Genomic DNA, 114872 nt, shown 5'->3' on the forward strand with positions numbered 1-114872 from the left:
CAATTTTAACAAAATTTTCTACAGAAATAAAATTTTGACAATATTTTCTATAGAAATAAAATTCTGACAAAATTTTCTATAGAAATAAAATTTTGGGCAAAAAAAATAAAATTGTGATAAAAAATTAAATTTTGATAAACAATTTTTATAGAAATAAAATTCTGGCAAAATTTTCTACAGAAATAAAATTTTAACAAAATTTTCTATAGAAATAAAATTTTGACAAAATTTTCTATAGAAATAAACTTTTGACAAAATTTTCTACAGAAATAAAATGTTGACAAAATTGTTTACAGAAATAAAATTCTGACAAAATTTTCTACAGAAATAAAATTTTGAAATAATTTTCTATAGAAATAAAATTTTGACAAAATTTTCTATAGAAATAAAATTTTGACAAAATTTTCTATAGAAATAAAAGTGACAAAATTTTCTATAGAAATAACATTTTGGAGAAAAAAATTCTATAGAAATAAAATTGTGATAAAAAATTTTTATAGAAATAAAATTCTGACACAATTTTTACAGAAATAAAATTTTGGAGGAAAAATTCTATAGAAATAAAATTTTGATAAAAATTTTCTATAGAAATAAAATTTTAACAAAATTTTCTATAGAAATATAATTTTGACAAAATTTTCTACAGAAATAAAATTTTGACAAAATGTTGTATAGAAATAAAATTTTGGAAAAAATGTTCAATAGAAATAAAATTTTGACAAAATTTTCTATAGAAATAAAATTTTGAAAACATTTTCTATAGAAATAAAATTCTGACAAAATTTTATATAGAAATAAATTTTTTACAAAATTTTCTATAGAAATAAAATTTTGACAAAATGTTCTATAGAAATTATTATTCTATAGAAATAAAATTTTGAAAAAATTTTCTATAGAAAAAAAATCTGACAAAATTTTCTATAGAAATAAAATTTTGATAAAAATTCTTTATAGAAATAAAATTTTTACAAAATTTTCTATAGAAATAAAATTTTGATAAAAAATTTTAGAGAAATAAAATTCTGGCAAAAATTTCTATAGAAATAAAATTTTGATAAAAATTTTCTATAGAAATAAAATTTTTACCAAATTTTCTATAGAAATAAAATTTTGACAAAATGTTCTATAGAAATTATTATTCTATAGAAATAAAATTTTGAAATAATTTTTTACAGAAATAAAATGTTGACAAAATGTTCTATAGAAATAAAATGTTGATAAAATTTTTTATTGAAATAAAATTGTGACAAAATTTTCTATAGAAATAAAATTTTGACAAAATTTTCTATAGAAATAAAAAAATTTTCTATAGAAATAAAATTTTGGAAATTTTGGAAAAAAAATTCTATAGAAATAAAATTTTGACAAAATTTCTATAGAAATAAAATTTTGACAAAATTTTCTATAGAAATAAAATTTTGGCAACATTTTCTATAGAATTAAAATTTTACCAAAATTTCCTATAGAAATAAAATTTGGAAAAAAATTTCAATAGAAATAAAATATTGATAAAAATTTTCTATGGAAATAAAATTTTAACAAAATTTTCTATAGAAATAAAATGTTGACAAAATTTTCTGTGGAAATAAAATTTTGATAAAATGTTCTATAGAAATAAAATTTTGAGAAAATGTTGTATAGAAATAAAATTTTGGAAAAAATTTTTACAAAATTTTCTATATAAATAAAATTTTGAAAAAATGTCTATAGAAATAAAATTTTGGAAAAAAATCTATAGAAATAAAATGTTGATAAAATTTTTTATAGAAATACAATTTTCACAAAATTTTCTATAGAAATAAAATTTTGACAAAATTTTCTATAGAAATAAAATTTTGACAAATTTTTCTATAGAAATAAAATTTTGATAAAAATTTTCTATAGAAATAAAATTTTGACAAAATTTTCTATAGAAATAAAATACTGACAAAAATTTTTATAGAAATAAAATTTTGGAAAAAAATTCTATAGAAATAAAATTGTGATAAAAAATTTTTATAGAAATAAAATTCTGGCAAAATTTTTATAGAAATATATTTCTGACAAAATTTTTTTTTGAAATAAAATTTTGGAAGAAAAATTCTATAGAAATAAAATTTTGATAAAAATATTTTATAGAAATAAAATTTTGATAAAAATTTTCTATAGAAATAAAATTTTAACCAAATTTTCTATAGAAATAAAATTTTGAAAAAAAATTTTTCTATAGAAATAAAATTAAAAAAAAAATTTCTATAGAAATAAAATTTTGACAAAATTTTCTATATAAATAAAATTTTGATTGGAAAAATATCTGAAAAACTATCATTTTATTCCATTTATTCCATTTGAAAAATTGTTCACCAATATACCTTTTACAATTTTAAGCGTACTTTTTGATACACTTCCCCCATCTCAGTGGGCGATTGTTGTAGTGGCACTTACGAGTCTGTGCTAGCGATGAGAATGAAATGGAATTTTGCAATGCTGACAGGGTGCAGCACATATTGATATATGATCTTGAACTAAAACCATTGAAGTTACAAAAAATGCAAATACCAAAGTGTAGACCTATTTATAACGGCGCTTCGCCGTTATAAATACCGCAGAGCCACTTTCCGCCATTTGAAGACCATAATTCGTGCCAAAGGCAAAAAAATTCGAACAAATTTAAACTAATATTATTTCGGACATTTTTTGGCCAATAAAATTCAAAATACATGAACAAAATATAGCGATTTATTTTATTGCGTTACATATCAGCCACCCTGTAGTGTTAACACAAAGTTGCAAACACGAAAATCTAATACACCCCATTTCAAATCGTTCCAATCGTTCGCGACAATATCCGGAAACGTTAAAAGTTCCGTATATAACCTGTGTGATACGGTACTATCGACTGTAGAATTATTCTGTCCTAAATTCTTCCTCATCCTCTTTTGAAATATTTTTTAAACACAAAAAAACAAAATCTATAAATGGTTATATTTTTAACATTTGTCTCAATTTATTTTTCAAAAAATTGTTCTATGTTCGTAATGGTATTATATGAATATGGGAATATCATGTGATCTTCACTTATGCTTAAAAAGTGATGTGGTGCAAAGAAAATTCAAATCGAAATTCTTCTAATTTAATACGAAAAAGGAGAATAACATTTGATTTGTTTTCTAAAATAGCTATAAAACTAAAAAGGTCCTTAATGTAAATAATAAAATGTTCTTAATTGCTGGAATCTCCTTGCGTAGTACCTTAGTCAAATTCCAATTTACGAAAACTTCCTTCTATAGATTCTATTTGTGAAACAAATGTCGGCTGTTGACTGGACTTTTCAGCATTATGTGAACTTCTGTGTTGGATACCACGATCATTGATCAATCTCATTTCATCCAATCGCACAATGGTATCACGTTTCTCCAACAGTTCTTGTTTCCATAATTCGACCATTTCTTTTTGGGGGATTTTTCCACCCATTTCCAAAGGCAAACATTCGGGATCGACATTCATATCCTTATAACTGGTATAGATATTGACACGACTGCTAATTTTAGGGCTAAGGCGATTTTTAATAAAATCAATAGCCCACTTTATAGTGGAGGGAACATTAACCAAATGTATCTCCTTGTGTCTCATGGGCAACGATTGCTCACCCCATTTGAAGATGCGTCCAAATTCGGTAGGATTCCACATGGTAACATGGGCAGCGGAGGTGCCTGTACAATCACCAACATGAACTATGCCGGTTATTTGATTTTGGGGATCTTCCAATAGACATTCATAAGCCAAAAAGTGTGCTTTTGCCTGTTCCGCAGATGTGTATTTCTTGGCATCGAAACATTGAGCATTTATCAGAAGAACACGGCGTCCCATACTATCTCGCTTGGGTGAAGCATAAATGTAACCACTGGTAATGACATCATTTAGTTTAGCATCGTTGATATCCAACTGAGTACTCAAATGTGGGAATGATCGACGAATATTTAAATATTTAAGTAGCGTCTGTTGGGCCATGGGTACACTGAATTTTTTGGCCCGAAGAAATCGTAAGAGGAAATTATCATCATCGCGCACATTTTGCACATCCTCATTTTTGGCCAACCAATTGCGCATTTGTTCCAAACATTGATTTCGTGTGCTTTTATCCTCACGTAATTCGCTTTTGGCAATTTTCAATAGGCCCTCAGTGAGTGCAATTTCATTCTGATCCATGGTAATATCTTTCATTTTGAAACTTTTGAGCTCAAAAAAATGCGAGGGAAATCCTAAAATTACAAAAAATATATATCTTAATAAAATAATGAATAAAAAATTACACAACTATAATTATCTATATTTACATATACAATATTATAATTTTATTTCATATTTCATATGGATTTTTATATTTTTGGGAATTATCATGAATTAAGCTCTGGATCACAAAGTCTAGGAGATATGGGCAAAATAAATTTTTCATATAAAAATTTAGATTTTTTTGGGATTTTAATGGAATTTTCGATATTGTGAAGGGTGATCACAAATAATAATCTTTTTCGCATAAAATCCGTAGTTTAGGAGATATGAGCACAACAAGGTTTTTTCTCTATAGCAATCTCGATTTTCCTTGATTTGGATGGAATTTCAAATTTTTTGAGGAGTAATGACGAATTAATCTTCTATGGGACACATAGTATAGAGATACGAGTAAAATAAGATATACATATAAACTTTTCAATTTTTTTTCAGGATATGGAAGTAATTATTAGATTTTTTGAAGGTGATCACGAAAATTTGTGGAAATAAAATTTTGATAATTTTTTTTTAGAAAATTTTCTAAAAAAATAAAATTTTGAGAAAATTTTCTATAGAAATAAAAATTTGAGAAAATTTTCTAAAGAACTAAAATTTTGAGGAAATTTTCTATAGAAATAAAATTTAAAGAAAATTTTCTATGGAAATAAAATTTAAAGAAAATTTTCTATAGAAACAAAATTTTAACAAACTTTTCTATAGAAATACTATTTTGAGAAGTTTTTTTTTTGAAATTAACATTTGGAGACAATTTTCTATAGAAATACAATTTTGAAAAAAATTTCTATAGAAATTAAATTTCGAGGAAATTTTGTATAGAAATAAAATTTCGAGAAAATCTTTCAAGAAATAACATTTTGAGAAAATTTTCTATAGAAATAAAATTTTGAGAACATTTTCTATAGAAATAAAATTTTGACAAAATTTTCTATAGAAATAAAATTTTGACAAAATTTTCTATAGAAATAAAATTTTGAAAATAAAAATTCTATAGAAACAAAATATTGAGAAATTTTTCTATAGAAATAAAATTTTGAGAAAATTTTCTATAGTAATAAAATTTTGAGAACATTTTCTATGGAAATAAATTTTTGACAAAATTTTCTATAGAAATAAAATTTTGACAAAATTTTATACAGAAATAAACTTTTAAAAAAAAATTCCATAGAAATAAATTTTGAGAAAATTTTCTATAGTAGTAACATTTTGAGAAAAGTTTTCTATAGAAATAACACTTTGAGGAAGTTTTTTATAGATATAAAATTTTATGGAAATATTCTATAGAAATAAAATTTTGACAACATTTTATACCGAAATAAACTTTAAAAACAGTTTCCATAGAAATAAAATTTTGAGAAAATTTTCTATAGTAGTAACATTTTGAGAAAAGTTTTCTATAGAAATAACATTTGAGAACATTTTCTATAGATATAAAATTTTGTGGAAATATTCTATAGAAATAAGGGGAGTATGGCCAAAAACTCTACAATCGGTAATGCCGGCCTACCAAAATATCAATCTATCTACCATTGATGGAGACGTTTTAAATGCCGATAACAACGCCCTTAGTTATTTATATAAGTTCTAGGAAATTTCATCTAATGATTGATTTGTCTTCAAAAGATTGAAATGAAATATGTGCTAAATATACCGTAGTTTTATATGTATCTCAAAAATGTCACAAAATAAACCAATTATTGTCTTATTGGCTAATCAAAAAACTACATTTTAAAGGAGAGCGAAAATACACTTTTAATGGGTCACAAACATGGTTGCCACAGTTGGTAGAATTCCACCAAAAATGGTAGAATTTTTACTGTTTTGTAGATCGGTAGAATTCACAAATTTTTGAAAATTTTTTTTTTCTAAAGAAAATTTTGACAAAAATTTGCATAGAAAATTTTGACTAAATTTTCTATAGAAATAAAATTTTGAGAAAATTTTCAATAGAAATAAAATTTTGATAACATTTTCTACAGAAATAAAATTTTACTAAAAAATTTTTTATAGAAATAACATTTTGACATAATTTTCTATAGAAATAAAATTTTGACAAAATTTTCTATAGAAATAAAATTTTGACAAAATTTTCTATAGAAATAAAATTTTGACAAAATTTTCTATAGAAATAAAATTTTGAAAATAAAAATTCTATAGAAACAAAATATTGAGAAATTTTTCTATAGAAATAAAATTTTGAGAAAATTTTCTATAGAAATAAAATTTTGACAAACTTTTCTATAGAAATAAATTTTTGAGAAAATTTTCTATAAAATTAAAAATTTGAGAAAGTTTTCTATAAAAATCAAATTTTGACAACGCATTCTATAGATATAAAATTTTGACAAAATTTTCTATAGAAATAAAATTTTGAGAAAATTTTCTCTACAATTAAAATTTTGAGAAAATTTTCTATAACAATAACATTTTGAGAAAATTTTCTATAGAAATAAAATTTTGAGAAAATTTTCCATAGATATAAAATTTTGTGGAAATATTCTACAGAAGTAAAATTTTGACAAAATTTTATACAGGAATAAAATTTTGACAAAATTTTCTACAGAAATAAAATTTTGAAAAAATTTTATACAGAAATAAACTTTAAAAAAAATTTCCATAGAAATTAAATTTTGAGAAAATTTTCTATAAAATTAAAATTTTGAGAATTTTTTCTTTAAAAATCAAATTTTGGCAACGCATTCTATAGATATAAAATTTTGACAAAATTTTCTATAGATATAAAATTTTGTGGAAATATTCTAGAGAAGTAAAATTTTGACAAAATTTTATACAGAAATAAACTTTACAAAAAATTTCCATAGAAATTAAATTTTGAGAAAATGTTCTATAGTAGTAACATCTTGAGAAAAGTTTTCTATAGAAATAACATTTTGAGAAAATTTCATATAGAAATAAAATTTTGTGAAAATTTTCTATAGAAATAAAATTTTGTGAAAATTTTCTATAGAATTAACATTTGAGAAAATTTTCTATAGAAATAACATTTTGAGAACATTTTTCTATAGAAATAAAATTTTGAGAAATTTTTCTATAGAAATAAAATTTTTGACAAAATTTTCGTTAGAAATTAATTTGTGAAAATTTTTTCTATAGAAATAAAATTTTAAGAAATTTTTCTATAGAAATAAAACTTTGAGAAAATTTTCTATAGAAATAAAATTTCGAGAAAATTTTCTATAGAAATAAAATTTCGAGAAAATTTTCTATATAAATAAAATTTTGAAAAAAAAATTCTATAGAAACAAAATATTGAGAAATTTTTCTATAGAAATAAAATTTTGAGAAAATTTTTTCTAAAATTAAAATTTTGAGAAAATTTTCTCTAAAATTAAAATTTTGAGAAAATTTTCTATAGAAATAAAAATTTGAGAAAATTTCCTATAGATATAAAATTTTGTGGAATTATTCTATAGAAATAAAATTTTGACAAAATTTTATATAGAAATAAACATTTGACAAAATTTTATACAGAAATAAACTTAAAAAAAAATTCCATAGAAATAACATTTTAAGAAAATTTTCTATAGTAGTAACATTTACAGAAAAGTTTTCTATAGAAATAACATTTTGAGAAAATTTTCTATAGAAATAAAATTTTGTGAAAATTTTCTATAGAAATAACATTTTGAGAAAATTTTCTATAGAAATAAAATTTTGAGAAATTTTTCTATAGAAATAAAATTTTGAGAATATTTTCTATAGAAATAAAATTTCGAGAACATTTTTTATAGAAATAAAATTTTGATAACATCTTCTATAGAAATAAAATTTTGACAAAATTTTCTATAGAAATAAAATTTTGAGAAATTTTTCTATAGAAATAAAATTTTGAGAAATTTTTCTATAGAAATAAAATTTTGAGAATATTTTCTATAGAAATCAAATTTCGAGAAAATTTTCTATAGAAATAAAATTTTGACAAAATTTTCTATAGAAATAAAATTTTGACAAAATTTTCTATAGAAATAAAATTTTGACAAAATTTTCTATAGAAATAAAATTTTGACAAAATTTTCTATAGAAATAAAATTTTGACAAAATTTTCTATAGAAATAAAATTTTGAGAACATTTTCTACAGAAATAAAATTTTGAGAAAATTTTCTCTAAAATTAAAATTTTGTGAAAATTTTCTCTAAAATTTAAATTGTGGAAATATTCTATAGAAATAGAATTTTGACAAAATTTTATTTTGAAATAAACTTTTGACAAAATTTTATACAAAAATAAACTTAAAAAAATTTCCACAGAAATAAAATTTTAAGAAAATTTCCCATAGTAGTAACATTTTGAGAAAAGTTTTCTATAGAAACAAAAATTTTGAGAGAAGTTTCTATAGTAGTAATATTTTGAGAAAATTTTCTATAGAAATAACATTTTGTTTAGTTTTGTTAGTTGACCTTTGGAATTTTACAATTTTGGGATTATTTGTTTGGCTTGAGGTCATGGACTAATGAAAAATGCTGGTGTTAATGTTTTTCATTACTTTTTATTGAAATATTGCTGTTCTCGGATATTTCGATACACCATCGGTGATCATCTTAAGCGAGATATTATATTTTACAAACTAATAGACTTTCTCCTTACAATGCTCATGACTAATGAAAAACATTAACACCAGCATTTTTCATTAGTCCATGACCTCAAGCCAAACAAATAATCCCGAAATTGTGAAATAACATTTTGAGAAAATAAAATTTTGACAAAATTTTATACAGAGGTAAACTTAAAAAAAAATTCCATAGAAATAAAATTTTAAGAAAATTTTCTATAGTAGTAACATTTTGAGAAAAGTTTTCTATAGAAATAAAATTTTGTGAAAATTTTCTATAGAAATAACATTTTGAAAAAATTTTCTATAGAAATAACATTTTGAGAAAATTTTCTATAGAAATAACATTTTGAGAAAATTTTCTATTTATATATATAATTTTCGTTAGAAATTAAAAAAAGAAAAAAAATCTTGAGAAAATTTTCCATAGAAATTAAATATTGAGAAAATTTTTTATAGAATCGGTAGGTAACAACAATTTTCGTTATCATTATCAACTTATTTGTGTGGCAATAGATCAATATGTAAACAATCGATAATGACGTCACATTAATGAGTCATTACATACAAGTATACTAGGCTGAATATTTAACATCATTATAAAGCCTTTTGAAACAATTCTCTAAAAACTCTGTTTTCTCCACAACTAGCATCAAGCATTACAATTGGATCACCCCTTATGGCCCTTCTTACAATTTGAAAAGATTTGTGTACATTGTTATTTTAATTATTAACATGAACTTGAACTAATTCATATTTGCCGTGATGGACTTGAACTAATTTGAAATTTGCCATACTCCAATGAATTCGATTATTTATTTCTCTGTCCGTCCTCCATTGGTAGTTTATAGTCACGTCAGCAATGTTAATTAAAAGTGCGTCGCTTTCTGGCTATAAAAAAAGAGGTTTGTTGTAAACCAGACTTGATATGGTCAAATGCTAGCCATTGTTTTTATTAGTAGGAATGACCAGTGGAACATCATCAAAGAAACAAACAAAATACATTTATATGGAATCTACAAAATGTTCAATAGGTAGGGGGATATCGATTTCGGTAGGCTAAACTAAGAGGTTAGCAACGATATATGATAATGCAGGGTGGCTGATAGAAATATAAATGCAACAAAGAAAAGCGATATATATTTTTTAATTTATTGTTCAAAAACAAAAAATGTCGCCAATAACATCGAATTTTAGAATCATTTGTTCAAATTTGCTAACTTTGGCAAAAATTATGACCTTCAAACGACCGGCAAAGCCATCACACGCTGCGGCATTTTAACCCATTCACGTTGTCTTGAGATAATTTACACTTTGTTATTTTTTTTACGACACGGTCGATGTATACAAGCTAAAAGTGGACATTGGTCTATAGTTATATATAGCCCACAGATAAATCGATCCCTAATCACACAAAAATTGGTCCATATCAAGTTCATAATTGTATATATCCCCCATATAACCGACCCCCATATTTTAATTCTGGCTCTCTACGTATCTTGCAAAAAGTCCATATCGATTCGTAATTATTTGTAGACTTACCTACACATACCTTTTTTGTCTAATATATACCACGTATGGACTAACTTACAATTTAGAAAACGATTTAAGATACCACAACCCGGATCGTATGAAATTTGCTTCTCTTAGAGGGTCTGCAAGCCAAATTTGGGGGTCCGTTTATATGGGGGCTATACGTAAAAGTGGACTGATATGGCCCATTTGCAATACCATCCGACCTACATCAATAACAACTACTGGTGCCAAGTTTCAAGTCGATAGCTTGTTTCGTTCGGAAGTTAGCGTGATTTCAACAGACGGATGGACGGACATGCTCAGATCGACTCAGAATTTCACCACGACCCAGAATATATATATACTTTATGGGGTCTTAGAGCAATATTTCGATGTATTACAAATGGAATGACAAAGTTAATATACCCCCATCCTATGGTGGAGGGTATAAAAGAAAAACAAAAAATATACATTAAGGGACGAAATTGATCATGAAATATAAAAACTTATATGCAGTTTGTTTATTTAAATCAAAAATCTTCTCTTTATTTTTAGGTACATTTCCCTTTTCCCTTAAGATGTTGATGAAGGACGCAAATTTAAAAAATTCGTGTCTTAAATTAAATGAGAAAATTTTTAAAGTAAAGTTTTTGAAAATTAAATTTTTTTTTTACGAATTTTTTCTTAAAATTGTGTCCTAAAATTTAGGTTGTATAATATTTCATATTAGGTCATTATTTTTTTTTAGTGTATATATTTCTTGTAGTTGATAGAAACTTCGTAAAGGGAGTATGGCCAAAAACTATACAATCGGTAATGTCGGCCTACAAAATATCAATCTATCTACCATTAATGGAGAAATTTTAAATGCCGATAACATCGCCCTTAGTTCTTTATATAAATTCTGGGAAATTTCATCTAATGATTGATTTGTCTTCAAAAGATTGAAATGAAATATGTGCTAAATATACCATAGTTTTATATGTATCTCAAAAATGTCACAAAATAAACCAATTATTGTCTTATTGGCTAATCAAAAAACTACATTTTAAAGGAGAGCGAAAATACACTTTTAATGGGTCACAAACACGGTTGCCACAGGTGGTAGAATTCCACCAAGAATGGTAGAATTTTTATTGTTTGGTAGATCGGTAGAATTCACAAATTTTTGAAAAAATTTTATTTCTAAAGAAAATTTTGACAAAAATTTCCATAGAAATAAAATTTTGACTAAATTTTCTATAGAAAGAACAAATTTTGAGAAAATTTTCAATAGAAATAAAATTTTGAGAAAATTTTCAATAGAAATAAAATTTTGAGAAAATTTTCAACAGAAATAAAATTTTGAGAAAATTTTCAATAGAAATAAAATTTTGAGAAAAATTTCTACAGAAATAAAATCTTACTAAGAAAATCCTTTTCTATAAAATTTTAACAAAATTTTCTATAGAAATGGAATGTTGACAAAATTTTCTACAGAAATAAAATGTTGAAAAAATTTTCTATAGAAATAAAATTTTACCAAAATTTACTATAGAAATAAAATTTTGATAAAATTTTCTATAGAAATAAAATTTTGAGTAAATTTTCTATAAAATTAAAATTTTGACAAAATTTTCTATAAAAATAAAATTTTGACAACGCATTCTATAGAAATAAAATTTTGAGAAAATTTTCTACAGAAATAAAATTTTGAGAGAATTTTCTAAAAAAATAAAATTTTGAGAAAATTTTCGCTAAAATTAAAATGTTGAGAAAATTTTCTACAAAAATAAAATTTTGAGAAAATTTTATATAGAAATAAAATTTTGAGAAATTTTTCTATAAAAATAAAATTTTGAGAGAATTTTCTATAAAAATTTTTTGTATAGAAATAAAATTTTGACAAAATTTTCTATAGAAATAAAAGTTTGACAAACTTTTCTATAGAAATAAAATTTTGACAAACTTTTCTATAGAAATAAAATTTTGAGAAAATTTTCTATAAAATTAAAATTTTTAGAAATTTTTCTATAAAACTAAAATTTTGACAACGCATTCTATAAAAATAAAATTTTGACAAAATTTTCTATAGAAATAAAATTTTGAGAACATTTTCTATAGAAATAAAATTTTGACAAACTTTTCTATAGAAATGAAATTTTGAGAAAATTTTCTATAAAATTAAAATTTTGAGAAATTTTTCTATAAAAATAAAATATTGAGAAATTTTTCTATAAAAATAAAATTTTGAGAAATTTTTCTATAAAAATAAAATTTTGACAACGCATTCTATAGAAATAAAATTTTGAAAAATAATTTTCTATAGAAATAAAATTTTGACAAAATTTTCTATATAAATAAAATTTTGAGAAAATTTTCTATTTTTTTTTCTAGAAATAAAATTTAGACAAACTTTTCTATAGAAATGAAATTTTGGGAAAATATTCTATAAAATTAAAATTTTGAGAAATTTTTCTATAAAAATAAAATTTTGACAACGCATTCTATAGAAATAAAATTTTGAAAAATAATTTTCTATAGAAATAAAATTTTGACAAAATTTTCTATAGATATAAAATTTTGAGAAAATTTTCTACAGAAATAAAATTTAGACAAACTTTTCTATAGAAATGAAATTTTGAGAAAATTTTCTCTAAAATTAAAATTTTGAGAAAATTTTCTACAAAAATAAAATTTTGAGAAAATTTTCTATAGAAATAAAATTTTGAGAAATTTTCTATAAAAATAAAATTTTGAGAAATTTTTCTATAAAAATAAAATTTTGACAACGCATTCTTTAGAAATAAAATATTAAGAAATTTTTGTATAGAAATAAAATTTTGACAAAATTTTCTATAGAAATAAAATTTTGACAAACTTTTTTATGGAAATAAAGTTTTGAGAAAATTTTCTATAGAAATAAAATTTTGAGAAATTTTTCTATAAAAATAAAATTTTGACAACGCATTCTATAGAAATTAAATTTTGACAAAATTTTCTATAGAAATAAAATTTTGACAAACTTTTCTATAGAAATAAAAATTTGAGAAAATTTTCTATAAAATTAAAATTTTGAGAAATTTTTCTATAAAAATAAAATTTTGACAATGCATTCTATAGAAAAAAAATTTTTACAAAATTTTCTATAGAATAAAATTTTGAGAAATTTTTCTATAGAAATACAATTTTGAGAAAATTTTCTGTAGAAATAAAATTTTGACAAAATTTTCTAAGTAATAAAATTTTGGAAAATTAGATTTTTTTGTTTAGTTGTTTTTTGTTAAAGTTTTCTCCACATTTTGGTAGATTTTTGAGGCTCGAATGGCAACCGTGGTCACAAAACCCTCTAAACTTTTCCAAATGATTTATAATTTGGAAAATCTTACAGTTGTAAATGTAACATTTAATTGTAACATTTTCGAGATCTATACAGCCCGAATCAAGGCTTATTCATAACCATTTTAGCTTTCGTAACAATGACCTTATTTTTAATACAACTATAAAACTTTAAACTAAAAGTTATAATTCAACTGTATGGAATCTTTATAAAAATTTAACACTGAAGATTAACCACATGATAAGTAAGAGATTTTTCATAATGATTTTGTTCATTACATACAAAATGTGAACTTGTGCAATTGGGCACATGGTTATTTGTATAAAATTGGCCTTAATGTTTCGTTTTCGTTTGTAAACATTGTAAGTAATAAAACATGGGAAATTGTAGTTTTTAAAAAACAAGCGTAAGAGCAATAGTATATAATTAAAAGAGCTCATAAAAAATCTTAAAAGATGTAATAAAAAAAAAAAAATAATAATGTTCCACTTCAACTATGCGTCACTCGACATGGACTGATATTCACTTGGAATTAGTGGTAATTACACGCATATGTTCATCTTGATCAAGAAGCAAATATCGGACAAAAGCACTGTATATTGTTTGTTTTTTATTGTTGGAAAGACAGTTACACTGCATATTGCTTTTATTTATTGCGAAAAAATGTAATATTGTATCTCACCTATACTTCCTACCTTTTAAGTCTAAGAAATTTTACCAAAACTTCCGATACCCATAACAAATGAATAGACCCTTTGGATAAGGAGTTGCTTTTAAGACACTATTATCGACTGTTTACAAATTAGAAATTCTTTGCCATGTGTTTTTTGACGATTTTTTTAATGCTGCTACATTGCAAAACGGTGTTATTGGCACGCAAACATAATTTCCAACAGAGTTGTATATCGAACTTTAGATCACGGTTGCCATTCGTGCCAAAAATAATCTATAAAAATTTTAAGACACTTTTTACCAAAATTCTACCAACATAAAAACAATTCTTATTTTGAAGCTGTTGATCAAATGTTTGTGGTTAGAATAAAAATATGTTGGTTTATTCGAAAGAAATATTTCCTACTGAATTTATAGAAAATTTTGTTCACATTTTTATATTCAAATTCTGTAGACAATGTTGTCAAAATTTTATACCAATAGACAATTTTGTTAAAATTTTATTCCTATAGAAAAAAATTAGTTAAATTAATTTAATATTGTATCTCACCTATACTTCCTACCTTTTAAGTCTAAGAAATTTTACCAAAACTTCCGATACCCATAACAAATGAATAGACCCTTTGGATAAGGAGTTGCTCTTAAGACACTATTATCGACTGTTTACAAATTAGAAATTCTTTGCCATGTGTTTTTTGACGATTTTTTTAATGCTGCTACATTGCAAAACGGTGTTATTGGCACGCAAACATAATTTCCAACAAAGTTGTATATCGAACTTTAGATCACGGTTGCCATTCGTGCCAAAAATAATCTATAAAAATTTTAAGAAATTTTTACCAAAATTCTACCAACATAAAAACAATTCTTATTTTGAAGCTGTTGATCAAATGTTTGTGGTTAGAATAAAAATATGTTGGTTTATTCGAAAGAAATATTTCCTATTGAATTTATAGAAAATTTTGTTCACATTTTTATATTCAAATTCTGTAGACAATGTTGTCAAAATTTTACACCAATAGACAATTTTGTTAAAATTTTATTCCTATAGAAAAAAATTAGTTGCATAAAAAATTTTGTCAACATTTTATTCCAATAGACAATTTTGTCAAAATTTTATCTCTATAAACATTTTTGTCAAAATTTTATCTCTACAGAAAATTTTGTCAAAATTTTATCCCTATAGAAAATTTTGTCAAAATTTTATCTCTATAGAAAATGATGTCAAAATTTTATCTCTATAGAAAATTTTGTCACAATTTTATCTGTATATGAAATTTTGTCAAAATTTTATCCCTACAGAAAATTTTGTCAAAATTTTATCTCCATAGAAAATTTTGTCAAAATTTTATCTCCATAGAAAATTTTGTCAAAACTTTATTTTAATAGAAAATTTTATTTCTATAGATAATTTGTCACAATTTTATTTCTATGGAAAATTTGGCCGCAATGTTACTTCTACGAGAAAATTTCTTTGGAAAATCTTGTTAGAATTTTATTTATAAAGAAAATTTTGCCTCAGATTAATTTCTATAGAAAATTTTGTCAAAATTCTATTTCTATAGAAAATTGTGTCAAAATTTTATTTCTATAGAAAATTTTGTCAAAAAAATTATATCTATAGAAAATTTTGTTAATATTTTATTTCTATGGAAAATTTTGCCAAAATTTTATTTCTATGTAAAATTTTGCCACAATGTAATTTTTATGGAAAATCTTGTCAAAATTTTATTTCTATAGAAAATTTTGCCTAAGTTGTATTTTTATAGAAACTTGTGTCAAAATTTTATTTTTATAAAAAATGTTGTCAAAATGTTATCTCTATAGAAAATTTTGTCAAAATGTTATCTCTATAGAAAATTTTGTTAAAATTTTATTTCTATGGAACATTTTGCCAAAATTTTATTTCTATGGAAAATTTTTTCAAAATTTTATTTCTATAGAAAATTTTGTCAAAGTTTTATTATTATAGAAAATTTTATTTTTATAGATAAATTGTCAAAATTTTATCTCTTTGGAAAATTTTATTTCTATAGAAAATTTTGTCAACATTTTATTTCTATAGAAAATTTTATTAAAATTTTATTTCTATAGAAAATTAATCAAAATTTTATTTTTATAGAAAATTTTATTTCTATAGATAATTTGTCAAAATATTATTTCTATGGAAAATTTTGTCAAAATTATATTTCCTTGGAAAATTTTGCCACAATGTTATTTCTACGAGAAATTTTCTATGGAAAATCTTGTTAACATTTTATTTATAAAGAAAATTGTGTCAAAATTTTATTTCTATAGAACATTTAGTCAACATTCTATTTCTATAGAAAATTGTGTCAAAATTTTATTTCTATAGAAAATTTTGTCAAAAAAATTATCTCTATAGAAAATTTTGTCACAATTTTATTTCCATGGAATTTTTTGCCAAATTTTTATTTTACCACAATTTTATAATTTTACCAAAATTTTATTTCTACGAAAAATTTTGCCACAATGTAATTTTTTGGGAAATTTTATTTCTATAGAAAATTTTGCCTAAGTTTTATTTTTATAGAAAATTGTGTCAAAATTTTATTTCTATAGTAAATTTTGCCTAAGTTTTATTTTTAAAGAAAATTTTGCCAAAATTTTATTTCTATGGAAAATTTTATTTCTATAGAAAATTTTGTCACAATTTTATTTCTATAGAAAATTTTATCAAAATTTTATTTCTATAGAAAATTTTGTCAAAATTTTATTTCTTTAGAAAATTTTGTCAAAATTTTATGGTTATAGAAAATTTTATTTCTATAGATAATTTGTCCAAATTTTATTTCTATGGAAAATTTTGTCAAAATTATGTTTCTTTGGAAAATTTTCCCACAATGTTATTTCTACGAGAAATTTTCAATGGAAAATCTTGTTAAATTTTTTTTATAAAGAAAATTGTGTCAACATTTTACTTCTATAGAACATTTTGTCAAAATTCTATTTCTATAGAAAATTGTGTCAAAATTTTATTTCTATGGAAAATTTTGCCACAATTTTCAATAGAAAATTTTGTGAAAATTTTATTTTTATAGAAAAAGAAAATTTTGTCAAAATTTTATTTCTATAGAAAATTGTGTCAATTTTATTTTTATGGAAAATTTTGCCAACATTTTATTTCTATGTAAAATTGTGCCACAATGTTATTTCTATGAAAAATTTTGCCACAATGTAATTTTTATGGAAAATCTTGTCAAAATTTTATTGCTATAAAAAATTTTGCCTAAGTTTTATTTCTATAGAAAATTGTGTCAAAATTTTATTTCTTTAGAAAATTTTTTCAAGATTTTATTTTTATAGAAAATTTTGCCAAAGTATTATTTTTATAGAAAATTTTGCCAAAATTTTATTTCTATGGAAAATTTTGCCAAAATTTTTTCCATGGAAAATTTTATTTCTATAGAAAATTTTGTCAAAATTTTATTTCTATATAAAATTTTGTCAAAATTTTATTTCTATATAAAACTTTGTCAACATTTTATTTTTATAGAAAAATTTGTCGAAATTTTATATATATAGAAAATTTTGTCAAAATTTTATCTCTATCGAAAATTTTGTCAACATTTTATCTCTATAGAAAATTTTGTCAAAATTTTGTTTCTATAGAAAGTGTTGTCAAAATTTTATATCTATAGAATATTCTGTCTAAATTTTATTTCTATAGAAATTTTTGTCAAAATTTTATCGCTATAGAAAATTTTGTCAAAATTTTATCTCTATAGAAAATTTTGTCAAAATTTTATCTCTAAGGAAAATTTTGTCAAAATTTTATCTCTATAGAAAATGTTGTCAAAATTTTATATCTATAGAATATTCTGTCTAAATTTTATTTCTATAGAAATTTTTGTCAAAATTTTATTTCTATAGAAAATTTTGTCAAAATTTTATGTCTATAGAAAATTTTATCTCTATAGAAAATTTTGTCAAAATTTTATCTCCATATTGTCAACATTTTATTTCTATGGAAAATTTTGTAAAATTATATTTCTATGGAATATTTTGCCACAATGTTATTTCTACGAGAAATTTTGCCACAATGTTATTTCTATGGAAATCTTGTTAAAATTTTATTTATAAAGAAAATTGTGTCAAAATTTTATTTCTATAGGCCATTTTGTCAAAATTCTATTTCTGTAGAAAATTGTGTCAAAATTTTATTTCTATAGAAAATTTTGTCAAAATTTTATTTCTATAGAAAATTTTGTGAAAATTTTATTTTTATAGAAAAAGAAAATTTTGTCAAAATTTTATATATATATATATATATATCTAATTATACAATTATTTTTCGAGCTTTATGGACAGATATAGATTAAGGAACATGGTTAATAGAGCCATTGAAAAGAAAACGCCAGATACAAATCTATACACGCCTGGACTGTACATGTTTCGGTTCGGGCGAATGAACCTTTCCACAGCCTTTAGTATAGATCTGGCTGGGAGAGATGACTCAATTTTGGGCCCTTTATGCTAACTCCTTATGGAGAAAACATTTGGGAAATTTCCTCTTACAAATTGAATCATCTTTTCTCCCACTGTACATCATCTTTTCATATAACTTACAAGTCCCTTAATCTTATTTTTATTTCGTTTTGTTACATAGTAATGCAACAACACGAAATTTATTTTTAGAAAGCTAATTTGTTAGAATTCACCTAAGTGGAAAAATAATTGTATAATTAGATATAATGCATTTGGACGTCAATTGCCTGTTTCGGTATCAGGCTAACATGTAATATTATATATATATATAGAAAATGTTGTCAAAATTTTATTTCTATAGAAATTTTTGTCAAAATTTTATCTCTATAGAAAATTTTGTCAAAATTTTATTGCTATAGAAAATTGTGTCAAAATTTTATATCTATAGAAAAATTTGTTAAAATTTTATTTCTATAGATAATTTTGTGAACATTTTATTTCTATAGAAAATTTTTGTTAAAATTTTATGTTTATTCAAAATTTTTCAAAATTTTATTTCTATAGAAAATTTTGTTAAAATTTTATTTCTGTAGACAAATTTGTTAAAATCTTATTTCTATAGAAAATTTTGTCAAAATTTTATTTCTATGGAAAATTGTGCCAAAATTTTATTTCTATGTAAAATTTTGCCACAATGTTATTTCTACGAAAAATTTTGCCATAATGTAATTTTTATGGAAAATCTTGTCAAAATTTTATTTCTATAGAAAATTTTGTCAAAATTTTATTTCTATAGAAAATTTTGTCAAAATTTTATTGCTATAGAAAATTTTGTCAAAATTTTATTTCTATAGAAAATTTTGTCAAAATTTTATTTCTATAGAAAATTTTGTCAAAATTTTATTTCTATAGAAAATTTTGTCAAAATTTTATTTATATAGAAAATTTTGTGAAAATTTTATTTATAGAAAAATAAAATTTTGTCAAAATTTTATATATATATATATATAGAAAATGTTGTCAAAATTTTATTTCTATAGAAATTTTTGTCAAAATTTTATCTCTATAGAAAATTTTGTCAAAATTTTATCTCTATAGAAAATTTTGTCAAAATTTTATCTCTATAGAAAATTTTGTCAAAATTTTATCACTATAGAAAATTTTCTCAAAATTTTATTTCTATAGAAAATTTTGTCAAGATTTTATTTCTATAGAAAATGTTGCCTTAGTCTTATTTTTATAGAAAATTTTGCTAAAATTTTATTTGTATGGAAAATTTTATTTCTATAGAAAATTTTATCACAATTTTATTTCTATACACGCAAAAAAATAATTCTTTCCTCCCAAACGAAATTTTAGACAAACAAAGTTCGTTTCTCATTTGCTTTTCGCTGTAAGGAAGTGTATTTGGAAGAAAAGTATATACTTTTTGTGATAAACGTTTATTCTTTTCCAGGATGTAAAAACAATTTCATAAAGACTAGCTCAAAAAAAACATTATTTTCTTGCTAATTGCATTGTCCCTCACATCTTTCTCGCATCCACGAGGATTTTTAGTTCTTAACACCTTTTCCTGTAATACCAACAATGTAGAAGAAATTATACGATTTTATAAATTTTAAAATTTTTTTTACCTTTCGCCTGGACGGAGAATCGAACCGCGGACCATGCACATTGTAAGCCAACACACTAACCACTGAGCTATGTACCTGTTATGGTCATCAATAGATAAATATCCATATAAGTTATATTTATATAGCATAGCTTGCGGCGCCCACGAACCGAATAAACAAAGTTTATTTAACAGAAACAAACATTTAGTTTGGCACCGTGGAGCAGTGGTAGCACGTCCGACTCTCATGCCAAGGGTCGTGGGTTCGATCCCTGCTTCGGCCAAAGTTTTTTTTGCTTTTGTTTTTTTTTTTTTACCAATATTCCAGATATATTCGGAAGATTCCGAAAAAATGTTCAACATTACATTGTACTATATTAAATTTTGAACTGTAAAATGTGTCTTATTAAAGACCTAAAGTCAGAAAAGAACAGTGTTTGATATAAACGAAATGGACTGTGTTGTTATTTCAAAAATAACTTTTTTTATTGAAAAAATAAAAATTTTGTAACAAACGAATTTTTTTGGTGATAAAAGTTTAAAATTTTCGAAGCAATTCAAAAAACTCTAACAAAAGAAAAACGTTTTCGGTACACGTTTTCCAAACGTTTTTTTTCTTTGCGTGTAGAAAATTTTATCAAAATTTTATTTCTATAGAAAATTTTGTCAAAATTGTATTTCTATGGAAAATTTTATCAAAATTTTATTTCTATGGAAAATCTTGTGAAAATTGTATTTTTATAGAAAATTGTGTTAAAATTTTATTTTCTTTTTTTCGAAATTGAAGGCTATTTATGCCATACGCAGTTGTAAACAAATTTTTAAAATAAAATATCACTCCATATGATCCAAGGTTTCTTGAGATAAGCCACCTTAGGCGTACCCCTATGAGATCTTTTCAAACTTGTTAATTAACATGTAACATATATTTGATGTTTACTTAACTTTAGTCTGCAAATAAGAAGATGGTATTGTTTTTTTTTTCTATATTTAGTAATTAAGAATACTTAGCGATAGTATATGATTTATGTCTTTTTCCCATCAACCTGACATTTTCTTTTTGACAATAACCCTTCAAAAAGTGTAAATTGGAGATCAATGTAGAAATACAAAAAAAAAAACTTGTCATAGCATAGTCAACATATAGACATTAATACAAAAATTCATTTGTTTAAATTTTATAGGCTCTTTTTGTTGTTAATGCATCAGAAGGCCAATGGCCAATATTGACAGAGTCATAATTGATTGATAGATTGTTTTTATGGTTGGTAGTTTTGTTTGGTCAACATAACCCATTATAAAGTCTCTAATTATATAGTAGAATTTTATGTTTTTATCGATGAATTTCGATTAGCATAATGATTAATAATATTTGACTTGATCATTTATGTTTGATAGGGAAATTATTGTCTTTGGGATTTGATCAAAAGCACCATATGACTACATAAAGTCAGATATGATTTATATCGTGCAAAGATAATTATTATTATGTTACACTAAAGACATGAGATATTCGAGTTATAAATTAAGTTTGGAATGAAATCCCATAAGCCAAATGAGAACAAAATTGTCGATAATGACGTGCAAAATATATAAAACTTATGCTATACAATTTTTGTGATAAAAGTCTGAATTTTTCGTGGCGACACTCATCTTCCAAACTTTAATTTTGTTTGTCGATAATGACGTTCAAAACATATAAAACTTATCTCCATTAAGATCTATGCATTTTTTTTGTGATAAACGTTGAACTTTTTCCATAAAAATATTCAACAAAATTGGTTTTAATTTTTTTTTTAAGATTTTACAAAATTTCTCGTTTTCAACGTGAGCCACCTTAATACCTCGAAGTGTCGATTTATGCTTGTTAATATCAATAATAACATGATCGAAGAAACAATAAACCATCTGCTTTTTTGTGTATTTTTTGCTAGACAGCCAACTGTCAGTTCGCCTGATTGTCAATCTGAATAGTTTTGTCTTTTGTTGTATTTTCTTTTTTTTTTTTTGGTCAGCCAATATTACTTGTGGGACAAGGTCAAAGAAAGAATTTGGTTTTTTTTTCTGTGGTATGTTGTTGTGGGGGGTTCATTAATTTGAATAGATTATTTTTTCTGAATGCTGTATGAAGCTGGTATGTTGTAAGATTGTACTACTGTTGAAGTCATTCATAAATGAGAAGACCCGGGAAGCAGTTTGAGGGCCAAACAAGCATTTGACTGCCATGCTCATATAAAGATTATTTATTTTTAAATATAAATGGCCAGTCATTTATGTGGTTGGTGTAAGTTGAAGAGAGGTTTCTTAAGATTACCTTAAATATTTATAGATTTCTCATTGGAATTTTTGAATTTACACAATTTTTAATGATAATTTCAAACGGACGGATGGACGGACATGCTTAGATCGACTCAGAATTTCCCTACGACCCAGAATATATACTTTATGGGGTCTTGGAGCAATATTTCGATGTGTTACAAACGGAATGACAACGTTAATATTCCCGCCATCCTATGGTGGAGGGTATAATAATATAGTAAACTAATACAAAAAAAGCAAATAAAATATATAAAATATTTGTTGTTTTAAACTAGTGAGAAATAAAATTTTGGCAAAATTTTCAATAGAAATAAAATTTTGAGAAAAATTTCTATAGAAATAAAATTTTGATAAAATATTCTATAGAAATAAAATTTTGATAAAAATTTCTTAGACAAAAATTTTAACAAAAATTTCTATAGAAATAAAAGTTTGATAGAAATAAAATTTTGACAACATTTTCTATAGAAACAAAAATTTTGATAAGATTTTCTATAGAAACAAAAAATTTGACAAAATTTTCTATAGAAATAACATTTTGACAACATTTTTTATAGAAACAAAAATTTTGACAAAATTCTTTATAGAAACAAAAATTTTGATAAAATTTTCTATAGAAACTAATATTTGGATAAAATTTTCTATAGAAAAAAAAATTTTGAAAAAAATTTTCTATAGAAATAAAATTTTGGAAAAATTTTAACTTTTGGGTGATATTAATTTAATTTGAAAAATTGGTCCGCTGGTTCGACTGGTGTTCACTTCTGTGAGGTTGTACCTCACACCCACCTCAAAATCAAAGAGATATAGCACTTTACAATCAGCCACCCTGTAAGTACCATGCTTTTGGTTTGTGCCTTCGTTAGACAGCAAGAAAAAAGCAAACACACATTCAGAATTGTCAGACAAGACAATCTTTGGCTTTCACACAAAACCCAACGCTAATGTTTGTGGTTAATTTGACCAAAAATACCGGGGTGCTTTTTTCTTGTCCATAAGTTTGTGAAGGTATTTTTTCGAATTGATAGTTGGTAGGTAACAGCGATTATTGCGGTTTTCCAACTTGGTTTGTTTATGCTGCATATGGCAATACGAAATGCAGTCAAGCAACCCAGCAACAAGTCTTTAAAGGCCTATTGCAAGCTAGCTAATATTGGGCAATAGGTTTACCTATGATACAGGTCGAACTGTGAATATACTTAGAGCCAAGTGTATGTAGTTGGAGATCTTTAGATGCCAATGTATTTTCCAAATTTGGTTTGTCTTCTTTGCTTTGAAATTTTCGTCGGTGGGTAGATTATCTGTTTTATTGTTTGTTTTCTTTTCAAATCGTATTCCCGTTCCATATGAGTAATTTTACAAAATGCATACAGGTTTAAATTTTGCTATGGTCATATTAATCAAATTAGTGGATATAAATCAAAAATAACCCTATGCTGTGATTGATTTCTATGGGAATTAAAATAAAATCTTCTACTAATCCAAAAGTCCCAAGGTAATGATTTGACGCCAATCAGATTTCGATCAAAGTTAGATAGTGTAGATACACGCAAAGAAATTTGCTAGAAGGCACGGCAGAAAAACCTTTGAACCTGAAGGAGATAAATAAATTTTTGACAAAATTTTCTAAAGAAATAAAATTTTGACAAACTTTTCTAAAGAAATAAAATTTTGACAAACTTTTCCAAAGAAATAAAATTTTGACAAAATTTTGTATAGAAATAAAATTTTGACACAATTTTCTAAAGAAATAAAATTTTGACAAAATTTTCTAAAGAAATAAAATTTCGACAAATTTTTCTATAGAAATAAAATTTTGACAAAATTTTCTACAGAAAAAAATTTTGACAAAATTTTCTAAAGAAATAAAATTTTGACAAAATTTTCTAAAGAAATAAAATTTTGACACAATTTTCTAAAGAAATAAAATTTTGACAAAATTTTCTATAGAAATAAAATTTTTACAAAAATTTTCTATAGAAATAAAATTTTAATAAAATTCTCCAAAGAAATAAAAATACGAAATATTTTCTAACGAAATAAAATTTTGACAAAATTTTCTAAAGAAATAAAATTTTGACAAAATTTTCTATAGAAATAAAATTTTGAAAACATTTTCTAAAGAAATAAAATTTTGATAAACTTTCCTAAGAAATAAAATTTTGACAAAATTTTCTATAGAAATAAAATTTTATTAAAACTCTCTATAGAAATAACGTTTTGACTAAATATTCTATAGAAATAAAATTTTGACAACATTTACTATAGAAATAAAATTTAGATAAAATTTTCCAAAGAAATAAAATTTTGAAAAATTTTCTAAAGAAATAAAATTTTTACAAAAATTTTCTATAGAAATAGAATTTTTACAAAATTTTCTAAAAAAAATAAAATTTTGACAAAATTTTTTATAGAAATAAATTTTTGACAAAATTTTCTAACGAAATAAAATTTTGACAAATTTTTCTAAAGAAATAAAATTTTGACAAAATTTTCTATAAAATAAAATTTTGACAAAATTTTCCAGAGAAATAAAATTTTGAAAAATTTTCTAAAGAAATAAAATTTTGACAAAATTTTCTCAAGAAATAAAATTTTGACAAACTTTTCTAAAGAAATAAAATTTTGACAAAATTTTCTATAGAAATAAAATTTTAACAAATATGTTTATACAAATAAAATTTTGACAAAAGTTTCTATAGAAATAAAATTTTGACAAAATTTTCTACAGAAATAAAATGTTGACAACATTTTTTATAGAAATAAAATTTTGAAAACATTTTCTATAGAAATAAAATATTTACAAAAATTTTCTATAGAAATAAAATTTTGACAAAATTTTCTATAGAAATAAAATTTTTATAAACAGTTTCTATAGAAATAAAATTTGGAAAAAAATTCCTATAGAAATAAAATTTTGACAAAATTTTCTATAGAAATAAAAATTTGACAAACTTTTCTAAAGAAATAAAATTTTGACAAAATTTTCTATAGAAATAAAATTTTAACAAATATGTTTATACAAATAAAATTTTGACAAAAGTTTCTATAGAAATAAAATTTTGACAAAATTTTCTATAGAAATAAAATTTTGACAAAATTTTGTATAGAAATAAAATTTTGGCAACATTTTCTATAATAATACATTTTGACAACATTTTCTATAGAAATAAAATTTTGACAACATTTTCTATAGAAATAAAAGAAATACAATTTTGAAAATATTTTCTATAGAAATACATTTTGACAACATTTTCAATAGAAAAAAAAAATTGACAACATTTTCTATAGAAATAAAATTTTGACAAAATTTTCTAAAAAAATAAAATTTTGACAAAATTTTTTATAGAAATAAAATTTTGACAAAATTTTCTATAGAAGTAAGTTTTGACAAAATTTTGTGTAGAAATAAAATTTTGACAAAATTTTCTATAGAAATAAGATGTTTACAAAAATGTTCTATAAAAATAAAATTTTAATAAAATTCTCTATAGAAATAACATTTTGACAAACCTTTCTATAGAAATAAAATTTTGCCAAAATTTTCTATAGAAATAAAGTTTTGAAAACATTTTCTTAAGAAATAAAATTTTATCAAACTTTTCTAAAAAAATAAAATTTTGATAAAATTTTCTATAGAAATAAAATACTTGACAAAATTTTCTATAGAAACAAAATTTTGACAAAATTTTCTAAAGAAATAAAATTTTGAAAAAAATTTCTATAGAAATAAAATTTTAACAAATATGTTTATAAAAATAAAATTTTGACAAAAGTCTCTATAGAAATACAATTTTTACAAAAATTTTCTATAGAAATAAAATTTTAATAAAATTCTCTATAGAAATAACATTTTGACAAACATTTCTATAGAAATGAAATTTTGACAAATTTTCTAATGAAATAAAATTTTAACAAAATTTTCTATAGAAATAAAAGATTGGCAACATTTTCTATAGAAATACATTTTGACAAAATTTTCTATAGAAATAAAATATTTGGCAAAATTTTCTATAGAAATAAAATTTTTACAAAAATTTTCTGTAGAAATAAAATTTTAATAAAATTCTCTACATAAACAATATCTTTCTTTCTAACAAATCTTTCTATAGAAAGAAAATTTTGCCAAAATTTTCTATAAAAATAAAATTTTGGCAACATTTTCTATAGAAATACATTTTGACAAAATTTTCTATAGAAATAAAATTTTGAAAACATTTTCTAAAGAAATAAAATTTTGACAAACTTTTCTAAAGAAATAAAATTTTGACAAAATTTTCTATAGAAATAAAATATTTGACAAAATTTTCTAAAGAAATAAAATTTTGCAAACTTTTCTATAGAAATAACATTTTGACAAAATTTTCTAAAGAGTTAAATTTTAACAAATATGTTTATAAAAATAAAATTTGGACAAAATTTTCTAAAGAAATAAAATTTTGAAAAAAAAATTTAAAGAAATAAAATTTTGACAAAAAAATATGTTTATAAAAATAAAATTTTGACAAAATTTTATATGGAAATAAAATTTTGACAACATTTTCGATAGAAATAAAATTTTGACAAAATTTTCTATAAGAATAAAATTTTTACAAAAATTTTCTATAGAAATAAAATTTTGGCAAAATTTTCTATAGAAAAAAATATTGACAAAATTTTTTATAGAAATAAAATTTTGACAAAATTTTCTATAGAAATAAAATTTTCTATAGAAATAAAATTTTGAAAAAATTTTCTATAGAAATAAAATTTTGACAAAATTTTCTATAGAAATAAAATTTTGACAAAATTTTCTATGGAAAGAAAATTTGACAAAATTTTCTATAGAAATAAAATTTTGACAAAATTTTCAGTAGAAATAAAATTTTGACAAAATTTGCTATAGAAATAAAAGTTTTACAAACATTTTCTGTAGAAATAAAATTTTGACAAAATTTTCGATAGAAATAAAAGTTTTACAAACATTTTCTGTAGAAATAAAATTTTGACAAAATTTTCGATAGAAATAAAATTTTGACAAAATTTTCGATAGAAATAAAATTTTGACAAAATTTTCGATAGAAATAAAATTTTGACAAAATTTTGTATATAAATCTTTGGCAGGTAAACACGATCATTTTGTTTTTTCAAAAAGTGCTCTATTTGGAATGACTTCTTATTGAAGAAACCAAATTCGGTTGAATGTAATACATATCATAAACCCTAAATCTCAATAATTTTGCACTTTATACTGATGCTATTAATGCTATTTTTCTTAACATAAGTTGTTTGCCAGTGTACTTTTTTCATATTCCCCCTAAAAAAATCGAGACTTTTCATGTTATTACCTAATAGCACTCGTATGGTCAATTCAATCGTTAACGTTGAGGAAATCAAACATGTTTCAGAAAATTTCCATTTTCACAAATGCAACTATTTGAAGGTTGTTTTAAAACATTTCTGGTTTTCCTCATATGAAGCCAAAACGTAGTCTACTACATCTTTGTCAATTCTGATTCTAAGACAGTCACTTTACACAGCAAATAAAAGCCAGTTTGTTTAACGACCATTGCAATTGCAACATTTGTTTAGATATTATCTCATATTAAATGTTAATGACAATTTGTCTTAATTTACTCTACATGGACAATTAAAAATTACTTTAGCTAGAAAAAATAATAAAAATAGGCTTAAAATTATTGAAGTCGTATATGCTACAAACCAAAGTAACCAACAACTCATATAAGAAATTCATATGCATTTTAGCTAGCGAAATTTTCATAGGGACGATGTTATCGACATTAACATTTTTTTAAGAGTAAGGAACATGTGGAAACCAATTTTCAGTTTATAAATCAGACACAAGCCTCAAAAAATGTTTTATTTAATGAAATGATTATCTTTGCCTCTGTATACTACGTAAGCCATAGACATTAAGCTACCTCTTCCAGCAATCGAAAATAGGCAAGAAAACAAAAAAGCGCAAAATTAATCTAAAATAAACGAACTATTGTTAATCATTTCGTTTTGTGCTACAAGACAGTTCAACAATTAACAAAAAACGTGTGTGACTTTAATCTTTTTATGATGCGAATTGAATAGAAATATGAACTCTATAGCCACCGACTGACAGATCTGGACATGTCAACTATTTATAACGAAGTTGGTGATTAATTATTGAAGTCATTTAAAGTGATCCTATACAAAGTATTGCTGAATTACAAAAATAATTGGTTTAACATATTTTTTTAATTGAAACTAAAATCAATCACATAAATTAATAACATCAATTATTTTTTTTAATTGACATCTGTGATTGGATACTGTAATTTTCGTGATTGAAATAATTTCAATTAAAAATTAATTTCGTTATTGAAAACAAACAAATATGTTTTTCTGTGTATGCTAGGTTAGGTTAGTAATATTCTGTATTGTGATACCATATTCTGTATTGTGGTATCAGAGAAGAGAGAAGTTCTCTTATCAATGAGTGCTGCCCGATTGTATATTTCGCTCAATGATAAGGGACACCCATTTTATAGCCGAGTGCGAGAACGCTACTTACAGAAACTTTGAAACACTCAAAAATATCACCAGCATCACCTACCGCTATGGTTGTGTTTACACATCGACTCATAAAAATTTGTTAAAATCTATTTCTATAGAAAATTTTATTAACATTTTATTTCTATAGAAAATTTTATTAACATTTTATTTCTATAGAAAATTTTGTCAAAATTTTATTTCTATAGAAAATTGTGTCAAAATTTTATTTCTATAAAAAATTGTGTCAAAATTTTATTTCTGTAGAAAATTTTGTCAAAATTTTATTTCTATAGAAAATTTTGTTAAAATTTTATTTCTATAGAACAATTTGTTAAAATTTTATTTTTATAGAAAATTTTGTCAAATTTTTATTTCTATAGAAAATTTTGTCAAAATTTTATTTCTATAGAAAATTTTGTCAAAATTTTATTTCTATAGAAAATTTTGGTAAAATTTTATTTCTATAGAAAATTTTGTCAAAATTTTATTTCTATAGAAAATTTTGTTAAAATTTTATTTCTATAGAAAATTTTGTCAAAATTTTATTTCTATAGAAAATTTGTCAAAATTTTATTTCTATACAAAATTTTGTTAAAATTGTATTTCTATAGAATTTTTTGTCAAAACTTTATTTCTATAGAAAATTGTGTCAAAATTTTATTTCTCTAGAACAATTTGTTAAAATTTTATTTCTATAGAAAATTGTGTCAAAATTTTATTTCTATAGATAATTTTGTCAAAATTTTATTTCTATAGAAAATTTTGTCAAAATTTTATTTCTATAGAAAATTTTGTCAAAATTTTATTTCTATAAAAAAATTTTGTCAACATTTTATTTCTATAGATAATTTTGTCAAAATTTTATTTCTATAGAAAATTGTGTCAAAATTTCTATTTCTATAGAAAATTTTGTCAAAATTTTATTTATTTAGAAAATTTTGTCAAAAGTTGTATTTCTATAGAAAATTTTGTCCAAATTTTATTTCTATAGAAAATTGTGTCAAAATTTTATTTCTATAGAAAATTTTGTCAAAATTTTATTTCTATAGATAATTTTGTCAAAATTTTATTTCTATAAAAAATTTTGTCAAAATTTTATTTCCATACAATTTTTTGTCAAAATTTTATTTCTATGGAAAATTTTGTTAAAATTTTATTTCTATAAAAAATTCTGTCAACATTTTATTTCTATAGAAAATTTTGTCAAAATTTTATTTCTATGGAAAATTTTGTCAAAATTTTATTTCTATAGAAAATTTTGTCAAAATTTTATTTCTATGGAAAATTTTGTCAAAATTTTATTTCTATGGAAAATTTTGTCAAAATTTTATTTCTATAGAAATTTTTGTCAAAATTTTATTTCTATAGAAAATTTTGTAAAAATTTTATTTCTATAGAAAATTTTATCAATATTTTACTTCTGTAGAAAATTTGTTAAAATTTTATTTCTATAGAAAATTTTGTCGAAATTGTATTTCTATAGAAAATTTTTGTCAAAGTTTTATTTCTATAGAAAATTTTATCAAAATTTTATTTCTATAGAAAATTTTGTTAAAATTTTATTTCTATAGAAAATTTTGTAAAAATTTTATTTCTATAGAAAATTTTGTCAAAATTTTATTTCTATGGAAAATTTTGTCAAAATTTTATTTCTAAAGAAAATTTTGTCAACATTTTATTTCTATATTCAAATTTGTTAAAATTTTATTTCTATGGAAAATGTGAAAATTTTATTTCTATAGAAAATTTTGTCAAAATTTTATATCTTTAGAAAATTTCTGTCAAAATTTTATTTCTATATAAAATTTTATCAAAATTTTATTTTCATAAAAAATTTTTTAAAATCTTATTTCTATAGAAAATTTTGTCAAAATTTTATTTCTATAGCAAATTTTGTCAAAATTTTATTTCTATAGATAATTTTGTCAAAATTTTATTTCTATAGAAAATTTTGTCAAAATTTTATTTCTATAGAAAAATTTGTCAAAATTTTATTTGTATAGAAAATTTTGTCAAAATGTTATTTCTATAGAAATTTTTGTCAAAATTTTATTTCTATAGAAAATTTTGTCAAAATTGTATTTCTATAGAAAATTTTGTCAAAATTTTATTTCTATAGAGATTTTTGTCAAAATTTTATTTCTATAGAAAATTTTATTTCTATAGAATATTTTATTTCTATAGAAAATTTTGTCAAAATTTTATTTCTATAGACAATTTTGTCAAAATTTTATTTCTATAGAAAATTGTGTCGAAATTTTATTTCTATAGAAAATTTTGTCAAAATTTTATTTCTATAGAAAATTTTGTCGAATTTTTATTTCTATAGAAAATTTTCTCAAAATTTTATTTCTATAGAAAATTGTGTCAAAATTTTATTTCTATAGAAAATTTAGTCAAAATTTTATATATATGGAAAATTTTGTTAAAATTTTATTTCTATAGAAAATTTTGTCAAAATTTTATTTCAATAGAAAATTGTGTCAAAATTTTATTTCTATAGAAAATTGTGTCAAAATTTTATTTCTATACACACAAAAAATTATCACCAAAATTTTTTCAATTAAACAGTTAATTGAATTTGGAAACGGATTCAATTAATATGTTAATTGATTCAATTAATTATTTAATCAAATCCGAATAAAAACCAATTAAAAAAATGATTGATATTTGTTACGTTTCCAATTAAAATATTGATTGATTCAATCAATTTGTTAATCAATTCGGAAATAATTTTCAATTACAAACGTGATTGAAATTTTTTCCGTTTCCAATTACACATGTGATTGATCCAATCACCTTTGTGATTGAAACTGAATAATTTTGAGCAATGGAAAGAGCGAAAAGAGAACAAGAGAATGTGTATTTATTCAACAATGTATGATGGAGAGATCAGTCTGTGGAAGTAACTCGTAACGAATGGTTGGGTTTTTGTTTTTCGCGTAAATTGAAAAACATGATTGGCGACATTCTGTCTGCTGCATTCAAAAAGTGTGCATAAATATTTTGAACGCAACAACAAATCATAGCAAAGGGTTGAAATAAATAAAGTGTGCAACAACAAACGGACACGTGGTAAAGGTTTGAAAAAAACGCATTTGAAATTACCTGTGTTTGTGTTTTGTGGTATTGTAAAAATGGAAAACAATCTACGTTTATTGAAAGTAAGAATTTGTGAAATGTGAATACCGTTTTCCATTGAAGCCTGTTTACATTAAACGGACTAAAATAATATATTTTTTATTCATTTCTTTTAGTGACCAATTTTATTTCGTGAAATTGACCAATCAATCCCATCAACTCCATCATTTTATCAAATATATAATAATATGTTTGCAATAAAAAAAGTGGGTACCGTATTGATCTTTTAAAATTATAAATTTTTTTTCACTCCTAGTTTTCTTAAAACCAAGAGCGGTATGGGTTTGTTGGAAGATTCACCTTGAAGTTGCGAAGTAGCGTAGGCATTATATTGCATTTTTGTTTTACCTGTCTTTTTCAGTTTGAACCCAAGTAGAGAGCAGTATATCTGGTATATAAACTAATGAGCTGAATTATGTAATGGTAAAAAAGTTCTTTCTTTTGGATTTAAAAATATGAAAAATATCCGATAATAATAAAAATATGTATTTTCCATTTATATTTTTTTCTATTTCCAGAATTTGCAAAGTTTGATGATACTTACCAAATATTACATTGCTTTCCAATTATTTTTGTCTTTGATTGGTTAAAATTTTAATAGACGATTTTAATGTGTGGAAATTTTGGAAAGGAATTGTTACTAAAATTAAATTACCGAGCTCCTTAATACACCTTTTTATGCTAAAAGACTACAACTGCAAAAGAAGATTATAAATCTGCAACCTGGAACTAAGAATTGAACTTGATATTCTATACAGGTAATGTTTAACAAAATTAACTTTTAATTGAACAAAATTAAATTCGAATTATTCTGTTTACTTTCAGAAAAACTAATTTAGCTTACAGGCTGCTGATTTATTGGAAATCTAGGCGCATCTACATATTAGAAGGAACATGCTAACATGGTTATTATTATAAGGAAGATAGTGATTTATATAATTTATTTTTTCACCCTATAGTTGTTATTGATAGTAGTTGTATTTGTAAGTTATGTTAGAACAAAACACAAATGACAAGAACCAAATTTATTTGTCTATTGCATAATTCAAAAAATAATAAAATATTAAATATGTTTTATAAGAAACACATATTTTCTTTTATTTCAAAAGAAAAAAAACTAAATACGATTTTGGGGTCGCAATATATAAATTTTTTGATCGAAATTTATAGCCAATTTCAATTAATTATTTAATTGAATGAATCAAATAATTGATTGATTTTTGTCGCGAAATTAATTAAAATTTTAATTGATTCAATTAAAACTGTGATTGAATTTTATGTTAAAAATCAATCACGTTTTTAATTGATTCAATCACACAATTAATTGATTCCGTGACAAAAGTCAATTAAATTTTTAATTAAAAATCTTGTTGGTTTTCAATCAAAATGGGTGATTGATACTATCATTTTCGTGATTGAAGACATTTCAATTAAAAAAATGATTGAATCCGCGATTTTCGTGATTGAAATCAAAAAATTTTTTTTTGTGTGTAGATAATTTTGTGAACATTTTATTTCTATAGAAAATTTTTGATAAAATTTTATGTTTATTCAAAATTTTGCAAAATTTTATTTCTATAGAAAAATTTGTTAAAATCTTATTTTCATAGAAATTTTTTTCTGAATTTTATTTATATAGAAAATTTTGTTAAAATTTTATTTCTATAGCAAATTTTGTCAAAATTTTATTTCTATAGAAAATTTTGTCAAAATTTTATTTCTATAGAAAAATTTGTGAAAATTTTATTTCTATAGAAAAATTTGTGAAAATTTTATTTCTATAGAAAATTTTGTCAAAGTTTTATTTCTATAGAACATTTTGTAAAAATTTTATATCGAGAGAACATTTTTGTACCAATTTTGAACCGATCGGACCGAAATGGCAACCCTGCTAATATTTACAAGTATCACACACACATCAAATGTTTCCATCTATTATACGACACTTCGTTTTGCCATACCATCATCGTTTGTTGGCAATTGTAGGTAAATAAATTAGCAAATTTAGCTTCTTACAACATACCAGAAACACATAAATGTTAATTTCGAAAAAAAACAACAACTTAACATTTGAAAGACAACAAACTACCAACAGCAAGTAAACTAACAGACAATTAGGCAGATGTTTGGTCGCTTGTAAATGATAAATGGCCATTAATTTTAAGCCATACATAAGATGAAGTTTAAAGCTAATGCCATTACTATACAAGACAAGATAAAGCATACCACGAGACATTGATAATATTAAGCATTGGCATCCCTGGAACCCTATACAGATTACTATCAATTCGTAATGGCTATAATTAATACTATGTACGTGAAGGATATCGCAAGAAAAAAAACTTTTGTAAAAAAAAACATTTTCTGGCTATGATTCATTTATACGCTCCATAGAAATACCTCATAGTTTAAATTGAACTCATTTTGTTCGATTCCATTTATCTTAAGGTTAAGCATTATTATATCGATCTTTTGTTGCGATGACTCCGACATCAAATTCCTGTCATCACCTCATTCCGTTGTAGGTCCAATGGACCAAGCCCAACAATAGAGAAGTATGGATTTTCAGTACCATCTTTGTTTTCAGAGATGACTTAAAATAAAAATTTACGTGACTTTCAATTTTTTTACTTTATTATTTTTTATTTTGTTTTTATATTACCTCAGTACTACTGCTTTTTGTTTTTTTTTTATGGTATGGTGAGCATCATCAATTACTATCCATTGGCTGTGGATTATGGGTATTTTTCGAAAAGACAAAAAAAACAGATTTATCTCTGAAACAAATATTTGTTTAATGATGATAGCAAAGGAATATCTCGTAATTTTATTTATTGTCGAAATGGTTATACGAGGATGGCTACGAAATGTAATTTGATGCCTTGACTTGGATAAAATCTTTCCTTGTGAGCTGTCATTCGAAAGCCCTCTAAGTACGGATTTTGCAATCGAAATTTTTCTTCAGACAATGTTATCGATTGCGAAATATTTAATTTAAGCTCGGTATACAGTTCTTACGAAAATTACCACACAGAAAAAAAAAATTTCCAATTAAAGTCTTAATTGAGTTTTAAACAAGTATATACGGCCGTAAGTTCGGCCAGGCCGAATCTTATGTACCCTCCACCATGGATTGCGTAGAAACTTCTACGAAAGACTGTCTTAACAATCGAATTATTTGGGTTGTGGTAATACTCAAAAATTCTAAACATCGTCTTCTAAATTGTAAGTTAGTCCATATGTGGTATATATTAGACAAAAAAGGTATGTTTAGGTAAGTCTACAAATAATTACGAATCGATATGGACTTTTGCACGGTACGTAGAGAGCCAGAATTGAAATATGGGGGTCGCTTATATGGGGGCTATATACAATTATGAACTTGATATGGACCAATTTTTGTGTGATTGGGGATCGATTTATCTGAGGGCTATATATAACTATAGACCGATATGGACCTAGTTAAGCATGATTGTTAACGGCCATATACTAGCACAATGTACCAAATTTCAACTGACTCGAATGAAATTTGCTCCTCCAAGTGGCTCCAAAACCAAATCTCTTGATCGGTTTATTTGGGGGCTATATATAATTATAGACCGATATGGACCACTTTTGGCATGGTTGTTAAATATCATATACTACCACCACGTACCAAATTTCATGCAGATCGAATGAATTTTGCTTCTCCAAAAGGTACCGGAGGTCAAATCAGGTGATCGGTTTATATGGGGGCTATATATAATTATGGACCGATGTGGACCAATTTTTGCATGGTCATTAGAGATCATATACTAACACCATGTACCAAATTTCAGCCGGATCGGATGAAATTTGCTTCTCATAGAGGCTCCGCAAGCCAAATCGGGGGATCGGTTTATATGGGGGCTATATATAATTATGGACCGATGTGGACCAATTTCTGCATGGTCATTAGAGATCATATACTAACACCATGTACCAAATTTCAGCCGGATCGGATAAAATTTGCTTCTCTTAGAAGCTCCGCGAGTCAAATCGGGCGATCGGTTTATATGGGGGCTATATATAATTATTGACCGATGTGAACCGATTTTTGCATGGTTGTTAAAGGCCATATACTAACACCAAGTACAAAATTTCAGCCGGATCGGATGAAATTTGCTTCTCCTAGAGGCTCCGCAAGCCAAATCGGGGGATCGGTTTATATGGCGGCTATATATAATTATTGACCAGTGTGAACCAATTTTTGCATGGTCATTAGAGATCATATACTAACACCATGTACCAAATTTAAGACGGATCGGATAAAATTTGCTTCTCTTAGAAGCTCCGCGAGTCAAATCGGGCGATCGGTTTATATGGGGGCTATATATAATTATTGACCGATGTGGACCAATTTTTACATAGTTGTTAGATACCATATACTTAATCCATGTACAAAATTTCAGCCGGATCGGATAAAATTGGGTTCTCTTAGAGGCTCCGCAAATCAAATTGGGGGATCGGTTTATATGGCGGCTATATATAATTATGGACCGATGTGGACCAATTTTTGCATGGTTGTTAGAGACCATATACTAACACCAAGTACAAAATTTCAGCCGGATCGGATGAAATTTCCTTCTCCTAGAGGCTCCGCAAGCCAAATCGGGGGATCGGTTTATATGGGGGCTATATATAATCATGGACCGATGTTGACCAATTTTTGCATGGTTGTTAGAGACCATATACTAACACCAAGTACAAAATTTCAGCCGGATCGGATGAAATTTGCTTCTCCTAGAGGCTCCGCAAGCCAAATCGGGGGATCGGTTTATATGGGGGCTATATATAATTATGGACCGATGTGGACCAATTTTTGAATGGTCCTTAGAGATCATATACTAATACCATGTACCAAATTTCAGCCGGATCGGATGAAATTTGCTTTTCTTAGAGGATCCCCAAACCAAATTTGCGGGGCCGTTTATATGGGGGCTACACGTAAAAGTGGACTGATATGGCCCATTTGCAATACCATCCGAACTACATCAATAACAACTACTTGTGCCAAGTTTCAAGTCGATAGCTTGTTTCGTTCGGAAGTTAGCGCGATTTTAACAGACGGACGGACGGACAGGCTCAGATCGACTCAGAATTTCACCACGACCCAGAATATATATACTTTTAGGGGGTCTTAGAGCAATATTTCGATGTGTTACAAACGGAATGACAAAGTTAATATACCCCCATCCTATGGTGGAGGGTATACAAATATTCAATTAAAAATTTAATTGATTCAACAAATGTTTTAAATGAAACAAAAATCAATCACAAAAATTTATAGAACCAATTAATTTTTTTAATAGACTTTCAATTAATTTTTTTAAGGATACTATCATTTCTGTGATTGAAGACATTTGAATGGGATCAATTAATTTCGTGATTGAAACAGAAGAAATTTTTTTGTGTGCTGTTTCCTCGCACAGTACATGACAAAACTGTATTATTGGCACATAAAAAGGATTTTAGTTAAAAGTACACACAATATTTATTTTTATATATATCTAATTAATTTTTTAATTGAAATGTCTTCAATCACGAAAATGATTGCAACAATCACAGATTTAATTGGGCATATAAAAATACTTGATTGAAAAATTAATTGATTTCATTAGTAAAAGGATTTTAATTACACAAGAAAAAATTATGATTTAATCACGAAATTAATTGATCCAATTAATTATACCCTAAACCACATAGTGGTCAGGGTATAATAACTTTGATCTGCCAAAAAATGTGCCTACCAAAAATATTGATTTTAGGCCCCATAAAATATATACCGATAGAGTCAGAATCACCTCCTGAGTCAATCTAGCGCTTGGTGTCCGTCCGTCCATCTTTCCATGTTTGTTGTTCAGAGGATTCCGGTCGCAATATTTAGTTTTGATAAAAATTGTTACAGGGTGTTTTTTTTGGGCACAATAACGAACTCTATTGAATTTGGAAGAAATCGGATTAAATTTAGATATACATAGCTCTCATTTCGATTTCGACAAATGGGGTCACGTTGCGCTTTTTTACAAAAGGATCGTCACCAATTTTGGCAAAAAGTAATCTTCTTCATTGCCATTTATGTCTGCAAAATTTCATCCAAATCGGTTCAGATTTAGATATAGCTCTCATATATATGTATTGCCCGATTTTCCCAAATTTGGCCATAATACTCTTATTTAGTAATCAATGCTACTCAAATATTGTATGATATAGTCGACCCCGCCCGACTTTCTATTTTACTTACTTGTTTTTTAATTGAAATATCTTCAATCACAGAAATGATAGGTTAGGTTAGGTTAAGCAGCCCGATGTATCAGGCTCACTTAAACTATTCAGTCCATTGTGATACCACATTGGTAAACTTCTCTCTCATCACTGAGTGCTGCCCGTTTCCATGTTAAGCTCAATGACAAGGGACCTCCTTTTTATAGCCGAGTCCGAACGGCGTTTCACATTGCAGTGAAACCACTTAGAGAAGCTTTGAAACCCTCAGAAATGTCACCAGCATTACTGAGGTGGGATAATCCACGCTGAAAAACTTCTTGGTGTTCGGTCGAAGCAGGAATCGAACCCACGACCTTGTGTATGAAAGGCGGGCATTGCACCACGGGGCTCTCTAATTTGGAGTTACAATATATTCAGCCCAGTACTTATCTCAAACTGATATTTCATTTACATGCCGATAATACAGTCTTTTCATAGATTTATTAAGCCCCTGTATGCAGATCTTGTGGTATAGGTGCGTGCGCAGAGAATGAAGTCGCCGATATTAGACGCCGCCGAATTTGATTGAAAGATTAGTTGTACAACTAATCTCATTATCGTTCGTATAACTCCAAATCAGAGAATGAAGCCGCCGAGTCGCGCCGCCGATTTCAGTCGCCGCCGACCATTTTTTGCCAGTCGCCGCCGCCGCCGAATATGTCGACTCATCTCGACTCAAATTTAGCCGCCAAGTAATCAAAAATATCGATTAAAATCAGAAAAAAATTTATTAAATTGTCGTATTTTTTCCAAAATTTTGAACACAACCGATCATATTTAATCTGCTATAATAATTTAGCAAAAATTTAGCTCAGAAAATTTGAACGAAAAGTAAATTTGTTTGTAAGATAGGTTGTACAACTAATCTCATTACCATTGGATTAACTTCAAATTGATTTTATAATGGATAATTGTCCGCCGCCGAGTAAACAAATTTATATCGGCTCAGCCGTTAAGCCGCCGCCGCCGGAGGCAAAAATTTAGTGTCCGCCGCCGCCGACAAAAATGTGTCGGCTTCATTCTCTGCTCCAAATCAGAGAATGAAGACGCCGAGTCGCGCCACCGATTTTAGCCGCCGCCGAATATGCCGACTCATCTCCGCAAATTAATCAAAAATATCGAACTAAATCAGAAAAAAATTTATTAATATTTGTCACATTTTTTGCCAAAATTTGGAACCTTCCAACGAATCCATAATCAATAAGTATAAAATTGCTACAATAATTTGGCGAAAATGTATCTCAGAAAATTTGAATGACATCTAAATTTGATTTTAAGATTGTTCTTACAAATAATCTTATTACCACTCGGAGAAATCAATTTGATATTATAATGGATAAATGAAAATATAATTTTTTTCAATCATTTACCAGTTTGGTTATTTATGATACCTTTACATTACATTTCATCTTATTGGACACATTAATCACAATAAATAGCTATTGTGAATTGAAGTAATGTAAAATAAAAAAAATCCAACCTGTCACTCTTGGCGAAATTTTCACTGATGAGATATTCTGCATAGAACACCAGTGCAACGATAATTCTAACGATAATATTTAATACAAAAATCAAATTAATCTTGGAGTATCAAAACACAATGAAAACAATATATTAGAATTATTTGCTCAAAGTCTGAATATACGACAGGAATATAAAAAAAAAAAACATTTTGGTTTTTGAAAATATTTTCGCTAAAATTTTACGATAGACCACAAATCACAAAAATAATACAGCAAACCGACCGACTGCTGATTTTAGCAGACGTTTTCCTATGAGTGTACCGGGCTATGTATCAATAAATCATTTCATCACTGCTAATTTTTAATCAGTAATTTCTTTTTTTGTTTTTAAATCGTCTTTCTTTGGTGGTGATTTCTAATTTATTTTTTTTGTTTGCACTCACTTGATTAAAACTTTGTAATATTATTATTTTTTGTTTTAATTGATTTTTTTGATTTTTTTCAATGAAATTTTTTCAACCTTCACTGTACAGAAGACAGAGTATGACTGCTTGTAATATCCCAAAGAGTCATTTTAAAGTATATCGGATTTGTTAAATGAAAGAAGAAATATACATATGTGTTTGTGTAAATCGGTTCTGATTGCTAAAGGGCTTCCTGTAATAAGCAATCAATATTCATATTAATTTGCATATATAAGTAAGTATAATTATTTTATCTCTCTTCTCTCCCCAAATTTGTATATAAGTATTGAACATTTTTGCATTGCATTTTTTTTTTTTTTCAAAAAAATTTTGTGATTTATATATATTAATACAATCAAAATTACGCTTATGTGATTTAAAAAATAATCGATTTATTTGTTTCTTGTAACACATTTATTTTTAACCTTGATCATTTTGATCCGAATTTTTAAATTGGGTTACAACAGTTAATTGCATTTTTATTACACAACTTCCGAGGAAAAAATTAAAATTCCAGCAAAAAAAGAGCTTCCAAAAAAGTAGTTTGGATCCCCAATCTGTGATCCGGAAGTAGTGCAAACTTGGATCATCTCCAATGAATTTTACATGGGCTTGTCATAGGACGGAAGTACTCCCTTTTTGGATCCTTTGCATTGTTTTAGAAGTTGAGCCCTGGAAGTTAATTTGAATAAAGAAATTTAAAAAGCGAAAAAAACAATTTTTTTTCAACCAATTTCACTTTTTTTCATCCATATGTTTTATTACACAATTATTTTCCTATTATCTAATTTTTACAATGTGAAAAACTTTTATCGGCAAGTAAAAAATTTCTAGAAAAATTAAATTTTGACAAAATATTCTATAGAAATAAAATTTTGACATAATTTTCTATAGACATAAAATTTTAACAAAATTTTCTATAGAAACAAAATTTTGATAAAATTTTCTATAAAAATAAACTTTTGACAAAATTTTCTATAGCAATAAAATTTTGACAAAATTTTCTATAGAAATAAGATTTTTACAAAATTTTCTATTGAAATAAAATTTTGGCCAAATTTTCTATAGAAATAAAATTTTGGCCAAATTTTCTATAGAAATAAAATTTTGACAAAAATGTCTATAAAAATAAAACTTTGACAAAATTATCTATAGAAATAAAATTTTGACAAAATTTTCTATAGAAATAAAATTTTGACAAAATTTATTATAGACATAAAATTTAAACAAAATTTTCTGTAGAAATACAATTTTGCCCAAATTTTCTATAGAAATAAAATTTTGACAAAAATGTCTATAAAAATAAAACTTTGACAAAAATGTCTATAAAAATAAAACTTTGACAATGTTATCTATAGAAATAAAATTTTGACAAAATTTTCTATAAAAATAAACTTTTGACAAAATTTTCTATAGCAATAAAATTTTGACAAAATTTTCTATAGAAATAAAATTTTGACATAATTTTCTATAGAAATAAAATTTTGACAAAATTATCTATAGAAATAAAATTTTGACAAAATTTTCTATAGAAATAAAATTTTGACAAAATTTATTATAGACATAAAATTTAAACAAAATTTTCTGTAGAAATAAAATTTTGCCCAAATTTTCTATAGAAATAAAATTTTGACAAAAATGTCTATAAAAATAAAACTTTGACAAAAATGTATATAAAAATAAAACTTTGACAAAGTTATCAATAGAAATAAAATTTTGACAAAATTTTCTATAAAAATAAACTTTTGACAAAATTTTCTATAGCAATAAAATTTTGACAAAATCTTCTATAGAAATAAAATTTTGACATTATTTTCTATAGAAATAAAATCTTGACAAAATTTTCTATAGAAATAAAATTTTGACAAAATTTTCTATACAAATAAAATTTTGACAAAATTTTCTATAGAAATAAAACTACGACAAAATTTTCTATAGAAATAAATTTTTGACGAAATTTTCTATAGGAATAAGATTTTGACAAAATTTTCTATAGAAATAAAATTTTGGCCAAATTTTCTATTGAAATAAAATTTTGGCAAAATTTTTTTATAGAAATAAAATTTTGACAAAATTTTCTATAGAAATTAAATTTTGACAAAATTTTCTATAGAAATAAAATTTTGACAAAATTTTCTATAGAAAAAAAAGTTTTGACACAATTTTCTACAGAAATAAAATTTTTTTAAATTTTCTATAGAAATGATATTTTGTCAAAATTTTCTATTGAAATGAAATTTTGACAAAATTTTCTATATAAATGAAATTTTGACACAATATTCGAAAGAAAATACATTTTGGCAAAATTTTGTTTCTATAGAAGATTTTTTTGTTTGGTAGTTTCTTCGTAGAATTTTCTATAAAATATGGTAGATTATTTTTGGCTCGAGTGGCAACCGAACTCCACTTTTTCTTCTGAAAAGAAAACACCATAAGCTATTGTGACATAGTATTTAGTTTAGAATTGGAGCAAAATACATCTCACGATATAAAAATATTCAATTTCGATTAAATAATCTCATTTTAAATCCATGTTTAATTTTTTCAAACAGGAAATAGAAATTTGTTTAAGGGAAAGCATATGTTCACATGGTCGCTGATGATGCATTTATGCAAATGAACTTAACTTGCTGAACAAGTAATTCCCCAAAAAAAAAAAAAAAGTAAATAAAAATGTCTTATATATATGAAATATTTAAGTGAAAAGTGTGCCTCCCATCATTGAAATGTAGGTTTGTAAAAACACTTCAAAAAATATAATATTTTATAGTTTAAAACAATTAATGCAATGGAAAGAAAAAATATTTTTTTTTTTTATTATTTTTATAGCAATCTTTTTTATAAAAACATACCTTTAACGAGTGTTTTGGTTTTTTTTTTCTTCTTTTTAATTAATACGCGCTTAAGTTTTATTTTGAAATTTCTTTCAATACAATCACTTGAAATTTGTTCAATACTAAAAAAATGTTTACAGCAAATTTGCCTATTTCGTTTGTTGTTACTTTGGTATTTGTTTTTCGTTTTTTTTTTTGTTTTTATTATATTTTCAATATTTGTTTGTTTGTTTTTTTTTTTAAAGGGGGATTGTTAACTATTAATACTTTTTCACACACTTGTCACAAAATTAATGAAAATAAAAAAAATGTATTGTAAAGAACTACAGTTGCGAACTTCGGCATATGATAATTGAATACTCTTCTATTTAATTTTGAATGCCGAACTTTACTCCACGGTAGTCAGATGCTGAATGGTCTTAAACTGCAAAATGACACGTCTAATGTAGATTTGGTTGTTTTTCTTTTTTTTGTCGGACAAATAGCTAAAATGTAAGGAGCCCTCAAACGCTCTAAGCCAATGCCAGTTTAAGCCAACTTCTTCGGAAGTTTATTGTAAACATAGACTGGCATTTGTTTGATGCTTCAGCGTTGTTTTAATCCAGTTATTTTCATTTTCCAACCTAACATAGGAGCTCAGAGAGCAGGTGATCATAGTGTTATGGGGTTAAAGAGAGATAAAATATTTCTCTTAAATTTACAGTTAGGTTCAGGGTTGCCATTTTGGTCCGATCGGACTAAAATTTTGACAAAATTTTCTATAGAAAATTTTGCAATGGTTAGCATGCCCGCCTTGCATACACAAAGCCGTGGGTTCGATTCCTGCTTCGACCGAAAACCAAAAAATTTTTCAGCGGTGGATTATCCCACCTCAGTAATGCTGGTGACATTTCTGAGGGTTTCAAAGCTTCTCTAATTGGTTTCACTGCATTGTGGAACGCCGTTCGGACCCGGCTATAAAAAGAAGGTGCCTTGTCAGAAATAAAATTTTGAAAAAAATTTCTATAGAAATAAAATTTTGAAAAAAATTTTTCTATAGAAATAAAATTTTGACAAAATTTTCAATAGAAATAAAATTTTGACAAAATTTTCTATAAATATAAAATTTTGAGAAAATTAATTAATTAGAAATAATTAAAAATAAAAATTTTGAATAGACTTAAATATTTGAAAAAATTTTGTATCGAAGTAAAATTTTGGTAAATTTTAAATATTTAAAGATATTAATTTCATTTGGAACAATGGTTCGCTGGCAGTGTTGCCAGTATTGGGGATTTCCCCCCAAATTGGGGATATTTTTTCGTGAATGGTTACATAATTTTTGAGTTGAGGACTTGGGGATTTGGTGGGGAATTTCCATAAATTTGGGGATTTTTTCGAGAAATCGGTTTTCTATAGAAAATTTTGTCAAAATTTTATTTCTATGGAAAATTTTGTCAAAATTTCATTTCTATAGAAAATTTTGTCAAAATTTTATTTCTATAGAAAATTTTGTCTAAATTTTATTTCTATAGAAAATTTTGTCAAAATTTTATTTCTGTAGAAAATTTTGTCAAAATTTTATTTTTATAGAAAATGTTATCAAAATTTCATTTCTATAGAAAATTTTGTCAAAATTTTATTTTTATAGAAAATTTTGTCAAAATTTTATTTCTGTAGAAAATTTTGTCAAAATTTTATTTCTATAGAAAATTTTGTCAAAATTTTATTTCTATATAAAATTTTGTCAACATTTTATTTCTGTAGAAAATTTTGTCAAAATTTTATTTCTATAGAAAATTTTGTCAAAATTTTATTTCTGTAGAAAATTTTGTCAAAATTTTATTTCTGTAGAAAAATTTGTCAAAATTTTTTTCTATAGAAAATTTTGTCAAAATTTTATTTCTGTAGAAAATTTTGTCAAAATTTTATTTCTATAGAAAATTTTGTCAAAATTTTATTTCTATAAAAAATTTTGTCAAAATTCTATTTCTATAAAAAATTTTGTCAAAATTTTATTTCTATAGAAAATTTTGTCAAAATTTTATTACTATAGAAAATTTTGTCAAAATTTTATTTCTATAGAAAAGTTTGTTAAAATTTTATTTCTATAGAAAATTTTGTCAAAATTTTATTTCTATAGAAAATTTTGTCAAAATTTTATTTCTGTAGAAAATTTTGTCCCAATTTTATTTCTATAGAAAATTTTGTCAAAATTTTATTTCTATAGAATATTTTGTCAAAATTTTATTTCTATAGAAAATTTTGTCAAAATTTTATTTTTATATAGAAAATTTTGTCAAAATTTTATTTTTATATAGAAAATTTTGTCAAAATTTTATTTTTATATAGAAAATTTTGTCAAAATTTTATTTCTATAAAAAATTTTGTCAAAATTCTATTTCTATAAAAAATTTTGTCAAAATTTTATTTCTATAGAAATTTTTGTCAAAATTTTATTACTATAGAAAATTTTGTCAAAATTTTATTTCTATAGAAAATTTTGTCAAAATTTTATTTCTATAGAAAATTTTGTCAAAATTTTATTTCTATAGAAAATTTTGTCAAAATTTTATTTCTATAAAAAATTTTGTCAAAATTCTATTTCTTTTTGCCAAAATTTGATTTCTATAGAAAAGTTTGTCAAAATTTTATTTCTATAGAAAATTTTGTCAAAATTTTATTTCTATAGAAAATTTTGTCAAAATTTTATTTCTGTAGAAAATTTTGTCCCAATTTTATTTCTATAGAAAATTTTGTCAAAATTTTATTTCTATAGAATATTTTGTCAAAATTTTATTTCTATAGAAAATTTTGTCAAAATTTTATTTTTATATAGAAAATTTTGTCAAAATTTTATTTTTATATAGAAAATTTTGTCAAAATTTTATTTTTATATAGAAAATTTTGTCAAAATTTTATTTCTATATAAAGGGTGATTCTTTTGAGGTTAGGATTTTCATGCATTAGTATTTGACAGATCACGTGGGATTTCAGACATGGTGTCAAAGAGAAAGATGCTCAGTATGCTTTGACATTTCATCATGAATAGACTTACTAACGAGCCACAACGTCGAATTTTCAGTGAATGGGCCCTAGAAAAGTTGGCAGAAAATCCGCTTTTTTATCGACAAATTTTGTTCAGCGATGAGGCTCATTTCTGGTTGAATGGCTACGTAAATAAGCAAAATTGCCTCATTTGGAGTGAAGAGCAACCAGAAGCCGTTCAAGAACTGCCCATGCATCCCGAAAAATGCACTGTTTGGTGTGGTTTGTACGCTGGTGGAATCATTGGACCGTATTTTTTCAAAGATGCTGTTGGACGCAACGTTACGGTGAATGGCGATCGCTATCGTTCGATGCTAACAAACTTTTTGTTGCCAAAAATGGAAGAACTGAACTTGGTTGACATGTGGTTTCAACAAGATGGCGCTACATGCCACACAGCTCGCGATTCTATGGCCATTTTGAGGGAAAACTTCGGAGAACAATTCATCTCAAGAAATGGACCGGTAAGTTGGCCACCAAGATCATGCGATTTGACGCCTTTAGACTATTTTTTGTGGGGCTACGTCAAGTCTAAAGTCTACAGAAATAAGCCAGCAACTATTCCAGCTTTGGAAGACAACATTTCCGAAGAAATTCGGGCTATTCCGGCCGAAATGCTCGAAAAAGTTGCCCAAAATTGGACTTTCCGAATGGACCACCTAAGACGCAGCCGCGGTCAACATTTAAATGAAATTATCTTCAAAAAGTAAATGTCATGGACCAATCTAACGTTTCAAATAAAGAACCGATGAGATTTTGCAAATTTTATGCGTTTTTTTTTAAAAAAAAGTTATCAAGCTCTTAACAAATCACCCTTTAGAACATTTTGTCAAACAAAAATTTTTTCTATATAGAAAATTTTCTCAAATTTTGTTTTCTATATTCATTCATAAATACAAGGAACTCCGAACTCGCATTTTCATGTGTTCAGCATTTGGAAGACGATCATCAGTCTCTTGGTGTTGTGGTTCGAAATCTGGATATGATTGCAGCTTGCTGTATTATTATTACTGATTTTCTACTGATTTTCAAAAATGTATTGGCGATTTTTGTGAGGAATTTAAATTTAAATTGGGGATTTTTGGGGACGAAAACATCATAATTTGGGGTCAAGAGCCAGGAAAATGCTGGCAACACTGTCCGCTGATACGAATTTTGGTCCAATTTAGGAAATATATTGGTCCAAAAGAAAAATTGTTTGTGGTTAGGTTGCTATATTGTTATGTTATTCTCATATAAAAAGGGTGAATGTTACACCCGAAGAGAAATGTTAATAAACTCTGTGAAAATGGAACCACATTAATTTACAATGAAACCTCTGAAAGGTGGACACCTATGGTCGCCTAAATTTTGTCCACATTTGAGAGATGTCCAGCTATGAGAGGTTAGTAATGCTGGTGACATTTATGAGTGTTTCTAAGTGATTTCAGCGCAATATGGAACGCCTTTCGGACTCGGGTCCCTTGTCATTGAGCTTAGCATAGAATCGGATAGCACTCAGTGACAAGAGAGAAGTTCACCACTGTGGTATTACAATGGACTGAATAGTTCTAACCTAAGTGCAACATAGATATTGGACTTATTGGTCTTGGTATAAATGGCGCAATGAAGACTACATCAACCAGGGCCTTGGGTTAAGACCCATAGAAGGTCACATCAAAAGCATAGCCGCTGTGGCTATGATGAGATTGAAGGTGTTTGGAGACATGATAAACCACCACAGATTGCCGGAGGCCAATGAACGCAATAGCAGACATTACGGTTGCATGGGGAACCGTATTGGAATGCAAAATCATGATCAACGAATACACGGCAGGATCCGCATCTTAGGGTACACATAAAGGGTGATACGGTCAAAATTTGGTCAAGGGAAAACGCGTGTAAATCGGTGAAATCGTTTATTTAAAAAATCAAATTAAATTTCTTTTTCAAATTCAATTAGTATATAATTCAGGAAAAATAATCAGTTAGGCTTTCGCTTTTCCAAATCCGAATTGCCGGGCCTCACGCTTGACACCTGCCATCAGATTTTGTACAGCCACCTTGTCCACCTTCTTCGCCGCAGAAAGCCAGTTTGCCTTGAACTGCTGCTCGTCCTTAGCAGTTTTTTGGTCTTCTTTAGGTTCCGCTTGACAATAGCCCAGTATTTCTCAATTGGGCGGAGCTCTGGCGTGTTGGGAGGGTTCTTGTCCTTGAGAACCACCTGCACGTTGTTGGCGGCGTACCACTCCATGGCCTTTTTACCGTAATGGCAAGATGCCAAATCAGGCCAAAACAGTACGGAACAACCGTGTTTCTTCAGGAAAGGCAGCAGACGTTTATTCAAACACTCTTTCACGTAAATTTCTTGGTTGACAGTCCCGGAAGCTATGAAAATGCTGCTTTTCAAGCCACAGGTACAGATGGCTTGCCAAACCAGACATTTCTTTGCGAACTTTGACAGTTTTATGTGCTTGAAAATATCTGCTACCTTTCCCCTTCCTTTTGCCGTATAAAACTCCTCCGTAGGTTTCGTCGTCCATTACCACGCAGTCAAACTTTGTCAGCATCGTCGTGTACAGCCTCCGGGATCGTGCTTTGGCCGTCGTATTTTGTTTATCATCGCTATTTGGAGTCACTACCTTCTTGTAAGTCGATAGTCCGGCTCGTTTTTTGGCTCGATGCACGGTTGTAGACGATACACCCAGCTTATTTGCGGCATCTCGGAGAGAGAGGTTAGGGTTTCGCTTGAAACTACCGGCAACTCTCTTTGTCGTCTCAGCGGCTTCCGGTTTTCGATTTCCCCCCGATCCAGACTTCCTGGTTGTCGACAAACGTTCCCCAAACACTTTAATTACATTTGTAACGGTTGATTTGGCAACTTTTAGCGATTTTGCCAGCTTTGCGTGCGAGTAGCTCGGATTTTCGCGATGCGCGAGCAACATTTTGATACGCTGCTCTTCTTGCTTGGACGGCATTTTGACAACTGAAGAGTGAATTCCAAAATCAAAATGGGAGCAACATTCTACACACCTTCAAAATGAGGGTTGTTCAGGTTTTTTAAATGCAAAATTGAAAGAAATACGTCAAGTTTATATTGACCAAATTTTGACCGTATCACCCTTTAGTGAAGTGAACTTAAAGAACGCAATGCTACTAAAGGCAAGGCGGGCCGGTTTGGATGAACGGACACATAAAGCGACATCAGTGGGGCGACGAAAATACTATGGGGTGAAGTGACCCACATAAAAACAAGTAAGGAAAGTCTAAAGTCGCGCGGGGCCGACTATATTATACCCTGCACCACTTTGTAGATCTAAATTTTCGATACTACATCACATTCGTCAAATGTGTTGGGTGCTATATATATACGTTTGTCCCAAATACATACATTTAAATATCACTCGATCATGACAGAATTTGATAGACTTCTACAAAATCTATAGACTCAAAATTTAAGTTGGCTAATGCACTAGGGTGGAACACACTGTGGCGCAGGGTATAAATATGGGAAACATTTAAATCTGAAGCAGTTTTAAGGAAACTTCGCAAAAGTTTATTTATGATTTATCGCTCGATATATACGTATTAGAAGTTTAGGAAAATTAGAGTCATTTTCACAACTTTTCGACTAAGCAGTGGCGATTTTACAAGGAAAATGTTGGTATTTTGACCATTTTTGTCGAAATCAGAAAAACATATATATGGGATATATATCTAAATCTGAACCGATTTCAACCAAATTTGGCACGCATAGCTACAATGCTAATTCTACTCCCTGTGCAAAATTTCAACTAAATCGGAGCAAAAAAATTGGGCTCTGTGGTCATATGAGTGTAAATCGGGCGAACGATATATATGGGAGATATATCTAAATCTGAACCGATTTCAATAAAATTTTGCACACTTAACTGCACTACTAATTGTACTCCTAGTGCAAAATTTCAAACAAATTGGGGTAAAACTCTGGCTACTGAGACCGTATTAGTCCATATCGGGCGAACGATATATATGGGAGCTATATCTAAAGGCGACCGGACATATCCCCCAACGGACATTTCGCCCAAAATGATTTTTGGGCGTTATGACCTCCATTGGGGCGGTCACATCGCCCAATTTTAGTTTGGGCTTTATGTCCTCCCTCATCGCGGTCATAAGCCCCATAAAAAAATGTGGGTGTTATGACCGCTTGAATATAATTGAATATAAACAATAGTTTAAAATAACAAAATGTATTTTTTGTAAATCATTCAAAAGCTAGATATGATTACTTCATCTATCCATTAATTTTTTTTAAATATTTAATAGATATATATGCCTCTTATTGACTGGAAGAAGATGTAAAACTAGCATATCTTGGCTTCATCGTTTGTTTTAATTGTTTTTGACTGGAACAGAATTTTTGACCATTTTGACCATTGAAATGGAAAAGCGGCTAAAGTGGCACTACGAAGACCTATTTCGCTCGTGAAATAGGTCGGTTTAAGCTCCAAGACATTTGAATTTATATATTGAAACATGAAAATTCGGAAATTGATAATTTTTTTCTTTTGAACAAACCAGACAAATGCTGAATTGAAAATTATGTATTTTAAACTGAAAATTGGAACGAGATGAGATGATCGATTTGCTGCTGATGGGTACGTGAAAAAAATTGCGCGCTCGATTTATTTCAAATACCCATCAGCAGCACATCGATCATCTCATCTCTTTCCAATTTTAATGTTTAGAACAAGATAATAAAACGAAAGTTGCAAGAATGTGAGGATGAACTGAATGTGATGAATTTAAAAAAGGATTCGCGCGCGCGATTTGGAGGCAGATGAGATGATCGACGTGCTGCTGATGGGTACTTGAAATAAATCGCGCGCGCGGAAATTGATAATTTTTTTCTTTTGAACAAACCAGACAAATGCTGAATTGAAAATTATGTATTTTAAACTGAAAATTGGAACGAGATGAGATGATCGATTTGCTGCTGATGGGTACGTGAAAAAAATTGCGCGCTCGATTTATTTCAAATACCCGTCAGCAGCACGTCGATCATCTCATCTCTTTCCAATTTTAATGTTTAGAACAAGATAATAAACTGAAAGTCGCTAGGATTTGAGGACGAACTGAATGTGATGAATTTAACAACGACCGAAAAAGGGACATCAATAAAACAATAGCATCTCTATCATCCATATTTCATTCATTCATTATTTCAGTTACTGGGTTGGAACACAAAGAGACTGTATGCCAAATCGGCTTCCATTAATAGTGGTTTGCTAAAATATCTTTTCCGGCACACTTTCGCACATTTATTATTCACTCATATGTTCTGATTTGGCAAGTTCTTGGGGGCTTCGTGGAGCGTTTTGCGCAATTTTCTCCTTAATTTTCTTATAGATCACGAGATCTGCACTGTCTTTCTAGTTACGGCATTTTGAATTAAATACCGTACGTATTTAGTTTACCAAAATTGGGGATCAAAACTACTTCATTTAGGACAGTTTTTGATTTGTATTCCGACATTATTTTCCCCATAAAATATTGGGCGTTTTGACCGCCTATTTTTTGGGACATATGACCGCGATGAGGGAGGACATAAAGCCCAAACTAAAATTGGGCGATGTGACCGCCCCATTGGAGGTCATAACGCCCAAAAATCATTTTGGGCGAAATGTCCGTTGGGGGATATGTCCGGTCGCCATATCTAAATCTCAACTGATTTCAATAAAATTTAGCACACTTGACTATAGTACTAATTGTTCTTCTTGTGCAAAATTTTAAGCAAATTAGGGTAAAACTCTGGCTTCTGGGGCCATATAAGTCCATATCGAGCGAAATATATATATATATATGGGAGCTATATCTAAATCTGAACCGATTTCTTCCAAAATCAATAGGGTTCTATTCTGAGCCAAAACACATACATGTGTCAAATTTGAAGTCGATTGGACTAAAACTGCGACTTATACTTTGATTACAAAAATGTGTTCACGGACAGACGGACATCGCTATATCGACTCAAGAGCCCACCCTGAGCATTTTTGCCAAAGACACCATGTGTCTATCTCGTCTCCTTCTGGGTGTTGCAAACATATGCACTAACTTGTATTACCATATTCCACAGTGTTGGGCAGGGTATAAATACTGCTTACGAATATCACCGATAATATTGAAATAGCCTTCCAGAAGAAACAAGTCTGTTCCGTTGTATTCTATTCACGCTAGCTTCCGAACGAAACAAGTTATTGACTTGAAACTTCCCTGCCAGCATTTTTTGAATTTGACTGCACTCCTGAGAATCTCCACCACGTCGAAAACTGTCGTATGCGATATCCAAAAATAGTCGCAAAATGCTGTCACTATTGAGTAGTTGTAACACGCCAGTTGTACCACTACAAAAAAAGGATCGCATGAGTGCAATGTTGTTGTTGTTGTTGTAACAGTTTATTGTGATCTCATCCATTTCATGTTATACACTTGGTACATCAGCTTGTTGGCAGATCAAGGAACTCTGCGACTAAGGTGGGGTGTGTCCAGAGTGATCTGGTGGTAAGTCGGGTTGGTTTGGCTGGGCAAGAGAAAAGATGACGCGTGTCGTGTGGCCCTTGGTTGCAAATTGGACAAACGTCAGCTACGCTGCTATCAATCACCGATAAGTAGGAATTGAGGCGGCTGCACTTGCCTGATCTTAATTGGGCCAAAACTACCCTAGTCTGCCGTGGGAGGTCTCTTTCCTCCGGTGCTATGGGCGGTGGTCGGACTCCAAGAACAGGATTAATCTTATAGCTTCTCACCGCTTCAGCTACAGTATCCTCATGAATCCTGTTCAAACCTGCCTGGTACGCTGCTTGATCTAGATGCTCTCTTTTATAGCGCTGGATCTCGCGCTCTAGATTATGTATATCAACCCTTACGTTCCTGGGTGGTGGTTGTGTATCCATAAGATGGTGGTTTGGATGATTACTGCGATAACAACCCAGGAGATACTGCTTTGACAACATGTAGTTGTGTCTACGCACAGGGATGATCTTTGTCTCCACATAAAGGTGATCCAGGGGTGTGCTGCGGAGACACCCAGTCGCAGTTCTAAGAGCAGCGTTCTGGCAGGTTTGTATGTTATTCCACTGCGTATCACTGGTCTGCGGTGTCCACACTGGCGCTGCATAGTTTACCACTGACCGGCCAATTGCCTTATAGGTAGTTAGCAAGGTTTCTTTGTCCGCACCCCAAGTACTGCCGGCAAGTGACTTGAGGACCTTGTTTCTACCACGGAGCTTATTACAAATTGCAGTGGCATGGGCAGATGACCTAAAAAGGCTGTCGAATGTGACCCCAAGAATCTTGGGGTAATTTGTTGTCGGAATTATTACTCCATCGACTCTGATATTCAACTGCCTGCGCACTTCTGCCGTCCATGTAGTAAATAGTGTGGCTGAGGATTTGGTGGGGGATATCCTCAAGTTTCTCGCAGTGAAATAACTGGTAAGATTAGCTATGTAGACGTTCAACCGATCGCAAATGTCATCAACATTGGGCCCAGATGCCAAGATTGTACAGTCATCCGCATATGATACAATCTCGACGCCGTCAGGAGGGGGTGGAATCGAGGACATGTAGAGGTTAAACAGTGCCGGAGATATCACCCCACCTTGGGGAACTCCCTGTTTAACTCTACGCGGTCTTGACTTTCTGTCCCTGAATTCCACGTACGACTGGCGTCCACACATATAATTCAGCACCCAACGCTTCGCTCCTGTCGGTAGGGACGTATTCTCGATGTCCTCAAATAATGTGGCATGGTTGACCGTATCGAATGCTTTCGATAGGTCAAGCGCCACGAGGACCGTCCTATGACACGGCCTGGGCTGGTTAAGTCCCTTATTAATATGTGTCGAAATGGCATGTAAGGCTGTAGTCGTACTATGTACCTTACGGAATCCATGTGGATGGTGGGCAGCTGGAAAATTCTACTGGCGAAAGAAGGGATATCGGTCTGTACGATTCACCTTTGCTCGAATCTTTGCCCGGTTTCAGTAGTGGAATCACCCTTCCCATTTTCCAGACATCGGGTATAATGTGTGATTCCAAAAACAAATTGAGGAGTCTGGTCAGGTACTCAACTCCCAGTATTCCCAGATGCTTCAGCATTACCATTGAAATTCCGTCAGGGCCCAGCGCCTTAGATGGTTTCGCGGTGTTGATGACATTGGTAACTTCGGCTGCAGTAAATTGTGGTGTGTCATCGGCTCGGAGACCACGTACACGACGGGTGGCTCTCCTTTTCGCTCTATCACTCTCGGGATGCTCGACAAACTGTCGGTTGAAGTATTTGGCGCACCTCTTCGGATCAGTCACAGTCACGTCGCCAAATGTGACTGAAATCCCATCATCCCTTGTGGAGGGGTTCGAGAGGGCTCTAACTGTTGACCACAATTTACCAGTTCCTGTTCCTAAGTAACATTGCTTCAGGTGCTCTAACCAAGTGTTCCGCTTGTGCTCGTCGACTATCTTACTAATCTCTAGATTTAGTTCTCTGATTCTAGGATCAGCAGGGTTAGCACGACGGCGTTCATCACGCTCGTCTGCGAGTCCCGCCGCTTCGGCTGTGAAGTTAGGCCTCACTTGGGCAATTCGACCAGCGGGTATGAAGCGAGCGGCTGCTGCGTTGATGATGTCCCGGAACTCCCTCTGGGCAGCATGAATATGTGAGGGGGACGGGAGCTCACTGAAGCGGCGATCGGTGTATTCTCTGAAGCCTTCCCAGTTGGCTTTCTTTTGATTAATAAACGTCCGGCGTTCAGAGGTTATGAAATCGGAGGGTCGGTTGATGGTGAGAATTATGGGGAGGTGGTCCGAACCCAATGAAATGACGGGTTGCCAGGAGACGTCATTTATCAGACCAGGCGATGCTAACGATAAATCTGGCGAACTGCTGCAGTCACCCATAATTCTCGTGGGGGCCTCTTCGTTCACCGTGCAAAATGTGGAGTCGTCTATCTGCTCTGCCAAAGCTATGCCCCTCTGGTCATTACCCAGGAGAGAATGCGAAAGTTCATAGTGGGCATTAAAATCTCCTAGAACCAATCGGTTATGCCCGCTCAACAACCACTCAATGTTTGGGCTATAACCTGGAGCACAGCTACCAACCGGCGGTATGTACACATTGTATAGCTCTATCTCGGCAGCCCCACACTTAACTGCTACCCCCATACATTCCATGTACGGGTCATTAGTGTCTAGCACAAGCGTGATAGGTCTATACTGCACGGAACGGTGTAATATGAAAGCCAGGCCACCACCTCAATTTCTTGTGCGATCCTTCCGTAGGACATTGTACCCATCACAATGTCGTAGGCTGCAGGTGGGATTCAGCTTTGTTTCCTGGATCGCCGCGACCCTTATCCTTTTCCGATTCATAAAGTCTACAATCTCACTAATCTTACCACGGAGCCCGTTGCAATTAAATTGCAAAAATGATGCACTCTCCGGAACTGGTACAACAATATTCGGTGTAAGATGCTGCGGCGGAGAATATTGTTGTGCGGGAGAAGTCGGTGGGGTCACATAATCAGATGACCCACCGCTGCTGTCATTGGCACAGCATCCTGCCACGAAGTCAGTTTGACTATACTCACGCAGCGATGTTAGGCCGGAGCAGTTCCGGAAGTGCACCCATTCCATGCACCGGTTACACCTCACCGAAACGGAGCGATGGTGAATTCGATTTCGGCAGACGGCACAGTACCATGGTCCGGGGTTTTCCTCTATCCCGGCTCGGACCAAAAGCAGGCGGAGAAGGCTCCCCGGGATGCACCTTCTCCAACACGAAAAAACGGACGAGACAACACGTACACTGAGGTGGCAGCCGCTGGCCGATGGCTGGTATCCATCGGGTCAATCCGGTGCGTAGAACCCGCCGCCGTGGGATTGCAATAATTAGGTGCCTTTTTAGATAAATTTAGAACGAGGCCAATAATAGCCCCTTCTTCTTCCTTCTTTTAAAATAGTTGTAAAATAATCATTGTGGTCAAGTAAAATATTATTGTTTAGATGTTTATTAATTTGCATAAAAATTTATAAATTTTTGCACGTAACATATAACATTGATACGAAAAAGGAATCATGTTGATTTATAAGTTGTAATTCTTCTATATTCGGCTGATGCTCTAGCGTCTACCTATGTTTTTAGCACTTCATTTTCAGTTTTTATTTAAATAAATTATATAAAGCGAATAGGTTAAAAACGGAGTAAAAATTTATAAAATGCTAAAAAATTTTCAAATTTAGTCGAAAAAAAGCTTAATTCATTCCAGAAAAATTGCGAATCTTTGAAAATATTTGTGGTTAACGTTTCGGAAAAGCGTTATAATGCATTAAAAAAATTTATTTATTTGGCAAAATACCACACAAAATTTTTAATTCACATCCAAAACACTGAATTCGCATCACACTTTTGGAAGTGATGTAAATTCAGTGCAAGTGAAATGGTGGACATCCGTCCGATGACAAGCCCATGATAAATTCATCGCTTTTGCGCCAATTTGCCAACACTTCAGGATCCAACAAGAACATTTTCACCACTTTTTGGCGACACATTTCGTAAAACATATCCAATTATTACGTGTTTTCCACACATAAGTTACATTTTATTTTCATAATAAATTTGAAATAATGTCCATTATTTAATTGTAGTTTTTACATAAATAAATTATGCATTCTATCCTGAGGGCCATCCCCAATTTCAAAAAGCTCCGTTAGATTACGGTTAGTTAAAAAAAAAAAAAAAAAACTTTCAAACTATACATGTCACTTAGAAATTGCTAAACATTTTTGAGTTAAACTTAAAATGCAACCAAATAAGAATTACTTTTACCTTTAGTTAACCGAACGTTAGAGCCTAACGGAGCTACATGAAAATGGCTGTAAAACAAACTAAAACTATTTTAATTATACATTATAGTTATGCTATAGTGTAACTACAAAATTCTATAAAATTTTTTGAGGAAATATTTTTATTTCTCTAGAATTTCAGTATACTCAAGGCTTTCCACATCATCGTCATCTTCATCGGCTTCAGCATCATCCTAAAAATATTGAAAAAATGATTAAATATGGATATATATAAAATCAATATCGGTAATTTCTTTATAACTTACATCAAAACCAAAACAATCTTCGGTTATAGCCTTTAAAGCCGTCTGGGTTTGAGAAGTATCTGAAAGTTGGAATAATAAAAAATTAAAAATGTTTGTCATTATAACAGTTTGGTTGGAAGGGAACCAAAAAGTCGACTTTTAAATTATTACAATTTATTTAACTTATTTACATTTTGGTAAAGATTACTTTCGAAACTTCGAAAATTTGATTTTTCGACTCTCGAGCACTTCCAAACCACTTACGCCAAAAATAATCTACCAAAATTTAAGAAAAATTTACCAAAAATCTACCAAACATAAAAAAAAAAAACAAAATTTTATTTCTATGGAAAACTTTATCAACATTTTATTTCTATAGAAAATTTTATTTCTGTAGAAAATTTTGTCAAAATTTTATTTCTATAGAAAATTTTGTCAACATTTTATTTGTATTAAAAATTTTGTCAAAATTTTATTTTTATAGAAAATTTTATTTCTATAGAAAATTTCGTCAAAATTTTATTTCTATAGAAAATTTTGTCAAAATTTTATTTCTAAAGAAAATTTAGTCAAAATTTTATTTCTATAGAAAATTTTGTCAAAATTTTATTTCTATAGAAAATTTTGTCAAAATTTTAGTTTTTTAGAAAATTTTGTCAAAATTTTAGTTTTTTAGAAAATTTTGTCAACATTTTATTTCTATAGAAAATTTTGTCAAAATTTTATTTCTATAGAAGATTTTGTCAAAATTTTATTTCTATAGAAAATTTTGTCAAAATTCTATTTCTATAGAAAATTTTGCCAAAATTTTATTTCTATAGAAAATTTTGTCAAAATTCTATTTCTATAGAAAATTTTGCCAAAATTTTATTTCTATAGAGAATTTTGTCAAAATTTTATTTTTTTCAAAATCTTATTTCTACAGCAAATTTTGTCAAAATTTTATTTCTATAGAAAATTTTGTCAAAATTCTATATAGAAAATTTTGTCAAAATTTTATTTCTATAGAAAATTTTGTCAAAATTTTATTTTTTTCAAAATTTTATTTCTATCGAAAATTTTGTCAAAATTTTATTTCTATAGAAAATTTTGTCAAAATTTTATTTGTAAATATTAAAAATTTTGTCAAAATTTTATTTCTATAGAAGATTTTGTCAAAATTTTATATCTATAGAAAATTTTGTCAAAATTTTATTTCTATAGAAAATTTTGTCAAAATTTTATTTCTATAGAAAATTTTGTCAAAATTTTATTTGTATTAAAAATTTTGTCAAAATTTTATTTCTATAGAAGATTTTGTCAAAATTTTATATCTATAGAAAATTTTGTCAAAATTTTATTTCTATAGAAAATTTTGTCAAAATTTTATTTCTATAGAAAATTTTGTCAAAATTTTATTTCTATAGAAAATTTTGTCAAAATTTTATTTCTATAGAAAATTATGTCAAAATTTTATTTCTATAGAAAATTTTGTCAAAATTTTATTTCTATAGAAAATGTTGTCAAAATTTTATTTCTATAGAAAATTTCGCCAACATTTTATTTCTATAGAAAATTTTGTCAAAATTTTATTTCTATAGAAAATTTTGTCAAAATTTTATTTGTATTAAAAATTTTGTCAAAATTTTATTTCTATAGAAGATTTTGTCAAAATTTTATATCTATAGAAAATTTTGTCAAAATTTTATTTCTATAGAAAATTTTGTCAAAATTTTATTTCTATAGAAAATTTTGTCAAAATTTTATTTCTATAGAAAATTTTGTCAAAATTTTATTTCTATAGAAAATTATGTCAAAATTTTATTTCTATAGAAAATTTTGTCAAAATTTTATTTCTATAGAAAATGTTGTCAAAATTTTATTTCTATAGAAAATTTCGTCAACATTTTATTTCTATAGAAAATTTTGTCAAAATTTTATTTCTATAGAACATTTTTTCAAAATTTTATTTCTATAGAAAATTTTGTCAAAATTTTATTTTTTTAGAACAGAATTTTATTTTTTAGAAAATTTTGTCAAAATTCTATTTCTATAGAAAATTTTGTCAAAATTTTATTTCTATAGAAAATTTTGTCAAAATTTTATTTGTGTAGAAAATTTTGTCAAAAGTTTATTTCTATAGGAAATTTTATCAAAATTTTATTTCTATAGAACATTTTTTCAAAATTTTATTTCTATAGAAAATTTTGTCAAAATTTTATTTTTTTAGAACATTTTGTCAAAATTTTATTTTTTAGAAAATTTTGTCAAAATTCTATTTCTATAGAAAATTTTGTCAAAATTTTATTTGTATAGAAAATTTGGTCAAATGTTTATTTCTATAGGAAATTTTGTCAACATTTTATTTCTATAGAAAATTTTGTCAAAATTTTATTTCAATAGAACATTTTTTCAAAATTTTATTTCTATAGAAAATTTTGTCAAAATTTTATTTTTTAGAACATTTTGTCAAAATTTTATTTTTTAGAAAATTTTGTCAAAATTCTATTTCTATAGAAAATGTCAAAATTTTATTTCTATAGAAAATTTTGTCAAAATTTTATTTGTATAGAAAATTTTGTCAAAAGTTTATTTCTATAGGAAATTTTGTCAAAATTTTATTTCTATAGAAAATTTTGTCAAAATTTTATTTCTATAGAAAATTTTGTCAAAATTTTATTTCTATAGAAAATTTTGTCAAAATTTTATTTCTATAGAAAATTTTGTTAAAATTTTATTTCTATAGAAAATTTTGTCAAAATTCTATTTCTTTTTGCCAAAATTTGATTTCTATAGAAAAGTTTGTCAAAATTTTATTTCTATAGAAAATTTTGTCAAAATTTTATTTCTATAGAAAATTTTGTCAAAATTTAATTTCTATAGAAAATTTTGTCAAAATTTCATTTCTATAGAAAATTTTGTCAAAATTTTATTTTTATAAAAAATTTTGTCAAAATTTTATTTCTGTAGAAAATTTTGTCAAAATTTTATTTCTATAGAAAATTTTGTCAAAATTTTATTTCTATAGAAAATTTTGTTAAAATTTTATTTCTATAGAAAATTTTGTCAAAATTTTATTTCTATAGAAAATTTTGTCAAAATTTTATTTCTGTAGAAAATTTTGTCAAAATTTTATTTCTATAGAAAATTTTGTCAAAATTTTATTTCTATAGAAAATTTTGTCAAAATTTTATTTCTATAGAAAATTTTGTCAAAATTTTATTTCTATAGAAAATTTTGTCAAGATTTTATTTCTATAGAAAATTTTGTTAAAATTTTATTTCTATAGAAAATTTTGTCAAAATTTTATTTCTATAGAAAATTTCGTCAAAATTGTATTTCTATGGAAAATTTTATCAAAATTTTATTTTTTTAGAACATTTTGTCAAAATTTTATTTTTTTAGAAAATTTTGTCAAAATTCTATTTCTATAGAAAATTTTGTCAAAATTTTATTTCTATAGAAAATTTTGTCAAAATTTTATTTGTATAGAATTTTGTCAAAAGTTTATTTCTATAGGAAATTTTGTCAAAATTTTATTTCTATAGAACATTTTTTCAAAATTTTATTTCTATAGAAAATTTTGTCAAAATTTTATTTTTTAGAACATTTTGTCAAAATTCTATTTCTATAGAAAATTTTGTCAAAATTTTATTTCTATAGAAAATTTTGTCAAAATTTTATTTCTATAGAAAGTTTTGTCAAAATTTTATTTCTATAGAAGATTTTGTCAAAATTTTATATCTATAGAAAGTTTTGTCAAAATTTTATTTCTATAGAAAATTTTGTCAAAATTTTATTTCTATAGAAAATTTTGTCAAAATTTTATTTCTATCGAAAATTTTGTCAAAATTTTATTTCTATAGAAAATTTTGTCAAAATTTTATTTCTATAGAAAATTTTGTCAAAATTTTATTTATATAGGAAATTTTGTCAACATTTTATTTCTATAGAAAATTTTGTCAACATTTTATTTCTATAGAAAATTTTGTCAAAATTTTATTTCTATAGAAAATTTTGTCAAAATTTTATTTTTATAGAAAATTTTGTCAAAATTTTATTTCTATAGAAAATTTTGTCAAAATTTTATTTTTTTCAAAATTTTATTTCTATCGAAAATTTTGTCAAAATTTTATTTCTATAGAAAATTTTGTCAAAATTTTATTTCTATAGAAAATTTTGTCAAAATTTTATTTCTATAGAAAATTTTGTCAAAATTTTATTTCTATAGAAAATTTTGTCAAAATTCTATTTCTATAGAAAATTTTGCCAAAATTTTATTTCTATAGAGAATTTTGTCAAAATTGTATTTTTTTTCAAAATCTTATTTCTACAGAAAATTTTGTCAAAATTTTATTTCTATAGAAAATTTTGTCAAAATTCTATTTCTACAGAAAATTTTGTCAAAATTTTATTTCTATAGAAAATTTTGTCAAAATTTTATTTTTTTCAAAATTGTATTTCTATCGAAAATTTTGTCAAAATTTTATTTCTATAGAAAATTTTGTCAAAATTTTATTTCTATAGAAAATTTTGTCAAAATTTTATTTCTATAGGAAATTTTGTCAAAATTTTATTTCTATAGGAAATTTTGTCAAAATTTTATTTCTATAGAAAATTTTGTCAAAATTTTATTTCTATAGAAAATTTTGTAAAAATTTTATTTCTATAGAAAATTTTGTCAAATTTTTATTTCTATAGAAAATTATGTCAAAATTTTATTTCTATAGAAAATTTTGTCAAAATTTTATTTCTATAGAAAATGTTGTCAAAATTTTATTTCTATGGAAAATTTTGTCAAAATTTTATTTCTATAGAAAATGTTGTCAAAATTTTATTTCTATAGAAAATTTCGTCAAAATTGTATTTCTATGGAAAATTTTATCAAAATTTTATTTTTTTAGAACATTTTGTCAAAATTTTATTTTTTTAGAAAATTTTGTCAAAATTCTATTTCTATAGAAAATTTTGTCAAAATTTTATTTCTATAGAAAATTTTGTCAAAATTTTATTTGTATAGAATTTTGTCAAAAGTTTATTTCTATAGGAAATTTTGTCAAAATTTTATTTTTTAGAACATTTTGTCAAAATTCTATTTCTATAGAAAATTTTGTCAAAATTTTATTTCTATAGAAAATTTTGTCAAAATTTTATTTGTATAGAAAATTTTGTCAAAAGTTTATTTCTATAGGAAATTTTGTCAAAATTTTATTTCTATAGAAAATTTTGTCAAAATTTTATTTCTATAGAAAATTTTGTCAAAATTTTATTTCTATCGAAAATTTTGTCAAAATTTTATTTCTATAGGAAATTTTGTCAACATTTTATTTCTATAGAAAATTTTGTCAACATTTTATTTCTCTAGAAAATTTTGTCAACATTTTATTTCTATAGAAAATTTTGTCAAAATTTTATTTCTATAGAAAATTTTGTCAAAATTTTATTTTTATAGCAAATTTTGTCACAATTTTATTTCTGTAGAAAATTTTGCCAACATTTTATTTCTATAGCAAATTTTGTCAAAATTTTATTTGTATAGAAAGTTTTGTCAAAATTTTATTTCTATAGAAAATTTTGTCAAAATTTTATTTCTATAGAACATTTTTTCAAAATTTTATTTCTATAGAAAATTTTGTCAAAATTTTATTTCTATAGAAAAATTTGTTAACATTTTATTTCTATAAAAAATTTTGTCAAAATTTTACTTCTATAGAAAATTTTGTCACAATTTTATTTCTATAGAAAATTTTGTCACAATTTTATTTATATAGAAAATTTTTTCAAAATTTTATTTCTATAGAAAATTTTGTCAAAATTTTATTTCTATCGAAAATTTTGTCAAAATTTTATTTCTATAGGAAACTTTGTCAACATTTTATTTCTATAGAAAATTTTGTCAACATTTTATTTCTCTAGAAAATTTTGTCAACATTTTATTTCTATAGAAAATTTTGTCAAAATTTTATTTCTATAGAAAATTTTGTCAAAATTTTATTTTTATAGCAAATTTTGTCACAATTTTATTTCTGTAGAAAATTTTGCCAACATTTTATTTCTATAGCAAATTTTGTCAAAATTTTATTTGTATAGAAAGTTTTGTCAAAATTTTATTTCTATAGAAAATTTTGTCAAAATTTTATTTCTATAGAACATTTTTTCAAAATTTTATTTCTATAGAAAATTTTGTCAAAATTTTATTTCTATAGAAAATTGTGTCAAAATTTTATTTCTATAGAAAAATTTGTTAACATTTTATTTCTATAGAAAATTTTGTCAAAATTTTACTTCTATAGAAAATTTTGTCACAATTTTATTTCTATAGAAAATTTTGTCACAATTTTATTTATATAGAAAATTTTGTCAAAATTTTATTTATATAGAAAATTTTGTCAAAATTTTATTTTTTTAGAAAATGTTGTCAAAATTTTATTTCTATAGAACATTTTTTCAAAATTTTATTTCTATAGAAAATTTTGTCAAAATTTTATTTCTATAGAAAATTTTGTCAAAATTTTATTCATATTCATCTTTATTTAATCAAACCGAGCCCATGCGGACTATATGTTGATAGATAATACAAATGATTACAGGTATTTGCTTGAAATGATAAAACTAATTCATATTTAAAAAAAAAAAATAAGTGAAAAATACTATAATAAAACGAAATATATATGAAAATTATGAAAATAAAAACAAAGAAAGGCTAAATGTGATGTTTAAAACTAATATCCTAAAACTAAAAAACCTAACGCACACTTTTATAAAAAAAAAATAAAATAATTATGAAAAAATAAATGGTGATATAATTATTGTCAGTGAGAAACATGACTAGTTCAAACGATTATTATGAAAATGCAAAATCAATCTATCTTTAAATGTATGAGAAGAAATTGAAAAATCCTTAGCAAGAGCAGGCAAATGGTTCCATAGCCTTGTTTTGCGAATTGCAAAAGATTTCTCAAAAATGTTGTGGCTGAAATGTTCCACACGGAGTTGTGAATTTCTTGTGGAGTGTAAAAAATTGAAGTTATGCAGAAGATAAGAAGGTTGTCTGCGTTTTATGCCATTAAAAAAGAAACAAAGACATTTAATGGATACAAAATCGTTAAAAGAGCAACCCAATAACTGCGAAGCAAAGTAGTCGTAGTCCCTCCTACATCGCTGGCCGTAAACAAAACGAAGAATACCATGAAAACACGAAATAAGTCTGTTAACGCAGGATCGATTAGCACCCGTATAGACCTCAATACCGTAAAGTATATGCGGCATGAGCAAGGAATGTGCCAACATATATTTAATCTGTGTAGGAAATATAACATTAAGGGAGTATAACTTCTTAAGTACAAAATTCAATTTCGCACACACATGGGCGATATGTGAGCCAAATGTAAGACCGGTGTCAAGTTCGAATCCGAGCGAAGTAATACAACTAGACGGAACGACAACACTATTCTGGACAACAATACAATTATTAGCACGTAAATTGTGAGATCCACCAAATACTATACATTTAGTCTTATCTACATTAATCCTAAGTTTATTGCAACGGGCCCATTCACAGATACGACCAATATCATCATCTAGATTGGAGACACAGGTATCCAGATCCTCCGTATCACTTGTACTTAGCAACTGAATATCGTCAACATATATAGCCAAGTTAACATGCCGAACGTAAAGATGTAGGTCATTCACATACAACGTAAATAGAATCGGTCTCAATATAGAGCCCTGGGGTCCCCGGCAAGTATCGTGTTGACACCCGAACATTGATCCCGATATGACACGAACTGCGAACGACCAGACAGAAACGAGGACATTAGCTCGCATGATGACACTGACAAGTTGAATTCATGATTAAGTTTATAGCACAGGATGTTGTGATCTACAGAGTCAAAAGCTTTGCTCAGATCTAGAGCAGCCAGAAAAGTTTGTCAAAGTTTTATTTCTATAGAAAATTTTGTCAAAATTTTATTTTTATCGAAAATTTTGTCAAAATTTTATTTCTATAGAAAATTTTGTCAAAATTCTATTTCTATAGAAAATTTTGTCAAAATTCTATTTCTATAGAAAATTTTGTCAACATTTTATTTCTATAGAAAATTTTGTCAAAATCCTATTTCTATAGAAAATTTTGTCAAAATTTTATTTGTATAGAAAGTTTTGTCAAAATTTTATTTCTATAGAAAATTTTGTCAAAATTTTATTTCTATAGAACATTTTTTCAAAATTTTATTTCTATAGAAAATTTTGTCAAAATTTTATTTCTATAGAAAATTTTGTCAAAATTTTATTTCTATAGAAAAATTTGTTAACATTTTATTTCTATAGAAAATTTTGTCAAAATTTTATTTCTATAGAAAATTTTGTCAAAATTTTATTTCTATAGAAAATTGTGTCAAAATTTTATTTCTATAGAAAATTTTGTCACAATTTTATTTCTATAGAAAATTTTGTCACAATTTTATTTCTATAGAAAATTTTGTCAAAATTTTATTTCTATAGAAAATTTTGTCAAAATTTTATTTCTATAGATAAGTTGTTCAAAATTAAATTTCCATAGGAAATTTAGAGGCATATTTTGCAAAATCTACCAAAACATCAAGAATTCTACCAATCTACCAAACAGTAAAAAAGTCTAAAATTTTTGGTAGAATTCTATCAACTGTGCTCTCGAGTCCGTTATAGAAAAAACATGGACCGTTGAATTTAAAGAATTATGTTAAATTTTATTTAAATATGGAAAATTTAACATTCGACTTTCCAGTTTGGCAAAGATGAACTTTTCATTTTCAATGTATGAATTTCGACACTCGACTTCAAGGTCGATTTTTTGAACTATCGATTAATAGATTCCGTTTTAAAATCACCGAAAGTCAATTAGCCGAATTCAAAGATTGTAATAGGCAATATCGACATCGTCATTATAACAAGACGTTTAGGTACAAGATTTTGGTTGGAGGAAGCCAAAGGTAGACTTTTCAACTTTTTCAAAATTTTGGAAATTTGATTTTTAAGACGACTATTTCTTCAAAAGTAGATTAACCGATTTGAACCCATTAAAAAAAGAAAAAAAACTAACATCAAAAGTCGATAAGTCGAGATTTTTTGTTTACTTACTTCTTTCTGATCGTTTAGGTTTCTTTTCTATAAACTCTATATTCTGGGGCTGTTCTTCAGTATCATGATCGTCTCCTTCTGGCAACAATTCGAAAACCATATAGTCTTGATTATCATCCTCGGTAACATCCATAAGTTCGGTACCATCTTCTTCTGCTTTCACTAAAACTGTCTTATATTGAGACGAGGATGAAGGCTTTGAGGTGGCTGTGCCTTTTCGACTTGGTGTATCAGCCGAATCATTATTTTCCATTTGATATGAAACTATGGGTTTTTCCTCTTCCTCTTCTTCACCGTAATATTCAATTTCGCCCTCATAATCTTCATCATCAACTTCTTCATAAATATACTCTTCATTCTCCTCACCATATTCCTCCTCACCACGATCTTCGCCGTCTTCGATCATCTCACCCAGTTCGTGTTCCTCGTAAACATAGTTTTCGGTTTCATTTATAACAGTACCATCTGAGTTAAGCTTTTTCATGCGACCAAATTTAAGGCGAAGTTTTTCTTCATTTATTGACGAATTTGGATCATGGATTTCCATATGCCGGATTAAATTACCCTTGAAGGCAAATGAACGATCACAGTGGGGACAAGCGTGAGCCTTTTTGAGCGGTTTTGGTGGCTCATAGTTCTCGGTATGATAGATTTTCATGTGACGGCTGAGTAATTGTTTTTGTCGGAAACTTTGTTGACAAAGTTCACATACAAATGGTTTGCTATCAGTATGTATTAACATGTGAGTGTCCAAATGACGTTGTGAAATGGAAGCGTAAGGACAATAAGTGCATCTAGAATAAACGAAATAAAAAAATTGTTGAGTATGTCCCGAATATATTTTGTTACATTTGAAATAAGCAAATAAGACGGACGGAGCCGGCCCTACGATACCAGAGACGATCCTAAACACATGCTGTACCTTAAGATGACAGTCTACAACCGGTCGGTACCTATATATAGGAGCTATTCCTAAATCTCCATAAACACAGAAAAAAAAAATTCACGAATTTTTTCCAATTAAAATTTCAATTGAGTTTTAAAAAATATTCAATTAAAAAATTAATTGATTCAACAAATTTTTTAATTGAAACAAAAAACAATCACAAAAATTAAAAGTATCAATTAATTGTTTAATTGGATAAATTTTTTAATTGATACCATTTCTGATTGAAGACATTTCAAATAAAAAATTAATTGGATCAATTAATTTCGTGGTTGAATTAGAAAAAAAAAATTTTGTGTGAAGGATTACATTATTCAAAGTGAAATAAAATCGTTTAATAATTGAAAAATACAATTTTTGTAATTCATTCGATTTATATCGAAATTTCTTTCGTCTTTTTTCCAAATTCAATAGCGGTCGTCTTTGTGCCAAAAACATAATCTCTTATTAAATTTCACCCAGATTGGTTCAGAATTGCGATCTCTATGATGCGAATAAAATATAAATGAACTGACACTAACGCCTAGATCGACTAAGAAGGTGATTCTAAGGCTATAGGCAAATATTTGACCAAAATATAGTGTCAAACATTTTTTCAGAACTATTTTCCAAATATCTGGATACTGGTTTCGAAAATTATCTTACAACTATGTTAGACATTCCAATATGAACTAAAAATGTCTGTTGGTTTGGCTTTGGCGACAGATTCTTGTTGATTTCTGTCAAATTCTGGCCCAGTGTGGCCATAGCATAAATCGACCAGTGTATATATATTATGTGACAGGGGCGGACGCAAAGTATATGGACAATGGATAATTTTTAAAGGGACTTTGCTCCTCCAGAAGGCCGGTTTATTCAGCTATGTGGGATCTATATATATATATATTTATGAATAGACGTGAACCAATTTTTGAATGCTTTCTTCCTCTTCCAGGAAGTTCAAGATGTCGTAAAAGTGGCCCGATTTGGCCCTTTTCATTTGACCTATATCAACAGCAAATTGTGCCAAGTTTCCAACCAATCGCTTGTTTTGTTCCAAGTTAGTGTAATTTCTACAGACGGACGGACATGACTAAATATATTTAGAATTACACCATAAGGGTATAAACTGCAACTAATTTTATACCCTCCACCATAGGATGGGGGGTATATTAACTTTTTCATTCCGTTTGTAACACATCGAAATATTGCTCTAAGACCCCATAAAGTATATGTATTCTGAGTCGTGGTGAAATTCTGAGTCGATCTAAGCATTTCCGTACGTCCGTCCGTCTGTTGAAATCACGCTAACTTCCGAACGAAACTAAGCTATCGACTTGAAACTTGGCGCAAGTAGTTGTTATTGATGTAGGTCGGATGGTATTGAAAATCGCTCCACTTTTACGTATAGCCCCCATATAAACCGACGCTCAGATTTGGCTTGCAGAGCCTCTTGGAGGAGCAAAGACGCTCAGATTTGGCTTGCGGAGCCTCTAAGAGAAGCAAATTTCATCCGATCCGGCTGAAATTTGGTACATGGTGTAGGTATATGGTCTCTAACAAACATGCAAAAAAAAAATTGGTCCACATCGGTCCATAATTATATATAGCCCCTATATAAACCGATCTCCAGATTTGTCCTCCGGAGCCTTTTGGAGGAGCAAAATTCATCCGATCCGGTTAAAATTTGGAACGTGGTGTTAGCATATGGCCGCTAATAACCATGCTAAAATTGGTCCATATCGGTCTATAGTTATATATAGCCGATCCCCAATCACACAAAAATTGGTCCATATCGGTTCATAATCATGGTTGCCACTCGAGTCAAAAATAATCTACCAAAATTTTATTTCTATAGAAAATTGTGTCAAAATTTTATTTCTATAGAAAATGTTGTCAAAATTTTATTTCTATAGAAAATTTTGTCAAAATTTTATTTCTATAGAAAATTTTGTCAAAATTTTATTTCTATAGAAAATTTTGTCAAAATTTTATTTCTATAGAAAATTTTGTCAAAATTTTATTTTTTGTCAAAATTTTATTTCTATAGAAAATTTTGTCAAAATTTTTGTTCTATAGAAAATTTTGTCAAAATTTTTGTTCTATAGAAAATTTTGTCAAAATTATATTTCTATAGAAAATTTTGTCAAAATTTTATTTCTATAGAAAATTTTGTCAAAATTTTATTTCTATAGAAAATTTTGTCAAAATTTTATTTCTATAGAAAAATTTGTCAAAATTTTATTTCTATAGAAAATTTTGTCAAAATTTTTGTTCTATAGAAAATTTTCTCAAAATTTTATTTCTATAGAAAATTTTGTCAAAATTTTATTTCTATAGAAAATTTTGTCAAAATTTTATTTCTATAGAAAATTTTGTCAAAATTTTATTTCTATAGAAAATTTTGTCAAAATTTTATTTCTATAGAAAATTTTGTCAAAATTTTATTTCTATAGAAAATTTTGTTAAAATTTTATTTGTGTAGAAAATTTTATTTCTATAGAAAATTTTGTCCAAATTTTATTTCTATAGAAAATTTTGTCAAAATTTTATTTCTATAGAAAATTTTGTCAAAATTTTAGTTCTATAGAAAATGTTGTCAAAATCTTTGATCTATAGAAAATTTTGTCAAAATTTTTGTTCTATAGAAAATTTTGTCAAAATTTGATTTCTATAAAAAATTTTGTCAAACTTAATTATACACGTATTTAATCGGCCTTTTTTAGTTTAATATATACCACGTATGGACTACCTTGCAATTAAAAAGACGGTGTTAAGAAGTTTTAAAATACCTTGCCATCGGCAAGTGTTACCGCAACCCAAGTAATTCGATTGTGGATGACAGTTTTGAGTAGAAATTTCTACGCAATCCATGGTGGAGTGTACATAAGCTTCGGCCTGGCCGAACTTACGGCCGTATATACTTGTTAATTACTGAAAATGTTTTAGGTAATAATTTAAAAGTTAAAAATGTAACGAATTTTTTCTGGACAGCAGACACCCACTTATGTTTTTTGAAACACTTTTTTACGAGTATATGGCACCTCCAAGATGCTATGACATTTTTTGATATAAGAAATAGTTTTATAAACCCCTGACTTACCTAAAACATTTCTCTCCTTCATGGGTTTTAACATGCATCTTGTAGGAATAACGATCTGGACATTCTTTACCACAACGTTTACAAGTAACAGGATTGTCGGTGTTGTGCAATTTTTGTATATGTAAACGTAAATCGTTTTTGCGGCCGCATGTCGTTGGACATAGATGACACTGGAATACCGGTTTATCGTTAACCGAATGTATAAGTCGATGATATTTCAATGAATTCGATTGGGTAAATCGTGCATGACATATATCGCATTCATAGGGTTTTTCGCCTGTGTGTGTCCTCATATGGCGTTTCAATTTGAATGTGTCTGGAGAGGCATATGTGCAATGAGGACATTGGTAGGGCCTGAAAAGGTAAACATTATAATTGATGTAATTTAGAGAATAGGTTTGGTTTTATAAAATACTATTTTTCTTTTCTTTGAATAATTGCCGATAGTCTTACCTCTCTCCTGTATGACAACGTATATGACGACGTAATTTACTCAATTCTACACTGCTATAGTCACATTCGGTACATTTGTGTGGTTTAATACCGGTATGACGATATCGTCTATGCCTTGTCAACTCTCCCGATGTGGTAAATGACATTTCACAATCTTCACATTTGTAAGGTTTATTACCCAAATGGGTATTTATGTGATTTATAAGAGATACATTGGTTTTGAAGCCTCTTTCACAAACGGAACATTTAAAAGGACGAGTTTCATTGTGTGTATTGAGATGACGTGTTAAAAGGAATTTCTTGGGCGAACTATAATCACACGTTGGACATTTATATTCACCATCAGCATTGGGAGCGATTGGCTTAACAAAACCCTTAGTTTTAACCAGATGAGCATCTTTTTCATCAATAGTAAAATCAGGATCATCAACATTTTTTTCGGTTTCATCCAACTCATAAACTTGTTCATCGTTTTCCACATCGGAATTAAATGTTTGATCTATCGAAGATGTCGTTGTAATATTGGATTTATTTTTTGTCGATCTATTTTTTGGTATATTTATGAATTCTTCAACAGATTCTATCTTAACTTTGGAAGTATCAGGGTTTTGTTTGGCAGATTTCGTAGATTTAATGGAGCTATCGGTTTTTTTGGGTTGTAGAAATTTCGTTATTGTTGATTGATTCTTTAAATTTCTTGGAGTTTTCGATGGACCATCGCTCTTTTTGGGCAAATCCTTTTTACTGGGTGTTTCGGGGTTTTTATCGACATTATTCGATTTCGTTTGTGTCTTTTGTTTCTTTGGAGATTTTGGTGGACTAGAGACTGTAAGAAAACAAAAGAGATATATTATAATTTATTATCTATAATAGATTACTGATGAAAATCGAAGGCAATCAGGAGGAAAATGTGATTATATAAGGGGAAAAATATTGGGAGACCTAAAGAATAATAAGGTTTCGAAACTTTCAGAAATGTCGCTAGAGCATATTGGACTTTTTGCGATAAGAAGTAAGTTTTGCCGTTTGATCCAAGAGGAATTTACTAGTAGGTTATGATAGTTATATTGGCAGCCTGTTACATCAAGGTCATATCGTCCATTCATTCCATTATGATACCACAGTTTGCGAACTTTCTTGTTGTTGTTGTTGTAGCCCCTGGGTATTTATGTATGAAAAGAACAATTAGGGAAAATAAAAGACAAAACAAATTATAGGGGTTAGACATTTAAGCTTCAACATCCAGCTCGAGGAAGCGAGCTGCCTCTACTGGATGAGTCCAGAGTGAAATAGTTGTCACGTATGTCGGCTTAGCAGGACACGCGAAGAGATGCCTCGTAATGTGTGGCGACTGTCCACAATTCGGGCAGACATCCTGAATTGCCGAGTTCAGAAGGGAGAGGTAACTATTTAAGTACCTGGAGACCCCCGATCTTAGCTGTGATCGCACCGACCTGGTTTCTCTAGGAAGCAATCTCTCATCGTCGCTGATAGATGGTGGACTTCTCGCCAGCAAAATGCTGCACAGGTAAGAATATATTGCCTTCTGAACCTGTCATCGCCGATCAAGTGGTGTGTTGACTGGATAAATTTTCTAAAATCAAACCGAATGGGCTTGCTTGTTTCGTTTGGTACCCTCCTGGTTGTGACGTGGTTTGGGTAGTTTATCAGATGCTGTTGGATGAGGTGAGTGCAGTGTTGCCTCACCAATAGCGTTTTGGCCTCGTGTTGCTGCGTAATCGATAAGGTCCCCTTAACCAATAGACTCATAGGTCTTTTGTATCGTCTCTTCATATTTCCCCCAGGTGCTACTAGCCAATGCCTTCAGGGTCTTGTTTCTACTCCCAACGTTCTTAGCTACTATTTCCGCATGTTTACTAAAGAGGAACAGGTTATTACAACAACAACAAGACTTGGAACACAAGTCTTGTTGTTGTTGTAACATTGTGTTGTTTCATCAACCGTTTTGTGTTGCAATATGGAAACATTAGTTTGTGTGTTCAAATCGAGGAACTCAGCGACCAAAGAGGGATGCATACAGAATGATCTGGTGGTGAGACGGGTAGATTTAGCGGGATAAGGGACAATATGACGCTCGATTAGAGATAGACATGTTAGCTACGCAGCTGATAAATATAAATTAAGGCCTGATCTTAGTTTAGTCCGCCACACCTTTTCTCCGATGCTATGGGCGGTGGTTGGACTCCGAGAATTAACCTGTTAGCTTCTGGAAAGAAAGAGACCTCCCACGGCAGACTAGTAGTTGGGTAGTTTAAGCCCAATTAAGATCAGGCCGCCTCAATTGCTACCTATCAGTGGTTAAGTTAGGTTAGGTGGCAGCCCGATGTATCAGACTCACTTAGACTATTCAGTCCATTGTGATACCACATTGGTGAACTTCTCTCTTATCACTGAGTGATGCCCTATTCCATGTTAAGCTCAATGACAAGGAACCTCCTTTTTATAGCCGAGTCCGAACGGCGTTCCACATTGCAGTGAAACCACTTAGAGAAGCTTTGAAACCCTCAGAAATATTACCAGCATTACTGAGGTGGGATAATCCACCGCTGAAAAACTTTTAGGTGTTCGGTCGAAGCAGGAACATAACCCACGACCTTGTGTATGCAAGGCGGGCATGCTAACCATTGCACCACGGTGGCTCCCTATCAGTGGTTGATAGCAGCGTAGCTGAAATATGTCCAATTCGCAACCAAGGGCCACATGACACGCGTCAACTTTTCTCTTGTCCAGCTAAACCAACCCGACTTACCACCAAATCACTCTGGACACACCCCACCTTAGTCGCAGAGTTCCTCGATCTGGCTACAAACTGAAGTACCTAAGCATATAACATGAAATGGATGGATGAAATCACAATAAACTGTTACAACAACAACCTGGTAGCTTCTCAACACTACAGCTTCAATATTCTCATGAATACAATTCAAACCTCCCTCTATAATTATTCAAAAAATTTAGAAATATAACAAAAAAACTTACGCTCTTTCCTTTTCCGTTTAACAACATCAGTCACTTTCGCTATAGGTTTGGCTTTGGTTACAGGTTTCACTTGTATTGCTTTTTTGCCACTTTGGTAATAGTAATTGCCATCAGCATCCATGAATATGGTACCATCTTCTAACTCGACGTCATCTAAAATATCATCATCGTTGGCATTAGCAGGGGCATCTTCTCCTTCGGCTTCCTCCTCGTCGACATCATCATCATCATGATCAACGGTTTCAGTTTTTTGGCCTTGTTTAATCTTTTTGGGACTTAAAGAAATGAATTCAACTTCCTCAATTTCCTTGTCTATATTCTCTAAATACGATTCCAAATCTGAGTCAGCGGCCATTATGAACTAAAACCGGAAAGAATTAAAATTGAATAACAATTCAAATTAAAAAGTTTGTCAGCCCAAATCCAGGCCATTGAAAATTGTTCCCAGATGTCGTAACAGAACTTACTTAGTAGTGACAGTATAGTCCGCAAATTTATGTAGCCATGAGGCGAAAATTGATACTTACAACGTGTGGTGGCGCTTTTTGTTATTGATTTTCTGCGCCCAATTTTCCAAACGAATAGCAAAAGCAAAGAACTGGATTGTTTTTAATATAACTTTGAGTATTTTGTTTTCTTCTCGTTATATTTTACAAGATCTGGCCTTAATATAAATGCAAAATATTATATTTTAGCTTGATTTTTATTAATCTTTTCCCACTAATATCCGCAAGAGTGTATCTGTTGCAGCTGTTTATCAGAATGCGATGAAAAGCAAAAGCATGAACAGGGTTGTATTTTTGTGTTTTAATATGCGTAGTGGCAACACTGTGGAAAGAAATTAATTGTATTAACAATAAGTTAATGCAACTTACCCTAACAAATTGAATGTTTGCAGTGCATATTATATTTCATTTTATTAGGTAAACATTTGTGTAGCTATATTAAATAATTGATAAACAATACAAGATGGCGTTAGGTTACAACATACAATTTGTCTTTAACAACATTGGCAACATCTAGGCGGCGTCATGTTTAGTGTTATGAAGTTAGTTAAAATGTAACGTATTGCGCAAACGTAGCGTGTAAAGGGCTGTTCACACAAGCAAATTTACAGCTAATTGCCCATATCTAAAAGAACTGAGAATGAAGCCGCCTAGTCGCGCCGCTGATTTTAGCCGCCGCCGACCCTTTTTGGCAGTCAACGCCGCCGCCAAATATGTCGACTCATCCCGACTCAAATTTAGCCGCCAATTAATCAAAAATGTTTATTAAAAATATAAAAATGGATTAATAATTGTTGTGTTTTCTGCCAAAATTTCGAACTTTGGATCCACAATTATTCAATATTAGTGTGTAAATATAACCATAGCGATATGCGGTAGGCGAACACTTATTTATGTGTATTTCTTATGGGAAGCCCAAAATCCGCGACGGAATACCGTGACGGCTAGCGGCGTGTCGCTAAATTAAAACTTATTCTAACTCCTTGGCGAAAACTGGTATAGTGTTGCCATCGCTTATCAATTTTTTTAACTCACCACTAGGAATTGCTGTTGCCTGGACACGTGTAGATTATTTTTTTCTTGAACTAACTCAACAAATAACAAGGCATTGTATGTTTTTATTCAACTTCATTGTCTAATATTGTCAAAGCATGCTGTTTTGACAACAAATACGCTAGGAAACGTGAAAAAGGGAATTATTCGCCGTCAAGCTTATTGTATTTGCCGTTGCGGCAAAAATGTTTCGCCTACCGCCTATCGCTATGGTTATATTTACACTTAGGTTTCTATAATAATTTCGAATCTTGCTCAAAAGATTTGAATGATATGTAAATTTGATTGTAAGATTGTTTGTACAATTTATCTCATCACGATTCAGATATCCTAAACAGAGAATGAAGCCGCCGAGTCGCGCCGACCATTTTTTGCCAGTCGACGCCGCCGCCGAATATGGCGACTCATCTCGACTCAAATTTAGCCGCCAATTAATCAAAAATGTCGATTTAAATCAGAAAAATTTATATATAATTGTCGTATTTTGTCCAAAATTTTGCACAACCAATCATATTTAAGCTGCTATAATAATTTAGCAAAAATTTAGCTCAGAAAATGTGAACGAAAAGTAAATTTGTTCGTAAGATAAGTTGTACAACTAATCTCATTACCATTCGATTAACTTTTTTTATAATGGATAATTGGCCGCCGCCGATTGAACAAATTTATATCGGCTCAGCCGTCAAGCCGCCGCCGCCGGAGGCAAAAATTTAGTGTCCGCCGCCGACAAAAATGGGTCGGCTTCATTCTCTGATCCTGAATTTGATTTTATAATGCATAAAGAATATACAAATTTGTATCGGCTTAACCGCCTCCGCCGGAGGCAAAATTTGAGTACCAGGCGCCGCCGATAAAAATGGGTCGGCTTCATTCTCTTCCAAGGAATGTTTTCGTTCGACTGAAATGCCAAAACAGTTCTTTTATAGCTTGGGCTTCCATAAACCGTATTTTTTTATTCGATTTGCCTAAAATTTGAAATCGATAGGTATTTTAGGACCACAAATAGGTGTGCCGAAAATGATGCTTATCGGTCATTGTTTTGGTATAGCCCCCATATAGACCGATCTCCCCATTTTACTTCTTGGGCTTCCAGAAACCGTATTTTCAATCCGATTTGCCTCAAAATTGAAATCTGGAAGTATTTTAGTACCACAAATAGGTGTGCCGAAAATCGGGCGTATCGGTCCATGATTGGGTATGGCCCCCATATAGACCTGATATTACTTCTTGGGCTTCTAGAAACCATAGTTTTTATCCAATTTGCCTTAAATATTAAATCTAGATGTTTTTTTAGAGCCACAAATAGGTGGTAGAGATTTTGATGTATCTCCCTTATAAACCCGCCCTCCGATTTTGGATCTAGATTCTGTAGGGTTTTCAGAACCACATTTAGGTTGCTGCATTTTGTGTGTATCGGTACGTGTTTTTGGCATAGCACCCATATAGACTGATCTCCCGATGTAACTCCTTGGACTTATATAAACCGTAGTTGTTATCAAATTTGCCTGACAATTTAACGGATTTAGTTTTCATCGGTCCATTTGGTAAGGCCTCAATATAGACCGATGTCACTTCTTGAGAGTGTAGAAGGCGCACTGACCATGATAATTGCATGAAACTGGTAACACAATTTCCACGTTTTATTTCTTCTAATCATTTGAATAAAGGGGGTAAAAAACTACAGGTTTTGGATTTCAAATAAAGGAGTTAGTTTATAATTTTCTTGCACATCTACACGAGTTGTTTGTGACTCCAGAATCTGATCTTCATAGATAGAATCTTTAAATTTATCTTCGGGAAGCGTACTGGTTGAACTGTAATGGCCTCCTTTTTTTGGAATACTCACCGACTACCTTGACAAGAGTTAAAGGAATCCTGAATCGTCATTTAGTTGCAGAAAATGTGGATCCACAAGGCGAGGAATTTCGTGGACTTACACAAAGATAAGGAACAGCTGTTCCCTGGCAGGAGAACGAGCTCCAATTCCACCATCGGATAACCTATGTGGACGACTGTTCCATAGTTACATCAGGTAGGGACATCAGGGAACTTGAGGTTCTTTGTCGGCACTAATCTTAAACTGGCGGCTATTTTCACATCCAGCCAGAGTATGCCCACATTCAAGAACTCCAAGGTTCTTGGTGTAACTTTTGATAGTCTGTTCCTCTTTGGAAAACATGAGGAAATGGTAGACAAAACGTTGGGAGTAGAAACGGCATTGGCTTGTAGCAACTTGGGGTAAAGATAAAGAGATGGCACCAAGGACCTAGGTATGAGTCTATTGGCCGACCTATTGATTACGAGGCCCTCGTTTGGAGTCCCAGTATTGGTGATACCCAATGGAGAAATCTTGAAACGGTGCAAAATACCGACCAGGGCAGCGTTGTACTGGGGGAAGACCACCACCTGTTGGCGACGAGGTGAGGCGGTGCTATCCCAGATAATATCTGGCATCTCTAGGTACTTTAATAGTTAACTCTCCCTTACGAACCCGGCAAATCAAGATGTTTGCCCGAATTGCAGACAGTCGCCCCACTTCACGAGGCATCTCTTCGCGTGTCCTGCAAAGACGACAGATCTGGCATATACTTAACTCTGGACACATCCAGACAGCTCGTTTCCTCGAACTAGATGTAGAAGCCTAAATGTCTAATCTTAATAATTTGTTTTGTTCGTTTTATTCTCCCTATTTGTTATCATACTTAAATTCCCAGGAGCTACAAAAACAACAACAGCTGTTCCATTCGACGTGTACACCTGATTTGGCCGGTGCTTAGTGAGGGGACAGATACCAGTGCGTAATAGTGAGACGATCGGATGGAAGACAAGACGACTATGGTTCCCTCGAACGATATCAGGTTGAAGATCAGGAACTACTGAGAGAATAGGATGACGATCGTCAAAAAGGGGCACGAACGATAGTGAATATAAAGCGCCTGGCGGAAAAACGAAACTTTGGAGTATTTAGGTTAAGTTAGATTAGGTTATAGAGGATGACAGCAAATCCGTAGAACGGAAAAATGGTGTCCACCTAGACCATGTTGGTCCATTGTGATTCCTCATGCTTGTTTCTTTCCTCTTCGACATTTGTCTTTCTCTGCCAGGGTCGGTCACATCTCCTTTGCGTTCTTGAAAGAATACGGTTCTCTAGGTCTTCCATCCAGAAGCCTTGATAAAGGCGAGTATATCCTTTAAATTACAGTCCTGTACCTCAGTAATAACCAGAAAGAAAAAGGAACCAGGTATCTTTTTCTTGTCCGGCATTATTTTCTAAAAGATAATGGCGGACACTGGCACAGAAAGTGGTAAGAGTCTTCTGTAGCTTCCGGGTCAAGGCACCATCTACAAATATCATCGGCCATTAAACTAATCCTTACCATATGCCTCCCAAGTGTGTTGTGTCCTGTTATGATGCCTATTTACGGCTTCAAATCCTCACTATTCGTCTCCATTAGAAATCCTGAGTACCTACTACTCTTGTCGTTCCATATCAGCTTGGTCTGCTCGCAACCCACAGAGGAAGTCCATCGTTCCTTCCACAGATCATTATATTTAACGTTGCCCCTAAAATAATATAACGATAGCGGGGAAAAAACGTCCGTGACGATATTATCCATGCCGGGTGCACCTTCCTTAGCCAGCACATCTGCCTCCTCATTGCCCCTTATTCCATAATGTCCAGATACCCAGCGCAGAGTTATATTATGCTGTTCAGAGAGAATTCTGAGTTCTCTACGTTAGCGGTAGTCAGGATGTGACTGCCGATGAAAAAGCAGATATCGCTTCTGAATATCGGTCACTTCAACAGGAGCTCCGCAGCTTTGGCAATAGCAAATACCTCCGCCTGAAAGATACTGCATGCGTTGTCCATTCCATATGACTCCTTGATTCCTAGCTCCTCGCAGCAGATACCACTGCCCGTGGCTTCATCCATTTTCAATCCGTCCGTATAGATGTTCAGATTTTCAAAAAGTTTACGCTTTTCCTCCCAGTCGTCTATACTTGGGATAATCAATCTTAGCTTGGCCTCATATAAAGGGTGATTTGTTAAGAGCTTGATAACTTTTTTTAAAAAAAAACGCATAAAATTTGCAAAATCTCATCGGTTCTTTATTTGAAACGTTAGATTGGTCCATGACATTTACTTTTTGAAGATAATTTCATTTAAATGTTGACCGCGGCTGCGTCTTAGGTGGTCCATTCGGAAAGTCCAATTTTGGGCAACTTTTTCGAGCATTTCGGCCGGAATAGCCCGAATTTCTTCGGAAATGTTGTCTTCCAAAGCTGGAATAGTTGCTGGCTTATTTCTGTAGACTTTAGACTTGACGTAGCCCCACAAAAAATAGTCTAAAGGCGTCAAATCGCATGATCTTGGTGGCCAACTTACCGGTCCATTTCTTGAGATGAATTGTTCTCCGAAGTTTTCCCTCAAAATGGCCATAGAATCGCGAGCTGTGTGGCATGTAGCGCCATCTTGTTGAAACCACATGTCAACCAAGTTCAGTTCTTCCATTTTTGGCAACAAAAAGTTTGTTAGCATCGAACGATAGCGATCGCCATTCACCGTAACGTTGCGTCCAACAGCATCTTTGAAAAAATACGGTCCAATGATTCCACCAGCGTACAAACCACACCCAACAGTGCATTTTTCGGGATGCATGGGCAGTTCTTGAACGGCTTCTGGTTGCTCTTCACTCCAAATGCGGCAATTTTGCTTATTTACGTAGCCATTCAACCAGAAATGAGCCTCATCGCTGAACAAAATTTGTCGATAAACACATTTCGAACCGAACACTGATTTTGGTAATAAAATTCAATGATTTGCAAGCGTTGCTCGTTAGTAAGTCTATTCATGATGAAATGTCAAAGCATACTGAGCATCTTTCTCTTTGACACCATGTCTGAAATCCCACGTGATCTGTCAAATACTAATGCATGAAAATCCTAACCTCAAAAGAATTACCCTTTACATGTCCAGTCGCCATATAGTCTTTCCCTAAGCGTTACCCATCTGAAGCAACAAGTTCCGTGTGCCTGCACATGCGAGGCCATGTGTCGGAGTAAGTCCAAGATCTTCAGTCGCATGAGTATCATCTCGGCTGTCTTCCTGATGTGCAGATCAAGCGGGAAAATTCCCATTAAAACCTCTAGAGCTGCAGTGGCCATTGCCCTCATCATACAAGTCATGTAAATGAGAGCCGTCCTGTTTATCCTGCTGAATTTCTGTATATGGTTCCGATGCCTGTATTTGGTTCCGATGCTGAATTCTGTACATGGTTCCGATGCTGAATTTCTGTATATGGTTCCGATGTCTCGTAATGGTCCGCCAGACGTGGCAGCCATAGGTTGCTACTGGTCTTATAACCGCTGTAAAAAGCCAGTGGAATAAGAATGGCCTCATCCCCCAGCGTTCCCCGACCTATAGTACGCATAAAGTGTTGCATAGGCCTTCTTTTGGCGGACTGCAGTATTTACCAGCCAGTTCAGTCTAGAGTTCAAGATAACTCCCAAGTACTTGGCCGATCTAGGGAGAGACTCAATCTCGTCCCTTGAAATTGTGGGTCCTTATACCCGGTGGTTTTCCTTGCTCCAGTGAAGAGCACTAGCTCCATCTTCTTTGGGTTAACGCCCAAACCGCAGTTCCTTGCCCAGTCGGATAGAACCTGCTGGGGTATTTACTACGACGGCATCCTTCTTTCACACGATGCAGCTTTCGATTTTTGGTAGATACGTGATAGCAAGCTTCAACCTCCTTGGCAATAGGAATCGGAGAAACCTTGGAGAAAACCTTTGTTATCAGATTGCTTTTAAACAATTTCTCCGAGTATACACGGACATAATATGCTCAGCTTCGAAATGAGACAAGTTTAAGTTTATGATTTTCAACTGCTTTGTTTACTTAACTCTATTATTAGTACTACAGTATAAACTGCAATTAATAATAATATGACATACACGAAACATTTGAGACACCACAATTTTTTGGCTTCTTCTTTATTTTCGTAACCATATAATTCACTTGCATAAGTTTCATTACGCGTAATGTGATGGCGTAAGGATGAACTTCGCATATAATCCAAGTATTGAAATTGACCGGGCACTTCTTCGTATAATGTTCCATCATCATCTTCCTTATAATATTCCCCGTCTAAATGGTCGAGTTCTTTTTCATTAAGATCAGTTAACGCCTCTTTAAACATATTCTGTAAATATTTAACTTGATTATAAATAAATATATATTTGTATAATATTTCTGTTGTTCTTTTCAGAGATTTACCGTGGATCTTTGATACTTTAACCACTATTGATTGACTTCGCACAACAATTATTTGATTCATATTAACTAAATTGTCTTGTAGAATGGAATTTTTTTTTAAATAATTTATTATTAAGTATGTTGAAGAATATTTATTGTACGACAATAGTCATCGAGTTTGTGGTGGTGGATTGTGGTTAGATCTATAAGATTTATTATAAGATTTATAATAATAACGAAACTGGTGAACAAACAAGTGGGCTATGGTAACCAGGTTGTAGGGGCGTGACTCCAACTCAGTGAGTGATGGCAGTGATGGAGTGCGCAGAGAAGACTAGACGGTTGTTGTGGACTGTATCATAGGCCTTAGAGACAACCTCACCAGGGAAACGAATTATAAAACCCAAATCTCACCAGAGAAACGAAAAATAAAACCCAAGTCGATTAGTTCAAGTTAGTGTTTATTGTTGATGATGAAGTTCCTCACCAATGATGTTGATCCGGTTATATTGGTTAACAAAGAGTGGAAATATTTTAAGTTACAACCTACCAAGAAATCTTTTTAGTACAAATTAGTTCATTTTGTTTGACATTTACATTTATGTTCTAAGACTAAATAGTTCATTTCAAATATTTTCAAACTGTAATTTAGAGGCTATTGTAATTCAAAATAGACGTTACATTTTAATTCGAATTTAAATATTGAAATATTTTGATAAGTATAAAGCTGTTGCTTTATTCAACTGGTTGTCAAATATTTTTACAATATGTATTTATACTACATATCATGACATTGTAGGATAATCACTTGAAGAATATCTTCTACGAGATCATGTTCGACTTATGAATATCAATATATCCTCTGGCTACCAGGTCGAGGTCTGCAACAAAACCACAACTATTGCACCACGGTGGCTCCCTTTAATAGAAAAAAAATTTTTTGACAAAATTTTCTATAGAAATAAAATTTTGACGAAATTTTCTATGAAATAACGTTTTAACGAAATTTTCCATAGAAATAAATAATGTTTTAACAAAATTTTCTATAGAAATAAAGTTTTGAAAAAATTTTTCCATAGAAATAAAATGTAGACAACATTTTTTATAGAAATAAAATTTTAACAAAATTTTCTATAGAAATAAAGTTTTGACAAATTTTTCAATAGAAATAAAATGTAGACAAAATTTTTTATAGAAATAAAATTTTAACAAAATGTTCTACAGAAATAAAATTTTGACAAAATTTTCTATAGAAATAAAATGTTGACAAAATTATCTGTAGAAATAATATTTTGACAAAATTTTCTATGGAAATAAAATTTTGACAACATTTTTTATAGAAATAAAATTTTGACATTTTCTATAGAAATAAAATTTTGACAACATTTTCTATAAGACAAAAATTGTGACAAAATTGTCTGTAGAAATAAAATTTCGACAAAATTTCTATAGAAAAAAAATTTTGACAAAATTTTCTATAAAACTTAAATTGTGACAAAATTTTCTGTAGAAATAAAATTTCGACAACATTTTCTATGGCAATAAAATTTTGAAAAAAATTGCACTAGAAATAAAATTTTGACAAAATTTTTTATAGAAATAAAATTTTGACAACATTTTCTATAGAAATAAAATTTTGACAACATTTTCTATAGAAATAAAATTTTGACAACATTTTTTATAGAAATATAATTTGGAAAAAATTCCCTCTAGAAATAAAATAATTTTGACAAATTTTTTTAGAGATATAAAATTTTGACAACATTTTCTATAGAAATAAAATTTTGACAAAATTATCTGTGCAAATAATATTTTGACAACATTTTTTATAGAAATAAAATTTTGACAAAATTTTCTATATAAATAAAATTTTGACAAAATTTTCTATAGAAATAAAATTTTGAACAAAATTCCTATAGAAATAAAATTTTGACAAAATTTTCTATAGTAATAAAATTTTGACAACATTTTCTATTCAAATAAAATTTTGAAAAACTTTTTTATAGAAATAAAATTTTGACAACATTTTCTATAGAAATCAAATTTTGACAACTTTTTTTATAGAAATAAAAAAACACGACTAATGTAATGTACGCGTTAGAATTGTTGTTGCATCCTGGAAACCAGTTTCTGTATGTTGTGACATGTTGTTGTAAGTTGACTGTAGAAACAATAAGCATTGTTCGACTGTTCACCACTTAGGTGAATTCTAACAAATTAGCTTTCTAAAAAAATAAATTTCGTGTTGTTGCATTACTATGTAACAAAACGAAATAAAAATAAGATTAAGGGACTTGTAAATTATATGAAAAGATGATGTACAGTGGGAGAAAAGATGATTCAATTTGTAAGAGGAAATTTCCCAAATGTTTTCTCCATAAGGAGTTAGCATAAAGGGCCCAAAATTGAGTTATCTCTCCCAGCCAGATCTATACTAAAGGCTGTGGAAAGGTTCATTCGCCCGAACCGAAACATGTACAGTCCAGGCGTGTATAGATTTGTATCTGGCGCTTTCTTTTCAATGGCTCTATTAACCATGTTCCTTAATCTATATCTGTCCATAAAGCTCGAAAAATAATTGTATAATTAGATATAATGCACTTGGACGTCAATTGCCTGTTTTTCGGTATCAGGCTAACATGAAATATAATAGAAATAAAATTTTGACAACAGTTTCTATAGAAATACAATTTTGACAAAATTTTCTATGGAAATAAAATTGTGACAAAATTTTCTGTAGAAATAAAATTTCGACAACATTTTCTATAGAAATAAAGTTTTGACCAAATTTTCTATAAAACTACAATTGTGACAAAATTTTCTATAGCAATAAAATTTCGACAAAATTTTCTATGGAAATAAAATTTTGATTTTTTTTTTAATTTTATAAATAATATAATTTTGACAAAGAAATAAAATGTTGACAGAATTTCCTATAGAAATAAAATTTTGACAAAATTTTCTATAAAACTGAAATTGTTACAAAATTTCTGTAGAAATAAAATTTCGACAAAATTTTCTATGGCAATAAAATTTTGAAAAAAATTCCTCTAGGAATAAAATTTTGACAAAATTTTTTTAGAAATAAAATTTTGACAACATTTTCTATAGAAATAAAATTTTGACAAAATTTTCTATAAAACTTAATTTTTGAAAAAAATTTCTCTTGAAATAAAATTTTGACAAAACTTTCTATGGAAATAAAATTTTGAAATAATTTTCTATAGAAATAAAATTTGACAAAATTTTCTATGGAAATAAAATTTTGACAAAATTTTCTATAAAACTAAAATTTTGAAAAAATTTCCTCTAGAAATGAAATTTTGACAAAATTTTTTATAGAAATAAAATTTCGACAAAATTTTCTATAGAAATAAAATTTTGACAACATTTTCTATAGAAATAAAATTTTGACAACATTTTTTATAGAAATAAAATTTTGACAAAATATTCTATAAAGCTAAAATTTTGACAAAATATTCTATAAAGCTAAAATTTTGACAAAATTTTCTATTGAAATAAAATTTTGACAAAATTTTCTATGAAAATAAAATTTTGAAAAAATTTCCTCTGGAAATAAAATTTTGAAAAAATTTCCTCTAGAAATAAAATTTTGACAAAATTTTCTATAAAATAACGTTTTGACAAAATTTTCCATAGAAATAAATAATGTTTTAACAAAATTTTCTATAGAAATAAAATTTTGACAAAATTTTCTATAGAAATAAATAAAATTTTAACAAAATTTTCTATAGAAATAAAGTTTTGACAAATTTATCAATAGAAATAAAATGTTGACAAAAATTTTTATAGAAATAAAATTTTGACAACATTTTCCATAGAAATGAAATTTTGACAAAATTATCTGTAGAAATAATATTTTGACAACATTTTTTATAGAAATAAAATTTTGACAACATTTTCTATAGAAATAAAGTTTTGACAAAATTTTCTATAAAACTAAAATTGTGACAAAATTTTCTGTAGAAATAAAATTTCGACAAAATTTTATATGGTAATAAAATTTTGAAAAAAATTCCTCTAGGATTAAAATCTTGACAAAATTTTTTATAGAAATAAAATTTTGACAACATTTTCTATAGAAATAAAATTTTGACAACATTTTCTATAGAAATAAAGTTTTAACAAAATTTTCTATAAAACTAAAATTTTGACAAAATATTCTATAAAACTAAAATTTTGACAAAATTTTCTATTGAAATAAAATTTTTGATAATATTTTCTATAGAAATAACATTTTGACAAAATTTTCTATAAAACTAAGATTTTGAAAAAAATTTTCTATGGAAATAAAATTTTGACAAAACTTTCTATGGAAATAAAATTTTGAAATAATTTTCTATAGAAATAAAATTTGACAATATTTTCTATGGAAATAAAATTTTGACAAAATTTTCTATAAAACTAAAATTTTGACAAAATTTTCTATTGAAATAAAATTTTTACAAAATTTTCTATGGAAATAAAATTTAGACACAATTTTCTATAGAAATAAAATTTGACAAACTTTTCTATGGAAATAAAATTTTGAAAAAATTTTCTATGGCAATAAAATGTTGAAAAAATTTCCTCTAGAAATGAAATTTTGACATAATTTTTTATAGAAATAAAATTTTGACAACATTTGCTATGGAAATTAAGTTTTGACAGAATTTTCTATAAAACTAAAATTGTGACAAAATTTGCTATAAAAATAAAATTTTAACAAAATTTTCTATAGAAATAAAATTTCGACAAAATTTTCTACGGAAATAAAATTTTGACTTTTTTTTAATTTCATAAATAATAAAATTTTGACAAAGAAATAAAATGTTGACAAAATTTTCTATAGAAATAAAAATTCGACAAACTTTTTTTTTAAACACAAAAATTTATTCAACAGCTTCTAAAATAATTGTTTTAATTTGGTAGATTTTTGGTAAAATTTTCTTCAAACTTTAGTGGCTATAACGGTTGCCACTAAAGTTTTTACATCTACTAATACTGTAGATGTAATATGAGGTATAGCTCCTACATGTATGAGATTTTTAGCAAAAACTCTCTTTTGCTAACTCTAAACGTGTAATCGAAGTGCTTCTATGCAAAATTTTTGAACGGAGCTAATATCGTTATTTTTGAGGTAAAAATTGGAAAATCGGCATTTGCAATTTTTTGAGTAAAAAATCGTCAAAACGCCGATAAATCGGCAAAATATGCAGCCCTGGTTAAACCCTTCTGCAGCGTTGGGTTCCTCGTATGTTAACTTCATAATGGTGTTGCAATCCTAGGGAGAGGAGATCTTAATTCTTCTATGAAATGCCCGAAAATTTACCCACAAAATTGGTCCAAATATAGTTGAAGCCCCAGATCTAAAACCCAGCTTCGCCCATGACATTCTCAGAATGGCATCGTACATACTTAAAGCTATTAGAATCAATTAAAAATTAATATCCCTCTTTATCTCATTCACTAGATGACCTACGCCTCTGGAATTTTATGGGGAAAGTATTCTACAAGCTTGTGGCTAATATTTGCCCTTTATCTTTTCTCGGAAATGCAAAAAAATCGACCCACAAAATTGGTCCAAATATAATTGAACCAGACTTAAAACTCAGCTACGCCTTTTAGAACCCCAGAAGAAGATTTTAGATGCATGCCATCATGCGGTATCGTTTTCTTAAAGTCATCTGGCACTCTCGCCCATTACCCGTTCCTGCAACTCAACGAGCTTGGGGTGAGTTAAACGACTTGGCGTTCTATAAGTTGGCCTCCTCTAAACCCTGGCTGTTAAAGTCAGATTTGTAACTCTTTCGCTCCCTTTTGCAATAAATAAAATGCACTGAAGGTTAGGTTATGCATGTGTACACACCTAAAATAACCTTCAATAAATTCCTTTCCCTTCGTTTTTAATATAACTGGTGGTGATGATGTTATTGAGTGATTGCTTTCATTACTGATTACAAGTGTAGTCCTTTATGCCGTTGCCGCCATTAAGTATATCATCGATGCTACTCATTGATAATAGCCGAGTACAATTCCAATTTGATTTTTTTCGTCTTTGACTTTCAACTTCCGACAAGTGGCTAAGGAGTAAATAATAATTCATTTTAATGAATACCCTTATGGATTTTGCGAATTAATTTGGACAGAGAATATTACAGCGATACAATGTTAAATGTAACTGATTGGCCAGATATCAAGAGTTTTTGGAAGAAAAACTCAAGCAGAACGAATTCACCGTGCAGTTTGTTAAATGGAAACAAGTATATACGGCAGTAAGTTCGGCCAGGCCGAATCTTATGTGCCCTCCGACATGGATTGCGTAGAAACTTTTACGAAAGACTTTCATCCACAATCGAATTACTTGGGTTGTGGTATCTTAAAACTTCTTAACATTATTTTCTAAATTGTGAGTTAGTCCATACGTGGTATATATTAGACAAAAAAGGTATGTATAGGTAAGTCTACAAATAATTACGAATCGATATGGACTTTTGCACGGTACTTACAGAGCCAGAATTCAAATATGGGGTTCGTTTATGCACCCTCATAAAAAATCGCTTCTGTAACATATACTCCCAAACATATTTTGCTTCAAGCATATACATTTTTGGGTATTGCCCAAACATTTATATGTGTGATCTCTTCCAATATATAATATGTTTGAAAGCATATTGGTCTAAACAATATATGTTTGGGTAGTCTAAGTTCCAAACATTTTGTATTTTTGTACCCAAATTCAATAATGTTGTCTTCCAAAAAACAATATGTTATTTTGTGAACATATAATATGTTTGGAAGCATTTTGCACCCAAAAATATTATATGCTTAAAAAAATTCTCCCAAACAATATTGTGCTCAAAATTTTATTTATTTATTTATATATTTACAATCATAATGAATTATGAAAATAAACAGGTAATATAGGTGCTAACAACATAGGTTTTCGACCTGAATGCTCAAAATTTTGTTTCTGCCTAATTGTATATTCCCCCACATCTTTCTCACTTCCAAGACATTTTTTAGTTCTTAACACCTTTTTCTGTAATACAAACATTGTAGAAGAAATTATTCAATTTTTTTTTATTTTAATTTTACCTTTGCCGGACGGGGATTCGAACATCGGACCACACAGTTTGTAAGGATCAAAGAAGTAGCTGATCAATTACCCAAGGAAAAATAAAATGTTAATTTTGTAATAACAAGCAACAACCACCAACTTAATTCAATATCGCTCCCTGTTAAATAGCGCTCCAAGCTACTAAACACATATATGTTTATAGACTATTTCTAAATTAATATATGTTTGCATCCAAGCATATTATATTTACAAACATTTTATGTCCCAAACATAATATGTTCTAACATATTAACATATATGTCCCAAACATGTTATGCTAGTTTATGAACATTATATGCTTGCACTCAAAAATATTGTGTTTAAAAATTTGTGTTCCAAACATATAATGTTTATAGCCAAACATATGAAAAACAGTCTTTTTCATCCGTGTGGGGACTATATACAATTATGAACTTGATATGGACCAATTTTTATGTGATTGGGGATCGATTTATCTGAGGGCTATATATATAACTATAGACCGATGTGGACCTAGTTAGACATGGATGTTAACGGACATATACTAGCAAATTTCAACTCACTCGGATGAAATTTGCTCCTCCAAGAGGCTCCAAAACCAAATCTCGGTTGAATTTTGCTTCTCCAAAAGGCACCGAAGGTCAAATCTGGGGATCGATTTATATGGGGGCGATATATAATTTTAGACCGATATGGACCAATTTCTGCATGGTTGTTAGGGACCATATACTAACATCACGTACCAAATTTCAACCGGATCGGATGAATTTTGCTCCTCCAAGTGGCTCCGGAGGTTAAATCTGGGGATTGGTTTATATGGGACCTATATAAATTTATGGACCGATTTCGACCAATTCCTGCATTGTAGTTAGAGACAATATACTAACATCACTAACATCCACGAGGCTCCGGAGGTCAAATCTGGGGATAGGTTTATATGGGGGCTATATATACTTATGAACCGATGTGGATAAATTTTTGCATGGTTGTTAGAGACCATATACTAACACTATGTACCAAATTTCAGCCAGATCGGATGAAATTTGCTTCTCTTAGAGGCTCCGCAAGCAATATCTGGGGATCGGTTTATATGGGGGCTATATATAATTATGGACCGATGTGGACCAATTTTTGCGAAATTGTTTGAGACCATACACCAACATCATGTACCAAATTTCATCCGAATCGGCTGAGGCTCCGCAAGCCAACTCTGGGGATCGGTTTATATGGGGGCAATATATAATTATGGACCGATGTGGACCAATTTTTGCAAGGTTGTTAGAGACTATATACTAACACCATGTACCAAATTTCAGCCGGATCGGATGAAATTTGCTTCTCTTAGAGGCTCCGCAAGCCAAATCGGGGAATCGGTTTATATGGGGGCTATATGTAATTATGGACCGATATGGACCAATTTTTGCAAGGTTATTAGAGACTATATACTAACACCATGGACCAAATTTCAGCCGGATCGGATGAAATATGCTTCTCTTAGAGCAATCGCAAGCCAAATTTGAGGGGTCCGTTTATATGGAGGCTATACGTAAAAGTGGACCGATATGGCCCATTTGCATCCATCCATCCGACCTACATCAATTACAACTACTTGTGCTAAGTTTCAAGTCGATAGCTTATTTCGTTCGGAAGTTTGCGTGATTTCAACAGACGGGTGGACGGACATGCTGAGATCACTTCGAATAGCGAAAAGATTACCTAATCACTGTAGTGTTTTTCAGGCTGAAATATTAGCAATAAGAGAGGTGGCGAATTGGCTGAGAAGTAATGTTCCAAAACATGTGGGCATTAATATATACTCAGACAGTCAACCTCTGTGTTCCTCAACTCGAAAACGGCCATCGAGTGCCGCAAATCTCTCAATGAGATGGCTGAGCAGTACAATATTCACCTAATATGGGTGCCTGGCCTTAGGAACATACCGGGGATCTGCGAAGCGGATGAGTTGGCAAGGCTAGGGACTATCTTACATATTCCAGGGGAACTAGAATCTGTTGGTATGCCCCTGGCTACCTGCAAGCTCATGCTGCGTGAGAAGGCTGCTATGATGGCAAATGTTCGATGGGAGAATTGCAAGGGCTGTAACGACACCAAGCAAATATGGCCCCATTTAAACTTAAACCTCACACTAGATATCCTAGTGTTATCGAGACGTCCGATATCACTCCTGATATCTGCTATAACGGGCCGCTGCCTGATAGGCGATTTTGCAAAAACTATAGGCACAAAGTATAATGACTATTGTATGAGCTGTCATGATGCGGAGGAAAAGGAATCTTGTGTGAGTGTCCTGCATTTTGTGTAAAGCGCAAGCAACTTTTAGGAGCATATCGCTTCAGATAACTGGCGGATCTGGAAAACGTTAACTTAAGCAGTCTGCTAATGTTTTTGGAACAATCTGGTTGATTCAACAAAGAAAAATAATCAAGAAGGTTCAGCGGTTAAAACTAGAAGTGCCCATATGTAATAGGTACTTTTAGTTAATGTGGTATCACAATGGACTGAATAGTCTAAGTGAGCCTAAATCTTAATCGGGCTGCCACTTTAACCTAACCTAACCTATGTTAAAAATGGACTATACAATTGATCAATTCAGCCCATATTCTAGTAAAACCTACTCTTTATATCACCGTGAAATTTCACCCATATAAATATACTTTGAATGGCCTGAAATCCAGTACTTTGTTGTTCGATTAAAAACCCCAATCGAATCTAAGTTGTCGAAATATTTCTTTTGTTACAAAGATATAAAGTGTTTTTCAAATTTTGTTTCGCCGGAGTGGGAGTCGAGCAAAATTTATACGACTCCGGCCCCGACTCCGACTCCAGCACAATCTTCAGACTCCGACTCCGGCTCCGACTCCATAGCCCTGTCAAGAGTGCAGCTACCTACACACAAAAAAGTTTTTTCTGATTCAATCACTAAATTAATTGATCCAATTAATTTTCTAATTGAAATGTCTTCAATCGCAGAAATGATAGTATCAATTAAAAGATTAATTGATAGTCAATTAAAAAATTAATTGACAGTCAATTAAAAAATTAATTGATACTATTAATTTGTGTGATTGTTTTTTATTCCAATTAAAAAATTTGTTGAATCAATTAAATTTTTAATTTAATAAAGGGTGTTACGGTCAAAATTTGGTCAAGGTTAGGTTAGGTTGGGTTATGTGGCAGCCCGATGTATCAGGCTCACTTAGACTATTCAGTCCATTGTGATACCACAGTGGTGAACTTCTCTCTTATCACTGAGTGCTGCCCGATTCCATGTTAAGCTCAATGACAAGGGACCTCCGTTTTATAGCCGAGTCCGAACAGCGTTCCACATTCCAGTGAAACCACTTAGAGAAGCTTTGAAACCCTCAGAAATGTCACCAGCATTACTGAGGTGGGATAATCCACCGCTGAAAAACTTTTTGGTGTTCGGTCGTAGCAGGAATCGAACCCACGACCTTGTGTATGCAAGGCGGGCATGTTAACCATTGCACAACGGTGGCTCCCAAATTTGGTCAAGGGAAACGCGTGTAAATCGGTGAAATCGTTTATTTAAAAAATCAAATTAAATTTCTTTTTCAAGTTCAATTAGTATAAAATTCAGGAAAAATATTCAGTTAGGCTTTCGCTTTTCCAAATCCGAATTGCCGGGCCTCACGCTTAACACCTGCCATCAGATTTTGTACAGCCACCTTGACCACCTTCTTCGCCGCAGAAAGCCAGTTTGCCTTGAACTGCTGCTCGTCCTTAGCAGTTTTTTTGGTCTTCTTTAGGTTCCGCTTGACAATAGCCCAGTACTTCTCAATTGGGCGGAGCTCTGGCGTGTTGGGAGGGTTCTTGTCCTTGGGAACCACCTGCACGTTGTTGGCGGCGTACCACTCCATGGGCTTTTTACCGTAATGGCAAGATGCCAAATCCGGCCAAAACAGTACGGAACAACCGTGTTTCTTCAGGAAAGGCAGCAGACGTTTATTCAAACAATCTTTCACGTAAATTTCTTGGTTGACAGTCCCGGAAGCTATGAAAATGCTGCTTTTCAAGCCTCAGGTACAGATGGCTTGCCAAACCAGATATTTCTTTGCGAACTTTGACAGTTTTATGTGCTTGAAAATATTTGCCACCTTTCCCCTTCCTTTTGCCGTATAAAACTTCTGTCCCGGAAGCTGCTTGTAGTCGGCTTTGACGTAGGTTTCGTCATCCATTACCACGCAGTCAAACTTCGTCAGCATCGTCGTGTACAGCCTCCGGGATCGCGCTTTGGCCGTCGTATTTTGTTTATCATCGCGATTTGGAGTCACTACCTTCTTGCAAGTCGATAGTCCGGCTCGTTTTTTGGCTCGATGCACGGTTGTAGACGATACACCCAGCTTATTTGCGGCATCTCGGAGAGATAGGTTAGGGTTTCGCTTGAAACTACCGGCAACTCTCTTTGTCGTCTCAGCGGCTTCCGGTTTTCGATTTCCCCCCGATGCCGACTTCCTGGCTGTCGACAAACGTTCCCCAAACACTTTAATTACATTTGTAACGGTTGATTTGGCAACTTTTAGCGATTTTGCCAGCTTTGAGTGCGAGCAAAATTTTGATACTGCTCTTCTTGCTTGGACGGCATTTTGACAACTGAAGAGTGAATTCCAAAATCAAAATAGGAGCAAAATTCTACACACACAACTTCAAAATGAGGGGTGTTCAGTTTTTTTAAATGCAAAATTGGAAGAAATACGTCAAGTTTATATTGACCAAATTTTGACCGTATCACCCTTTATTTTTTAAAACTCAATTAAGATTTTAATTGGAAACATTTTCGTGAAATTTAGTTCGTTGTCGTGTGGTGGAAATAGGCGAAAATCAGTGTTGAAATTGTAACATATATTACTTTTACCCCATTCGACTTTTCTCCTCTCACAGATGACCTACACTCATGGGGCTTTCACTGGGGGATGCTCCAAAGGTGCAGCTACATACGTATACCCACTTTAGTTCACTGTCTTGGGGTGTACGAGTAAATAGGCGAAAATCCGTATCGAAACTTTGACTAAAATTACTTATCCTCCCTTTGAAAATTTTAATAAGCTACGGTTATGGAATTGAAACTGTAACTTTTTTATCGATCTTGGCTTTTTACTTATTTCAAAAACGGACACAGAAGTTGATCTGAACACCATCTGATCTTTCCTCTCACAGATATGCTTCGCCCATGGGCTTTTCACTGGGAGATGCTCTTCGGTTTGGGTTACCAACGTATACCGCCTTTGGTTCATTGTCGTCCATCAGAAATAGCCAAAAAAGTGCCATGATCATTTTTGTATATTGTTGGCGTTTAACTCCCACTAGTTGAAAGGTCTAAATATAAAAAATTAACATAATTTCTTTATGTTTGTAGTACTTTTTGGCGAAATTTGCGTCGAAAGTGAAATTAAGAAAATAAAATCAGCAATGATTTGTGTCTTGGCTAAAAACAACTTAACCATCACACCCTTCCAAAAACTTTGTCTTCATCGATTCATCGCTTTAAGTAATTTACTAAAAATATCAACGTATCGTTTCCAATGAAAGAAGATCCCAATTTATTAATACACAAACCTAAAAAGCAATAAATTTAACTAATTGGGATTAATTTTCGGGATGCTGAAAAATTCCATGATTCAAAATAGAAAACCCCGGGCTTTATGCCAGCCCTAGTATTGTCATTAAAAAGCTCATTCGTGTGTTTATTGGGACCCCAAAATATGTGAACCGCTGCAACGAGATATACATATCGTATGTATCTCATATAAGAAACAAGTAAGGAAAGTCTAAAGTCGGGCAAGGCCGACTATATAATTTTCGATACCATATCACATCCGTCAAATGTGTTGGGTCCTATATATAAAGGTTTGTCCCAACTACATTCATTTAAATATCACTCGATTTGGACAGAATTTGATAGACTTTTAGTAAAAAAATATGGGAAACATTTAAATCTGAATCAATTTTAAGGAAACTTCCCAAAAGTGTATTTATGATTTATCGCTCGATATATATGTATTAGGAGTTTAGGAAAATTAGAGTCATTTTTACAACTTTTCGATTAAGCAGTGGCGATTTAACAAGGAAAATGTTGGTATTTTGACCATTTTTGTCGAAATCAGATAAACATATATATGGGAGCTATATCTAAATCTGAACCGATTTCAATCAAATTTGGCACACATGACTATATTACTAATTGTACTCCTAGTGCAAAATTTCAACCAAATTGGGCCAAAATTCTGGCTTCTGGGGCCATATATGTCCATATCGGGCGAAAAATATTTATGGAAGCTATATCTAAATCTGAACCGATTTCAATAAAATTTGGCACACATGACAATACTACCAGTTGTACTCCTTGTGCAAAATTTCAAGCTAATCGGGATAAAACTCTGGATTCTGGGTCCATATTAGTGCATATCGGGCGAAAGATATATATGGGAGCTATATCTAAATCTGAATCGCTTTCAACCAAATTTGGTACGCATAGCTACAATACAAAATCTACTCCCTGTACAAAATTTCAACCAAATTGGGCCAAAACTCTGGCTTTTAGGATCATATTAGTCCATATCGGGCGAAAGATATATATGGGAGCTATATCTAAATCTGAACCGATTTCAATCAAATTTTGCACACTTAACTATACTACTAATTGTACTCCTAGAGCAAAATTTCAACCAAATTCGGCCAAAAATCTGGCTTCTGGGGCCATATAAGTCCATATCGGGCGAAAGATATATATGGGAGCTATATCTAAATCTGAAGCGATTTCAATCAAATCACACACTTGACTATACGACGAAGTGTTATGTTTGTACAAAATTTCAAGCAAATCGGTATAAAACTCTGGCTGCTGGGTCCATATTAGTGCATATCGGGCGAAAGATATATATGGGAGCTATATCTAAATCTAAACCGATTTCTTCCAAAATCAATAGGGTTCTATTCTGACCCAAATTAGGAACATGTGCCAAATTTGAAGGCGATTGGACATAAATTGCGACCTAGACTTTGATCACAAAAATGTGTTCACAGACAGACGGACGGACGGACAGACGGACATGGTTATATCGACTCAGGGACCCACCCTGGGCATTATTGCCAAAGACACCATGTGTCTATCTCGTCTCCTTCTGGGTGTTACAAACATATGCACTAACTTATAATACCCTTTTCCACAGTTGGCGCAGGGTATAAAAATAAGGCTTATAAGAAACTTTTGCGAAATATTTTTTGGGGAAAAAAATGTTTCACATAAGAAGAACCTTTATAAGAAAACAAAAAATTATAATGAAATAATTTGGTTATCTATCCAAATCCTATTAAACCGACAACTAGTCACTATTTTTTCATAAATTATTGGTAAAAAAAGAGAAACACGTGTTTTTGTTTATTACAATTTTATTTTATGTTGTTCTAAAATTTTCAAAATTATTTTTATAAAAAATATTTTACAACTATTAAATCAGATTTTTTCATTTTCTTTCCAAATCCAAATTTTTATAAAATATATTTTTGTAAAATAGAATTTTCTAATATATACGAGAACAGTTTCATTATTGAAGACTTCATCTAGATGACATCAAACATATGTTACATACACATTGGCATTGCTATATCATAATAACAAACGCATATTTTACTCATATAACATATGAAACACCATCGATATTTTCTCTCTGTGCAAAGTAATTTTGCGATTGACCCTCATAACTTGATTGTATCTCCAGTACACCATACTACCTTGCTGTGGGGCCTAAAATGTGCGCATCCGCATTGCACAATTCCTCAGATTTCTTCTTTTGCTTCTTTCTGTCTCTCTTTGCTGTTATATAGCTTTGCTGTATTGTTTCTTGGATTGACTTTGCTTAGCATTGGCGTTATAGTTGCGTTTATTACTGACCATCGATTCTCTGACAGTGAAACGATTTGAGTTTTGAATTATGTGAAGGTCATGAACATCCGTTATTTTGTTTATTATTATTTATATTGTTATAATTATTTCAACTTCCAAAGAGGTAATATACCGGCAAACTAAAAAATATAAAGCTAAATAAAGTTTTCTATAAAAAAAAACTTTAATTCAGCTTAGCTGAATAAAGTTATCGTTGGGAAATCTTTAATTCAGCCTGGCTGAATAAAGTTTTCGATGGGAAACCTTTTATTCAGCCTGGGTGAATAGAGTTTTCTTTGGGAAAACTTTTATTCAGCCTGGCTGAATAAAGTTTTCGATGGGAAATCTTTAATTCAGCATGGCTGAATAGAGTTTTCTATAGGAAAACTTTAATTCGGCCAGGTTGAATAGAGTTTTCTATAGGAAAACTTTAATTCAGCCTGGCTGAATAGAGTGTTCTATAGGAAAACTTTTATTCAGCCTGGCTGAATAGAGTGTTCTATAGGAAAACTTTAATTCAGCCTGGTTGAATAGAGTTTTCTATAGAAAAACTTTAATTCAGCCTGGGAAATCTTTAATTCAGCCTGGCTTAATAGAGTTTTCTATAGGGAAACTGTAATTCAGCCTGGCTGAATAGAGTTTTCTATAGAAAAACTGTTTATTCAGCCTGGCTGAATAGAGTTTTCTCTAGGAAAACTTTTATTTAGCCTGGCTGAATAGAGTTTTCTATAGGAAAACTTTAATTCAGCCTGGCTCGTATATATATTCTGGCCTGGCTGAATAGAGTTTTCTATAGGAAAACTTTAATTCAGCCTTGCTGAATACAGTTTTCTATAGCAAAACTTTAATTCAGCCTAGCTGAATAGAATTTTTCTATATGGTTAAATAGAGTTTTCTATAGGAAAACTTTAATTCAACCTGTCTGAATAGAGTTTTCTATAGGAAAACTTTATTTCAGCCTGTCTGAATAGAGGTTTCTATAAGAAAACTTTAATTCAGCCTGGCTGAATAGAGTTTTCTATAGGAAAACTTTTATTCAGCCTGGCTGAATAGAAAGTTTTCTATAGGAAAACGTTTATTCAGCCTGGCTGAGTAGAGTTTTCTATAGGAAAACTTTAATTCAGCCTGGCTGAGTAGAGTTTTCTATAGGAAAACTTTTATTCAGCTAGGCTGAATAGAGTTTTCTATAGGAAAACGTTTATTCAGCCTGACTGAATAGTGTTTTCTGTAGGAAAACTTTTATTCAGCTTGGCTGAATAGAGTTTTCTGTAGGAAAACTTTTATTCAGGCTGGCTGAATAGAGTTTTCTATAGGAAGACATTAATTCAGCCTGGCTGAATAGAATTTTCTATAGGAAAACTTTTATTCAGCCTGGCTGGATAGAGTTTTCTATAGGAAAAACTTTAATTCAGCCTGGGAAATCTTTAATTTAGCCTGGCTTTATAGAGTGTTCTATAGGGCAGCTGTAATTCCGCCTAGCTGAATAGAGTTTTCTATAGAAAACTGTTTATTCAGCCTGGCTGAATAGAGTTTCCTATAGGAAAACTTTTATACAGCCTGGCTGAATAGAGTTTTCTATAGGAAAACTTTTATACAGCCTGGTTAAATAAAGTTTTCTATAGGAAAACTTTTATTCAGCCTGGCTGAATAGAGTTTTCTATAGGACAACTTTTATTCAGCCTTGCTGAATAGAGTTTTCTATAGGAAAACTTTTATTCAGCCTAGCTGAATAGAGTTTTTTACAGGAAAACTTTCCTTCAGCTTGGCTGAATATATTTTTGTAGATCTAAAACTATAAGTCAGCCGGGCTATACTTTTTAATTCAAATCTATGGCAATATGCCATAGAAACCTATTCAACAACATAATTATTAAGCCTATTTGGTAGTCTTTTGCCTATGAGAAATGTAAGTTCAAATAAAGTTTATACAATAGTGAGAGAGTTGTAGTTGTTAGTATGTCCCAACAACAGTTGAATAGCTTCCCCATTGGCATAGAGTTCCTCTCTTTCCTAATTGTTTGTTGGTGTCGATATATTACCAAGTGGCTTATGATGGGCGTTGAGAGATAACCAAGTCCATTAACATTTGTTTTTGCTTCAATAATTTTACCTCACTTTACCTGCGTGAATATCATCTCATGGTTCGTCAGGCAATTTTCAATAGTCATTATTATTTTGAAATTTTATTTTAATGGGAATGTACAAAAAAAAATATGTATTTCAAAATGGTTAATTTTTTGGTTGGGGGCAAATTTTAAATTATCATAGAGGGCATGGTATGGGTTTGGAGTGTTTAATTACCTTTGTAGAATGATTTAATTGGCTTATTTTCAATATTTCCCAATACTAACATTACACTTCAGTGAGTGTGGTTGGACTTTGTCCTATATGAGTTGTAGTGAAATTATATATAAAATACTTTTATTTTAGCTTTAAAAAAAATAAAATTTTTTAAGAGAAAAAATTCGCAAAATATTTTCGATGAATATATTGAAAAGGCAACGACCTTAAGATAGAATTTTCCAGCACATATATCACTGCAGCAGAGATTTAAATTTGTCATTTTATTTTCATTGTTTTTTACTTTCTTATTTGATTTTTCCAAACGACATTAAACACCTGTCTTCATACCCATGCTAGTAGTAATAAATTTTCTAAATATAATCAAATGACATTGTGTATGACAAAGCCATATCGTCCGTTATTTCTATTTTAAAATATTTTTTAATCAATACCTTAAGCAAAAGTTAACACGCACTAGGTATAATTATAAACATATTTCCGAATACAAAACTATGACGTTTGTGATTTAAAATTAGTAGCTGTTATTTCAAAAATTATTATTGTCAAAACCATAAATTACTTAGTTTGATAGCCAATACTTAGGGTCACGATTCAAAAAAAAAATCGAAAACAAAGAATTTTTTTTTTATTTATTCATAGGATACTAAAAAGTTTTGAGATTCCCAAAAAAAGAAACTTTATTAGCATTATAATAAAGGCAAAACGCTCAAATTCTAAAGTACAATGATTCGTTTATATTAGGTTAGGTTAGGTCCTCGTACACAGAAAAAAAATATCACAAAAATATTTCCAATAATAATAAATTGTAAATTAAAAAAAAAAATCATCCATTTGGACGTTAATCGCCTGTTTCTGTATCAGACAAACATGATCAATTAAAAAAGTTAATTGAATCTGAAAACTTTTTCAATTAAAAAATTCATTGATACAATTAACTTTTTAATCAAACTACAAACATGAAAATTTTTAAATTTTTAATTAAAAACAAGTAAGGAATGTCTAAAGTCGGGCGGGGCCGACTATATTATACCCTGCACCACTTTGTAGATCTAAATTTTCGATACCATATCACATTCGTCAAATATATTGGGGGCTATATATAAAGGTTTGTCCCAAATACATACATTTAAATATCACTCGATTCGGACAAATTTAAGTTGGCTAATGTGCTAGGGTGGAACACAATTTTAGTAAAAAAATATGGGAAACATATAAATCTGAAGCAATTTTAAGCAAACTTCGCAAAAGTTTATTTATGATCGCTAGATATATATGTATTAGAAGTTAAGGAAAATTGGAGTCATTTTTATAACTTTTCGACTAAGCAGTGGCGATTTTACAAGGAAAATGTTGGTATTTTGAGCATTTTTGTCGAAATCAGAAAAACATATATATGGGAGCTATATCTAAATCTGAACCGATTTCAATCAAATTTGGCACACATGACTATATTACTAATTGTACTCCTAGTGCAAAATTTCAATCAAATTGGGCCAAAACTCTGGCTTCTGGGGCCATATATATCCATATCGGGCGAAAAATATATATGGAAGCTATATCTAAATCTGAACCGATTTCAATCAAATTTGGCACACATCACTATAGTACTAATTGTACTCCTTGTGCAAAATTTGAAGCTAATCGGGATAAAACTCTGGCTTCTGGGTCCATATAAGTGTATATCGGGCGAAAGATATATATGGGAGCTATATCTAAATCTGAATCGATTTCAACCAAATTTGGCACGCATATCTACAATGCTAAATCTACTCCCTGTGCAAAATTTCAATCAAATTGGGCCAAAACTCTAGCTTTTAGGACCATATTAGTCCATATAGGGCGAAAGATATATATGGGAGCTATATCTAAATCTGAACCGATTTCAATAAAATTTGGCACTTGACTATACTACTAATTGTACTCCTAGTTCAAAATTTCAACCAAATTATGCTAAAAATTTGGCTTCTGGGGCCATATAAGTCCATATCGGGCGAAAGATATATATGGGAGCTATATCTAAATCTGAACCGATTTTAACCAAATTTTGCACACTTGACTATACGACTAAGTGTTATGTTTGTACAAAATTTCAAGCAAATCGGTATAAAACTCTAGCTGCTGGGTCTATATTAGTGCATATCGGGCGAAAGATATATATGGGAGCTATATCTAAATCTGAACGGATTTCTTCCAAAATCAATAGGGTTCTATTCTGACCCAAAAAAGGAACATGTGCCAAATTTGAAGGCGATTGGACTTAAATTGCGACCTAGACTTTGATCACAAAAATGTGTTCACAGACAGACGGACGGACGGACGGACAGACGGACATGGCTACATCGACTCACTAGCCCACCCTGAACATTTTTGCCAAAGACACCAATTGTCTATCTCGTCTCCTTCTGGGTGTTACAAACATATGCACTAACTTATAATACCCTGTTCCACAGTGTGGCGCAGGGTATAAATATGGGAAACATTTAAATCTGAAGCGATTTTAAGGAAACTTCGCAAAAGTTTATTTATGATTTATCGCTCGATATATATGTATTAGAAGTTTAGGAAAATTAGAGTCATTTTTAAAACTTTTCGACTAAGCAGTGGCGATTTTACAAGGAAAATGTTGGTATTTTGACCATTTTTGTCGAAATCAGAAAAACATATATATGGGAGCTATATCTAAATCTCAACCGATTTCAACCAAATTTGGCACGCATAGCTACAACGCTAATTCTACTTCCTGTGCAAAATTTCAACTAAATCGGAGTAAAAGATTGGCCACTGTGGTCATATGAGTGTAAATCGGGCGAACGATATATTTGGGAGCTATATCTAAATCTGAACCGATTTCAACCAAATTTGGCACGCATAGCAACAATGCTAATTCTACACCCTGTGCAAAATTTCAATTAAATCGGAGTAAAAGATTGGCCGCTGTGGTCATATGAGTGTAAATCGGGCGAACGATATATATGGGAGTTATATCTAAATCTGAACCGATTTCAACCAAATTTGGCACGCATAGCTACAATGCTAATTTACTCCCTGTGCAAAATTTCAACTAAATCGGAGCAAAAAATTGGCCTCTGTGGTCATATGAGTGTAAATCGGGCGAATGATATATATGGGAGCTATATCTAAATCTGAACCGATTTCAATAAAATGTGGCAGACTTGACTATACTATTAATTGTACTCCTAGTGCAAAATTTCAACCAAATTGGGGTAAAACTCTGGCTTCTGGGACCGTATTAGTCCATATCGGGCGAAATATATATATGGGGGCTATATCTAAATCTGAACCGATTTCTTCCAAAATGTGCCAAATTTGAAGTCGATTGGACTAAAACTGCGACCTAGACTTTGATTACAAAAACGTGTTCACGGACAGACGGACAGACAGACATGGCTATATCGACTCAGGAGCCCACCCTGAGCATTTTTGCCAAAGACACCTTGTGTCTATCTCGTCTCCTTCTGGGTGTTGCAAATATATACACTAACTTATAATACCCTGTTCCACAGTGTGGCGCAGGGTATAAAAAATAATTGATACAATCATTTTTGTAATCAAGCTACACACAAAAAAAAAATTCTGATTCAATCACGAAATTAATTGAGCCAATTAATTGTTTAATTGAAATGGGTTCAATCACAGAAATGATAGTATCAATTAAAAAATTAATTGAAGATCAATTAAAACAAGAAATAAAGGTCAATTAAAAAGTTATTTGATACTATTAAATTTTGTGATAAACAAATTTGTTGAATAAATTAAATTTTTAATTGAATATTTTTTAAAACTCAATTAAATTTTTAATTGGAAAAATTTTGGTGATTTTTTTTCTGTGCAAAAAGAAGTTAACTTTTTTATGGAAAAAATGAACTACATCCATAATCTGTATTCCCATAAAAAAGAAAAACTGAACTAAATGATAAGGAAACAGATAAGGGAAGTCTGAAGTGAGGGGAGCAAATTTCAATTACGATTAGGACGATTTCGTTTCGGAAAAAATGGGTCGTCATGGTGTTGCACTACTTTCTTGCTCATTGCATATTCGCCCAAATGATAGTATCGTTCCAAAGTTATTAGGGCTGTTTTCTTTTAGCACTGGGTACCCTAAGCCGTGAAGGACTAAAAGAAAACATAGTACTCGTTTATCCAGGATCTCCAAAAATATGCAACACTGTCATCAGCTGTTTAAAAACAATCACAGAAAAGAAGTGAAATCTTGCATTTTTATACCCATATCCATAATAATTTACTGACAGTATATCGAAGGAATTTGTATGGTAATAGTACGTTTAAAGTTTACGTTAACTTTTATGAATATGGGGGTTAATGTATGAAACGCTCAAATAATAATAAATATTTACAGCTGCGACTATTTATGGCACTGTATCACTTTGAATTTCATGTTTATCGATAAATTAGTCACAATAAATTGCTATTGAGAATCGAAGAAGCTTCACTTTATCAAATACAACATCGGTGAGACTGGCACTGATGAGATGTTCTGGATAGAACACCAGTGCAACGATGTTCTGGATATCCCATACAAATGTTGTATGTAGAGCTAGAAGAAAACATCCCTATTGTTAAATTATAACATTGTGTGGGATACAGGACCCAAAAGCTATGATGCTATCAATTTCGAGAATGTTGCACCTTTTATTCCATTCGAAATCGCCATTAGACTTTAATCACAAAAATATGTTCACAGACTGACGCACTGACGCCCATGGCTAGATCTCCTAAGAGATCGGCCTTTAGCACTACTATCAAAGATACGATGTTTCTAAAGGGTGGTTAAATTGTAAGGGCCGATGTTGAATGTGAACCATACCTAACCGCCTAGTTTTTTCCGAATTTTATTTGACATTTCTCTATTTCAGACTTACTCAATTTGAACCATGGAGAGATACACAATCCAACAACGTGTTAAATGGTTCCAAGAAATGGCAACAGTGGATGATCAATTTTCGAAGAAAATCATCTTCAGTGATGAGGCACATTTTCACCTCAGTGGATAAACAGAATTGCCGCGAATGAGAATCCAAGAGTGATTGTCGAAAAACCAATGCACCCACAAAGAGTGACTGTTTGGTGCGGTTTATGGGCTGGCTGCATCATCGGGCCGTATTTTTTCCAAAATGAGGCCGGTCGGGCAGTTACTGTGAATGGTGTTCGCTATCGTGAGATGATAACGAACTTTTTATGGCCCGAATTGGAAGATATGGATGTGGACGATATGTGGTTTCAGCAGGACGGTGCCACTTGCCACACAGCTAACGAAACAATGACTCTTTTGCGTAACAAATTCAATGGCCGTGTTATCTCACGTAATGGGGATGGCAATTGGCCGACAAGATCATGTGATTTGACGCCGTTGGACTTTTTTCTTTGGGGTTATTTGAAAGAAAAGGTGTACGTCGATAAGCCAGCAACAATTCAAGAGCTAAAGGATGAGATAATTCGGCACATTAACGGCATAGAACCTCCATTATGCCTCAGCGTCATCGAAAATTTGGACCATCGGATGAAGGTGTGCCACCGAGGTCGCGGCGCCCATTTGGCCGATATTTTGTTCCATACACAATAATTACAATAATTTCCTAAATAGTTTGTGTTTTATTCAAAATCAACATCGGCCCTTGAAATTTTAACCACCCTTTATCTCGTCTCCTTTTGGACGTAATTAAATTTGTAAAAATCGAATAAAATTATAGATAAGCTCCATTGTGACTATAATGTTTCATAATTAAATACACCGAAAAAACATTGCCTTGAAATATTGTGACAATTAAATTAAATTAAAGACTTTTTAATAAAAAGAAAAACTTTTTTACGTATTTAGCAATATTGGTCCAATATAAAGATCGTGGAATCTTATTTCTAGAACAAAAACTGTACACAATACTAAGGACGAATTTCATAAAAGATATCTTTATCTACAATTTTTTTCTTCAAATATGAAATTTTCATCAACAACAGAAATAAATTATTATTTTTAAAATAATTTCTAAAATAACCCTACATTTTCCTTTAAGACGGGTTCACTTATTTTGGGTGTATACATCTCTATAAATTATATTAACTCCATCGGCAACATTTAAGCTACAAAGTTTAATGAGATGACTACTCAGTGATTGACTACCTGTCTATCCAAATGACCTGTTTCTCTGTTCGGGGTCAAGTTTTTGGAAAGATGGAATTTTTTTCCTCAATCGCAAACACACAACCCTTTTGATTTGTAGCTAAATGCTGTAGAGGAGTATACAAAACTTGTTTGTTTGCACCAATTATAAGTTGAAAGACCTTAAAATATCCATAACAATAAACCATTAACCAAATCCAATAAAAAAAAACTATACAATATATAAATCCAATTTATTGATATTTTAACTTAATAGAAGTGTGAATGCGAAATTAAGAGATAATAGTAATGCATAATTTAAAACTGGAGCAAATATATTTATCCAAACATAAATGAAAGAAAATGTAGGTTTTTTTTGAACGTTTTAAGGAAAATAATTTTGTGAACTAAAATAGTTTACTAATTGGAACATTGTGTATATAATTACGCTTTGTAAAATTAAACAAATTTCATAATTTGAAAATTTTCAATAGATATTAAATTGAGCCAATATCATCTATAGAAATAAAATGTTGGCAACATTTTCTATAGAAATAAAATTTTGGCAACATTTTCTATAGAAATAAAATTTTGACAAAACTTTCTATAGAAATACAATTTTGACAAAATTTTCTATAGAAATAAAATGTTGGACAAAATTTTCTATAGATATACAATTTTGGACACAATTTTCCTTAGAAATAAAATTTTGACAAAATTTTTCTATAAAAATAAAATTTTGACAAAATTTTTCTATAGAAATAAAATTTTAGCAACATTTTCTATAGAAATAAAATTTTGACAAATTTTTCTATAGAAATAAAATTTTGACAAAATTTTCTATAGAAATAAAATTTTGACAAAATTTTCCATAGAAATAACATTTTGACAAAATTTTCTATAGAAATAAAATTTTGGCAACATTTTCTTTAGAAATAAAATTTTGACAAAATTTTCTATAGAAATAAAAGTTTTACAAAATTTTCTTTGGAAATAAAATTTTGACATAATTTTCTGTAGAAATAAAATTTTGACCAAATTTTCTAAAGAAATAAAAATTTGACATAATTTTCTGTAGAAATAAAAATTTGACAAAATTTTCTATAGAAATAAAATTTTGACAAAATTTTCTATAGGAATAAAATGTTGACACAAAATTCTTAAGAAATAAAATTTTGATAAAATCTTCTTGGGAAATAAAATTATAACAATTTTTTTTGCAATTTTTTATAGGACAAAATTTTTGACTAAATTTCAAAAAGAAAAAAAATTACGAAATTTTATACAGAAATAAAATTTTGGCAAAAATTTTCTATAGAAATGAAATTTTGACAAAATTTTCTTTAGAAATACAATTTTGACAAATCGCCTGTTTCGGTATCAGGCAAACATGAACAATAATTTTGAAAAAATTTTCAATAGAAATACAAATTTGACAAAATTTTCTACAGAAATAAAATTTTGACAAAAATTTCTATAGAAATAAAAATTTGACAAAAATTTCTATAGAAATAAAATTTTGACACAATTTTCTATAGAAATAAAATTTCGACAAAACATTTTATAGAAATAAACTTTGGACAAAATTTTCTATAGACATAAAATTTTGACAAAATTTGTTATAGAAATAAAATTTTGAGAAAATTTTCTATAGAAATAAAATTTCGACAAAACTTTTTATAGAAATAAACTTTTGACAAAATTTTCTACAGAAATAAAATTTTGACAAAAATTTCTATAGAAATAAAAATTTGACAAAAATTTCTATAGAAATAGAAATTTGACAAAATTTTTTATACAAATAAAATTTCGACAAAACTTTTTATAGAAATAAACTTTTGACAAAATTTTCTATAGACATACAATTTCGACAAAATTTGTTATAGAAATAAAATTTTGAGAAAATTTTCTATAGAAATAAAATTTCGACAAAACTTTCTACAGAAATAAAATTTTGACAAAATTTTCTATAGAAATAAAATTTCGAAAAAATTTTCTATAAAAATAAAATTTTGACAAAATTTTCTATAGACATAAAATGTTGAATTTTGACAAAACTTTCTACAGAAATGAAATTTTGACAAAATTTTCTATAGAAATAAAATTTTGATAATATTTGCTTTAGAAATAAAATTTTGAAAAAATTTTCTATAGAATTAACATTTTGACAAAATTTTCGATAGAAATAAATTTTTTACAACATTTTTTATATAAATAAAATTTGGCAAAATTTTCTATAGAAATAAAATTTTGACAAAACTTTCTATAGAAATAAAATGTTGATAAAATTTTCAATAGAAATAAAATGTTGATAAAATATTCTATAGAAATAAAATTTGTAGAAAGGTTTCTATGAAAATAAAATTTCGACAAAATTTTCCATAGAAATAAAATTCCGACAAAACTTTTTATAGAAATAAAATGTTGATAAAATTTTCTATAGAAATAAAATTTCGACAAAATTTTCTATAGAAATAAAATTTTGACAAAATTTTCTATAGAAATAAAATTTTGAGAAAATTTTCTATAGAAATAAAATTTTAGCAACATTTTCTATAGAAATTAAATTTTAGCAACATTTTCTATAGAAATAAAATTTTGACAAATTTTTCTATAGAAATAAAATTTTGACAAAATTTTCTATAGAAATAAAATTTTGGCGAAATTTTCTATGGAAATAAAATTTTGAGAAAATTTTCTATAAAAGTAAAATTTTGACAAAATTTTCTACAGAAATAAAATTTTGACAAAAATTTATATAGAAATAAAAATTTGACAAAAATTTCTATAGAAATAAAAATTTGACAAAATGTTCTAGAGAAATAAAATTTTGACAAAACTTTTTATAGAAGGTTATGTTAGGTTATGTGGCCGCCCGATGTATCAGGCTCACTTAGACTATTCAGTCCATTGTGATAACTTTTTATAGAAATAAACTTTTGACATAAAATTTCGACAAAATTTTCTGTAGAAATAAAATTTTGACAAAATTTTCTATAGAAATAAAATTGTGATAAAATTTGCTTAAGAAATAAAATTTTGAAAAAAATTTCTATAGAATTAACATTTTGACAAAATTTTCTATAAAATAAAATTTTGACAAAATTTTCTATAGAAATAAAATTTTCTATAGAAATAAAATTTTGGCAAAATTTTCCATAGAAATACAATTTTGACAAAATAAAATTTTGGCGAAATTTTCTATAGAAATAAAATTTCCACAAAATTTTCTATAGAAATAAAATTTTGACAACATTTTCTATAAAAATAAACTTTTGAAAACAATTTCTATAGATATAAAATTATGACAAAATTTTCTATAGAAATAAAATTTTGATGATATTGATTAACAATAAAAATATATTTTTTTTTCAGATTTTGTAGAAGTTGTAACTTTCCCTTTTAGTGCAAGCTAAACTCGTTAAAACATTTAAAATTCTACACATGTTTTTATACCCTCCATCATAGGATGGGGGTATATTAACTTTGGCATTCCGTTTGTAACACATCGATATATTGCTCTAAGACCCCATAAATTATATATTCTGGGTCGTGGTGAAATTCTGAGTCGATCTAAGCATGTCCGTCCGTCCGTCCGTCCGTCTGTTGAAATCACGCTAACTTCCGAACGAAACAAGCTATCGACTTGAAACTTGGCACAAGTAGTTGTTATCGATGTAGGTCGGATGGTATTGAAAATGGGCCATATCGGTCCACTTTTACGTATAGCCCCCATATAAAGGGACCCTCAGATTTGGCTTGTGGAGCCTCTAATAGAAGCATATTTCATCTGATCCGGCTGAAATGTGGTACATGGTGTTAGTATATGGTCTCTAACAATCATGCAAAAATTGGTCGACATCGGTCCATAATTATATATAGCCCCCATATAAACCGATCCCCAAATTTGGCTTGTGGAGCCTCTAAGAGAAGCATATTTAATCCGATCCGGCTGAAATTTGGTACATGGTGTTAGTATATGGTCTCTAACAATCATGCAAAAATTGGTCGACATCGGTCCATAATTATATATAGCCCCCATATAAACCGATCCCCAGATTTGGGTTGCGGAGCCTCAAAGAGAAACATTTTTCATCCGATCCGGCTGAAATTTGGTACATGATGTTGGTATATGGTCTCTAACTACCATGCAAAAATTGGTCCACATCGGTCCATAATTATATATAGCCTCCATATAAACCGATCCCCAGATTTGGTTTGTGGAGCCCCTACGAGAAGCATATTTCATCCGATCCGGCTGAAATTTGGTACATGGTGTTGGTATATGGTCTCTAATAACCATGCAAAATTGGTCCATATCGGTCCTTAATTATATATAGCCCCCATATAAACCGATCCCCAGATTTGGCTTGTGGAGCCTCTAAGAGAAGCATATTTCATCTGATCCGGCTGAAATTTGTTACATGGTGTTGGTATATGGTCTCTAACAATCATACAAAAATTGGTCCACATCGGTCCATAATTATATATAGCCCCCATATAAACCGATCTCCAGATTTGGCTTGCGAAGCCTCAAAGAGAAGCAAATTGCATCCGATCCGGCTGAAATTTGGTACATGGTATTGGTATATGGTCTCTAGCAACCGTGCAAAAATTGGTCCACATCGGTCCATAATTATATATAGCGCACATATAAACCGATCCCCAGATTTGGGTTGCGGAGCCTCTAAGAGAAGCAAATTTCAACCGATCCGGCCATATCGGTCCATAATTATATATAGCCCCCATATAAAACGTTCTCCAGATTTGACCTCCGGAGCCTCTTGGAGGAGCAAAATTTATCCGATCCGGTTCAAATTAGGAACGTGGTGTTAGTATATGGTCGCTAACAACCATACCAAAATTGGTCCAATCACACAAAAATTGGTCCATATCGGTTCATAATCATGGTTGCCACTAGAGCCAAAAATAATCTACCAAAATTTTATTTCTATAGAAAATCTTGTCAAAATTTTATTTCTAGAGAAAATTTTGTTAAAATTTTATTCGGTTCATAATAAAATTTTCATCATTGTCAAAATTTTATTTCTTTAGAAAATTTTGTTCAAATTTTATTCGGTTCATAATCATGGTTGCCACTCGAGCCAAAAATAATCTACCAAGATTTTATTTCTATAGAAAATTTTGTCAAAAGTTTATTTCTATAGAAAATTTTGTTAAAATTTTATTTCTGTAGACATTTTTGTCAAAATTTTCTTTCTATAGAAAATTTTGTGAAAATTTTTATTTCTATAGAAATTTTGTGAAAATTTTATTTCTATAGAAAATTTTGTTAAAATTTTATTTCTGTAGAAAATTTTGTCAAAATTTTATGTCTACTTTGTCAAACTGAATTATATACGTATTGGATCGATCTTTTTTGATTTAATATATACCACGTATGGACTTACATACAATTTAGAACATGGTGTTAGGAGGTTTTAAGATACCTTGCCATCGGCAAGCGTTTCCGCAACTTAAGTAATTCGATTGTGGGTGGCAGTGTTTAGAAGAAGTTTCTACGCAATCCATGATGGAGGGTATATAAGCTTCGGCCTGGCCGAACTTACGGCCGTATATACTTGTTTAATATGGTATATTTTTTGCCAAAGAACGAATGGCAACCGTGATGGCAAATAATTAGCTATATTGGCTTATATCTACATTCGCAGAAAAAAAAATTCCAATTAAAGTCTTAATTGAGTTTCAAAAAATATTCAATTAAAAATTTAATTGATTCAATTTTTTTTTAATTATAACAAAAATGTGTAGTACCAATTAATTTTTTAATTTTTATCAAATAAGTTTTTAATTGAATATTATTTAATTTTTTATTTGATACTATCATTTCTGTGATTGAGGTCATTTCAATTAAAAAATTTTGAAATTAATTAATCAATTAATTTCGTGATTGAATCAGAAAAAAATGTTTGTGTGTTAAATTCTCACTGAATTACTCTTGTTTCTACATTTCTCTTGTTTTAGACGTTAATTAAGGCTAAGAAAATGACTATGTCTTCTTGAAACCTGACGCAAATTCTCATTTTAATAATGTCATACCTAATTCGAAAATTTAGAATTAAAATATAATTTCATAGTCAATTTAATTAGAACTCGTTTAATAATATATGTGATTAGATTTGTTGTATTGAACCCAAAAAGTTAAGTTCGTTTTTCTTGTTTTTAATCTTTGCTAAAAAACTCATTATTATTTGCATTGTGTAGTTTATTCAAGCTAACACGTCTTTGAATTCAGCCATAATTATGGGGTGTCAAAATATTGGACGGACAATGTTAATGAACTGTTGTGGTTGATAAAGAAGCTGCTGTGGTGGTCACATATTGTGGCAGTTACAGAATATTCAAGACCATACCAAACAAATACGTCAGACCTTTCTGAGACGTCAAAGAAGAAGGGGGACAAACAAATTAAAAATATTTAGAAATACGTTACAATTTAAAATTCTCAAATTGACATTATTCATGGTTATAATATGAGTGAGTCATTTATATTAGGGTGGGTCAAAACAAGAAGAAGATATTTTGTTGGTAGTTGGGGGTGGGGGTGGCATATCGAAAGTAAAAGCAAAATCTAACCATAAGTATATACAGAGTGGTTGATATGCATTGCAACAAACTTCAGATTGCTATTATTTCTAAACTGTCGTCTGACTCAGAACCAACGCAATCAGCAGACGTCAACCGGTTTTAGGTGGTTTCGCGCACAATGGCCACCAAAATTTCCGATATCAATCCGATAAAATTTTACGCCAGGGACATTTTAGAAAGTACAGTTGCCACTAAAACAAAACTAAAGGTATCGCTTCACCGGGAATGGCATAACATACTGCAGAACCATTTTCGTACAGTGTGTGATTTCGTTATCGGCCGTTTGAAGAGCATAATTCATGTCAAAATAGTTCAGAATTTCTAAAAATTTATTTAACATATTTTACCAAAAAGTGTCCACCTTGAATTTCGTATGGCGCTAAGGTTGTTTTTGCAATTTAACAATAAAATAAAACAAGTAAGGAAAGTCTAAAGTCGGGCGGGGCCGACTATATTATACCCTGCACCACTTTGTAGATCTAAATTTTCGATACCATATTACATCCGTTAAATATGTTGGGGGCTATATATAAAGGTTTGTCCCAAATAAAGGGCGATACGGTCAAAATTTGGTCAATATAAACTTCACGTATTTCTTTCAATTTTGCATTTAAAAAACCTGAACACCCCTCATTTTGAAGGTGTGTGTGTGTAGAATGTTGCTCCTATTTTGATTTTGGAATTCACTCTTCAGTTGTCAAAATGCCGTCCAAGCAAGAAGAGCAGCGTATCAAAATTTTGGTCGCGCATCGCGAAAATCCGAGCTACTCGCACGCAAAGCTGGCAAAATCGCTAAAAGTGTCCAAATCAACCGTTACAAATGTAATTAAAGTGTTTGGGGAACGTTTGTCGACAGCCAGGAAGTCTGGATCGGGGGGAAATCGAAAACCGGAAGCCGCTGAGACGACAAAGAGAGTTGCCGGTAGTTTCAAGCGAAACCCTAACCTCTCTCTCCGAGATGCCGCAAATAAGCTGGGTGTGTCGTCTACAACCGTGCATCGAGCCAAAAAACGAGCCGGACTATCGACTTACAAGAAGGTAGTGACTCCAAATCGCGATGATAAACAAAATACGACGGCCAAAGCACGATCCCGGAGGCTGTACACGACGATGCTGACGAAGTTTGACTGCGTGGTAATGGACGACGAAACCTACGTCAAAGCCGACTACAAGCAGCTTCCGGGACAGGAGTTTTATACGGCAAAAGGAAGGGGAAAGGTAGCAGATATTTTCAAGCACATAAAACTGTCAAAGTTCGCAAAGAAATATCTGGTTTGGCAAGCCATCTGTACCTGTGGCTTGAAAAACAGCATTTTCATAGCTTCCGGGACTGTCAACCAAGAAATTTACGTGAAAGAGTGTTTGAATAAAAGTCTGCTGCCTTTCCTGAAGTAACACGGTTGTTCCGTACTGTTTTGGCCGGATTTGGCATCTTGCCATTACGGTAAAAAGGCCATGGAGTGGTACGCCGCCAACAACGTGCAGGTGGTTCCCAAGGACAAGAACCCTCCCAACACGCCAGAGCTCCGCCCAATTGAGAAATACTGGGCTATTGTCAAGCGGAACCTAAAGAAGACCAAAAAAACTGCTAGGGACGAGCAGCAGTTCAAGACAAACTGGCTTTCTGCGGCGAAGAAGGTGGACAAGGTGGCTGTACAAAATCTGATGGCAGGTGTCAAGCGTGAGGCCCGGCAATTCGGATTTGGAAAAGCGAAAGCCTAACTGAATATTTTTCCTGAATTTTATACTAATTGAACTTGAAAAAGAAATTTAATTTGATTTTTTAAATAAACGATTTCACCGATTTACACGCGTTTTCCCTTGACCAAATTTTGACCGTATCACCCTTTACATACGTTTAAATATCACTCGATTTGGACAGAATTTGATATACTTTTAGTCAAAAAAATATGGGAAACATTTAAATCTGAAGCAATTTTAAGGAAACTTCGCAAAAGTTTATTTATGATTTATCGCTCGATATATATGTATTAGAAGTTTAGGAAAATTAGAGTCATTTTTACAACTTTTCGACTAAGCAGTGTCGATTTAACAAGGAAAATGTTGGTATTTTGACCATTTTTCTAGAAATCATAAAAACATACATATATGGGAGCTATATCTAAATCTAAACCGATTTCAATCAAATTTGGCACACATGACTACATTACTAATTGTACTCCTAGTGCAAAATTTCAACCAAATTGGGCCAAAACTTTGGCTTCTGGGCCATATAAGTCCATATCGGGCGAAAAATATATATGGAAGTTATATCTAAATCTGAACCGATTTCAATCAAATTTGGCACACATGACTATACTACCAATTGTACTCCTTGTGCAAAATTTCAAGCTAATCGGGATAAAACTCTGGCTGCTGGGTCCATATTAGTGCATATCGGCGAAAGAAATATATGGGAGCTATATCTAAATCTGAACCGATTTCTTCCAAAATCAATAGGGTTCTATTCTGACCCAAATTAGGAACATGTGCCAAATTTGAAGGCGATAGGACTTAAATTGCGACCTAGACTTTGATCACAAAAATGTGTTCACAGACAGACGGACGGACAGACGGACATGGTTATATCGACTCAGGGACCCACCCTGAGCATTATTGCCAAAGACACCTATCTCGTCTCCTTCTGGGTGTTACAAACATATGCACTAACTTATAATACCCTGTTCCAAAGTGTGGCGCAGGGTATAAAAAATATATAGAGCTTTACTTTGTTGCATTACTTGTCAGCCACCCGGTATAATAACATCAATTGTTATTCACTCTTATTATTACTTGTCAAATTAAGAAATATTTATTCTGCATAAGCATATCAATTAC

General features: G+C 29.4%; 3 protein-coding genes across 5 annotated transcripts; all 3 read right to left on the bottom strand.

Annotated features, from left to right (window-relative positions):
- Positions 1–2961: 2961 nt before the first annotated feature.
- Cralbp (Cellular retinaldehyde binding protein) lies at positions 2962–43993 on the bottom strand. 2 transcript variants are annotated; one of them, XM_075306492.1, is made up of 2 exons: positions 43454–43993; positions 2962–4241 (listed from the first exon to the last, which is right to left on the bottom strand). In XM_075306492.1, exon 2 carries the CDS (start codon positions 4201–4203, stop codon positions 3232–3234), a length of 972 nt encoding a protein of 323 aa, XP_075162607.1. In that variant the 5' UTR covers positions 4204–4241; positions 43454–43993; the 3' UTR covers positions 2962–3231. The 2 variants fall into 2 exon arrangements, with proteins under 2 accessions (XP_075162607.1, XP_075162608.1); XM_075306493.1 differs by lacking the exon at positions 43454–43993 and adding an exon at positions 40581–40678.
- A 13056-nt stretch (positions 43994–57049) lies between these two features.
- Positions 57050–74912, bottom strand: CTCF. Of its 2 annotated transcripts, none has more exons than XM_075304912.1 (7): positions 74678–74912; positions 74151–74511; positions 71151–71976; positions 70698–71051; positions 66670–67463; positions 57592–57650; positions 57050–57519 (listed from the first exon to the last, which is right to left on the bottom strand). In XM_075304912.1, the coding sequence occupies exons 2-7, from the start codon at positions 74503–74505 to the stop codon at positions 57448–57450; spliced, it is 2460 nt and encodes an 819-aa protein (XP_075161027.1). In that variant the 5' UTR covers positions 74506–74511; positions 74678–74912; the 3' UTR covers positions 57050–57447. The 2 variants fall into 2 exon arrangements, with proteins under 2 accessions (XP_075161027.1, XP_075161028.1); XM_075304913.1 differs by lacking the exon at positions 74678–74912 and adding an exon at positions 74618–74637.
- Positions 74913–81581: 6669 nt separating this feature from the next.
- On the bottom strand, positions 81582–87381 carry LOC142235906 (uncharacterized). The gene is made up of 4 exons (XM_075307155.1): positions 87298–87381; positions 82563–82620; positions 81987–82061; positions 81582–81926 (listed from the first exon to the last, which is right to left on the bottom strand). The coding sequence occupies exons 1-4, from the start codon at positions 87379–87381 to the stop codon at positions 81592–81594; spliced, it is 552 nt and encodes a 183-aa protein (XP_075163270.1). The 3' UTR covers positions 81582–81591.
- Positions 87382–114872: the final 27491 nt, after the last annotated feature.

This window comes from Haematobia irritans, chromosome 4 (genome assembly GCF_050003625.1).
Source record: "Haematobia irritans isolate KBUSLIRL chromosome 4, ASM5000362v1, whole genome shotgun sequence".
Taxonomy (NCBI): Eukaryota; Metazoa; Arthropoda; class Insecta; order Diptera; family Muscidae; genus Haematobia; species Haematobia irritans.

Bases quoted from the DNA above. Each gene is read 5' to 3' on its own strand.
- CTCF (XM_075304912.1), bottom strand. From the start codon at position 74,505: ATGGCCGCTGACTCAGATTTGGAATCGTATTTAGAGAATATAGACAAG. The intron at 71,052-71,150 runs GTAAGACTATCG...TTACCTTTTCAG, and splicing joins CGTTGTCATACAGGAGAGAG to GCCCTACCAATGTCCTCATT. The intron at 57,651-66,669 runs GTAAGTAAACAA...TCCAACTTTCAG, and splicing joins ACCTAAACGATCAGAAAGAA to ATACTTCTCAAACCCAGACG.
- Cralbp (XM_075306492.1), bottom strand. From the start codon at position 4,203: ATGAAAGATATTACCATGGATCAGAATGAAATTGCACTCACTGAGGGC.
- LOC142235906 (XM_075307155.1), bottom strand. From the start codon at position 87,381: ATGTACGATGCCATTCTGAGAATGTCATGGGCGAAGCTGGGTTTTAGA. The intron at 82,621-87,297 runs GTAAATTTTCGG...GAATTACAATAG, and splicing joins TATTTGGACCAATTTTGTGG to CCTCTAAATTACAGTTTGAA. The intron at 81,927-81,986 runs GTAAATCTCTGA...TTTATAATCAAG, and splicing joins TAAAGTATCAAAGATCCACG to TTAAATATTTACAGAATATG.